Source organism: Bufo gargarizans, chromosome 9 (assembly GCF_014858855.1).
Source record: "Bufo gargarizans isolate SCDJY-AF-19 chromosome 9, ASM1485885v1, whole genome shotgun sequence".
Classification (NCBI taxonomy): domain Eukaryota; kingdom Metazoa; phylum Chordata; class Amphibia; order Anura; family Bufonidae; genus Bufo; species Bufo gargarizans.
The window spans coordinates 1,965,209-2,109,387 of NC_058088.1; the positions used below are offsets into that span (position 1 = coordinate 1,965,209).

At 46.6% G+C, this 144,179-nt stretch overlaps 4 protein-coding genes across 5 annotated transcripts; all 4 read left to right on the forward strand.

Moving 5' to 3' along the window:
• Positions 1–33,790: 33,790 nt before the first annotated feature.
• On the forward strand, positions 33,791–46,241 carry LOC122946528 (olfactomedin-4-like). The gene is made up of 5 exons (XM_044306226.1): positions 33,791–33,847; positions 35,784–35,933; positions 37,039–37,251; positions 38,902–39,064; positions 45,418–46,241. Exons 1-5 carry the CDS (start codon positions 33,791–33,793, stop codon positions 46,239–46,241), a joined length of 1,407 nt encoding a protein of 468 aa, XP_044162161.1.
• Positions 46,242–64,798: 18,557 nt separating this feature from the next.
• Positions 64,799–71,596, forward strand: LOC122946529 (olfactomedin-like). Its single transcript, XM_044306227.1, has 5 exons — positions 64,799–64,846; positions 68,657–68,809; positions 69,172–69,387; positions 69,470–69,620; positions 70,773–71,596. The coding sequence occupies exons 1-5, from the start codon at positions 64,799–64,801 to the stop codon at positions 71,594–71,596; spliced, it is 1,392 nt and encodes a 463-aa protein (XP_044162162.1).
• Positions 71,597–88,350: 16,754 nt separating this feature from the next.
• Positions 88,351–111,296, forward strand: LOC122946819 (heterogeneous nuclear ribonucleoprotein U-like protein 1). 2 transcript variants are annotated; one of them, XM_044306664.1, is made up of 16 exons: positions 88,351–88,538; positions 89,159–89,302; positions 95,997–96,141; positions 96,283–96,377; positions 97,861–98,000; positions 98,089–98,188; positions 99,502–99,614; positions 101,490–101,756; positions 101,843–101,965; positions 105,365–105,493; positions 105,583–105,751; positions 106,626–106,916; positions 108,041–108,142; positions 108,182–108,651; positions 108,736–109,176; positions 110,822–111,296. In XM_044306664.1, exons 1-16 carry the CDS (start codon positions 88,463–88,465, stop codon positions 110,978–110,980), a joined length of 2,964 nt encoding a protein of 987 aa, XP_044162599.1. In that variant the 5' UTR covers positions 88,351–88,462; the 3' UTR covers positions 110,981–111,296. The 2 variants fall into 2 exon arrangements, with proteins under 2 accessions (XP_044162599.1, XP_044162598.1); XM_044306663.1 differs by having other exon boundaries at positions 108,041–108,651.
• An 8,139-nt stretch (positions 111,297–119,435) lies between these two features.
• On the forward strand, positions 119,436–131,026 carry LOC122946736 (coiled-coil domain-containing protein 97-like). The gene is made up of 5 exons (XM_044306522.1): positions 119,436–119,535; positions 127,084–127,581; positions 128,813–129,076; positions 129,876–130,002; positions 130,322–131,026. The coding sequence occupies exons 1-5, from the start codon at positions 119,457–119,459 to the stop codon at positions 130,476–130,478; spliced, it is 1,125 nt and encodes a 374-aa protein (XP_044162457.1). The 5' UTR covers positions 119,436–119,456; the 3' UTR covers positions 130,479–131,026.
• Positions 131,027–144,179: the final 13,153 nt, after the last annotated feature.

Here is a 144,179-nt window from a genome sequence, read left to right on the forward strand (position 1 = left end):
GCAGTAAGTTTGTGTTGACTATTTTGCCCTTCCTCTGATCCGTCAGAACAATAACCCACAAAAAACGGATCCTGTCTGTTGAGCATCCGCTTTCACTCGGTCAGCATTTGGTCAGTAATCCATCAGTATTGCTAATGCCAGAAAAAACTGAAGTGGATCTAAAACAGTCTTGTCACTATGCCTTGACCTCCTCAGCCTGGTTCTTACTAAGAACTACTTTTTGTTTGAGGATGACTTCTACATCCAGAAACAGGGAACCGCAATGGGGTGCACATGGTGCCGCCCTACGCCAATTGCTATATGGCCACATTTGAAGAAGACTACATCTACACCAACACAGAATTCCAACAACATGTTTTAATTTGGAAAAGGTACATCGATGATGTCTTCTGCATATGGAACAGCACAATGGAATCCCTACAGGATTTCTTCACTTACCTAAACTCCATCTGGCCAGAATTACAATTCACCCTGCACCATAGCAACACATCAATCAATTTCTTAGATACCATAGTCTCCAAAGATCCCAACGGCCATCTACACACTGACTTATACACAAAACTTACGGACCGTAACAGTCTACTACACTATTCCAGCTTTCATCCCACTAGCATGAAGAAGTCCCTCCCACGGTCACAGTTTCAAAGAATATCCAGAATAGTAGATAATACTGATGTGAAAAAACTGAGAATAGATGAAATGTCAACCCGTTTTTACAATAGGGGCTACCCCGACACCGTTGTAAAAGAATGTCTGAAACCCAGCCAGAAGGTTAAGGTACAACAGGCCCAGAGGGTACCGTTTGTGCATACATTCCACCCCTTTGCACACAAGGTCCAACACATCTTGCGTAAACACTGGCACCTCTTACACCAGGCGTACCCACACATTGAGGCCTTCTCACTCCCTCTCCTACCATGCAACAGACGCCCGAAGAATTTAAGGGGACATGCTCGTAGGGGCGGATGTGGGCTCCAACATTAGGATCCCTAAACAGATGTTCTTACAGACACAACGCAAAAGCCCATTCCCCTGCCTGCATTGCACACAGTGCTCCCACGTCACGAAGGGCGACAAGATTTTCCACCCCCTAACCGGCAAAGGGCTCCCAGTACAGGGCTTTTTTACATGCGACTCCACCAATGTTATATATGTCATCAAATGTCCCTGTGGCCTAGCATACGTGGGCAAAACGACACAGACCATTAGGGACAGAATATGTCAGCATAAATCTAACATCCGCTGTCAAAACAATCATTTGCCCATTCCCGCACATTTCGCAGCCAAACGCCATTGCCCAACTGCGGTTCCAGGTGGTGGCACAAATAACAATCCCTAGAAGAGGCGTGGATTTATCCCGCATCCTTATGAACAGGGAAGCCATGTGGACAAACGTTGGAACCCAAGGGGCTCAATCGGGAATACGAGGTTGGAGGCTTCATATAGCCCCAACAGAAAAGCGACTTACTTTTTTGTAATAACTATATGGCAGTAACCTATACTAATAGAGTTGAGCGAACACCTGGATGTTCGGGTTCGAGAAGTTCGGCCGAACTTCCCGGAAATGTTCGGGTTCGGGATCCGAACCCGATCCGAACTTCGTCCCGAACCCAAACCCCATTGAAGTCAATGGGGACCCAAACTTTTCGGCACTAAAAAGGCTGTAAAAAATCCCAGGAAAGAGCTAGAGAGCTGCAAAAGGCAGCAACATGTAGGTAAATCTCCTGCAAACAAATGTGGATAGGGAAATGAATAAAAAAAAAAAATTAACCAATATCAATTGGAGAGAGGTCCCATAGCAGAGAATCTGGCTTCACGTCACCCACCACTGTAACAGTCCATTGTCAGATATTTAGGCCCCGGCACCCAGGCAGAGGAGAGAGGTCCCGTAACAGAGAATCTGGCTTCATGTCAGCAGAGAATCAGTCTTCATGTCATAGCAGAGAATCATGCTTCACGTCACCCAACACTGGAACAGTCCATTGTCAGATATTTAGGCCCCGGCACCCAGGCAGAGGAGAGAGGTCCCGTAACAGAGATTCTGGCTTCATGTCAGCAGAGAATCAGTCTGCATGTCATAGCAGAGAATCAGGCTTCACGTCACCCACCACTGTAACAGTCCATTGTCATATATTTAGGCCCAGGCACCCAGGCAGAGGAGAGAGGTCCCGTAACAGAGAATCTGTCTTCATGTCAGCAGAGAATTAGTCTGCATGTCATAGCAGAGAATCAGGCTTCACGTCAGCCACCACTGCAACAGTCCATTGTCAGATATTTAGGCCCAGCACCCAGGCAGAGGAGAGAGGTCCCGTATCAGAGAATCTGGCTTCATGTCAGCAGAGAATCAGTCTGCATGTCATAGCAGAGAATCAGGCTTCACGTCAGCCACCACTGCAACAGTCCATTGGCATATATTTAGGCCCAGCACACAGGCAGAGGAGAGAGGTCCCGTAACAGAGAATCTGGCTTCATGTCAGCAGAGAATCAGTCTGCATGTCATAGCAGAGAATCAGGCTTCACGTCAGCCACCACTGCAACAGTCCATTGTCAGATATTTAGTCCCAGGCACCCAGGCAGAGGAGAGAGGTCCCGTAACAGACAATCTGGCTTCATGTCAGCAGAGAATCAGTCTTCATGTCATAGCAGAGAATCATGCTTCACGTCACCCAACACTGCAACAGTCCATTGGCATATATTTAGGCCCAGCACCCAGGCAGAGGAGAGAGGTCCCGTAACAGAGGATCTGGCTTCATGTCAGCAGAGAATCAGTCTGCATGTCATAGCAGAGAATCAGGCTTCACATCACCCACCACTGTAACAGTCCATTGTCATATATTTAGGCCCAGGCACCCAGGCAGAGGAGAGAGGTCTGCAGTGTCCCAGGGGGTCAGTAGTGTATGCTGGGCTTGGTAGTGCAGATTAACCCACTAACCTGGGATCCACTGTCGTCTTCAATGGGGCAGATACTGGAACAGGCAGGTGATTAAAAGTTCGTGACGCCAGTGTCAATTAAACGGTGACACGCCGTGTATGGTATTGTAGAAGAATGAAGCAACCACAGGATAGCCAACCAAAAAACTGGAACTTTACTGAATATCAGTGATAATTATACATGGACGCAGTTGGAAGCGCCGTTCCTTAGAAGACAGTTGGTTTCTATTTGAATACAGGTGGTTCTTAGAAGTACAGACTGGCCGGTTATAGCAATGTTCTTTACAGAGTGTTAATTACAGGAGATGCAGTACAGGCGGCTTGCACACTATTCCTGACTGGTCCTGAAACATGTGACTTATTCTCCAAGGTCTAATGCCCTATAGCTGGCGTACCCTTGAAGCTGTCTTTATATAGTACCTCCTCTGTTATCTTGAGTACCTCTTGCTTTATCAGATTGGCCTCTGTTGTATTCCGTGTCCCGGCTGGTGCTTACGATGTTTCCTCTACAATGGATGATGACTCAGGAGGGGAACCTTTTCCTTGGATCCGGAACCCGGTTACAGGGCTTACTACCCTCTCCTAGTCGGCAGGCTTCAGGCCTGCTCTACTCTCACAGGCCCATGGCCTGGCCTTGACTCAGACACAGGATCATCTCTGACTCCTCTTCCCACTGTTTGCCTGCTTACTACTTCCTGACTGGGCCTTATATAAACTAGGGCTCCCTAGCTCCCTCTAGTGACTCAGAGCTGGAATAACACCCTAGCCGGCCTGCACATGCACGTTTCACAGTAACAGGAAAATACATAGCAGTACATTGACAAGATGTTCTCTACCAACCTCCCCATAAATACAGGGGGAACGACAATACCCAAGTGACCCTTCTGTAGTGACGGGGTATTACTCTCCCGTACACTACATACCCCGCTGCTTTAAGCTGAGTACGACCTCGTACTCCATCAGGGCCCGCCCAACTGGAATCATGACCTGAAATAGAGAAAGACACATGTATGCATACATATATGTCATTTACACTCTTATCAGACCCAATTGGCAAAGGTGAAGTGCGGTGACAAGGGGCGTCGTTCTCTTCTTCTCAGGATAGTGAGTGGAACGGGGGCGCTGACCTGGCACAGCGTGATGTTTAAAGAACCAGGATAGTCCATGACAATAAATAATTCCATAGTAAAATCAACCTCTCAGAGGCTTGCACATAGGAAGTCCATCTCTGGGCACATAGACGTGAATAAAAACCGGTTACTAAATACTGTCAGCAGCACATATATAAAATGACAATACAGGACTCTAACAATACCAGGGCCATGTTATCCTGGCAAGTCCTGCTTACCCTTTAAAATAGTGCTGACATAAAAATGTCTTTTCAACCTGAAATGGGGGTAAAAAGGGAAAAAATGGTGCAAAACTAAAGGCACAACTGGGATTTTAGCAGCAGACCGGATGTCTCAAAAACAACATGGGCAGGCTGGGAGCTGTGGTTCACAGTGGCAATTTTGCTTAGTTATAATGCCACCGGCCGTGTAGAACTGGCAGCGAGCTTCACCAGCTCTGCCAACCGGAGGGACAAAACGGCCATTATGGAGACAGACATGAAGAAAGGCCTACTCACAGACGAGTGTCATACTCCTCCTCTGATGAAGACTCGATGAACGGATCTTGCAGCAACTGTTCTGGCCTAGCCGGCCATATCTGGAATCCATCCCCTCTGATAATCTTTAAAGGGGGAGGCTTGTCTTTTATGGCCTCCATTTCGGCATCAGTTCTGGGAAACGGGATCCACTGGCATCCGGTGTACCCGAGGTCCTCCACCCAGTAAACTCTCTTGCGCAGAGCCTCGAGGTCAGCCTTTGTGCAGGTCAGTGGTGCTACCGGAGGTCCGGTAATAGTAGCCGCTTGAGTAACTGTGGCAGCCTCTGCTAGACGTCGGGCCTCAGCGCATTCTTCTGCCCGCTGGCAGCTGTCCAGCCGCTCTCTCTCCTCTTCTCGCCTCACCGCATCGGGAGGGGGGTATGGTTCCTCTGGCCCCTGCAAGATGATAGGCTCCCAAAAGACAGTGCTGCTTAGGTATATCTGACTGTGCCGGTGAGTGGTTCGGGCCGGCCCTGTTTTCGGTTCCTCGGCCTCACTCGGGTTTACCTCTTCTTTCTCTGGGTCCCAAGCTTCAGCTGGTGCCTTCGGGCGAGTGACGGCGGTAGCGTAGGGGCCCCGTAAGCTTTCGGCTGGTGTATATTCCACTATCTCTCCCATGGTCAAGTTGTGAAGATGCTCCGGGAGGTAGTGACGCTTCACCGACCGCCGGTTAACATAAAAGTCCCAGCCGGTTCCCAACTCCTGGATGAACCCGTATCCCCTCTCCTTGTCAAAGGCCACCACGATCCCGCGGCGCCTTTCTAGCTGGGGCTTACCCGGGAAGGAGTCTCCTTGGATCGACTTGGCCATTTCTTCGAACCTCTTCTTCCGGCTGGTGTTTTTCTTGGCCACAGCGGCTTTCAATTCGGCCATGATGGTCGGCCACTGCGCGTGCCGGCGACGGATCGGTGGGGACCGGGGACGGGTTATGCTCAAATCCATGGCTTGTTCCCAGGAGGTGGCCGTCCAGGCTAGAGGGTCCCATGCCTCCAACTCGGGATAGTCCGGTGGAGTGGCGCCCCACTCACACGTGGCATCGAACTCCGGTTCTCTAGCGCACGCCATAGCCATCTCTTCTCTCACCGGGTGCAGAGACGACACTGGCTCCTCCCACACACTGGGCCGGTCTACCTCCATCTGAGGCCCGCCTCCCAGGCGTAACTCTTCAGGGAAGTCAGCCGCATCCTCCCTTCTCAAGGTGGGTGGCGCTCCAGGACAATCTCCTCCTTCTTCTTGGAGGGTTTCGGCGCCATCTTGATGGCGCAGTAAAAAGCCTCATGGCGTCGGCGGCCATTTTAGATGTCCTGATGCTACAATTCAATGACAGCAAGCAGGTTGATGAAAAGTCCAATAAATCACAGTCCATAAATACGATTCTCTCTCTGGGGGTAGCGCAACACAGCACAGCGTCTCTGATTCCTCCCAGGCACAATTGTAATCCACAGATTTGGGAATAAAGGTTACAGTCTTTGCAATACGGTGGTGGAATAGTTAAAGCACACAGTTCACACTTCTCTGCACTTCAGAAGTATGCGTATCCTGTTCGTGACGCCAAAAAGAGCGATGCAGTGTCCCAGGGGGTCAGTAGTGTATGCTGGGCTTGGTAGTGCAGATTAACCCACTAACCTGGGATCCACTGTCGTCTTCAATGGGGCAGATACTGGAACAGGCAGGTGATTAAAAGTTCGTGACGCCAGTGTCAATTAAACGGTGACACGCCGTGTATGGTATTGTAGAAGAATGAAGCAACCACAGGATAGCCAACCAAAACTGAAACTTTACTGAATATCAGTGATAATTATACATGGACGCAGTTGGAAGCGCCGTTCCTTAGAAGACAGTTGGTTTCTATTTGAATACAGGTGGTTCTTAGAAGTACAGACTGGCCGGTTATAGCAATGTTCTTTACAGAGTGTTAATTACAGGAGATGCAGTACAGGCGGCTTGCACACTATTCCTGACTGGTCCTGAAACATGTGACTTATTCTCCAAGGTCTAATGCCCTATAGCTGGCGTACCCTTGAAGCTGTCTTTATATAGTACCTCCTCTGTTATCTTGAGTACCTCTTGCTTTATCAGATTGGCCTCTGTTGTATTCCGTGTCCCGGCTGGTGCTTACGATGTTTCCTCTACAATGGATGATGACTCAGGAGGGGAACCTTTTCCTTGGATCCGGAACCCGGTTACAGGGCTTACTACCCTCTCCTAGTCGACAGGCTCCAGGCCTGCTCTACTCTCACAGGCCCATGGCCTGGCCTTGACTCAGACACAGGATCATCTCTGACTCCTCTTCCCACTGTCTGCCTGCTTACTACTTCCTGACTGGGCCTTATATAAACTAGGGCTCCCTAGCTCCCTCTAGTGACTCAGAGCTGGAATAACACCCTAGCCGGCCTGCACATGCACGTTTCACCGTAACAGGAAAATACATAGCAGTACATTGACAAGATGTTCTCTACCAACCTCCCCATAAATACAGGGGGAACGACAATACCCAAGTGACCCTTCTGTAGTGACGGGGTATTACTCTCCCGTACACTACAGGTCCCGTAACAGAGAATCTGTCTTCATGTCAGCAGAGAATTAGTCTGCATGTTATAGCAGAGAATCAGGCTTCACGTCAGCCACCACTGCAACAGTCCATTGGCATATATTTAGGCCCAGCACCCAGGCAGAGGAGGGAGGTCCCGTAACAGAGAATCTGTCTTCATGTCAGCAGAGAATCTGTCTTCATGTCAGCAGAGAATCTGTCTTCATGTCAGCAGAGAATCTGTCTTCATGTCATAGCAGAGAATCAGGCTTCACGTCACCCAACATTGGAACAGTCCATTGGCATATATTTAGGCCCCGGTACCCAGACAGAGGAGAGGTTCATTCAACTTTGGGTAGCCTCGCAATATAATGGTAAAATGAAAATAAAAATAGGATTGAATGAGGAAGTGCCCTGGAGTACAATAATATATGGTTAAGGGGAGGTAGTTAAAGTCTAATCTGCACAAGGGATGGACAGGTCCTGTGGGATCCATGCCTGGTTCATTTTTATGAACGTCAGCTTGTCCACATTGGCTGTAGACAGGCGGCTGCGTTTGTCTGTAATGACGCCCCCTGCCGTGCTGAATACACGTTCAGACAAAACGCTGGCCGCCAGGCAGGCCAGCACCTCCAAGGCATAAAAGACTAGCTCTGGCCACGTGGACAATTTAGAGACCCAGAAATTGAATGGGGCCGAACCATCAGTCAGTACGTGGGGGGGTGTGCACACGTACTGTTCCACCATGTTAGTGAAATGTTGCCTCCTGCTAACACGTTGCGTATCAGGTGGTGGTGCAGTTAGCTGTGGTGTGTTGACAAAACTTTTCCAAATCTCTGCCATGCTAACCCTGCCCTCAGAGGAGCTGGCCGTGACACAGCTGCCTTGGCGACCTCTTGCTCCTCCTCTGCCTTGGCCTTGGGCTTCCACTTGTTCCCCTGTGACATTTTGGAATGCTCTCAGTAGCGCGTCTACCAACGTGCGCTTGTACTCGCGCATCTTCCTATCACGCTCCAGTGCAGGAAGTAAGGTGGGCACATTGTCTTTGTACCGTGGATCCAGCAGGGTGGCAACCCAGTAGTCCGCACAGGTTAAAATGTGGGCAACTCTGCTGTCGTTGCGCAGGCACTGCAGCATGTAGTCGCTCATGTGTGCCAGGCTGCCCAGGGGTAAGGACAAGCTGTCCTCTGTGGGAGGCGTATCATCATCGTCCTGCCTTTCCCCCCAGCCACGCACCAGTGATGGGCCCGAGCTGCGTTGGGTGCCACCCCGCTGTGACCATGCTTCATCCTCATCCTCCTCCACCTCCTCCTCATCCTCGTCCTCCTCGTCCTCCAGTAGTGGGCCCTGGCTGGCCACATTTGTACCTTGCCTCTGCTGTTGCAAAAAACCTCCCTCTGAGTCACTTCGAAGAGACTGGCCTGAAAGTGCTAAAAATGACCCCTCTTCCTCCTCCTCCTCCTGGGTCACCTCCTCTTCCATCATCGCCCTAAGTGTTTTCTCAAGGAGACATAGAAGTGGTATTGTAACGCTGATAACGGCGTCATCGCCACTGGCCATGTTGGTGGAGTACTCGAAACAGCGCAACAGGGCACACAGGTCTCGCATGGAGGCCCAGTCATTGGTGGTGAAGTGGTGCTGTTCCGTAGTGCGACTGACCCGTGCGTGCTGCAGCTGAAACTCCACTATGGCCTGCTGCTGCTCGCACAGTCTGTCCAGCATGTGCAAGGTGGAGTTCCACCTGGTGGGCACGTCTCATATGAGGCGGTGAGCGGGAAGGCCGAAGTTACGCTGTAGCGCAGACAGGCGAGCAGCGGCAGGATGTGAACGCTGGAAGCGCGAACAGACGGCCCGCACTTTATGCAGCAGCTCTGACATGTCGGGGTAGTTGTGAATGAACTTCTGCACCACCAAATTTAGCACATGCGACAAGCAAGGGATGTGCGTCAAGCCGGCTAGTCCCAGAGCTGCAACGAGATTTCGCCCATTATCGCACACCACCAGGCCGGGCTTGAGGCTCACCGGCAGCAACCACTCGTCGGTCTGTTGTTCTATACCCCGCCACAACTCCTGTGCGGTGTGGGGCCTGTCCCCCAAACATATGAGTTTCAGAATGGCCTGCTGACGTTTACCCCGGGCTGTGCTGAAGTTGGTGGTGAAGGTGTGTGGCTGACTGGATGAGCAGGTGGAAGAAGAGGAGGAGGAAGCCGAGAAGGAGGAGGTGGCAACAGGAGGCAAAGAATGTTGCCCTGCGATCCTTGGCGGCGGAAGGACGTGCGCCAAACAGCTCTCCGCCTGGGGCCCAGCTGCCACTACATTTACCCAGTGTGCAGTTAGGGAGATATATGGTCCCTGGCCGTGCTTACTGGTCCACGTATCTGTGGTTAGGTGGACCTTGCCACAGATGGCGTTGCGCAGTGCACACTTGATTTTATCGGATACTTGGAGAAGTAGTGCCGGCTAGGAACAACATACTGTGGGACAGCAAGCGACATGAGCTGTTTGAAGCTGTCTGTGTCCACCAGCCTAAATGACAGCATTTCATAGGCCAGTAGTTTAGAAATGCTGGCATTCAGGGCCAGGGATCGAGGGTGGCTAGGTGGGAATTTACGCTTTCTCTCAAATGTTTGTGAGATGGAGAGCTGAACGCTGCCGTGTGACATGGTTGAGATGCTTGGTGACGGAGGTGGTGGTGGTGTTGGTGGTACATCCCCTGTTTGCTGGGCGGCAGGTGCCAACGTTCCTCCAGAGGCGGAGGAAGAGGCCGAGGCGGCGGCAGCAGCAGAAGAGGCAGAGGCGGCAGCAGCAGAAGAGGTAGCAGGGGGAGCCTGAGTGACTTCCTTGTTTTTAAGGTGTTTACTCCACTGCAGTTCATGCTTTGCATGCAGGTGCCTGGTCATGCAGGTTGTGCTAAGACTCAGAACGTTAATGCCTCGCTTCAGGCTCTGATGGCACAGCGTGCAAACCACTCTGGTCTTGTCGTCAGCACATTGTTTGAAGAAGTGCCATGCCAGGGAACTCCTTGAAGCTGCCTTTGGGGTGCTCGGTCCCAGATAGCGGCGGTCAGTAGCAGGCGGAGTCTCTTGGCGGCGGATGTTCTGCTTTTGCCCACTGCTCCCTCTTTTGCTACGCTGTTGGCTCGGTCTCACCACTGCCTCTTCCTCCGAACTGTGAAAGTCAGTGGCACGACCTTCATTCCATGTGGGGTCTAGGACCTCATCGTCCCCTGCATCGTCTTCCACCCACTCTTGATCCCTGACCTCCTGTTCAGTCTGCACACTGCAGAAAGACGCAGCAGTTGGCACCTGTGTTTCATCATCAGAGACATGCTGAGGTGGTATTCCCATGTCCTCATCATCAGGAAACATAAGTGGTTGTGCGTCAGTGCATTCTATGTCTTCCACCGCTGGGGAAGGGCTTGGTGGATGCCCTTGGGAAACCCTGCCAGCGGAGTCTTCAAACAGCATAAGAGACTGCTGCATAACTTGAGGCTCAGACAGTTTCCCTGGTATGCATGGGGGTGATGTGACAGACTGATGGGGTTGGTTTTCAGGCGCCATCTGTGCGCTTTCTGCAGAAGACTGGGTGGGAGATAATGTGAACGTGCTGGATCCACTGTCGGCCACCCAATTGACTAATGCCTGTACCTGCTCAGGCCTTACCATCCTTAGAACGGCATTGGGCCCCACCAAATATCGCTGTAAATTATGGCGGCTACTGGGACCTGAGGTAGTTGGTACACTAGGACGTGTGGCTGTGGCAGAACGGCCACGTCCTCTCCCAGCACCAGAGGGTCCACTAACACCACCACGACCATGTCCGCGTCCGCGTCCTTTACTAGATGTTTTCCTCATTGTTATCGTTCACCACAACAACAAAAATATTATTTGACCCAATGTATTGAATTCAAATTCAGGCCTTTTTTTTTTAAAGACAACTAACACTATCTGGCTATCTATTTAGGTACCGTATTACACTAATACAGGCACAGCAGTAACCACAGATTTAGCTGACTATAAATTTGAGGCCTATTATTTAGGCGCTGAGTGACAGGTTTAGGTTTACTGACAGAATTAGACTTGGAAATGCACAGTAGCGTGTGTGTGAAGTTATTCAGAATGACCCTATGTGCACCTTGAATATTATATACCCTTTTAGGGATAGATTTCAAATAGCTCTGATACAGCAGAAACCACTAAATTAGGAAATTGCTAAATTGGGAATTGTATTTCAACCCAGAACAAAAAATGTGCTTTGACGGACACTAAATAATTTGACCAGCCACACCAGTAACGACAGATTTAGCTGGATATAAACTTGAGGCCTAGTATTTAGGCGCTGGGTGACAGGTATACGTTTACTGACAGAATTAGACTGGGATATGGCCAAAAAATAACCACACTATTGCTGGTTAAATGCACTTGGTGTCACAGCTTGACCAACCACACTACTGAGGGTTAAATGCACTTGGTGACGGGCGCAGCTTGCCCCTGATGTAGTATATGGCCAAAAAATAAACAGACTATTGCTGGTTAAATGCACTTGGTGTGACAGCTTCACCCTGATGTAGGCTTTAGCCCAAAAACAACCACACTACTGAGGGTTAAATGCACTTGGTGACGGGCGCAGCTTGCCCCTGATTTAGTATATGGCCAAAAAATGAACAGACTATTGCTGGTTAAATGCACTTGGTGTGATAGCTTGACCAACCACACTACTGAGGGTTAAATGCACTTGGTGACGGGCGCAGCTTGCCCCTGATGTAGTATATGGCCAAAAAATAAACAGACTATTGCTGGTTAAATGCACTTGGTGTGACAGCTTCACCCTGATGTAGGCTTTAGCCAAAAAACAACCACACCATTGAGGGTTAAATGCACTTGGTGACAGGCTCAGCTTGCCCCTGATGTAGTATATGGCCAAAAAATAAACAGACTATTGCTGGTTAAATGCATTTGGTGTGACAGCTTCACCCTGATGTAGGCTTTAGCCAAAAAACAACCACACCATTGAGGGTTAAATGCACTTGGTCGCAGCTTGTGCTGGCGCACCACAAGACACAAAATGGCCGCCGATCACCCCAGAAAAAAGTGACTGACAAACGGTCTGGGCAGCCTAAAAACAGTGAGCAATTGAGGATCAGCAGCTCAATGATCCACAGCTGCAGATCGATCAATTAATCAAGTCTTTTGGAGGAGTTAATCAGCCTAATCTCGCCCTACTGTCGCAGCCGCAACCTCTCCCTATGCTGATCAGAGCAGAGTGACGGGCGGCGCTATGTGACTCCAGCTTAAATAGAGGCTGGGTCACATGGTGCTCTGGCCAATCACAGCCATGCCAATAGTAGGCATGGCTGTGATGGCCTCTTGGGGCAAGTAGTATGACGCTTGTTGATTGGCTGCTTTGCAGCCTTTCAAAAAGCGCCAAGAAAGCGACGAACACCGAACCCGGACTTTTACGAAAATGTCCGGGTTCGGGTCCGTGTCACGGACACCCCAAAATTCGGTACGAACCCGAACTATACAGTTCGAGTTCGCTCATCCCTATATACTAACCATTGAAAACACCAACAAAATGAAATGTATGTATCAATTTAATATGTATGATTGTAACCATGACAACAATGTGTGGATACATGTCTCTTCGATTGAATACATGTCTCTCTGTTTGAACTGATAAATTGACCAATTGTGAATATTGATGCTAGCCGCGATTGCCATATATGTATCTGCTTAGAGTTGTCTCTACATCTAGGACTAGTACTAACAGTATCCCTATTCTCATTCTAGAGCAGATATTGATCTATACCATCCCCATCAAGAGCCGCATATACTATATCCTTTTTGACATATCATTCTTGGTACATCCTTTGGGTAAATTTATTTATTATCACCTTCATACCCTGAACCATTGTCACAGACACTGAAGTCATTTTAGTCTATCCCAATCAGCCGGCTATTATATTCACAGCTAATCTACAAAAAGCCAATGCCCTCTATCAGCAAACTACAACCCCCTCCCTGCAGAGCAACATCGCAGCCCTATATTCCCGTTAGCCCCTTGACGCATGCGCCACAGGACGTACATTGATCCCGACAGCTGGCCGCTATGCGCATGCTCTAACATTGCGCACGCATGCACAATTGACATAGAAGCACTCCGCCCGCCATCTTTGATCCTCCGTGACGAACACCGGAAGTACGTCACCTAGTACCCGCCCTACTAGTTCCGCCGCCACGCCAACCCCATTAAAAGGGGATCAGAGACACATATATCCCCATGGCTATCCGGCATTCAGGCTATCGCCTACCGAAACACACGCCACACAGGGCCATAGAGCCCCCCTGACACGCAGCTTCCTGCCACCCACTGAGGGGACACTACCTTAGATGCTTTGTTTTCCTTCCTATGCGGATCGATCCGGGTAAGAACCTAGTACATTGCCATATGTTATTGTATATTGTCATATGCCTTTATCAAGCACCATTATGAACTGTCTATTTGTAATATGTCTCATGATGTTTTCTAACAAACAGCTTGCCCACACATCTACCCAATATTAACAATGGTTACACAGCAGGGGGGTGTACTATGGTGCTTGAGTTATAACCATAAAGACCCTGTACCTATGGATAGGAAGTACCCCTCTAAGATATACACCTGACTGTTTCTCTATATCAAGTATATCATTGCTCCATTTCCTGACATAATGCCCCTCATACTGCATTTTTCGTATCCTCTCCTTAACTCTGCCTACCTATTTGTGGAATCTGTCCACCTCTGTACACCATAACGATTAATGAGGATTCATCGCCAACCTGGACCCCCACACACCATCCATGTGATCCATTGGATTATTACCCCTCCCTTCACGTCGCCAGAGGTACCACTGTTGAAAGTGATTCTTTATGGTCCCTTGAGGACGGACTGCGTTCTTCTCAATATGTTATATCGATATTGCTATTTTCTTCTTTTGTCTAATTGTATACCGATATACAGGCTTTTATCGACAATTACATGACATTTATGCAAAAAATCAGTATTTGCAGTGTTGGCCCTTCTTTTCCAGGACCTCTGCAATTCGACTGCGCATGCTCTCAATCAACTTCTGGGCCAATTCCTGACTGATAGCAACCCATTCTTTCATAATCACTTCTTGGAGTTTGTCAGAATTAGTGGGTTTTTGTTTGTCCACCTGCCTCTTGAGGATTGACCACAAGTTCTCAATGGGATTAAGATCTGGGGAGTTTCCAGGCCATGGACCCAAAATGTCAATGTTTTGGTCCCCGAGCCACTTAGTTATCACTTTTGCCTTATGGCACGGTGCTCCATCGTGCTGGAAAATGCATTGTTCTTCACCAAACTGTTGTTGGATTGTTGGAAGAAGTTGCTGTTGGAGGGTGTTTTGGTACCATTCTTTATTCATGGCTGTGTTTTTGGGCAAAATTGTGAGTGAGCCCACGCCCTTGGATGAGAAGCAACCCCACACATGAATGGTCTCAGGGTGCTTTACTGTTGGCATGACACAGGACTGAAAGTAGCGCTCACCTTTTCTTCTCCGGACAAGCCTTTTTCCTGATGCCTCAAAAAATCGGAAAGAGGCTTCATTGGAGATTATGACTTTGCCCCAGTCCTCAGCAGTCCATTCACCATATTTTCTGCACAAGATCAATCTGTCCCTGATGGGGTTTTTTGAGAGAAGTGGCTTCTTTGCTGCCATCTTCCAAAAGTCTTCGCCTCACTGTGCGTGCAGATGCGCTCACACCTGCCTGCTGCCATTCCTGAGCAAGCTCTGCACTGGTGGCACTCCGATCCCGCAGCTGAATCCTCTTTAGGAGATGATCCTGGCACTTGCTGGACTTTATTGGACGCCCTGAAGCCTTCTTAACAAGAATTGAACCTCTTTCCTTGAAGTTCTTGATGATCCTATAAATTGTTGATTGAGGTGCAATCTTAGTAACCACAATATCCTTGCCTGTGAAGCCATTTTTATGCAACGCAATGATGGCTGCACGTGTTTCTTTGCAGGTCACCATGGTTAACAATGGAAGAACAATGATTTTAAGCATCACCCTCCTTTTAACAGGTCAAGTCTGCCATTTTAACCCAATCAGCCTGACATAATGATCTCCAGCCTTGTGCTCGTCAACATTCTCACCTGAGTTAACAAGACGATTACTGAAATGATCTCAGCAGGTCCTTTAATGACAGCAATGAAATGCAGTGGAAAGGTTTTTTTGGGATTAAGTTAATTTTCATGGCAAAGAAGGACTATGCAATTCATCTGATCACTCTTCATAACATTCTGGAGTATATGCAAATTGCTATTATAAAAACTTAAGCAGCAACTTTTCCAATTTCCAATATTTATGTAATTCTCAAAACTATTGGCCACGACTGTACATATCTATCCTAATAATACACCCCGTAAATTGCTGTAGTACAAATGGCTGTAGAACGGCAAATAATATTTTTTTTTTGTCACTAATACAGGCCAAACAGGGCTGTAATTTTCCCACTTCACAGCACAAAAGCTAATAAGCCCTTTTTCTTTTTCCCCACTAATACACGCTAAAAAGAGGCTATAGAACATATAACTGCGGCAGTGAACATCAAATAAATTATTTTTTGCCACTAATACACGCAAAAAGGGCTTTCATTTTCTCACTTCACCACACAACAGCTAATAAGACTCTTTTTTTACCCCCTGACTAAGGCTACTTTCACACTGGCGTTTTGGCTTTCCGTTCAGGAGATCCGTTCAGGGCTCTCACACGCGGTCCAATACGGATCAGTTTTGTCCTAATGCATTCTGAATGGAAAAGGATCCATTCAGAATGCATCAGTTTGCCTCCGTTCCGTCTCCATTCCGCTTTGGAGGCAGACACCAAAACGCTGCTTGCAGCGTTTGACGAAACTGAGCCAAACCTGACACAATCTGGCACAACAGAAAACGTCTTGGCTACGTTAAAGATAATGCAAACGGATCTGTTCTGAACGGATGCAGACGGTTGTATTATCTGAACGGATCCTTTGGTGCCGATCCATGATGGATCCACACCAAACGCGAGTGTGAAAGTAGCCTAATACACAGCAAAAAAAGGCTTTAGAACATATATATAACTGCACTGCACAAGGACTAATAAGACCTCAATAACAAGAACGGTTTGCTGGAATTACAGAGGTATTGCAAACCTGAAATGAGCAGCAGTATAATGGCAATTTGGATCCGCAGTCAGTGCAGCAAGGTGCAATAGGATTGCTCCTGTTAGCCAGGCTGTAAACACCCATATTGGACCTTGTTCTGCTTCAATACTGTGGAATTATTCCTCCCTATCCTTTCCCTACACTTCTAATGCTCTTTCCCTAAACTTCTATTGAGCAAAATATAAGTTTTCAAGTCTTTCCTAGCACTGTCCCTAGCGCCTGCTGACGTCTCTCCCTGCACTAAGTACACTGGAAAATGGCTGAATCCAAGATGGCTGAGGCTATTTGAAGGGCTGTGACATCACAGGGCTGGCTGGCTGCTGATTGGCTGCATGCATGGCATTGTGGGTGATCCCTCATTCCCAGAGTTCCTTGCTCCATGTCCTAACATGTGCATCAGCCATTTTAGGAAAAAATGTGATTTGTTACCACGAAGCCTGAGGAAATTCGGATTCGGTGGAAATCGAATAATTCCTGAAATTCGGATTTAATTCCACTTCGTCAGCTTGGATTCGCTCATCTCTACCAGTGATATAATCAGTCCAAATAATTTTGTGCTTTACATTTTCATCACCGTTATCTCATATTTTCCTACTTCCTTTTCTAGCATTTGCTTATTGGTCATATAATTTCTCATATCTGTAGCTGCTGTCACGGCGTGGTGTGGGAACTGGAAACCAACTCCACACTGAACACAGAGCGGGGAGGGAAAAGGTATTATACCTGGAAACTAGGGATAGGGGGCAGTGGCGTCGCCGGGGGGGGCCAGAGGGGGCCACGGCCCCCCTTACATCATGCTGTGCCCCCCCCATGTGCTCCCCCAACTAAAATGCGCCCCCCCCAAGAAAGCCGCCGCCGGGCACAGGGAGATGAGCGCTTCTATTGCGCTCATCTCCTTAGTAATCTGCCTGTGCCAGTGGCGGTGCAGGGGAGGGAGAGGCGTGTCCCTTCCCCTTGCTCTGATAGGCTGCCGGCCTAGTGCGCCATACAGCGTGGGACACAGGCCAGAAGAGGCCTGCATCGCATCGCTGACACTGAGGTAAGTATAAGTGTTATTTTTTATTTATTTTTTACAATAGTGATACTGGGGGGGGGGCTACTTAATAATGGCACATGATGGGGGGGCCTACTTAATAATGGCCCATGATGGGGGGGCCTACTTAATAATGGCACATGATGGGGGGACCTACTTAATGGCACATGATGGGGGGGCCTACTTAATAATGGCACATGATGGGGGGCCTACTTAATAATGGCACATGATGGGGGGGCCTACTTAATAATGGCACATGATGGGGGGGACTTACTTAATAATGGCACATGATGGGGGGCCTTACTTAATAATGGCACACGATGGGGGGGGACTTACTTAATAATGGCACATGATGGGGGGGCCTACTTAATAATGGCACATGATGGGGGGGCCTACTTAATAATGGCACATGATGGGGGGGCCTACTTAATAATGGCACATGATGGGGGGGGACTTACTTAATAATGGCACATGATGGTGGGGGACTTACTTAATAATGGCACATGATGGGGGGGACTTACTTAATACTGGCACATGATGGGGGGCTTAATACTGGCACATGATGGGGGGGACCTAATACTGGCACATGATGGGGGGGGCTTAATACTGGCACATGATGGGGGGATTCATACTGGCACGTAATGGGGGGCTTATTACTGGCACGTAATGGGGGCTTATTACTGGCACGTAATGGGGGGCTTATTACTGGCACGTAATGGGGGGCTTATTACTGGCACGTAATGGGGGGCTTATTACTGGCACGTAATGGGGGGCTTATTACTGGCACGTAATGGGGGGCTTATTACTGGCACGTAATGGGGGGCTTATTACTGGCACGTAATTGGTGGGCACTATAGGGGCATCTACTGAGGCAACACAAAGAAGGGGTGTTTTATATGGGGGGCTCTTTACAGTAGCATTTTATACTGGGACACATTATGGTGGGTACTATGGGGAAGGGGGGAGAGGAGTACTATGGAGTCATCTACGGGGGCACTAAGAAGGGGTAATTTATACTTGCTAAATTATGGGGGACACTGAGGGCATCTACTAGGGCATTTTATACTGGTACATTATGGGGGGCACTAGGAGGGAGGGGGAGAGGAGCACTATGGGGGCATTTACTGGGGGCACTATATAGGGGTATTTTATACTGGCACATTATGGGGGACATTAGCTCAACTGGGGGCATAAGGGAGTATTTTTTGCATTGTCACATTATAAGGAGAACTATTTCTACTGGGGGGCATAATGGTGGGCTTTATTACTCCCCCATGGTATGACCCCCTAGTAGCAGCACCAGCCTCTCCCTGCTCTGCTATCCCTCTGCCCCTTCTCCAAATCCTTATTATGAAATCTTTCTCATTAGGATAAAACACATCAGCTCCGCCGAGCCCCCGGCCAAAGTGTGGAAGTGGCGTCTGAGATCCCCAAGGGCCAAGCCAAGTAACTGTAAGTGTTCATGTGAAATATGTTTATGTTATAGACATATAGCCTACACTGTGCCCCACAATATACAGTATACCTCTACACTGTGCCCCACAATATACAGTATACCGCTACACTGTGCCACACAGTATACCTCTACACTGTGCCACATAGTATACCTCTACACTGTGCCCCACAATGTACAGTATACCTCCACACTGTGCCCCACAATATACAGTATACCTCTACACTGTGCCCCACAATATACAGTATACCTCTACACTGTGCCCCACAATATACAGTATACCGCTACACTGTGCCCCACAATATACAGTATACCGCTACACTGTGCCCCACAATATACAGTATACCGCTACACTGTGCCCCACAATATACAGTATGCCTCTACACTGTGCCACACAATATACAGTATACCTCTACACTGAGCCCCACAATATACAGTATACCTCTACACTGTGCCCCACAATATACAGTATACCTCTACACTGTGCCCCACAATATACAGTATACCGCTACACTGTGCCCCACAATATACAGTATACCGCTACACTGTGCCCCACAATATACAGTATACCGCTACACTGTGCCCCACAATATACAGTATGCCTCTACACTGTGCCACACAATATACAGTATACCTCTACACTGTGCCACACAATATACAGTATACCTCTACACTGTGCCACACAATATACAGTATACCGCTACACTGTGCCCCACAATATACAGTATACCGCTACCCTGTGCCCCACAATATACAGTATACCGCTACACTGTGCCCCACAATATACAGTATACCGTTACACTGTGCCTCACAATATACAGTATACCGCTACACTGTGCCCCACAATATACAGTATACCTCTACACTGTGCCACACAATATACAGTATACCTCTACACTGTGCCCCACAATATACAGTATACCTCTACACTGTGCCCCACAATATACAGTATACCTCTACACTGTGCCACACAATATACAGTATACCTCTACACTGTGCCACACAATATACAGTATACCTCTACACTGTGCCACACAATATACAGTATACCTCTACACTGTGCCACACAGTATACCTCTACACTGTGCCACACAGTATACCTCTACACTGTGCCACACAGTATACCTCTACACTGTGCCACACAGTATACCTCTACACTGTGCCACACAGTATACCTCTACACTGTGCCACACAGTATACCTCTACACTGTGCCACACAGTATACCTCTACACTGTGCCACACAGTATACCTCTACACTGTGCCACACAGTATACCTCTACACTGTGCCACACAGTATACCTCTACACTGTGCCACACAGTATACCTCTACACTGTGCCACACAGTATGCCTCTACACTGTGCCACACAATATACAGTTGACTTAATGGGATGGAAGAACCTTTTCCGGCTACCCCGTAACCCTTACCACGACCCCCTCCTTCGTTAATAATACTCAACCACAATCTTGTTGGTAAAATATGGCCGTACCAGGCCACCTTTATTAAATTAACATATAACTTACAACTTTTCCAAACATGCATATTATTTAACCATAATATCAACACATTATCTTAACATTTTCCGCTGTTAACCCTCCAAGAGATCCTGGGAGGCAACCCCAAAACACGTCTTTTTCCCGATCTCCTTTTTCCTGACTTTCCTTGCCCTTGGCCGCGTTCACCGACCCAAGGACACCAGATCCACCAATTCCAAGTATACAACTCCCCTAGGCCAACTTAGGCCGAACAGGAAGCGCATTAACCAGCTTATTTTAACTCCAATAGACGCGCATTCCACCATCTAGCGCATCTCTTAACCATGAATTGCCCCCCAGGATCCCCCATCAGAAACTGCCCCGGCCAAACTCAAAACGCACCCCTAAACAAGCATGCTAAGAAAGAACTCCTAAACCAGGGCGGGTGGGAGGGAACTTCCTCGCTCTCTGCCAACTACCCCGAGCCCCTCCCCTCACTTCCTTTTTATAATGCCCGCCAAACCGTCCTACAGCTCCACCCCTTACTAACCTTCCCTCTTACACGTTCCCAAACTCTTAACCCTTCCTTTGCCTGCAGTCTCCCCCCAAGTCAATACGCATTCCGCTAGGTCTGCGCCCCCGCTACATTGCAATTCTGACTTAATGGGATGGAAGAACCTTTTCCGGCTACCCCGTAACCCTTACCACGACCCCCTCCTTCGTTAATAATACTCAACCACAATCTTGTTGGTAAAATATGGCCGTACCAGGCCACCTTTATTAAATTAACATATAACTTACAACTTTTCCAAACATGCATATTATTTAACCATAATATCAACACATTATCTTAACATTTTCCGCTGTTAACCCTCCAAGAGATCCTGGGAGGCAACCCCAAAACACGTCTTTTTCCCGATCTCCTTTTTCCTGACTTTCCTTGCCCTTGGCCACGTTCACCGACCCAAGGACACCAGATCCACCAATTCCAAGTATACAACTCCCCTAGGCCAACTTAGGCCGAACAGGAAGCGCATTAACCAGCTTATTTTAACTCCAATAGACGCGCATTCCACCATCTAGCGCATCTCTTAACCATGAATTGCCCCCCAGGATCCCCCATCAGAAACTGCCACCAACGACCACCGGTGACACCTCACCTGTGGGAGTCACGCCACACCTTGAAAGCCATCTCCAGACCATCACGAATCCCCAAAGCCCACATATCCATACCCAGATCGTTCAGATGTACACCATCCGACCTCAGAAATTGAGGAGAAGCCGCCTCCAACTCCTGATGCCGGACCACCAATCCCCCTTGGCGACGCACGAAACGCCCTACCTCCTTATTTAATTTTGCCCGGGCCTTATTAATACGGTCCACTGACCGCGCAAATCGCCAAGATCTCCTGGCGACCACCTCCGACCACACCACAATCAGGTCCGGGAATTGTGACAACAGGCGGAGCAGATCAAGCTTAATGTCCCTGATAACATCACGGGACCTGCGAACGCCGAGGTCATTACCCCCCACATGCAGAACCACAATATCAGGAGCCCGATCCAAGGCTACGTACGCCTGAAACTCCGGCAACACACGACCCCACATGAGGCCCCGCAGCCCGATCCACCGTACTTGCAACTCCTCAGGGGAAAACCCCAATAGCCGACCGTTCCGCCGCACGTCCGCCCGCAATGCACCCCAGTAGACATACGAGTGTCCGAAAATCCACGCCAATCCAGACTCCGGTTCTGTAAAACAAAACAAAACAAAACACCACCAACATTAAACCCCAGCAAACGCAACTCTTCTTAAGGCCACATCTACATAGAACTTCCCTACAACAAATGTGGCCGAACGTATGACCGAAAACATGACGACTCCCACCGGCCAATCCTCTTGATGACAGTATCCCCCAGGCCCCACCGGGCCGCTTCGGTCGCTGCGCCAATCCGAAACGAATGCGACGCATATTCCTGGGCCGCCAACCCAGCCGCCCTCAAACAAGACCTAAACACAGCCACAAACTGAAAAACCGACAAACTAGATCCGTCTTGATGCACCAGTAAAGGACCTGAACCACATGGCCGCACCGCCAAAAATTCCTCCACACAGCGCACCGGACAGAGTACAGACCCCAGCAAAGGCCGCAACCACAACACCGCCCCCTTACCAACCTGATCCGTTTTGGACCTACGCAACTTGCACCGCAATACACCCTCCTGAATACTAACATCGTCCCTCAACAGACCCCCAGACCCCTTCCGAGTAGCGGACACCAACTCCGATATCCTGAACGCCCCAAAGAAAGCTAAGGAAAAAGCCACCCTAAACAGCACGACCTCAAAAGACGAAGCACAAATCCCCCCAGCATGCTCCCACAACTGCAACAAAACTTCAAAGGACACTGGACGCCTCGCATCCCTGCGAACCGCCCCGCGGCGGTACCCCTTTAACGCCTGCCGCACCACAAAACTCTTGGTTACGTCCGCCCCCCCGCGCAAACGCAACCAGAAGGAAACCGCCGCCACCCGCCTGGAAGCAACAGAGAAGGACAACCCCTCACCAAACGACACCCCCAACCAATATACCAACAAGGTCTGCCACTCCTCTGCTACGTCACCCACCCCCACTTGTGCCAACAAACCTTCCCAAAGCGACCACACTGCCGAGTAGGACGCCCACGTCCCTTTACTCACTGACCGCCGAATCAAGTCAGCCGAGACCCCAAGGCCACGCTCCAGAGCCACTGGGGACAGGACAACCCTCGAACCTCCGCCTCCGGTGCCAATCCTTGAAAACGATCCCACTGGAAACGAGAAAGAGAATCAGCCACAGAGTTCTCAACCCCCGGCAGGTGAACAGAAACAAAACAAGAATTCAACCGCAAACCTTGTAACACCAACAATCGAAGTAATCTCAACACCGGAGGTGACGACGCCGATTGACTGTTAATCACCTGCACCACCCCCATGTTGTCACAATAAAAACGCACTCGTTTATTGCGTAGCCTGTCACCCCACAGTATTGTAGCCAACACTATCGGAAACAGCTCCAACAAGACCAAGTTCCCAAGAAAACCTGCCTCTCGCCATTCCCCCGGCCAAGGACCCGCACTCCATTGTCCCCCGCAATACACCCCATAACCGCCAGAACCCGATGCATCCGAGAATAACTCCAAGTCCACATTAGAGACAGGCGCCTCCAACCACATTGCCCGGCCATTGAAACCCTCCAAAAAGGCCTGCCATACCCGCAAGTCCTCCCTCACCTCCGAGGACAAACGCAAATAGTGAACGGAACCACAACCCCCGCCGAGGCCTGTGCCAGCCGTCGGCAGAACACCCTACCCATAGGCAATATCCGGCAGGCGAAATTCAACTTACCCAGCACAGACTGGACCTTCCGCAACTGAACCCGCCTGGCCCGCACCAAAAAGGCCAAATCCTCCAACAAATCCCTAACCTTGTCCCCCGGCAACCGACACTCCATAGCCACAGTATCAATCTCAATCCCCAAAAAACGAAGCACCGTTGCCGGTCCTTCCGTCTTTTCCTGGGCCAACGGCACGCCAAAACGAGCAGCCACCCGTTCCATAGTCCTCAACAAAACCGAACAAACCCGCGATCCCGCGGGGCCGATAAACAAAAAGTCATCAAGATAGTGTAACACCGAATTCCAACCGGATTCCACCTTGATAACCCACTCCAAAAACGAACTAAAACATTCAAACAGCGAACAAGAAATCGCACAACCCATCGGCAAACAGCAATCTACATAAAAACTCCCCTCCCACTGAAAACCCAACAAGTGAAAACTATCTGGATGGATCGGCAACAACCTAAACGCGGCCTCAATATCGGTCTTGGCCAACAAGGCCCCTTGACCAAAACGCCGTACCCACCGCACTGCCGCGTCAAAAGACGTATACGAAACTGAACACAGCTCCTCCGCTATACCATCATTCACCGCCCCACCCGGCGGAAAGGACAGGTGATGTATCAAACGAAACTTTTTGGGCTCCTTTTTGGGCACCAGCCCCAATGGTGATACCCAAAAATCCGGCAACGGCTGACAAACAAAAGGACCAACAACCCGTCCGGCAGCAACCTCCTTCTCAATCTTCTCAGCCACCACCCCCGGACAACGCAAAGCCGAGGCCAGGTTCCGCGGCACTGTACCATCCCCAACCGATTGACACGGAATTTTGAAACCCCACTGAAAACCATCCCGCAACAAAGCAGCCGCCTCTCTATTTGGGTACCTCTCTAAATAAGGCACCATCTCTCCCACCTTCACCGGCGTCACCCCTCTTTTGCCCAACCTCGAGTCCCTTACCTCTCCCCCTCCTGAAGCATTTGGACAGACTATGGGCGCCTCCGCAACCGGAGCACTCGTGTCTGAACCGGCACTCGGCCATGAACCGACAATGGCCCTCGTTGTACTGCCAGCAACAGCCCTTCCTCCCAACGCCCTGCCCCTCACCGGCCGAGGAACCCCCGGCCCCCCCTCGAAAGGGCATAGACCCAGCCTTCGGAGCCGTCATCAATTTCATCCAAAGACTAATGTCCTTATGATCCCATCTAATGCTCGGCCTAACCGCCTTCCTCTGCCGAAACTGCTCATCGTATCTGAGCCACGCCACACCCCCATAAACCCGATGCGCCTCACCGATGGCATCCATATAACCGAACAACGCTGAGCAATGTTCCGGAGCCTTTTCCCCCACCACACTAGCAAATATGGCAAACGCCTGGAGCCAATTCTGAAACGTACGCGGAATGAGCCTATACCTCCTTTTCTCCTCCTCCTCCCGCTTACTTTCGTCGGGCTTACCCCTATCCAAATTGAACTTCTCTAACGGAAGCAGGGAGAATATTTCCACATATTCATCCCGCCATATCTTGTCCTTAACCTCCTGCTTCAGGTGCGCTCCCAACGGACCCTCGAAGCAAACATAAACCTCACCCTTAGCCGCATCCGCCAACCGCACACCATCACCCAGCACACTCCCTTGTTTCGCCGACTCCCCCGCAGACAACCCGTGTTGAGAACCCAAGCACTCCGCCCCAGCAACCACTCCCGTACCACCGGCGCCCTGCAACGGATCCCAAACCGCCGCCGGCGACACCGCTGCTCCCTGCCCCAACTTCGTCAACAGAGCCAACATACCAGATAACAATTCCTGCGCTAACACCGCAGGACCCCCTCCCCCCACCTGACTAGGCACAGCATCCCCAATCCCCGCCCCCACCGCAGCACGCCCCGATGTCCTCTCACCTGGCCGTCCCTGGGAAGAAGACCCAGCAGCCGTCGCTCCTCCACCAGACATCCCCGACGGGCCCCCACTCGATGATGGCACAGCATCCGGCACCTCCTCCACCGCCAAGACACCAGCCGCCCGTGGAGGATCCGCTTCAAGCTCTCCTTCCTCCATACTCCGCCCGGATGAAGACCCACCGCTATGGCTCCTAGCGAGGGTGTGGGAACCCGAGTCCTGGTCCCTGCCTCCATGCCGATCCGCTGCGCCTGAGGACCTCCTGGCCCCGGCCACCGCCGTGCCCCCTTCATGTTCTGCTCTCCCGCCACACCGCCGCCCCGGGGGCGGAAGCACCACCGGCCCCCCAGTCAGCGCTCCCTCATCCTGTCGCCGGCCCTCCACCAGGGGCCGCGACGCGCCACCACCTCGACTGCATCCCGCCGCGGCCTCCAGCGCCGAACCCCTTCTCCCGGCTGTGGCCTCCAGACGCGAACTCTCTTCACACTCAGCTGCACGCAAGGCCGCGGCGGATCCCCGCCCGGCCGCAACACTTCCATCCACCAGGACTCCCCCCGCGGCCGCAGGTGAGTCCGTCGACCACAGTCCCCCGCTCCGGGGCCCCGAACCGCCGCGCACTGCAGCACCGGACCTGGGGGCAGACCCAGCGGATGCCGGAGCCCCCCCCGCCGCCCTGGCCCGAGCCGCCACTGACCTCCCGCTGCGCCGAGGTGCCGAACGGGACGCCGGGACCGCTTCTCTCCTCTGTGGGCCGCGGGAAGGACTCCGCACCCGCCTCCTTACACGTGGGGTCGCCTCCGGGCTAAGCCGCTCCGGGGGGACCGAACGGCGCGTCCTGGTCCGCACCTCCCCCGCTCCACTCGGGCCAGGAACTGCACTCAAAGCCCCCGTCAAGTGATCCTGCAGCCAAGCCGTACCGTGCTGCCGCGCCGCATCTCGCACCGCCGCCATCAAAGCCTCCAGGTCCGCCATAACTTCCTCGCTCTCTGCCAACTACCCCGAGCCCCTCCCCTCACTTCCTTTTTATAATGCCCGCCAAACCGTCCTACAGCTCCACCCCTTACTAACCTTCCCTCTTACACGTTCCCAAACTCTTAACCCTTCCTTTGCCTGCAGTCTCCCCCCAAGTCAATACGCATTCCGCTAGGTCTGCGCCCCCGCTACATTGCTATTCATACCTCTACACTGTGCCACACAATATACAGTATACCTCTACACTGTGCCACACAATATACAGTATACCGCTACACTGTGCCCCACAATATACAGTATACCGCTACCCTGTGCCCCACAATATACAGTATACCGCTACACTGTGCCCCACAATATACAGTATACCGTTACACTGTGCCTCACAATATACAGTATACCGCTACACTGTGCCCCACAATATACAGTATACCTCTACACTGTGCCACACAATATACAGTATACCTCTACACTGTGCCACACAATATACAGTATACCTCTACTCTGTGCCACACAGTATACCTCTACACTGTGCCACACAGTATACCTCTACACTGTGCCACACAGTATACCTCTACACTGTGCCACACAGTATACCTCTACACTGTGCCACACAGTATACCTCTACACTGTGCCACACAGTATACCTCTACACTGTGCCACACAGTATACCTCTACACTGTGCCACACAGTATACCTCTACACTGTGCCACACAGTATACCTCTACACTGTGCCACACAGTATACCTCTACACTGTGCCACACAGTATACCTCTACACTGTGCCACACAGTATGCCTCTACACTGTGCCACACAGTATACCTTTACTGTGTAGTCTGTTCTATAAGCACCCTTGTTCTGTGGCGGCGGACAGAAAATAATCTGGAAGTGCCCCTCCCGAGACCAGGCTCTGGATCCGCCACTGGTCTGGACCGCTCACAGGAGTGTACATTTCTTTTAAACTGTAATCCGTATCCTACGACCTGCAGAAATCAGCCCTCGCTCGTTAACAACTAAGGCTACTTTCACACTAGCGTTCGGGGCTCCGCTTGTGAGCTCCGTTTAAAGGCTCTCACAAGCGGCCCCGAACGCATCCGTCCAGCCCTAATGCATTCTGAGTGGATGCGGATCCGCTCAGAATGCATCAGTCTGGCACCGTTTGGCCTCTGCTCCGCTCAGCAGGCGGACACCTGAACGCTGCTTGCCGTGCGGAGGCAAACGGATCCGTCCAGACTTACAATGTAAGTCAATGGGGACGGATCCGTTTGAATTTGACACAATATGGCTCAATTTTCAAACGGATCCGTCCCCCATTGACTTACATTGTAAGTCTGGACGGATCCGTCTGAAGCTACTTTCACACTTAGAATTTTTTCTACACTATAATGCAGACGGATCCGTTCTGAACGGATACCATCGTCTGCATTATATGAGCAGATCCGTCTGGGCAGACCCCAGACGGATCCGCTCTGAACGCAAGTGTGAAAGTATCCTAACAGGCAGTGCCTGTAGGCTGTAGCCTGGCCCTGTTACCGAAGCTAGCCGAGTGGTGTAAGGTTAAGGTACTAGTAGAGATGAGCGGCCGCTTAATCCTGATTTAAAGTTACTGCAGGATATGAATTACAGTTTAGAAATGTCAAATGTACACTCCTGTGAGAGGCGGGGAGGGAGATCTGTGTATAACACTGTTATAGGGTGGGGAAATGGGGATGACACTGTCATGGGGTGGATCTGTGGATGACACATAAGATGCTATACACGGTATGTGGCATCCACAGATCACCCCCATAGCAGTGTCATCCACAGATCCCCCTCTCTATAAAAGTGTCATCCACAGACAGCTGGACTTTTCTTCCCTGTTTTAGGTATTGGGTAAAGTATCGCAGCATTTCTAAGCGTACTTGTGTAAATGTATCGTTGTTATAGCTGCCCCCCCCCCTACTTTTGTCCTGGCCCTCAGTGTGCCCCTCCCCCCCCCCCCAAAAAAAAAATTTGAAAGCTAGAGACGCCACTGATAGGGGGATGGTTACACCTAGTGAGTCCCTAATCCGAGCCCTGACTACTGACAGTATGAACAGACCTTGATGGTAGGACTGTGCATACACATGAACCTAAGCCCTATCTCACCCTAACAAGGCCCTAGAGATAGTGTCAGGACAACGGATGGGCTGTTCCTTCCTAGCTGAAGGAACAGAAGACCCCCTAAGGCCTAGTACCAAAAAGCTAGGGGAAATACAACAAATAAGAAAAAAATGAAAAAACACTTAACTTCGAAGTATAAGGACGAGCAGGAACTAAGAGGAGAACCAAAACCAGCACTTCCAACATCCAAAAGGAGCTATCAACCACATAGCATGATGGGTGAGACCAGACTAAATATAGGAGGAGAAATGACCATTTAAAGAGGACCTTTCACTAGAATAAAAAATCAAAACTAAGCATACAGACATGGAGAGCGGCAACTGGGTGGAGCCTGCCGGCATCTCCTTCTCCCAGGCTGTAGCGCTGGCCAATCGCAGCGCTCAGCTCATAGCCTGAGAGGAAAAAAAACTTCTCAGGCTATGAGCTGAGCGCTGCGATTGGCCAGCGCTACAGCCTGGGAGAAGGAGACGCCGGCAGGCTCCACCCAGTTGAGCCGAACATATGAAGATACCGGAGGTTATACCGGGAGAACGGAGCGGTGCCCAGGGATAATAGTAAGTGCAGGGAGATCCCTGGGCACCGCTCTCCTTGTCTGTATGCTTAGTTTAGATTTTTTATTCTAGTGAAAGTTCCTCTTTAAGCTACACCTGAGACCAGAGGTGTGGTCATCCCCAGCAACAACACAGAAAGTGAAACTAAAGAGGCTGTCAATCACGTGCAGCCAGTCTCCTCGATCTTCTAGTCCCTGTCACGGGACCATACCATACAACTTACCATACAATTTATTCTCTCTTAGGATTTGCAACACCTGTCTCACGCGTTCCAGCGTGAAGCGCACAACCATTTCCTTCTGAGTCAGACGGCACGTGATAAGCGCGTCATGGGCCTTGTTGTGACTCGGTGCCATGTGCGCAGGGTGCAGTCCGACCTGTCTCCATTGTGCGAGACACCATGGGCACCACGAATAATCATAAACAAATAACAGCCTTGTATTTTTTAAATGATGTCATGTTTGATGATAAAAGGAGGAGGTGCTTGGTTGATCTTTTGTCCCCGGAAGAAGCCTGTGTGGTGAAACGACGTTAGGAAGAAGCGGCTGCAGAGTCAGCATGCTACAGATGGTATTTATATAGATTGACTTACTAGTTTTGCCCTTATTTATGTACTACTAATGACCCATATGTAGCTATTGTGCCCTGGGTGCTACTAATGGTCCTCTTGGGCATATTTGCTAATTCCCTAGTGTTTGATTACATTCTGAAGCTGACAGACTCTGCAGTTTCCTCTTTGTCCTCTCTTGGGGGTACCACTTACTGCTAGGTATGTTTACATGTTTTTAAATATCATATGAATTTAATAAAGTATACCTTTATTACAATTAATGGAGGTATCATAGTTTTTTTGGGGGGGATTTTGTCTAAATGGATGTTGATTCCTCCAGCTTGCTTATTCAATAACGCCCGAGTTTATAATTTGGTGTGCATCAATCAAAGTAAACCCAGAACCAATGGAGCAGACAGACCCTCCAGCACAAAACACGAAATAGATTCCTGATGAAAACCACCTACTCTTAACCGGATGTCCTGCACCATCTGGGACAAACATTTCCAAGTAGGTGGTGTGGAGTCTTTAGCGAACACCAAAATATTTTTCTCTAATGCACTTGCTGTAAACCCATACATATGAACTAACTAACCATAAACTAGGTTACACCCTGCCCCACTGTCAATAAACACCTCAATTCCTCCGTTTTGGACTCTATCGCCACCTCGGCAGACAGGAGAATTCAGGTACTACCAGTAAATGGCAAAAGTGAGTTCTCTGACTCCCCACCCACATCACCAAGAGTAAGATTGGAAAACGTTCTCTTCTTGTATTCAGCTTGACGTAGAATGTAAGGACAAACATTAACAAACATACTCCCTTCTTATGACTAGAACTCTTGCAAGCAGGCCCAAGGGGTAGCTCCCGCTAACTGCATGGGTTCGTCACCAGGCATAAACTCAGGAGTCTCTCCTCCCAAGGTGTCAGAGGAAACCGTAACGTGATATGATAGTTTGTCCTGAGAGTGAGGGACCTTGGATCTCTCTCTCAGGTGTCTATCCATACGTACTTTTTCAAGCAAGTCTGCACCCAGAAGGCAAACAGGGGGCATTATCACTGACCAGAAACCGTGCAAGCACTTCTTGGTTAAGGGCAAATCTAACATGGATGGGTTCTGTTAAAAAAGGGGGGGGGGTGCTACTTTCCCATCCACTCCTACACAAGGACGGGTGTCCATGGAGATTAAGTCAGGGGAAGACATATTTGTTGTGCACAACTGTCTTGGTTGCTCCAGTATCCTTCAAAAATGGAGGGATATTATCAGGCGGGACTAAAATCTGTTAAAATGTTTAAGGGCACAGCCGATACTGGATTGCCTGTTTTCTTAATCTTGGTCTAACTTTTCACCCTCACCTGTCTTTGTGCCATCCTCACTGCCTTCCCAGCCATCCCTAAAAACATGGGTGTCTGTGGGGACAGTGATCCGGGCACGGTCAACCAATGCAGAATACAATCCTCTTGTGTGGTGTGGACGAGGAGTACCACACACAACACAACTCTCTCTCCAATCTGGGTTCTGGGTCCCGCAGACTCTGCAGGTCCATCCCCCAGGACCATTACAGGGTGGCCGACTTACTTTTTCCTTTCTCTGTTGGAGTTGGTTTAACATTATCATGATAACATTCATAACAATACTTCCCACTTTCTCTGTCTCTCTACACCTCCTCTATGCAATTTCCTCACTACTCACAGCCAGACTTCTGCCTGTTCTGTGAGCTTGGTATCTTTCAGCCACCCTTTATTTTTCTACATGCTTTTTGTCACTACTCTACACCTTTCATTAGCTTGCTGATGTCCTTCACTGTCTGTCTGCATTCTTTCTTCCTTACTACTTCTGCAGCATCTTATCTCAAGGTTAGCATTCTTCAGCAATATCCTATGAAAGACAGAAAGAACAGAATCTGTCTGGCCTGTGAATCGAGACACCGACAGGCTCAAGGACTGGCCCACCTTCTGTTCTACATGTCCTCCTCAACGGTCTCTGAGTCAGGAGCCTCAATGCTCACAACACCAGCTCCCACGCCACTCTCCTCATCACTACTTGCCCGTCTACCGGAGCAAGCGGCAGATGTCTTCATGTTGGCTGGCCAGTATCTGCTGACTGTCCTCTAGTAGCTCGTCCTCGCTGTATAGTGGGGCTGAGCCCACAGCATATAATACTTCTCTGGCTGAGGGAACAGAAAAGGACAGAGGCAGGTTGAGGACATGTGAGGGCACAGGGCCTGCTCCCGGGCAATGCCAACTAAGGGTTGCGTCTGACGAACCCACCGACTCTTGGCTGGGGGTGTCTGATGTCACTTGGGACAAAGTGGATGACCGAGTCAACCATTCAAGAACCACTGGGTTGCTGGTGAAGACACGACCACTAGATGACACTGGGAGCTCAGGCCTCTGGAAGTGACCCCTGCTGCTAAGCCCCATTACTCTGCTGCGACCTCTGTGCAGGGCCTGGCACTTCTCTGTCTGACATACTGTTAGATCAAATAAATAAAAAGGAAATTAAAACACCCCAAAAAAACTCACTTCAGCACACAATGGCTAAAAAGCCCTTTTTTTACCACTAATACACTTGAAAAAGGGCTTTAAAACATATAAATGCACCACTGACTGACAAATATTTTTTATTTTTTTTTCGCTAATACACGCCACAAAAGGCTTTAAAACATATAACTGCACTGCTGACCAGCAAATATATATTTTCTTTTACCGCTAATACACACCACAAAAGGCTTTAAAACATTTAACTGCACCGCTGACTGGCAAATATATTTTTCTTTTTTCCGCTAATACACGCCACAAAAGGCTTGAGAACAGATGACTGCACCGCTGAACGACAAATATATTTGACTTTTGCCACTAATACACGACAAAAAGGGCTGTCATTTTAGCACTTTACCACACAACGGCTAAGCCCTTTTTTCCCACTAATACAAGCCAAAAAATGCTTTAGAACATATAACTGCACTGCACAAGGGCAAATAAGACGTAGAAATATTTCCTTGTATTAAACCCTGTTAATGGCAGTTTCAAACAGCACTTGCTCCCCAATAACTAGAATGGTTTGCTGGAATTACAGAGCTGTATAATGGTAATTTGGATCCCCAGTCAGTGCAGCAAGGTGTAATAGTATAGTTCCTATTACTCAGGCTGTAACCTCCCCTACTGAACCCTGTTCTACATAAATGCTGGGGGTGTGATCTGAGGTCTGATATGGGGGTCTGATTTGAGGTCTAATATGGGAGTGTGATCTGAGGTCTGATATGGGGCTATAGAGCTCAATGCTAAGTCATTGCTGAAAAACCTCATAGAAGTTTCTCTTGTATTAGGTATGCATATACAAAAGTATAATTTTATATATTTTTTTAGTAATTGTTAAAAATGTATGGCACAAAATAAATATGTAATTACTATATATATATATATATATTGATACCTCTGATATACATGAATGCATAATTCAGGGGAAACTACTACTCAGGTTTTTAGCCATAATATACTGTATTTGTAACAGTTCAACATGGAGCTCTATAGCTCAGTGGTTAAGATTTTTGCCTTTAATGTAGAAGGTTGTGAGTTTGAATCCCCACAGAAAGAGAACAGCTCATAGGTTGTACAGAGTTGGAAAACCCTTTTAAGGAGGTCAGAATATGACAGTGCAAAAAAAAAACTTTTTCAAAGTCTTTATTTCTTTAAGTTATTAAAACACACCACGAAAAACTCCAAAAATCTGATATCACTGCGATCATACTGACCCACAGAATGAGGTTAACATGTCATTTATGATTTATGATCTGAATCCTAAAATTTTTATATGTCTACCTTAAAACCTATAAACCTGTAATTAGCTTGTTTACATCAATAACTGGCCCACATTTTACCACCCAATTTATTATCATCTGTCACAGGAATATTTCATTTATGACATGCAAGTTACCATGTCCGAAGGGGGTGGAGTACAGACATCGGTGTATATATAGTGGGTTAAAACTAGCTGGCGGTATAGAAGGCAAGAAGGACACCATGTTTACCTTCTTCATCTTGCTCCTTGGCATCAGCCAGAATCATGCCGTCAGCTTGGTAAGTTCTCCTGGAAATGCCAATGCAGTGTCTATTTCTTTCTATGTATCATGAGTCAGAACTTTCTTCATTTGGGTTTAGAATGCAAATGCCCTACTAGAGCCTTCTCAGTCATATGGGAGATACTCCAGCCATAATCCGAGTCTATTAGCCAGAACTGTAGCTGTAAATCGGATAGGGATCCCCAAAGAAGCCAAAGGCGGGAAAAAAAAGCAAAGCCAGTCAAAGACCTAGAATACCAAGTTATTTGTCTTGCATGGGTTCTGAACCAGATATTTCTATCTCTGATCTGGTGGAGGCCAACGTTTTGAAAAATATGTTAGACGTATATCAAAGTGGAACTGTCATTTCACTTTTTTAACGTGTATGGACAGTCATGTTAAGTGTGATATATTTTTAGGGAAAATGTTAAGTCTTTAATAAAATGTCCCCTTAGCAACCCTCCAACTTAGCGTTGCTAAAAAAAAAATCTGTCTTCAGTGCTCTACTGAAAGGTGAAGATGGCTAACGGTAAGATACAGAGACAGTCTTCTCAGCCACTCTCCTCAGCGCACCCTCCGCCGATATAGGAAAAAATTGGAGAACAGTAATGGTATGGCGGGCACTCAAATACCTGGCACTGCAAGGAACCGTACAATATGTAGATACCCAAAATTATTTATTAAATACATAATAACAATAATCCCTCAAAAAGGACAATAACTTTTTTTAAACAATATAAGGCTACATGCACACGAACGTTGTTTGTTTCCGTGTCCATTCAGTTTTTTTTGCGGATAGGATGCGGACCCACTTATTTCAATGGGTCTGCAAAAAATGCGGACAGCACACCGTGTGCCGTCTGCATCAGTATGTTCGTTCCGTAGCCCTGCAAAAAAATAGAACATGTCCTATTCTTGTCCGTTTTAGGCATTGTGACAATGGATCCACAAAAAAAGGATGGCCAAACACATACGGTCATGTGCATGTAGTATAGGTGCAGATCTTTCCCTTCTACCTTATGTCTTTGGAGGCTCCAATCCTGGTTTTGGTTCACAATCACTGATGGAAATCACTGACCAAATACTGATGTGTGAATAGGGCCTTAGGGTCCATTCACACGTCGGTATGAATGGTCCGGATCCGTTCCGCAATTATGCGAAACGGGTGTGGACCCATTCATTTTCAATGGGGCCAGAACGGATGCAGACAGCACACTATCTGCTGTCCGCATCCGCACTTCCGGATCCACAATTCCGTTCCCGTAAAAAAATAGAAAATGTCCTATTCTTGTCCGCAACTGCGGACAAGGAAAGGCATTTTCTATTATAGTGCCGGCGATGTACGGACTGCGAAATGCGGAACGCACATTTCCGGTCTCCGTGTTTTGCAGACACGTGTGAATGGATCCTTACAGTTAGACATCTTCAGTGTTCAGTAGAAGACAGATTCTCCTTTACACCTTCAAGATGGCTACAAGTATCAGAATTTTGAGAGACAGATGAGAACCTCAGTGTATATTGTTATATTGCCGGCACTAATAGAATATGCCTATTCTTGTCCACAATTGCGGACAAGAATAGGACATGTTCTATTTTTTTCGGGAACGGAATTGCGGGTCCACAATTCTGTATCCGGGCATAGAAATGAATGGGTCCGCAATTCCGTTCCGCAAAATGCAGAACGAAATTGCGGACATGTGAATGGACCCTTACAGAACGGATGCATCCTGATGTGCAAAATCTAAACGGATCAGTTTAAATGAGATCCTCTGCTGGACCTACCTCATAACCAGAATTAACAACGCAAGTGTGAAAGTAGCCTAAAATGAAAAATACCCAAGGGGTTTCCAATTTGTTGTTTTGAGTTAATTTCAATATAAAACATGGTATAAATAATGAAATTCATATATATTTTCTTATCACAATAACACACTAACACTTTCACTTTTCAACAGATTCAAAATTTCGAGGGCTCTGTGGATGAGCTGGGGGTCTGCCATTGTTCTGTTGTTCTCCCAGATTCTACATTCCCAGCAGATCGTTTGGAGACCTTGGAAATATACAACCGAAACCTGAGTATCAGTGTCCAGCAACAAATCACAAAGGTATAGAGAGAATTTGGGATACTACCCACACTGCATCCTAATATAATAGATATAGATGTCTACTGTCATAGCTATGTACTTTGGAAAGTGCAAGAAAAGAGTTTGCTCAAGCCCAAAATCTTCAATCTATTTGCACTCAAAGATATTGTCTCATGAAGTCATCATCTTTCCAAAAAAGAGGGGATCAGGAAACTCCTTTTATTAGCTACAGCAGTGAGCCTCTAACAAAGAGGAGCTCTCCCTCTCGTAGGACAAAGTCCATATAGGCAAATTGATGGCCATTCAAATATAATCCCCCACCCCTCCCGCCACCACCACCACCAGACCAGTAAAAGTCAGCTAATCACTAGCAGCTTCAATCTATAAAGGGGTGTTCATTAATAGAAAACCCCTTTAGGGAAAGGTCTTCAGGATCAGTCATCGATATCTGATCGGTGGGGGTCCGACTCCCGATACCTCCACTAATCAGCTGTTTGAAGAGGCCACAAATCTTCAGGCCATATGACATCATGTTCATTGGTCACATGACCTACTTGCACTTTAGTCCCATTCAATTGGGCTGACGTGCAATACCAAGCACAGTCACTATCCATTGGATGGCGCTGTGCTTGGTTAGCTGTGAGGAGGCGGCGCCACTCATTGGAGCTCCTCCTCAAACAGCTGATTGGAGGGAGTGTTGGGAAATGGTCCCGCACCGATCCTATATTGATGACTTATCCTGAGGATAGGCCATCAATATGATAATCCCAGAGAACCCTTTTAATCAAATATATCTCCCATTGTTCACATTAAAATTACAGAATCATTAGCAAAAGAGATTTAATGAGGCATCAAAGTCTTTGGAAAAACAATTTTTGAACTTAAATTGAACATACATTTTTCCACCAAAGCTTTGTGACGCACCTAAAATCTAGCTCTCTGTGCCTCTCCATTAAGCCATGTTGATTAGCTTTTTAGCCATAGTTCTCATTTCTTTCTTTTGCATATAATGTTCCTACTTTAGAATTAATTTATTGTCTCAAATTCATGATTGTACAACATTGAGCTGCAAAGTGTCTGTTGCTCCCAATGAATGGACATCCCATAATGTCATCTTCCTCTACAGATCCACCACTATGAGAGTACACTGATTATTTACATGGAGCGACTGGTTAACCTGACCAAACGCGTGGAGGTGATGGAGTTGGGAGGTTTCTCATACACTGAGCTGGAGTTTGAGCTGGTGAAGTTGGAGATCAGAGAAATGGAGGCTTTGATACTGCAGCTGAAATCTTCCATGAATGGCACCAATGTTCTGGTAGAAGCTCTGTATGTGGAGGTAAGAAGGGATATGGACAGGAACAAAGACATAACTTAAAGGTACTGGGCCCCAGTGTGAAATCTGGACCAGGGCTCCCCACCTACATTAACATGTAGGTGGGGTGAATTTGGGCCCAATCAGACACCAGGTTCGGGGTGCGACTGCTACATTTGCACCCCTATAGTTACACCCCCTGGATAGGAGATAGAAAAGATAGAAATGTTTTTCAATAAAATTAAATCTTATGGTAGGGATACTATTGTGAATGTGCACTTTTTGCTTTGTTAAAACCTATCTCCATCTGCTGTATAAGGTGTCCTCCCAATCCTTTATCTCAGTAAAGGAATGGAGCAAGTAACAATCCAATTAATTTTCTCCAATTTTCAATTACAATAAATTGTTTAAACAGGCATCTGTCAGCAGTTTTGCACCTATGACACTGGCTGACCTGTTACATGTGCGCTTGGCAGCTGAAGACATCTGTGTTGGTCCCATGTACTATATGTGTCCGCATTACTGAGAAATTTGATGTTTTACTATATGCAAATGATCCTCTAGGAGCAACAGGGGGCGTTACCATTACACCTAGAGGCTCTGCTCTCTCTGCAACTGCCGCACCCTCTGCACTTTGATTGACAGGACCAGGCAGCGTAAATGTTATCACGCCAGGCCCTGACTTTTCCTTAATTAATTGAAAGAGGAGAGGGCGCAGCAGCTGCAAAGAGAGCTGAGCCTTTAGAAGTAATGACAACGCCCCCGTTGCTCCTAGAGGCTCATTTGCATATATTAAAACATCATCACACATTTTTCAACAGGTCAGCCAGCTTCATGGATACAAATCTGCTGACAAATGCCCTTTAAAATGAAACATGATGATGTTTTGTGCAATCCTGTTGCAGCATTGGGGAACCAAAAACAAGTCTGTGCAGCATGTAAAGGTAGTCTATCATACGGCACATAAACCTTCACTCAGCCTCTTAGGACAAGAAGAAAAGTAAATGCCGATCAGGGGTGCACCACCAATGAGGCCAGGTGAGGCGATCGCCTCAGGCAGCACCAGGTATGGGCAAGAGGGGGGCAGAAGAAGGGCCATGGGCAATGAGCTCTTTCATTGTGGCAAAGGGGTTAGGTTAAGAAATTGGCATGGGGGGGAGCGTTGTTTCAGTTTTTGCCTTAGGCAGCAGAAAGGCTGGGTGCACCCCTGATGCCGATTCTGCACAGGTATCCTGTGTTATACAGTTATGTTTGAGCAATTAGTATTTTAAAAGCAATTTCTGCTTCTGAACCAAATTTACAATATTACATGCTGCAAGCTACTGAAAAACTTTCAAAATACTTTCTTTACTTGCCTGATCATACAGATTTTAGGATACATTATGTTTTCCCTTCCAGTTAGAAATACAGCTACATTCAATTCATTGTAGGAATTAAGATAACAAATTCAGTTAGGCAATGATTACACGGCAAATGGTAAAAATCCAAAGCTGATTCTGTCACGGATTGCCAAAGCAAACTGTTTTAAAGATTACAAAATTAGAACAATAATTCTAAGTTTGAGACATTTTTACCCAAATTATTACTTAGACTATCCCTTTACAATTTCATGTGACGACAAGGTGACCATGTTCTGTGTGCATAGGTTTCAGTGTATTGTGTTGTCTGTTGCAGATACGTAACATTTCTATCATAGTGAACCAGCTGGAAATCTATGACAAGAATAATGTTCTAGTGATCAGAAGGGAAATTGCAGCCTTGCAAAAACGGTTGGAGGAATGTGAAAAGAACCAAACAAGACCTCATCCAAACCCTTCACTTCCTCCAGGCAATTATGGTGAGTTAAAAAATCCTTAAGCTGGCCATACACTTGAGACGACTGATCGGCCACATTGCAGATGATTAGTCACCCATGGGATCGTTCGTATGAACGACTCCACCAGCAACATCCCAACTGGCCGACTAATAAGTCAGGTTTCAAAAAACTCTCCCTGGTCCCTGGCACAATGGAAAATGATCAACTGAATTTGGCCAATCATTCCATTAATATGCAGTTTCAGCCAACATTGGGCATAATTTTCCGGCGGAGCAAATTACAATTGTGGCAGATAACAGTCTGTCATCAGCCATTGCGAACTAGTTTTTCAAGAGACATAAGAGTCGGCAATTCTGGCGATCTTTTGTCTCATGTGTATGGCCACTTTTAGTCAAGGTGCCAAAGTAGTATGATTGGTAAAGCTAAGTTTACATTTAGCTTTTTATGTGGCAATGCCTTCACCCGTTTTAGTAGTTAAAGACAGGAGCACTTTATAGTGGTCACATACAGAACCCTAAATCCAATGCAGAGGTAGAGGCTAACATCAGAACCAGGGCAGATGCCAGGACCCACTAGGCTTGGGGTGTCCACGGCATTCTGGGTAACTATGCTGTAAGTTTTTTAAGACAAAAATTGGATTGACATGGTGGCCACTGTGACTCTGTCACCCAAGAGGCACTTATACCTGGAGCCAGCCCTGTACAGGAGTTACACAATTTACCAATATTCTTTATTTCAAGAGGTCTTAGAAACTCTCATAACTTTTTATTACAATGAATTAAAGCCCAGATTATAAGGCTGATAACAAATGTTTCTGATCATTGGCCCATGTATCGTCCCATGTAAAGGCCCCTTTACACAGGTCAATGAAAGGGGCAATTATCGTAAAGGAGATGTTATGAGTACAGAGGTAAGAAATACAGGATCACTGTCCAGCAAACTCTGCATCTGCTACCTATCTTCCTTTACCAATCCAGTTAGTAGATCTAAATCTACACCTAAGTGTTCACCAGAGCCCATCACAAGGCCAGTTAAACTTGGCTGCTAGGGGCCCAAGTTACATTAAAGGGGTTGTCCAGGTTCAGAGCTGAACCAGGACATACCCATAATTTCCCCCAGGCAGCCCGCCTAATGTTAGCATCAGAGCATTTCATGCTCCGATGCTCTCAATTGCCCTGTGCAGGATCGCGCAGGTCAAAGGCTCTTTCATTTACCACAACACACTGCCGGCCGGAGGCTTCCGCCCAGCAGTGTGTTCAGTGACGTCACTGGCTCTAAAGGGCTGGCTTTAACACTGCCCTAGCCATTTTACAGGGTAGGGAAGCGCTAAAGTCCGCCCATCAGTGCCACCGTGGCAGTCCTAAGGAGAGCCCAGTTCTTCACCGGAACTCCTTAAAAAGCTTTTGCCCTGCTCTATTCAGCGCATGGCAAAGGAGAGCATCAGAGCGGTTCATGCTCCGATGCTTAAGTCAGGGAGGCTGCCTGAGTAAAAATGGATATGTCTGGGTTCAGCTCTGAACCCAGAAAACCCCTTTAAGACAGCAGAAAACAGGTGCAAGCTCACAGGTTGCAGACCTAACAGATGGGAAGCATACGGGGAACATGACATTAGAACAAGCCAGAGTCAAAGCCAGGCATTCACCTGACATAAAATAAATTGTGATTATGTGGTTCGAGGTACATTATGCGGTCACTGAATAACAATTTTACTGTAGCCCACTGGAGTACAGGCCCCAAACATTAGGCATTCACTGTACAGAAAAGATCAAGTGATTATGTGGCTGGAGGTATATTAGACGGTTATTGGACATCAATTTTACTGCAGGCCAGTGGAATACAGGCCCTAAACATTAGGCATTCACCGGACAAAAAAGATCAAGTGATTATGTGGCTGGAGGTATATTAGACAGTCATTGTATATCAATTTTACTGCAGGCCAGTACAAATACATGTCAAATACATGTTTAAAATAACTAAAAATATAAAATTGGATTAAAAACATGTCTAACGAAATCCCCCCTCTTGAATAAACCCCAAATGATAATAGGTGAAATTCGATAACACGTTGTCATCTCAGTTGTTGAATTCCTCCGAGGCCCCAATAATTAGGCATTCACTGTACAGAAAAGATCAAGTAATTATGTGGCTGGAGGTATATTAGTTGGTCATTGGATATCAATTTTAATGCAGGCCAGTACAAATACATGTCAAATACATATGTTTAAAAGAACTAAAAATATAAAATTGGATTAAAAACATGTCTAACGAAATCCCCCCTCTTGAATAAACCCCAAATGATAATAGGTGAAATTCAATAACACGTGGTCATCACAGGTGTTGAATTCCTTCGAGGCCCTAACAATTAGGCATTCACCGGACAGAAAACATCAAGTGATTATGTGGCTGGAGGTATATTAGATGGTCATTGGATACCAATTTTACTGCAGGCCAGTGGACTACAGGCCCCAAACATTAGGCATTCACCGGACAGAAAAGGCCTTTTATGCCGCTGTATTTACATAAGACAGGGACCATTCTTTGTTCTGGGTGGTGGCGGATATGTGTTGGCTGGCATGAGAAAATTCAATTAAACGTGGTCGTCACAGTTGTTGAATTCCTCCGAGATCCACACCTCATTCATTTTTAGAAATGTGAGGTAGTCCACACTATCGTGAGCTAAGTGAGTACGCTTATCGGTCACGATTTCCCCTGCTGCGCTGAACGTCCTTTCAGACATAACATTCGACAAGGGGCAAGCCAAGAGTTCCATGGCAAATTGTGGCAGCCCTGGCCACAGGTCAAGCTTGCACATCCAGTAGTCCAGGGGTTCCTCGCTTCTCAGAGCGTCCACATAGGCCGTTAACCCGATGTAGTCGGACATCTGTCGGTCTAGGCGTTCCCTGAGGCTGGATCTGGAGGGCGGCTGTCGATGGGTTGGCTGCAAGAATGATCTCATATCCGAAGTGACCAACACATCTTCAAACCGCCCTCTTCTTTCATGCGCGGTAGGATTGGTACCCGCAACTGTTTCTCTGTGGGTGGAAATTCCTCTGCCAGCGCCCACAACAGCAGAATGCAGCATCTCTCGCAGCAAGGCCTGGAAATGCTGCATTGTGACAGCCCTCTGTGATGCTGGTAACATGTCCGCCATTTTGTGTTTGCAACCAGTACTGGTCCTTGCCATTTATGCTTTTTATACAGGGGTCCCTCTTCAAACACTGGAGCATGAAGGCCCCCATTTACACTAAATTGGAAGCAGTGGAGCGTCCTGGCTCCTGCTCATCGCCCAGGAGAATTTCGTCCTCGGTCTCCTCCCCACATCCACGGACAACACCAGGGATCCCCGAAAAGATTAAAGCCTGCTCTTCTTGCTCCTCCTCCTCCCCCCAGGCACCATCCTCCTCTGACTCCTCTTCAGACTCTTGCTGACTTGTCTCAGATGGAGTAGCCCCCCTGGGAATTCATTCAGCATTGCGACTTCCTCATCTTCCAGCTCCTGCTCCTTGACGGCTTAAGGCACAATATCACTGATAGTGCCCTGGCTGCGACTGACCAGTTTGGGGATCTCATGAAATGGCAGCAGAAGTCTGCATGCATCGCGCATGAGCAGCCACTGGCGCGGTGAAAAGAAACCAAGCTCCCCAGAACCTGTCCTGCTGCAGAATTCATACAGGTAGTCGTTAACGGTATGTTGCTGCTGGAGCAGCCTATCAAGCATATACAAGGTGGAGTTCCAGCGCGTCGGGCTGTCACAAATCAGACAAGGCGAGCCATGGCCGTGTAAGATCTTCTAAAATGGCCAGAGATTTTTATGGCCTTTCCGAAAGACGTCCTGGACCCCGGGGTATTTAGCAACGAATCGCTGCACGACTAAGTTCAGGACATGTGCCATGCATGACGTGTGTCATTTTGCAATGTTTTAGTGCGCTCATCAGATTGGCACCATTGTCGCACACCACTTTACCAACTGTCAAATTGAACGGGGTTAGCCACTGATCAGCAGTGCAGGACCGGTGTGGCTATTGGCTTCCAGGCACAACAGCCGCAGCACAACGCATGGCAACGTCTCAACTGGCACGTCGAAGGTGGAGTGGAGGACAAATGGGAGGAGAGAGGAGAAGGAGAAGAGGCAGGACATGGAGCGCCGGGAGTGTGGCTTTTTGGGATCTGACGGTGTTGCTACCACTGGGCTCGGTAATGGGAGGCCAGGTGCCTTCTTAAAGTGGTCGTCCCTAGGTGAGTGTTGGACTTACCGCGACTTATGCGTTGACAGCACAGGCTGCAGATGGCAACACTATAGTCAGCAGCTGACACGTTAAAAAAAGCCCACACTGCGGAGCCATGTTCCGGCGTCCTGGGAGCGCCAGATGTGATCGTGCATGGTGGATGGCTCGCTCCAGATACACTTGCAGTCTGCTTTTTGCCTCCTCTGCCTGCTTCTCCTCCTTCTACCCCTATCTGCTGCTCTGTCTCTCCCTCTGAACTCCCCTCCTCTTCCTCTCATGTGGGCACCCACGTGACATCCATCGACACGTCACCTTCACCACCACTGACATTAGAGATCTCGGAGTAGGAAGCAACAGCGGGGACCACCTTCCTTGGGCTGATCTGGGAACTGTCGTCAGACCACTGGGTGGCAGCCGGTGCTACCTCCTCTTCCTGATCTGATGCCAAGAATGGCTCTGCATTAGTAAGGTCTAGGAATGGATGGGAAAATAATTCCTCTGACTCCAGTGGAGGGGCTATGGTGGTGGTAGTGGTGTCTTTGGGGGTGCACACAGCAGAGAGTGAGGAGGGTGAAGATACAGAGGATGAGGAGGATGCAGAAGTGGAAGGCTGAGTGAGCCACTCAATCAATTCTGGTGCGTCCTTTGACGTAATCACCTCCAACTTCTCCAACTTCCTACTTAGGCTCCTGCCTGGTGAACCTGTCCGACCGCTACCACCCCTGCAGAATGGCCTGCCTCTTCCTCTGCCTGTCAGTTTCAAAGTGACCCTGTGACAAAGTCCCTATAGAAGAGCAGTATTTGTGGAAGCAGGTATATTTCAGGCCTCAATCAATATTTGGTGGAAGCCGATATATCAATCCTCTCTATCAGTATTTTGTGGAAACAGGTATATAGAACCCAATAATGAGTATTTGCTGGAAGCTGGTATATCAAACCCCTTAATCAACATTTGGTGAAAGCCGGTGTATTGCAGGCCTCAATCAATATTTGGTGGAAGCTGGTATATCAATCCCCTCTATCAGTATTTTGTGGAAACAGGTATATAGAACCCCTTAATGAGTATTTGCTGGAAGCCGGTATATCAAACCCCTTAATCAATATTTGGTGGAAGCCGGTGTATAGCAGGCCTCAATCAATATTTGGTGAAAGCCAGTGTATCGCACCCCTTAATCCGTTTTTTTGGGGGGCAACAGGTATATCACACCAGTTGCAATTAGTTATTCCAATAGCGTTTGTCCTTCTAGCTGCGGTATCTCAGCAGAAACGCATACAACTGCTGCACAATACAAATACACGAGATGTGTCTTTCGACATGGTTGTTTAAGAAATGAGAAGCAGCTCATTGCACCAGTTGGGGTTAAATAACTTGTTGCCAGCTGAAAGATAATCGCCTATGCAGTAATTATCCAATAGAAGGCTCATAACTATTTGCTTAGTTAAATCCAGGCGGCGACTTTTTTTTGGGACAGACAGTTTACTTTCTATATTAGAAGGTATATTCTAGGTATATCACACCCCTCAATCATTTTTTTTTTTTTTGGGGGGGGGGGGCAACATGTATATCACACCAGTTGCAAATAGTTATTCCAATACCGTTTGTGGGTGCACGTCCCAAGTTGATTCCTTCCACCGTAGGAATCTATGTAAAAACGTAATAGGGACCACCTGATGGTTGTGTCATGGGTCAACGTTCGGCACAATGCAAAATAATATGGCGCCGGCGGACATCGCCATATGTTTGCTTGTTCGCCAAACCGCGAACAAGCAAAGTTCGCCGCGAAACGACCACCGGGGCGAACCGCAAGGCCATCTCTACCCACCACCACCAGGTCGAGAAAGAATGCGTAGATGACTGCACATACTTCTCCATTCAAGAATGTCTGAAGGTTTTATTAGGTCCAATAGCAGTGAATGGAGATTGCTACTAATGTAACCTCTCTATTCATTAGGCCAGAAGAAGAATACCCCTTTAAAGGAAGGAAAGCGTAGGTGCTTTCTTCCAATAGACAACATCAAGCTTGTCCACTGTACTATGCCAAGTTCTCTAACATATGGATTTCAGGGATTTCTAATCACCATAAATTCTACAACAGAAGTTGTTACTGATAATGCTTCAAAATTACATTTTTTTTTTTTATCATGCAGGTACCTGTGAACATGGATCGATTACAAACATCAGTAAACCATTTGTAGTACAACTGAATTATGGAGGACCCGGCTACCTATATGGTGGATGGGGAGCAGATTCAATGGCAGGATCTAATCAGGATATTCAGTGGGTGGCTCCTCTTAGTACAGATGCAAGGTTAATGAATGGTTTACACATCTACAATAAATATAATGATCTCCTGATTTATCAACATGCCATTGCCAGAGGCATCAGTACATCACAATCTGGACAAGGTAGCGGATTGATTATGTTTAATAGCAAAATGTACTATAACTGCTACAACAATCAAAACATATGCAGATACAATCCACATGCCGCTATATTGGAACTCTCAGTAACTCTCCCTAATGCTGCTTACAACAATCGGTTCTCCTACTCGTCCTCAGCGTACCAAGACATTGACATGGCCGGTGATGAAGAAGGCTTATGGGCAATTTATTCTACTGAAGCAAATGCTGGAAATATTGTTATCAGTAAAATAGATCCCATATCTCTTGCAGTAAAACAGACCTGGACCACTGCCCAGTACAAGCCAGCAGTCACCAACGCATTCATGGTGTGTGGTGTCTTGTACGTTACTAGAGCCATCAGCACAAGAAGAGAAGAGATATTTTACATGTATGATACAAAAACTCAGAAGGAAGGGTGGCTGAGCATTCCTCTGGAAAAACCAAAGGAGAAAGTGCAGAGTCTGTCCTACAATCCCAACAATCATAAGCTCTACATGTACAATGATGGCTACTTGGTCAACTACGACCTCTTTTTTGCACCTCCTCAAAAAGATAAGGCTCGAATATAACCATATGAGTCCACACCTCCACAGAGTGTTCATTGCAGAATAGGTCTTCCATGTTTCCCACTAGGACATTGAGGACACCTGGTCAAAAGCAGGACAACTATGAAACCATCCTATACCCCAATATTGTCCTAACTGTGTAAGTCAACTAATGTTCTGGAGATTAGAATAAACATACAATAAATGAATCCAATCTTGCAGTCGTACTACCGTCTGTCTGTTCCCCACTTTCTTTCTAACATAGCCATCGTATGCTAGCATGTAGTAAAGACGAGATAGAACGTAGTATGACCGGGGGATAAGCCTAAACAGGGATTGTTTGCAGTCTCTTACCATGGAGTTGAATAGATCTGCATGGGATCTGTATGCACAAAATGTTGGGAAGAACTGAAGACTATTAGAAAAGTTGATTCTTTTACAAATTTTCATGCATTGAAGACAAAAAAAGAAACCAAAAAATGGAAAATACAGGTGGACATAGCCTTTAAGACTGTCCTAGGGAAAACAGGAACTCTACCTGAATGAACACTGAATTATGACTCTTAATGATGACTAATCTTTCATCTATTCTTAAAGCAGTTGTCTGAGAACTAAAAAAAAAATTCAGAGGTGGCCGGGTATGGTCTTAAAAGTAAGGAAAAAAAACACCACTCACCTGCTCGTAGCATCCTAGCACCATGGTTGCCGTCCTCGCTGTCTACATGCATGTCAATGCCGACGGACAATCAATGGCTTCCGCAGTGATGTGTGCAGTAACGGCTCATGACCGCTAAAGTGGGGCCTGAAGTGGCAGGTGGCGGGAGCCACAACGGTGACAACGAGGCGCTCCGTCCAGATGACTGGTGATTTATTTATTTTTTATATTGAGACTAGAGATGAGCGAATTTATGAAAAGTTCGATTCGGCTGATTCGCCAATTTTTTAAAAAAAATTTGCTTTGTGACGAATTACTTCATCACGAAGAGCATTTTTTGTAAGTAGCGAGTGCAATGAGAGGGAGCTGCGATAGCGCCGCCCCCTGTCATTGTATTCCTCAGATGCCGCGTTCATACATGAGTGTGAAATTAACATTTAAATTTTTTTATCAAACTTACCGCCTCTATTTGCTCGAGAAGGGCCGGCTGCTGCCATCTTGCTTGAAGATCTGGAGCGAAATCTCACACGGCGCGAGATCACTTCATCACGCCGGCCGGCGTGGTGACCTCATACGTCACCACGCACGTGATTTCAGCCACGATCTTTAATCAAGATGGCGGCTGGCGGCCCGTCGCAAGCAAATGGAGGAGGTAAGTATGAATTTTTGTTTTTTACACTATTTCAGGTTAAATCGATTCGCTAACACGAAGCACAAGGAAATTCGGCTTCGAGGCGAATCGAATTTATCCTGAAATTCTGATCGAATTCCACTTTGTGGGATTCGATTCGCTCATCTCTAATTGAGACCATGCCCGACCACCTCTAATTTTTTTTAGGCCTCACACAACACCTTTGCAGCTTAGATTCTAATATTGTGAGTTTGTCTTTGAGCATTATTTTACAGTTTACATGGAATTAATCTACACAAAAAGTCACCAAATCTCTTTCCAAATGCATAGTCATACTTTACTGGTGGTAAATGACAAGCATAGCCCCCTTGCTCAGTGTCTACAAAGAGCTTGCACTGGCATTTTCTGTTGTGGGATGTGTCTGCTTCACACTAGACATTGTACAGTAATGTGATATCTGGAAAATGAGACATCCTACTGCATTTTAAGAGCTTAGTACAGGGATGGCCAACCTGAGGCTCTCCAGCTGTTGCCAAACTACAAATCCCACCATGCCCAGACTGCCTACAGCTATCATCCTACAGCAGGGCATGGTGGGAGTTGTAGTTTTACAAAAGCTGGAGAGCCGCAGATTGGCCATGCCTGGCTTAGTAGAACCAGTAGGAGTGTATCTTTTAATAAGCATGTTCAGCCAGCAATTGAGCCAGCAGAATTGCAAATGCAGCTCTTGAGTATAATACAGGCTATAACACAGCATCAGTACAAGATAATAATTCAGGGGCAAAGATGAGATTTTAAAATGGAAATCTTTGTATGTATTACACCCCCATTTTGTCAATGTTCTACAAAAATGACAACACACAAGGGCACATCTGTAATGTACTTACAAAGCGACTTGATTTTTCATGTAAGGCTTGTTTCACACTGCCAGCATAGTTCTGGCACACAGCCATATTTGTCCAGTCGAATCACGGCATATATGCCAGATAGTGGTCGGATCATCCATTATAGTCAACGGGGCCGGTGGGCATTTCAGGAACATCTGACAATATTGGATGCAGATAGGTCCGGCAGGCTACTCTCTGCTGGAACAACCTGCCGGAACTATGCCGTCAGTGGGAAATAGGCCTAAATTATCTGTGAACTAAAAAATGTGTTCATATGTGGACAACCTTTTTCATGTGATTTAACTAACTCGTATAGATCAAGAGCCACACATCTGAAAATGCTAAGCCTTTATATGCCTGTTTTCTTCTATGGAACCATTTCATCTGTCAGGCTAATTAAATAAAATTTTAAGCAAGCAAATGCAGTGAGCTTCGGTCCATTCATTTACATTCTCTTATTTCTCTCGCTCTCACAACTTACACAAAGAATCTCCGTCACTAAATACTGGTGACTCATGCTTCAGTCAGCATGAATCAGTGACTGGTGCATGAGTCAACAGTATTGAATGCCAGAGATTTTTGGTACACGTTATCCTGAGAAAAACTGTTGGATGACTAGCGAAATGTCTTCAAGAAAAATTACAAGTCCAGTTGTTCTGACCTGTTACTACTGATATACCATGACCTGGATGAAATAGAACCTTCACAAACATCTCTTTCACTAGTTTGGAGCATACTTAAGAGGCATTATGGCTATGGCGGGGCACTAAAGGAGACTTTTACTGTTTTTGGGCTTGCTTACAGTACACTGTTACTTATTTTAGTTTCTTGCATGGTGCCAACATATTCCTTAGCACTTTACAGTTTCACCACTTGCTGCCCCCAGTGGAGCTAAAAATCTAATTATGTATTAGTCAGCAGTAGTGCCCCCAATTTAGCAAGTGATCCCCTTTACACCCCTACTTAGTAAATGTACCTTCTTAGTGTCCTCCATACATTGGTAGTGTCCTCATTAAGTAAATGTGCTCACTTAGTGCCCTTACTAAGTTACTAGGCGAAAATGCCTCTTCTTGCCCTCAAAACAGTGAGAGTGCCCCATTAATACCCACATGTTGTAATAGGCAGCATAGTGGCTCAGTGGTTAGCACTGGTACCTTGCAGCACTGGGGTCCAAGGTTCAAGGTTCAAAGACAACCATGTGCAACATCTGCATTGATTTTGTATGTTCTTGCCATGTTTACGTTGGTTTCCTCCAAATACACCAGTTTCCTCCCACACCTGGAGGAAATCCACATTTTTATGGCCCAGTGGAAGGAAGATGTCATCTAACCACATTTGGGAAGTAATCTAATACTATGGAGAAGATTCATTGATGATGTATTGTTCATTTGGCAGGGTACGGAAGACTCCCTCAACACCTATACAGGGAATCAACATTAACGACAGAAATTTAAGATTCACTATCAATACCAGTAGAACCAATGTAGAATTTTTAGATTTATCAATCTACGTAGACAACAATAAGTTAAAATGTTAAACTTCAATCAAAAACGAGTAATGAAAAATAGTTACCTTCTATACACCAGCTGCCACCTCCCTAGGTGGCTAATCAATATCCCTACAAGCCAGTTCAGAAGGTTAAAACGTAACTGTACAAATAATGACCAATTTGAATTCGAGGCCACAAAACTAAAACAAGAATTTTTAAATAAAGCTTACCACATCGACTCTTTAGAAAAAGTGAGATCCATGGACAGGAGATATTTCTTTACACCCAGTGACAAACCACCAAGACAAGAAGACACACTTCGCATTATCCTACCATTTCATGCCCACCACAAAACAATTGAGACAATAATTAACAGACACTGGTCCCATCTCCTGAAAGACAAAACAATTGGACCCATCCTAACCAAAAAGCCACAGATAACCTACACTAAAGCGGCAAATTTAGGCCTGAAGGTAGCAACTACAACCAAGAGAAATTTAAAAGTCCCATCTAATGCATCCAATTGGCTCACATCCAAGGGCTTCCATAGATGTGGTAAATGTAACAATTGCAATACAACATTTTTCGCGAAGAAAACAACGGAGATTGCATCCACTCACACATACACAACACATACAAATTTCAAATCAAAGATGCCCTCACCTGCGACTCTACTGACGTTATCTATATAATGGAATGCCCATGCTATAAACAATATGTGGGACGCACGAAACGTCCCCTGAAAAAGAGGATCGCAGAACACATGGCCAATATCAGGAAAGGGTTCGATCTACATTCAGTGTCCAGACATTATAAAGATCATCACAACTCAGTGATCCCTCTACTCTAAAATTTGGGGCCCTCGAAAAGGTCCGAAGACATTGGAGAGGTGGCAATCACATAATGAACATGTCCAGAATCGAATCAAGAAGAATTTTTGAATTTGATACCTTGATTCCAGCTGGCCTCAATGCGGAATTGGAGATTTTCGGTTTCCTGTAGATACTCTGGGGCGGGTGCCAATCTGGGATGGGACATCGAGGTCAGGCTGTCTACCAGCATCTCGATCTCCCCTCCTGGGCAGGCTCCCGTCCATACCTTCTCCACTAACCTCTACATCACTAGTCCTCCACATTTGAACCTGGATAAAAAGACAAGAAGGTGAATATGAGTAACGTGAAACATATAACATATTGATCTTCTAGGAACATTAATACTAAATGCATTCACTTCACATGAATTCAACATTTAATCTCACATATTGTAAATATAATAATTAATAAATAATAAATAGAAAATCCAGTAGCACCACCTCTCTAGAAAAGTAACACGATCTGCTAGGAATATTAATATTAAACACATGATCTTAACATTTAATCCTACATATTGTGGATAACAATATAGAAATAATAAGCAGAAAATCCACTAGCACTGGATCACCTCCCCAGTAGTCTTTGGTCTCTAACGCTCTCCAATCGCACCAGTGTGATCACTATCTCACATGTCCATATTTACCCCACATATCATAATGGACAACACTATCATTTGATATAAGATGCTATATATGTGTCATCCACAGATCCCCCCATAACAGTGCCATCCACAGATCCCTCCATAACAGTGCCATCCACAGATCCCTCCATAACAGTGCCATCCACAGATCCCCATAACAGTGCCATCCAAAGATCCCCCATAATAGTGTCATCCACAGACCACCATTAGATCAAAACCCACCAAAAGCACAACTTTTGGTTCAAAATATATTTTTTCTTATTGTCCTCCTCTAAAACCTAGGTGCGTCTTATGGGCCGGTGCGTCTTATAGGACGAAAAATACGGTACATAGAAAAAATTGGGCTAGGCATAACATTTCAATAGATGGTTCCGCAAAAACAGAACGGGCACGGAAGACGTACGGAGTACATTCTGTATGTGTTCCTTTTTTTGCGGACCCATTTACTTTTTGTGGGCAATAATAGGACATGTTCTATCCTTCAACGGAATGAAAAAACGGAAATATGGAAATGGAATGCATACAGAGTACATTCCGTTTCTTTTGCGGAACCATTGAAATGAATGGTTCTGTATACGGAACGCAAAAAATGGCCCGTATACGGAATGCAAAAAACGTTTGTGTGAATGAGCCCTTAGACCTCATGCACACAACCGTTGTGTGTTTTGCGGTCCGCAAATTGCAGATCCGCAAAACACGGATGGCGTCCGTGTGCGTTCCACAATTTGCGGAACGGCACGGACAGCCATTGATATAACTGCCTATTCTTGTCCGCCAAACACGGACAAAAATAGGACAGGTTATATTTTTTTTGCGGACCACGGAACGGAGCAACGGATGCGGACAGCACACGGAGTGCTGTCCGCATCTTTTGCAGCCCCCATTAAAGTGAATGGGTCCGCATCCGAGCCGCCAAAACTGCGGCTTGGATGCGGACCAAAACAACGGCCGTGTGCATGAGGCCTTACACAAACTCCTGTCATCCAAGTCACCACCTGAAAACATCATAGTATTTCAATTTTTGAGGAGGAAAATGATCTGTTCAGAGGACATATTGTATGAGAATCAGGTGACTCAGCTCTGGGACTGATTCAAACAGAGAAGCTACAGCAGACGCTCTGCTCCTATCTCGACACAGCAGGAAATGGCTCGAAATGCCACTCAGCCAATCACTGGCTGCAACAATGACTTGCCTCAGCCACTGATTGGCTGACCAGCATTCCCAACCATTTCCTGCTGTGTCAAGACAACAACAGGAAGTCGAGCGCTATGTGGACCGGGCACCATCAGAAACTGAGGGGGATTGGTGAGGTCACTATAAACTTTTTTTACCCATTTGCAGGCCACGGCACAGCTTCCTTTATAGGGCTGTAGTACACCTCTAAGACCTCCATATACTCAAGAGATAATGTGTTCAAACAAGCTGATTTCAGCTGGACTGGCCGACTATCTTATGTGGACACGTACATCTGCACTCACCCCCAAGATGATGTTCGGAGAAGGAAGGATTGCTAAATTTTACGCCTGATCCTTTTGTTTTTTTACTCCCCTCTCCCCACTAACAACACATGTAGTCGACAGCAATTGACAGCGTATGAGCACGAAAAGGCATGGCTTTATTTAAAATCTACTGTAGATGTCCGTATAGCTTTACAGAGTTATGTTTGTACAGTCGAGAAACTTTGTAGATTTAGGTCTCATACACAAGACCATGAGCATGACTCCAACTACAATCGTATATTGTTATGTATTTTATATGTATCTGGCTGTTTGTACCAGTAAGGAATGGAGAGCTATGGTTGGCAAGGAACGGGGCTAACCACCCTGTTTCTCCTCTCGTGATACGAGTGAGCTGGTCCTACTTCCTGCCAAGAGGGGGAGTTCCAGAGCAACCTGAATGAGGAGAGGAAGCACACTGCTGAACTCCTGCTCCTAAGAAGGATTCTCCAAAAAGAATAAATACAGCCTCAAGTAAATCCTTGAGAAGACAGACAGGAGAGTAAGCAGCTACTATCAGCATTAAAAGACACTGCTGTAAGGTGAGGGACTACGGCTAAGACACCCATCACCCAGACTACTACTAGGTCAGTACAATACAAATGCTAAATTGCAGCCATCCAACCTGCCTCCATATTCCTTCATCAGGGCCACTATCACTCCCATTCTCTGCAGGGCTTGCTGCACATTCACACATGCTTCGCAAACCATGGATCTGCAAAAATATAGGTGTGTGCAATGGCCCATAGAAATGAATGTGTCAGTGTTTAATCGATAAAAAATGCATATAGCACGCATATGAAAAATACGGTCCTATGGATAGGGCCTAAAGGGAAGTACATGACCTCAGCAGACTTAACGTACACATCTGAGATGTGTGAGTACAGATTGTGCTCATATTAGGTGTCATATTCTCCAGTTCATGATATAAACAGGCGGTGATTTCCTGCTAAATGTCTCAATATTTCCCGGCTAATCACCGTTATATAACCACCGAACAATGGGATGTTTGATCTGCTGCAGAGGAATTATGTTACAGAATACACCCGGCTAATGTATCATGGATTTAGGGAATTCTAGGAAGAGAGATAGAACAGAGACAGAAAGAGAAGACAGATTATGAACAAACTGGACAGTATTCAGAAAAAAATGTTGCAAAAGAATCTATTGTTTTTCGGTGGTAAATTGGCCACAATTGAGGTGTCATCATAATGAATTATTAAAAATATGCAACCGTTTTGTGTTTGCAGCACTCAGGCTGAGCTGTCTGCCTATGGTCTATGCCTATTTTTTACTAAATTTGTGCATACATTGCTCAGCTCATCAATCACCCTAGTTCCCCCCCCCCCCCCCTCTGTCTAAAACAGGCGATATGCTGTTCAAGCGCGACTGTCGAATGACCATCTGGCTTTGCAGGGTGCATTCATTAATTCAATGGAAAAAAAACACAGCCACCATGCCAGTCCACAGACCACAGGTTAAGGGGGTTGTCCCATGAAAAATATTCTACTTTTTTAAAACCAGCTCCGGGATGTGAATACTTTTGCAATTGCATGTAATTAATTATTTAGCCTACCCACTTGGTTATTCAATAAAATCTATCTGCATAGCGCCATCTGCTGTTTGTTCTTTTCCTTATTTCTCTGTCTACCTTGCTGAGGTGGACGCACATGCTCAGTTGCATCCTTCTACTGCTACCGCCCTGTCTTCTGTTAGAAGCTGTGACAGCTGCTGCAGAAAGGACACACCCTAAGGAAGGACACAACTCTTGAACTGCCAACTTGAACAAATCTAACTGAGCAACTGGAACAATGAATGTGGAGATCTCTGAATCCATGTCAGGTCCAGGGCCGGTTCTAGCTGTTAGGAAGAGATTGTCATGTCCTATATGATGTCTGATTTTCATTTTTTACATTAATCATGAGATAACCCCTTTAAGAACCTAGGTCCTAAATCTCCAAAATGGTGGCTTTCAGGAAAGTCTAACTTGGTGGGAAGCAAGTGGTAGGGGATGCAGTGAGATACGACATCACCGTATGATCACTGAGGGGTATGACCCTTGGGACCACCACCTATCCTGAATATAAAGGGGTCACAGTGCTAATTTACAGCTGAATCCTTTTCTATATTATCCCAATCACTTCAATGGAGCTGTGCAGGGTAAAACAGTAAGGCCGCATGCACACGACCGTGGTGTGTTTTACGGTCCGCAAATCGCAGATCCGCAAAACACGGATGGCGTCCGTGCGCGTTCTGCAATTTGCGGAACGGCACGGACAGCCTTCAATATAAATGCCTATTCTTGTCCGCAAAGCGTGGACAAGAATAGGACATGTTATATTTTTTTGGCGGGGCCACGGAATGGAGCAACGGATGCGGACAGCACACGGAGGGCTGTCCGCATCTTTTGCGGCCCCATTGAAGTGAATGGGTCCGCATACGAGCCGCCGTTTTGGCCAAAACAACGGCCGTGTGCATGAGGCCTAAAGGTGACATAATGCTGCACCCTTCTCTGGACTGATGGAGATCCTGGAGGTCAATCCTGCTCTGATCATACCTAGTGATATGCACATACCTGCCAACAGTCCCAAATCAGACCTCATATAGTACACGACAATCTCTTTTTAACAAAGCTAGAACCAGCCCTGTACCTCACATGGATCCAGAGATCTCCCCATTCATTACTCCAATTGTTCTTCTAGATTTATTTCAAGCTGGCAGCTCAGTGGGTGTGTCCTTTCTCAGGGGATGTGTCCCTTCTGCTACAGCTGGTGGCAGTTGAAGGATGGACCTGAGCATGTGTGTCAACCTCAGTGAGCAGGACAGAGAAAGTAGAAAAAGGGCAAACATCAGGTGGCGCTCTACAGATAGATTTCAGTGAATAGCTCAGCGGCTATGCTAAATTCATAATTACATGCAACTACAAAAGTATTCAGAGGCGTGCAGTAGGGACGGGTAGTGCCCCATAAACTGCTACAGGGGCCAGTTTAGGGGTCTTTAAAACACCAACGTTGTACGGAGCGTAAATGCAATGCAAAATGTACCGTAAATTGGTACAAGTAAAAAAACTAATGACCACAAACCTAATCCCCTGTATGCAAAATATGTGAATATGACAACGTAAAGCACAATGGGGCTATAATGCAGTACTTATAGGACCATGACATTAGGTGCTATAATCCCCGACACTTGTCACCATACACCCGTAATCCTGCTTTCTACAAACAGGTCATTGATACGGCTTACTACACCCTGTAATCATCCCAAGAACATCATTTTAGGATCAAGATAACATAGCTGTAAGAGAGCAGGGGGAGGGGGTCAGAGTGCGCTGGGGGCTCAGCATCCACCTATATAACTCCCAGCATTGTGGGCACAGAGCACTGTCGGTTTATCCCAAATGAAGATGCATCTCTGCCTCCTGACACTGGTCCTGCTCCACGGTGCAGTCGGATTTGTGAGTATATGGCTTCTTTCTTAGAGCAATGCCGGCCGTTTACATATTAGCAAAGTTCACCCGCATCTATAACCATGAAGGGCTCACACACATGGCTACAGCCTAATTTTCACAGCGGTGCCTTGACGGTGTCTGTAAGTGCCTCTGATGTCATATGACATGACGCTGCTTCTGACGCAGAATATGTCCGCACACACAGGCTATAGACGGGCATCCTCCCTATCCTGTCCCATAATGAGGGTCAAAAACAGGGTACATGGATTCATTCTGAGCTTTGATTTTCAGAGCTCCAAATCCCCAACATAGACAATTATAGGATATGAGCCACCACTAGAGGGAGCTTAGGAGCTTAAAGGATACTTAAAAAGTTCACTTATAGTCCCGCAAATGCAGTAGAAAATGAAACACATACATCTTTCGCTGCACCCCCGGTCCGGTCCTGCTGTCTGGCTACAGACTGTAAGGGTCCATTCACACGTCCGCAATTTCGTTCCACATTTTGCGGAACGGAATTGCGGACCCATTCATTCCTATGGGGCAGCACGATGTGCTGCCCGGACACGGAATTGTGGACCCGCACTTCCGGGTCCGCAATTCCGTTCCCGAAAAAAATAGAACACGTCCTATTCTTGTCCGCAATTGCGGACAAGAATAGGCATATTCTATAGTGCCGGCAATGTGCGGTCCGCAAAATGCGGAACGCACATTGCTGCTGTCTGTGTTTTGCGGATCCGCGGCTCCGTGGATCCGCAAAACACGTTGCGGACGTGTGAATGGACCCTTATGAAGACTGCTGCAGCCAATCTCTGTCTTCAGCTTTAGGGGAGCAGGGATTGGCTTTGACGGTTACATGATGCCGTATACCTGCGGTCTGTAAAAAGACGGCGAGAAAAGGACTGTCGAGGCAGAAAATGGTGCGTAATTTTTTTTACAGCATTTGGGAGTATTAGTAGGATTTTTAATTATCTTGGACAACCCCCTTCAAAGGGGTTTTCAGGGACTTAACTATTGACGACTTTTCCTTACACCGGATGTAGCGCCTGGTCACTGCGGCGCTCCTCAGAGTCACTTGAATGGGTGCAGTGCTGCAATAACCACTACACAGGGTACAGGGCGGTGCAGTTCTGTGCCCAGCTCCCGATCTGATATTGATGACCTATGCTAAGGGTAGGTCATCAGTAGTTTAATTCTGGAAAACCCCTTTAATGCATACTATTTTCTTACTCAGCTCAAAGTATAAAAAGTTCCTGAGTTCCACCAGTGGTGACTGCAGGAAGCCCCCGTCCTCTTCTGCATCACTGTGCCTATGCAGCCTTAGAGCTCTGCTATACAGATATAATTAGAAATGAATTGGCAAGAATATTGGACCTAAAACAGCAGAACATTGATGTGGTGGCTATAAGTGGACTTGTGGGACATTCAGACCTTGCTGGGGCTCCTCTTCACTACAAGCATCCCAGTTTTATTAAAGGGAACCTGTTACACTTTACATGCCGTCCAGTCTTCAGGCAGCATGTTATAGAGCAGGAAAAGCTGAGCAGATTGATATATAGTATTTTATTCACTCGTACTATGCTTAGGAATCCGGTGGGTGGTCCTATCAGTGATTGACAGCTGACAGCTGTGTGACTGTGCATACAAAGATAGCTGTCAATCACAGATAGCACCGCCCACTGGACTACTAAGCATGAAAGAGCAGAGATATAAATGAAGGAAATATAAGTTATAAGGGTTTTCCGAGATACAACTTTCCTTCAATAACTTCCTTCCTTAAAAGGGTTTTCCGAGACATAAGTACTGATGACCTATCCTCTGGATCGGTGAGGGTCCCAGGTGTCGGAAACAGCTGTTTGAGAAGGCACTGGCGCTCCTGTGAGCTCACCAAAAACAGTGCCATACATTGTATAGTGGTTGTGTTTGGTATTGCATCTCACACCCACTCACTTCTATGGAGCTGAGCTGCGCCTAGGCGATGAACGCGTTGGCACTAGGCCTAGGGAAAGCAGCGAGACAGATGTTCAGCAGGTGACCCGGGTGTCCGACCACCACTGATCAGATACTGATGACCTATCCAGAGGAGTCTTTACGTCTCGGAAAACCTCTTTATGGAAGGAAGTTATTGAAGGAAATACAAGCTAGCTGTCAATCACGGATAGGACAACCCGCTGGACTCGAGCATAAAAGAGCAGAGATGTTAATGAAGGAAATACAAGCTATACTGAATCGTTCCTTCAAAATCAATCTGCTCAGTTCCTCCTGCTCTATAACCTGCCGCCTGCAGACACCGGGGGTCAGTGGGACAGGCTCCCTTTGAAGAAGGATTCAGGGTCACCTTAATTGCATGAAAAGCATGAAAAGAAGGGAGATTAACAAGGACTGAGCCCATAGAGTTCTAGAACCAATGCAAGGACATTTCCTTATTTACATTGTTTTCTATGTGCACCCCTGAACCTATTCACTAACACTGGCCACGTATCCCTGGCTACAGGTCACATTGTATCGTTTATAGTAATTGAATATCTACCAATACATGGTGTTTGCACCACGCGCTTCAAAAAAATACCGACTTCATTGGCAATTTACAATGCATGGGCTACCAAGTAAATGGATATAATCGTTTAGCGATATCGGGCTTCCTGAAGTGTGCTGACATACTCAGTACTGCTGTATATTAAGTATGGTCATGTATTTGGAGAAGGAGAATGTGCATCTAGATTTATAGGATTTGCAATGTCAGATATTCATTGCACTCTGCGTAATATTGTGAAAATCAACTACATTTGAGACTTTGGTAAATCTTTTAATGTATAGACAAAAAAGCATACAAACATACGCACATGTATTTTCACCACACAGCAATGAATGTACTGTAAGGGCTCATGCACCTCATGTTTTGCGGTCCGTAAATTGTGGAACCTGCAAAACACAGATACCGGCCGGTATAGAACGGAACAGCTGGCCCCTAATAGAACAGTCCTATCCTTGTCCGTAATGCGGGCAATAATAGAACATGTTCTATTTTATTGCGGAACGGACATAGAATGCGCATGGAGTCATTTCCGCTTTTTTTGCAACCGCATTGAAGTGAATGGCTCTATATACGGACAGCAAAAAAAAACTGAATGGACACAGAAAAAAAAAAATGTTTGTGTCCATGAGCCCTAAATCTGGCTCTATACTGAATCTATAGCTCACCTACCAAAAGCCTTGTTTTCCTGAGACCGTCCCAGGAACCTGAACATATAGGGATCGGGCCTATTCAAACTAGCATGAATATGGTATCTCTTGTATTACTGAATTAAACAAAGACGTGGTTAAACAGCCCCACAAACAACATCTTGTGTTACTTTTGTCAGTCCTCCAGCATAATTAGACAACTGGATGATACCAGATGGGGGATGTCCTTATACAGTCCGACATTGTGCGATCGGTGCTAACAGTGCCAAACTGTGTATGGACATGCCATTTTGACAACAAAAAAGAAAAAGTTAATACTTCATTCTCAATGAATTCATACATTTCTAGGAGGAATAACAGAGGAATGTCAGATCGCAGTTATAAGAAAAAATGCCCCAGAATTGTTATTTCATGGGGAATACTAGTAGTTGCTAAAACAAACTTGTCAGGAGAGATGACAGATCTGTCACCATTGACCAACCCCCACCATGGACTACTATAATGGCTAGATAGCAGAGAAGACACTGATTCACAATATATTTTATCATTCTAGCCATTGCACTAAAGTACTTAGGGGGAACTACTTCAACCTGCTGTGTCTCAGGCTACAGCGCAGCTAGAGCTGCAATACAGGTTTTGCTTAAAAGAGGTTTTCTAAGATTTTTATATTCATCACCTAGGTGATAGGTCATCCCTATCTTATCTGTGTGCATCCAGCTCCCAGCACCCCCACCGATCAGCTGTTTGAAGAGGCCACAGCACTCCGGTGGGCTGCGGCCTCTTCTTAGGCCAGTGACGTCATGTACATCAGTCACATGGTCTAAACTGATGGAAATAGCTTTAAAAATGACCTACATCACATCTCTAGCTGCAATGCAGTCTGAGATAGAGCCTTCGCTAGCAAGGTCCTATCTAAGATGTCCTTGGCGAGACAAGGACCCTGTGATTTTTTTTTTTTACTGGAAGTTCAGCAGAGAAACATCATCCAACCTCTGGAAGTAGAAAATCAACTTCATACCCATCTTCCACTGTGCCTTCAATAACATGGCTGCCTGCAAGATGAAGGAAAGAATAATCTATGGTACGTTCCTTTGCCTTCTTTGCTATAAACCTGGTACAATGCACAGTAATACTGAGTATTTCTGCACACTTCCAGCCATGTTGTATGTAACAAATCTAGATAACTTTCTGATAAGAACCATCTAGAGTTAGGAATAAGAAAAATTAGCAATTTCACCAACTTGGATTTGGTTGGAAGTGATAGGAAATACTCAGAATAACTATGACATTATACAAATACATTCTGCAAAAAAAAAAATTACATTCATTCTTGGAAACTGCTTAAACTGTTAAAACTGTACGTAATTAATACAGAGGCAGAGGCAATCATATTGGTCTCAGAAGACCACACACAATAAAAGGGCATAAAGGGATTTTCTATTTTTTTTATTTTTTTATCTGCCCCAAAGCCAGTGGGTCTGGAGAAATCCATACTCACATGGCCCTTATATAAGTTCTACTTCCTATAAATAGAAGAAGCCTGTGAGTCCTCCTTCATTAGATTACTCATAGAGAATGCCTATGAGTCCTGCTTCCCCCGCCCACTAATAGAGAAAGCCTGTGAGTCCTGTCAATCATTGTATCTATGAGTGGGAGGAAGTAGGACTCACAGGCTTTCTCTATGAGTGTAGAAGGGAAGCAGAACTCACAGGCTTTCTCTATGAACAAACGGGTCAAGAAGGAGTCACATGCTTTTTCTATGAGTGGATGGTGGAAGCAAGACTCACAGGCTTTCTTTTTGAGTGTATGGGGAGCAGGACTCACATGCTTTTTTTTGTATGACTGGGCAATGGAAGCAGGACTCCCTGACTTTCTATATAAATGGGCAGTGGAGGCAGGACTCACAGGCTCTCTCTATGAGATTTTGGGACTCATGACTCATGGACTTTCTCTATTAGTGAGTGGAGGATGCATGACACTAGCATTCTCTATGGTTGGCGGAAGCAGGACTCAGGCTTCTTCTATGAGTGGGCTTTCTATATGAGTGATTGAGGGAAGCAGGACTCACAGGCTTTTTCCATGATTGGTTGTGGGAAGCAGGACTTACAGGGTTTCTCTATGAGTGGGCGGGGGAAGCAGGACTCACAGGCTTTTTCCATGATTGGTTGTGGGAAGCAGGACTTACAGGGTTTCTCTATGAGTGGGTGGAGGAAGCAGGACTCACAGGTTTTTCTATGAATGGTTGTGGGAAGCAGGACTTACAGGGTTTCTCTATGAGTGGGCGGGGGAAGCAGGACTCACAGGCTTTTTCTATGAATGGGCAGGGATAGGACTTACAGGCTTTTTCTATGAATGGGCAGGGATAGGACTCACATGCTTTCTCTATAAGTGGGTGGGGGAAGCAGGACTCATAGGTTGTGTTATGAGTTTGGTTGCAGTTAAACTGCATTTACATTGAAGTATTAATTAAAATCATAGAAAACAATATATCTCTGGGTTCAGCTTCCCCCACGCTATGCAGCCCTCACATAGGAGACCTGAAAGATTCACTTTAGGCCTCATGCACACGACCGTTGTGTGCATCCGTGGCCGTTGTGCCGTTTTCCGTTTTTTTTCACGGACCCATTGACTTTCAATGGGTCCGTGGAAAAATCGGAAAATGCACCGTTTTGCAGCCGAGGCCGTGATCCGTGTATCCTGTCCTGTCCGTCAAAAAAATATGACCTGTCCTATTTTTTTGACGGACAACGGTTCACGGACCCATTCAAGTCAATGGGTCCGTGAAAGAACACGGATGCACACAAGATTGGCATCCGTGTCCGTGATCCGTGGCCGTAGGTTGCTTTCATACAGACGGATCCGAAGATCCGTCTGCATAAAAGCTTTTTCTGATCTAAGTTTTCACTTCGTGAAAACTCATTTCCGACAGTATATTCTAACACAGAAGCGTTCCCATGGTGATGGGGACACTTCTAGTTAGAATACACTGCAAACTTTGTACAAGACTGCCCCCTGCTGCCTGGCAGCACCCGATCTCTTACAGGGGGATATGATAGCACAATTAACCCCTTCAGGTGCGGCACCTAAAGGGGTTAATTGTACTATCATATTCCCCTGTAAGAGATCAGGGCTGCCAGGCAGCAGGGGGCAGACCCCCCCCCTCCCCAGTTTGAATATCGTTGGTGGCACAGTGTGCGCCCACCATCGCCCCCCCTCCCTCCCTCTATTGTAATAAATCGTTGGTGCCGTGGCACAGTGTGCCCCCACCATCGCCCCCCCCCCCTCCCTCTCTCTATTGTATTAAATCGTTGGTGGCACAGTGTGCCCCCACCATCGCCCCCCCCCCTCCCTCCCTCTATTGTATTAAATCGTTGGTGGCACAGTGTGCCAACAACCATCGCCCCCCCCCTCCCTCTATAGCAGTAACATTGGTGGCAGTGTGCGGTCTCCCATTCCCCCCCCCCCCATCATTGGTGGCAGCGGAGTTCCGATCGGAGTCCCAGTTTAATCGCTGGGGCTCCGATCGGTAACCATGGCAACCAGGAAGCTACTGCAGCCCTGGTTGCCATGGTTACTTAGCAATAGTACAACAGTAGAAGATTCATACTTACCTGCTTGCTGCTGCGATGTCTGTGAACGGCCGGGAGCTCCTCCTACTGGTAAGTGACAGTTCTTTAGCAATGCGCCGCACAGACCTTTCACTTACCAGTAGGTGGAGCTCCCGGCCGGACACAGACATTGCAGCAGCAAGCAGGTAAGTATGAATCTTCTACTGTTGTACTATTGCTAAGTAACCATGGCAACCAGGGCTGCAGTAGCGTCCTGGTTGCCATGGTTACCGATCGGAGCCCCAGCGATTAAACTGGGACTCCGATCGGAACTCCGCTGCCACCAATGATGGGGGGGGGGGAATGGGAGACCGCACACTGCCACCATGTTACTGCTATAGAGGGAGGGGGGGGGGGCGATGGTGGTTGGCACACTGTGCCACCAACGATTTAATACAATAGAGGGAGGGAGGGGGGGGCGATGGTGGGCGCACACTGTGCCACCAACGATATTCAAACTGGGGAGGGGGGGGGGTCTGCCCCCTGCTGCCTGGCAGCCCTGATCTCTTACAGGGGAATATGATAGTACAATTAACCCCTTTAGGTGCCGCACCTGAAGGGGTTAATTGTGCTATCATATCCCCCTGTAAGAGATCGGGTGCTGCCAGGCAGCAGGGGGCAGTCTTGTACAAAGTTTGTAGTGTATTCTAACCTGAAGCGTCCCCATCACCATGGGAACGCCTCTGTGTTAGAATATACTGTCGGATCTGAGGTTCACGAAGTAGCTCATATCCGACAGTATATTCTAACATAGAGGCGTTCCCATGGTGATGGGGACGCTTCAAGTTAAAATATACCATCGGATTGGAGAAAACTCCAGACTTTACATTGAAAGTCAATGGGGACGGATCCGTTTGAAATGGCACCATATTGTGTCAACATCAAACGGATCCGTCCCCACTGACTTGCATTGTAATTCAGGACGGATCCGTTTGGCTCCGCACGGCCAGGCGGACACCAAAACGACTTTTTTTTCATGTCCGTGGATCCTCCAAAAATCAAGGAAGACCCACGGACGAAAAAACGGTCACGGATCACGGACCCACGGACCCCGTTTTTGCGGACCGTGAAAAAAAACTGTCGTGTGCATGAGGCCTAAATGAGACACTCAACCCTATAGCCTATTCATAGAAGAAATCAGTGAGCATTTCAAGAACTACATACACAAATATAAATCTGAAAATATGGGTGACAAAGATGCTAAATGGTCTTAAAATCAAAGATGGGGCTACCAATTTGTTTGCAATCCTCTACATAATTTTCCTTTTCTTCTCTTTCCTACATGCAGAGAATTGGCCATCAAGACTCCAACAATACTAAGCAGTCTGTGGGCTGGAAAATTTCATTCGATAAACTGCCGTTGGCAATAAGACATAAGGCTTTAATGTGAACTGAAATAATAACTATTTTGTATCTTTCTTTCTCTTTTTCTTTCAACCTCTTTCTATATTAGCATTTTTGTATTTATGCTGTTCCAGGTGGATGATAAAAAAATAAAAATAAAATCAGGTCAGAAACAATCAAAAATAACAAAGAAGCATTACTCACCTTCACCAATCCCCCATTGCTGCTATTCTGATACTGCCCCTGCTCCTAGACTGAACATACAAGTTTAGTGGACTGCTCACTCTCAAGCAGTTTCCTATGTATTTAGCCCAGGACTAGGAAATGAAGAGCAATGGAGACCAGAACAGCAGCGGCGGGGGATCAGTGAGGGTGAGTAATGTTTTTTTTTTTATTATTATTCCTTTAAAGACCATTTTTTTATTCTTCTGTAAAACCCCATTTAAAAACATACTGGAAAAATGAGAGATTGTTCTTAAATTTCTGAAAAGTTAATTCAAAAAGAGACAACCTATATGGCGGCCTTGTCTATAGTCACATTAGTAGAAATGGTGGCTCATTTTAATATACTGTATCATAAAAACTGAAATACAGGAAAAAAAATCTTTGTGGTGTAAAACAAAAAAAAAAACTGAAATTCTGCCATAGTTTTTTGTGTTTTGTTTCAATGGCATTCATTGTGCTATAAAAATGACACATTACTTTTTTATGCGGGTCGATGCGATTACAGCGATACTAAATTTATATTGTTTATCTTTTGTTTACTACTTTTAAAAAAATACTAAAAATTTAAACCTTTTAAAAATTGGGACTGTATATTCTGACACCCATAACTGTCTATAGAGCTGTGTGACAGAGTTTGGCGCACATACGACTTTTTGATCACTTTTTATTCAATTTTTTTCGGTGGACAGGGTGACTGGCAATTTGGGCATTTAAAAAAAAATTCTGTTACGTTTACAGTGTAGTATAAATATATTTTTTTATCGTTTTGGAAATTTTCAGACGTGGCGATACCAGTTATGTTTATTTTTTTAAATTGATCATTTACTTTTATATATACAACTGGCAAAGGGGGTGATTTGACATTTTTGAAAGCTTTTGCTTTTTCTATAATTTTAAAAAACATTTTTTCTTTTTTTTACTTTTCTTTTTGATCCTTGGATCACGTATACTATAAACTGCAATAGTTTAGTATCGCAGTCTATGATGATTCTGGTGTAATCCTATTAAACCCTGCCACGGGGCAGAGCTTAGTAGGAAGTTACAATGGGTGGCCTGGGACCCTTCACAAGGCCCCAGGGTACCATGACAAACAATTGGCACCCCATAATTTCTCCAAAGGGTCAAAAAGGGTCCTATCCCTCTGACTAACTGCTCAGATGATATGGTTGCAATAAACTGCATTGTCTGATTGGCCTAATTGTCTGTGATCGGAGTTATCTCCAATCCCTAACACTGCCCATGGGTGTCAACAGTGTAATACAGTTGTAACCCTCTGGTTATGGTGCAAGCTCAACCCCTGGGCCAGTGCATTATTTCAACTCCCAACATCCACCAGGGCAGATGGCAGGAAGGGCTTATTACATGCTGTGTTTTGCAGAATCTTTTTTCGGGCAGCCATAGAATAAAATTACTAAATTCCTGCAACCACAACGGGAGCTTACTGGATACATATTTGCACAGCTGCCATTATATGGATACCAATGAAAGCATTTTCTTTATATAAAACGTATTTATGGCTAAAAACTTTTTTTGGGGGAAGTAGGGTTTGATTCAATATTTTGCACGAATTGGCTTCTGCAGCTTCTATTCATTCCAGTGCATAGCAGGCTGCAGTATGCCATTCACAGTAAATATCCATAAGAGGGGTGAAGTAGCCAAATAGTGAACATTTTTTAATAAAAACCTATTGCAAAATGGTTTTTAACCAAAAATAAATGCATTGAAGTATAGAAATTGGCACCAAAAGGTCTCCATAACCTTTGAAGTCAATGATTGCAAACTAAACACATATGCGGCAGCTGGCAAGCTCCCTTGTGGAAGATCTCCCCTATTTCAGGAGATCCAAGGACAATCTGGGAAAGCAGACTATTTTCCCACAGCACCCAGTCTGTCCCAGTGGACTAGAACAATATCTTTCAATTCCAGTTCAAGTGCTTTTATCCTTTCCAGTCTATTACAGTCTCCTCCACTTCATATTAACCCATTGTATCACTCAGTCCTCCGTGTTACATCCTTCCGCAGACATTACCTGATGAAAAGGTTCCATAAAACTAACAGCAATGTTCACAATGCTACGGATTCGGTACAGGGTGGTGAGACATCCTGGGAAGAGAATGAAGACAAAGTAAAGCAATGCTATTATTGGCTGGTGAGAAGGTCACAGATCAAAAATGCAATAGCAATGAAATGGTTACCCATCATTTTACATTTTACCGCTATACAATTTACTGATTCTGAATTATGGCTTGTATTATGCTCCAGAGCTGCATTCACCATTCTGCTGGCTGTTCCTGAGTTCACAGGCTGTCATCCATGGTGCTGCACCGGATGAGTTTCCAGAATACTGTTTATTACCTTGTGCAAAGGCTACACAAACTTTACTGACCCTTAAAGGGTTGTCCTCGTCCATATTCCCAATTGGTGCATATAAACATAATATAGGGGGAACAGAGAACCACTAAAGCAGCAGCTCTTGCTGTGGTGGTCTTAGGCTTTTCATGTATTACATGGTAGGCTATTTATTTGAGGGGCTGCATGTAATACTGCATTTCCCCTGTAGTGGCCGCTGTAGGGGAAGTAGTCACCTAACAGCATAACATCTTGTCAGAATCCACTGATTGATGGGGTTTCGGGTGCAGGATTTGTGCCATAGACTGGGCTGTGTCAGCCCAGGGGGGTATCTTTGGTAAGACAAATCCTATAATAGAAGGGGACACTGGGTTGGAGAAGTAAGACGGCATATATAGATAGAAATGAGCTAGAAGAAATATAAGAAAAACCTTTGTTTTATGTAGATCATATTCAAAGTGGTGTTGTATGGGAATACACATTCAAAGGGCTGTGCAGGATTAAAAAGCCGGGTCTGTTTACCTAAAAACAGCGCCACCCATGTCTAAAGGCTTTGTTTAGTATTGCAGCCCAACTGCATTCACTTTATTGGCAATGAGCTGCAATATCAGTAACAGACCTCAGACAAAAGTGATGCTGTTCCTGGACACAATGGCTGTCACAATTCGCCTCTGCTATGTCTGTATGTATAGTACATATATAAATATATATATAGTCAATCATTTCTTGTATCTGTATATCTTGTATATGTAGTGTGCAATGTATTACCAAATATGAATAAAATTACAATATGCCGTACTGTGTGCTTGATATCATCTATTATTTATCCCATCTAATATCTATTGAGTATCTATTTATCTGTTTCATTTCCATCGATCTAATATCTATCTATCTATCTATCTATCTATTTCATATCTAAGTATCCAATTATCTCATTTCTATCTATCCATCTGTCGTGTATCTCATATCTATATCTATCCATCTACTTAATTTCTATCTCTCATATCTACCTATGTTTCATATCTATGTATCTATCTCATTATCTATCGATCTATCTAATTTCCATCTATCCATCTAATTATCTATCTCTATAATCTATATCTAATTTCTATCCATCCATCTTTCTGTGTATCTCATATCCATCTATTTCATATCTATGTATCTATCTAATGATCTCATTTCTATCTAATTATCTATCTTATTTCTGTCTAATTATCTATCTAATTTATCTCATCTATCGTCCCACTGATGGGATATAGATGACCTAGCTTGAGGATATATATCATCTAGATTCTCTACATCTAGACACCTATAACCTTACTCCAAACAATTGAACGTCGATCGGCTGGTATATCGTCGATCGGTGCTTGCTGGGGGCTGAAATTGCCTGTGAAAAAGGACCCTTAGAGAGAGGCGCATCAAACTGAGACTATCAAATCATATATTGGAGATATTACCATGTGGAGGTTCAATACAACTCAATGGAAGAGAAATCAATACATTTCTATGAATATGTGCCATACTGAGTTTCAGATGATCTTTGATGTTCCATTATGCTACAGTCTTTAGATTTATTTAATGGAAACCTCTGTCTACCTTTACTTCCAGGTGGCTCGAAATTTTACAGGGAAGGTAAATGGAGGGGACCACTGTGTATGTGAAGTTCTACTACCAGATAGCTCCTTCCCAGCCATGAGAGTGGGCAACCTAGAGGATGAAACTCAACAACTGATCAACCGTGTGGAAGATGAAATGCAGAAGGTGAGCATAACCTTCTCTTATGGTGGTATTGCCCACTGATGTCTATAGTACAAAGGTCAAAGCAGTGTATATTTAGTGTCTGATCAAGTGTACCCACTGATAAACTGACAGTATATAACAATGATGGGCATACTGAATTCTCCACTCTGTGCCAATGTTCTTCATGGGAATACTGTGGGGAATAGCTAAAATATGGAGCCTGGAACTGCAACATGTCCCATTCATGAAGATTAGACACCCACCAAAGAAATGCCCTATCCTAAGGGTAGACAATCAATGTTATAGTACATGAGATGCGCTATAATTATATTGTCTAACCTGTAATGAGTACTACTAACCTTACCCTGTTTCATATTATACAGCTAGAAGAGCAAGACATCAGACTGGATGCCTATATGGAAAAACTCATTAACCTAACCAAGAGACTGGAAAAGTTGGAGCACATGCGTCCTGAAGGCCTAGTAGAAATTAACTTTGATGTCCTAAAGAAAGAGATCAAAGAGATGGAGATGGTCATCTCACAGCTGAGAGGCAGAGTCAACGGAAGTAACGCTCACGTGGAAGACCTGTATAAGGAGGTATGGTCCATCCTACATCGGTACGGTAGATCTTATCACATTGGATTCCAGGTGTAATTTCTTAATTAATTTGTACCTCTAGGTGAAGAATATCTCAAAGTCAGTTGGACAGCTGGAGACTCTTGACAAGAACAATGTCCTCAGAGCTCAGAGAGACATGGAGGTTCTGAAGAAACGTCTTGTAGATTGTGAGAAAACTATTAAGATGAAAGCTGCACCCATGGTACCACTTGGTGAGTTGGTCATCATGTCCTCAAAGTAAAATAAATACTGTGGGATAGGTCCTTAGGGTTCACATAGCAGGAATCTGAAAGCACAAAATACTCTCTCACAAGATTCTTTTCAGCCAGCATGGACGGAGCACAAACAGGGCTAGGACTCTATAGATATTCACATGATTAACAGACATGGCTAAATGTAGCACAGTTAAAGGGGCTATTCCTATTGTATCCTATTGAGAGGGCACTGCCTCCGACCGGAGAAGGAAAAGTTCAGTCTCCGGAAGCGTCAAAGCTTCTTTACTGTAAGAACTGTGAATCTGTGGAATAGACTTTCTCAGGACGTGGTCACAGTAGGAACAGTGGACAGTTTTAAAAAGAATTTAGATGAATTCTTAAAGTAAACAACATTAATGCTTATGAAAACGTGTAAAAATCTGAGTCTCAATTCCTTCTGGGATTCGCATCCCCACCTATCCCTTGGTTGAACTTGATGGACTTATGTCTTTTTTCAACTGTATTAACTATGTAACTATGTAACCCGTTTGGTAGATAAGGGCTTGATGGCAATCAGCTGATAGTTGCAGAATCCAGCAAAACATATTTCCTGCAGTGGCCACTGCAGGAGAAATGTGGTATTACATGTGCCCATTCAAATGTAATACATAGTCACCCTGAGTCCTCCAGGGTAGGGGCAGCTCTTTGCAACTATGGTTAAAGCAAGAATCTGACTCTTCTAGATAACCATATGGCTTAATAGGACATATGGACAATTTTATTTCATTAACGCTTACAACAAAGGACCACATTTCATGTATACGAGCATTGTATGCAGCTAAAACACCTAATCTCCTTAAAAAGCAATACATTTTAACCTGAAGAGCACCACCTTTCCTACGGAGATCCCCATATTCAAGGGCCCATTGTTCCTATGGCAAATCTGAACTTGCCAGTGATATCTTACTGAATCCAGGTGGTAGAGTATGTTGAGCCAATACCATAGAAAATGCTCTACATGTGACACTTACCATTGAATTGCATACTAACAATATCAGTGCTCCAGGTAAAGGATCCCAAGTGCAATGCAGTTATTGAAGATATGCCATATAAATCATATATCAATCCATCTGTCTATATCTAATAACAGAGTGATATTTTTCCCTCAAGGATTTTGTCAGCACCATGGCTTATCACTTATCGGCAAACCCAACCTTCTGCAACTTAACTGGAAGGGAGTCGCCTTCAAGTCTGGAGCATGGGGTAAGGATGCAGCATGGAACGCCACTAAGAAGTCCTTGTATTGGGTTGCTCCTCTTAATCCTGACGGCCGAATTCTAGAGTCCATACGTATTTATCCATCCTTGAATGATATACAGCTGTACAAGAACTCCATCGACCTGCCCCTCTCTGTGCTCATCAATAACAGATGGAATCATACTTTTGGAGGTCAGGGCGCAGGAGTGATTGTCTACAACGGCAATCTGTACTACAACTGCTTCAACAGTCATGACATGTGCAGAACAAACTTGAACAACGGGGTCTACCAAAGAAAAGCTCTACCCAATGCCGTGTTCAATAACCGCTACTCCTATTCTGGAGTCAGCTACCAAGACATGGACTTTGCTTCCGATGAGAAGGGTCTGTGGGTGATATACTGCACTGAAGCAAGTGCTGGAAAAATTGTGGTGGGTAAGGTCAATGTAGCCACCTTTACGGTGGAAAATTCCTGGACCACCACACTGAAGAAGACAGATGTGACCAACGCCTTCATGATATGCGGAGTCCTCTACGCCACTCGCTCTGTAAACAAAAAGACTGAGGAGATCTTCTACATGTTTGACACCAAGACTGGAAAGGGAGAGAAAATAAGCTTCATGATGGAGAAGATGTCAGAGAAGGTGCAAAGTCTGAGCTATAACGCAAATGAACGCAAGCTATACATGTATAATGATGCCTATCTGGTGCACTATGATGTTATCCTCAATCCTTGAGCTGTCTAGTATGTCTATTATCTCGCCTAATAGAGCTCTTATGTTCTCCTCTGAGTTCCTTTTGACTAAATGTCCTTTGATTGTAATCAATATCCTCAAATATCAAGGTCCATCATGGCTTATGAGATATGTTCTCAACCTCTCCTGTTACATAGACACAACACAGTAAGATCTTCTGCCTTCTGGCCTTCATCCATCAGACTGGTCAGCTAGGTTTCCTATAGCTATTAGTCACCTTCACAATGCATAACATACTACATGCACTCCTGTACCACAGGCATACATACTGTCAGCAGTATAACCTACCTTACTTCCATCATTTTACCCTTGTCTTGTCTCTTTAAATTGTTCTTCTGCCTTGTCGTGTCTTTTCTCACCACCTTCTCAGACCTTTTGTAGGACTGCAGGGGGAAGGATGCCAAATGAGTCAGTCACTTTGATGTTTGTTCAAATGCAAATGATTTATAAGTGCATATGATAATAATATAATCAAAAACTGTGGATTTTCTGATTGCAAGTGAAAAATAAACTATATGAAAAGTGAATGTGGCCTGTCTCATTACAAAGTGCTTAGAGCTAGGTGACTACCCGCTGGCATAGTGTTCATATGTGGCTGATGATAATTTGATTACACCAGACGATTTGCTCAATACTTAGACATCGGATTATTATCAGTAGGGATGAGCGAATCGACTTTGGATGAAACATCCGAAGTCGATTCGCATAAAACGTTGTTCTAATACTGTACGGAGCAGGAGCTCCCTACAGTATTAGAATGTATTGGCTCCGATGAGCCGAAGTTATTGCTTTGCGAAGTCTCGTGGAAGTCTCGTGAGATTTCGCGCAATGGCTTCAAAAATTAATTTCTACTGTAAAAAAACATTTCCCGAACTTAGGTTTGGTTCCAAGTGGTATCTTGGAACCGAACCCGAGTTCGGTAAATGTTTTTTTACAGACTTCGCAAACCAATAACTTCGACTCATCGGAGCCAATACATTCTAATACTGTACGGAGCTCCTGCTCCATACAGTATTAGAACGAAGTTTTATGCGAATGGACCTCGGATGTTTTATCCGAAGTCAATTCGCACATCACTAATTATCAGTATAAATTCTCATTCACACGTCAGTGTTTGGTCAGTGATTTCCCTCAGTGATTGTGAGCCAAAACCAGGATTGGAGCCTCCACAGACATAAGGTATAAGGGAAAGATCTGCTCCTGTTCTGTGTTTAGAGCCGCGCCTGGTTTTGGCTCAAAATCACTAATGGAAATCACTGACAAAAACACTGACGTGTGAATGAGGCTTTAGGGGTCATTCAGACAACCGCAAAACACGGTTGCCACCCGTGTGCGTTTCGCAATTTGCGGACAGAACAGGTGGCCCATTATAGAAATGCCTATTCTTGTCCGTGATTGTAGACAAGAATAGGACATGTTGTATATTTTTTGCGGGGCCGCGGAACGGAACAACGAATGCAGACAGCAGACGGTGTGCTATCCGCATCTTTTGCGGCCCCGTTGAAAGAAATGGGTCCGCACCGGTTCCGCAAATTTGTGGAACAGATGCGGACCCATTCATACGGTCATGTGAATGAGCCCTTAGGCTGAGTGCACATCACCGTTTAACTTTCCGTTCTTTTGATCCGTCAGAAAAAGAGAAAAAAAAAAACAGGATCCTTAAAAAAAAAACTATCCTGTTGCATCAGTTATGCATTGGATTGCATAGGATCCTGTAAAAAAAACGGATCCTCTTGCGTCAGTTGTCCTCAGTTTAAACCATTTCTGTCTGAAATCAGTTTTTTTACACGGGAAAAAAAAAATCTTGCATCCAGTACTTTTTTCCCGTCTAAAAAAAACGGATTTCAGACAGAAATGCCTCTAACGGATGACAACTCACGCAACAGGATCCGTTAAACGGATCCTATGCAATCCTATGCATAAATGAGGCAACAGGGTCTGTTTTTTTTTTTTTACACGATCCTGTTGTTTTTTTTGTTGTTTTTTTCTCTTCTTCTGATGGATCAGAAGAAAGGAAAGCTAAACGGTGATATGAACACAGCCTTAGAAATGTATTGATCCATATTAATCACTAAAATGGCTGTAATATCATAAAGCGATCACTAGTGGGCGACATACTTCACTTTTGGGAGAGTGTAGTCTTGATTCTTCCAAAAAGTTTTAGATGCTTTCCATAAAAATCCTCACAATTTTCTAGATCTCTGTGGACAAAAATCTGTCCAGGACATGAGGTGGACACATAACTGCTTGGCTTGTTACAGTAGCGTTAAAGTTATCAAAGCCAACTGCAAATAATGGCGCAATGTGCTAATAAATTTACATCATAACAATATTATATGACATATTCTGAGATACGGGCGAGGCTGCATCATGCCATCTATTTTTTTTAAGTTTCATAAAATATCCTCAAGGAGGCTGCAACAACAAAATGCTTTGGGGCGATCAATAGGGTTATACATTACAGGAGGCGTAGATTGTCACTGATTTTCCCGAAATGCAAAACCTATAGCCAGGGCCACCCCACTGACTTCAGGCCTTACAATATGACATCTCATTACAGAAGATCAACATACCCTCCTATAGATGTGTAATTATGCTATGTTATACATAAGTCCTGCCCTCGAATATCACACTCTTAAGAACTGACAGAGACCCCATGAACAGTGCCTTCTGGATGGCAATCAATAACAGTATCATCCAGCGTTCTCCCATGAAAAGTCCCAAAGAGCTCCTAATAACCGCTATACACAGACCTGAAGTGTCCAGTGCACCAAGAATGGTTCCAGCGTTCTCTCATGAATAGTCCCAAAGAGCCCCCAATAACCGAGAACCGCTATACACAGTCCTGGAGTGCCCAGTGCACCATGAGTGGTTCCAGCGTTCTCCCATGAATAGTTTCATGGAGCCCCCATAAATAGCATCAGCATGCCTCATGAATAGCTCCAGAGAGTCCTAGAAATAAAGCCAGAACATCCCATGAGTGGCATCAGAACCCCTCTGTTAGTAGAGCCAGAGGTTCCCCAGAAGTAAAGGGCATCTGTCAGCAGGCTGGGACTGGGCCACAGGGGTACAGATGAATCCCCCGGTGGGCCCCTGAGCAAGGTGGGCCTCTAGTCTCCCACCCCCTGCACAAGTGGCACATGACACATTAGACTTACTGCACTACATACATATACTCACTGTACAGCACCTCCACCAGCCTATGTTCATATAAAAAAAACTTTATAGATTAATAAAGAAACTCCCCAGATTATTATCCTAGACACGATCAGAGCTGAGGAGACTTCTAGGTATAGAGGAAAGCTACCAGTGTCCTCTTCTCCCCAGGACCTACCTTCTCAAAGCCGCTGCAGGGACCCCCATATTCAATCATCTGGCAGCATGTTGCGTTTGAAGGGGCTCACGAGCGGACCCGAACGCTTCCGTCCAGCCCTGATGCAGTCTGAATGGATGCGGATCCGCTCAGACTGCATCAGTCTGGCGGCGTTCAGCCTCCGCTCCGCTCAGCAGGCGGACACCTGAACGCTGCTTGCAGCGTTCGGGTGTCCGCCTGGCCGTGCGGAGGCGTGCGGATCCGTCCAGACTTACAATGTAAGTCAATGGGGACGGATCCGTTTAAAGATGCCACAATATGGCTCAATCTTCAAGCGGATCTGTCCCCCATTGACTTTCAATGTAAAAGTCTGGACGGATCCGCTCAGGCTAATTTCACACTTAGCTTTTTTTTGCCAATATAATGCAGACGGATCCGTTCTGAACGGAGCCACCGTCTGCATTAATATGATCGGATCCGTTCAGAACGGATCCGATCGAACGCTAGTGTGAAAGTAGCCTAAGAGAAGTGACAGATGACACAGAGTTTAAATTCCAGGTTGAATTAACCCTTTAGGATCAAATTGGCTGTCAAAAGAGATGTCACCGTTCATGTGGGAGACGGAGTGTGTTATATCTTGATCTTACTCTATATTGAGCCTGTGAGCCATGTGCATGAGGATGAGGGATGGCTACTGCTCGTCCCCCTACAGAATCATGGTTTCTGGGCAGCAGATGACTGTGAAGACCACGCGATCTGTTGCTCAGAAGCCATGAGATTGTAAGGCTACTTTCACACTAGCGGCATGACGGATCCGACAGGCTGTTCACCCTGTCGGATCCGTCCTGCCGTTATTTCGCCGGACCACCGTTCCGTCCCCATTGACTATAATGGGGACGGGGGTGGAGCTCCGGCGCAGCACGGCAGTGCATGGCGAAAGGCCGCCGGACTAAAAGTCCTGCATGTCCAACTTTTTAGTCCGGCGGCCTCTCACCGCAAATGTAGTGTACGGGAGAGTAATACCCCGTCACTACTGAAGGGTCACTTGGGTATTGTCGTTCCCCCTGTATTTATGGGGAGGTTGGTATAGAACATCTTGTCAATGTACTGTTATGTATTTTCCTGTTACTGTGAAACGTGCATGTGCAGGCCGGCTAGGGTGTTATTCTAGCTCTGAGTCACTAGAGGGAGCTAGGGAGCCCTAGTTTATATAAGGCCCAGTCAGGAAGGAGTAAGCAGTCAGACAGTGGGAAGAGGAGTCAGAGATGATCCTGTGTCTGAGAAAAGTCAAGGCTATGGGCCTGTGAGAGAAGAGCAGGCCTGAAGCCTGCCGACTAGGAGAGGGTAGTAAGCCCTGTAACCGGGTTCCGGATCCAAGGAAAAGGTTCCCCTCCTGAGTCACCATCCATTGTAGAGGAAACATCATAAGCACCAGCCAGGACACAGAATACCACAGAGGCCGATCAGATAAAGCAAGAGGTACTCAAGATAACAGAGGAGGTACTATATAAAGACAGCTTCAAGGGTACGCCAGCTATAGGGCATTAGACCTTGGAGGATAAGTCACATGTTCAGGACCAGTCAGGAATAGTGTGCAAGCCGCCTGTACTGCATCTCCTGTAATCTACACTCTGTAAAAACATTGCTAAGACCGGCCATTCTGTACTTCTAAGAACCACCTGTATTCATCTGTAAAACCAACTGTCTTTCATGGAACGGCGCTTCCAACTGCGTCCATGTATTATTATCGCTGATATTCAGTAAAGTTCCAGTTTTTGTTGGCTATCCTGTGCTTGCTTCATTCTTCTACAATACCATACACGGCGTGTCACCGTTTAATTGACACTGGCGTCACGAACTTTTAACTACCTGCCTGTTCCAGCATTCGCCCCGATTTGAAGACGACAGTGGATCCCAGGTTAGTGGTCAATCTGCACTACAAAGCCCAGCATACACTACTGACCCCCTGGGACACTGCATCGCTCTTTTTGGCGTCACGAACAGGATACGCATACTTCTGAAGTGCAGAGAAGTGTGAACTGTGTGCTTTAACTATTCCACCACCGTATTGCAAAGACTGTAACCTTTATTTCTAAATCTGTGGATTACAATTGTGCCTGGGAGGAATTGGAGGCGCTGTACTGTGTTGCGCTACCCCCAGAGAGAAAATCGCATTTGTGGACTGTGTTTTATTGGACTTTTCATCATCCTGCTTGCTGTCAGTGAATTGCAGCATCAGGACATCTAAAATGGCCGCCGATGCCATGAGGCTTTTTACTGCGCCATCACGATGTACAGAGGCGCGAATCTTTGGCGCCGAAACCCTCCAAGGAGAAGGAGGAGATTGTCCTGGAGCGCCACCCACCTTGAGAAGTGACGATGCGGCTGACTTCCCTGAAGAGTTACGCCTGGGAGGCGGGCCTCGGATGGAGGTAGACCGGCCCAGTGTGTGGGAGGAGCCAGTGTCGACTCTGCACCCAGTGAGAGAAGAGGAGAGAGAGAGGCTGGACAGCTGCCAGCGGGCAGAAGAATGCGCTGAGGCCCGACGTCTAGCAGCGGCTGCCACAGTTACCCAAGCAGCTACTATTACCGGACCTCCGGTAGCCCCGATGACCTGCACCAAGGCTGACATAGAGGCGCTACGCAAAAGAGTTTACTGGGTAGAGGACCTCGGGTACGCAGGATGCGTGCAGTGGATCCCGTTCCCCAGAACGAACGCAGAGGTAGAGGCAATGAAAGACAAGCCTCCCCCTTTAAAGATCGTCAAAGGAGATGGATTCCAGATATGGCCGGCCTTACCAGAACACTTGTTGCAAGATCCGTTCATCGACTCTTCATCAGAGGAAGAATATGACACTCGCCTGTGAGTAGGTTTTCTCATGTCTGTCTCCCTAATGGCCGTTTTGTCCCTCCTGTTCGCAAAGCTGGTGAGGCTTGCTGCCAGTTCTACACGGCCGGTGGCATTATGACTAAGTGAAATAGCCACTGTGAACCACAGCTCCCAGCCTGCCCATGTTGTTTGTGAGACATCCGGCCTGCTGCTAAAATCCCGGTTGTGCCTTTAGTTTGCACCATTTTACCCCTTTTTACCCCCATTTCAGGTTGAAAAGACATTTTTATGTCAGCATTATTTTAAAGGGTAAACAGGACTTGCCAGGATAACTTGGCCCTGGTATTGTCAGAGTCCTGTATTGTCATTTTATATATGTGCTGCTGACAGTATTTAATAACCGGTTTTTATTCACGTCTATGTGCCCAGAGATGGACTTCCTATGTGCAAGCCTCTGAGAGGTTGAGTTTATTATGGACTTATTTATTGTCATGGACTATCCTGGTTCTTTAAACATCTCGCTGTGCCAGGTCAGCGCCCCCGTTCCACTCACTATCCTGAGAAGAAGAGAACGACGCCCCTTGTCACCGCACTTCACCTTTGCCAATTGGGTCTGATAAGAGTGTAAATGACATATATGCATGCATGTGTCTTTCTCTATTTCAGGTCATGATTCCAGTTGGGCGGGCCCTGATGGAGTACGAGGTCGTACTCAGCTTAAAGCAGCGGGGTATGTAGTGTACGGGAGAGTAATACCCCGTCACTACTGAAGGGTCACTTGGGTATTGTCGTTCCCCCTGTATTTATGGGGAGGTTGGTATAGAACATCTTGTCAATGTACTGTTATGTATTTTCCTGTTACTGTGAAACGTGCATGTGCAGGCCGGCTAGGGTGTTATTCTAGCTCTGAGTCACTAGAGGGAGCTAGGGAGCCCTAGTTTATATAAGGCCCAGTCAGGAAGGAGTAAGCAGTCAGACAGTGGGAAGAGGAGTCAGAGATGATCCTGTGTCTGAGTAAAGTCAAGGCTATGGGCCTGTGAGAGAAGAGCAGGCCTGAAGCCTGCCGACTAGGAGAGGGTAGTAAGCCCTGTAACCGGGTTCCGGATCCAAGGAAAAGGTTCCCCTCCTGAGTCACCATCCATTGTAGAGGAAACATCATAAGCACCAGCCAGGACACAGAATACCACAGAGGCCGATCAGATAAAGCAAGAGGTACTCAAGATAACAGAGGAGGTACTATATAAAGACAGCTTCAAGGGTACGCCAGCTATAGGGCATTAGACCTTGGAGAATAAGTCACATGTTCAGGACCAGTCAGGAATAGTGTGCAAACCGCCTGTACTGCATCTCCTGTAATCAACACTCTGTAAAAACATTGCTAAGACCGGCCATTCTGTACTTCTAAGAACCACCTGTATTCATCTGTAAAACCAACTGTCTTTCATGGAACGGCGCTTCCAACTGCGTCCATGTATTATTATCGCTGATATTCAGTAAAGTTCCAGTTTTTGTTGGCTATCCTGTGCTTGCTTCATTCTTCTACAATACCATACACGGCGTGTCACCGTTTAATTGACACTGGCGTCACGAACTTTTAACTACCTGCCTGTTCCAGCATTCGCCCCGATTTGAAGACGACAGTGGATCCCAGGTTAGTGGTCAATCTGCACTACAAAGCCCAGCATACACTACTGACCCCCTGGGACACTGCACAAACTGCCGTGCTGGAGCTCCACCCCGTCCCCATTATAGTCAATGGGATCCGGGGACGGAGCGGTGGCAGGACGGATCCGACAGGGTGACAATCTCTCTTCAGGTTTATTAGAAAATCGTGCACAAATTGCACACTAGTTATTTTCCTGAGTGATGACTGTGGGGACTATTTTATTATCAGCCAGTGACTGTGTTACTGTAATACTGTTATCAATTCAGCACATAGCTTTCCCTGTGCATTCACATTTCACTTCACTTGGTTCCTTGTACTCCTGTCAGTGTCAGACTGTTGTCACTGTGGGTAACAATGCACAACAGACAACATTGCACACCACAGTGACAGCTTCTGACTCCTGTCCTGCGTCCTCCCGTCCGGCGTCAGCCTCAGCTTCCCTTCACTATCACTATAATAAATCACTCTTCCTGATCCTGACTCATTACTAATTAGAGAGCTGAAGAGCCGACTGCACTGAGTCAGCAGCAAGTGAATCGAATGTATAGCATCTGCGCATGCGCACCGGCACCTAGAGTCTTCGGTTCACTTGCGAGTCAGCTCAGCAGTCAGTGACTCAGCAAGTGAACCGAAGATCCAATTCATGAATCAGTTCATTTGAATGAGCTGATTCAAATGAATCGATTCACCTAAAAGATCTGAACTTCCCATCACTACTCCTTACTCACTAGCAAGCACGTCGGTCCGGCCGTCACGTGGAGAAGGGGGTGTGACTACCTGGTGAGTAGCGCCGCCGCGGCTGCACTGCAGGAGCAGCCTGCAGGCCCAGGACTGGAGTCTGGAGCTAATGGATTGGGTGGTGACTCACTCACACAGCCAGCCAGACCTGCCACTGCCGCGCCTGAGGGAGGAGGAGGTGTGGTAGGTAGCGCAGAGAGCGCATATTGACTTTATATTTAGATTTCATTTAATACCCCATTATAGTATTTATTATATTTAGGGGGGGCAGGGGGTTGGGGCCTCCAGGTCCAGCCAGGGTAAAGCTTGAACAGAAGGTGGAAATGCACTTTAATGCTCCTGGAAATGCCGCAAACTACATAATGGAGGGCAGTGTGGGGAAAAATTACTTAGTGGGGGGCAAAGTACATAATTGAGGGCAGTGTGGGGGGGCATATTACTTAAAGGGGTTTTGCACTTTGTTTAGCATCTGATCAGCGGGGGTCCAACACCCGGGACCCCCGCGATCAGCAGTTTGAGAAGGCAGCAGCGCCGCTGGCTCAGTGACGTCACGACTAGTATCAAATGGCCTGGGCGCGTCTAAGCTCCATTCAAGTAAACAGAGTTTAGCCCCGCACACGCTAGTTGATACTAGTCGTGACGTCACTGGGCCAGCGGTAAACAGTGAGAAGGCCGTGGAGCTGCTGGAGCGCCGCTGCCTTCTCAAACAGATGATTGGCGGGGATCCCGTGTGTCGGACCCCTGCTGATCAGATGCTGATGATCTATCCAGAGGATAGATCATCAGTTAAAACAAAGTTCAGAACCCCTTTAATGTGGGGGGCATATTACTTAATGTGGGGCAGTGTGGGGGGCATATTACTTAATGTGGGGCAGTGTGGGGGGGCATATTACTTAATGTGGGGCAGTGTGGGGGGCATATTACTTAATGTGGGGCAGTGTGGGGGGGCATATTACTTAATGTGGGGCAGTGTGGGGCATATTACTTAATGTGGGGCAGTGTGGGGGGGCATATTACTTAATGTGGGGCAGTGTGGGGGGGCATATTACTTAATGTGGGGCAGTGTGAGGGGGCATATTACTTAATGTGGGGCAGTGTGGGGGGCATATTACTTAATGTGGGGCAGTGTGGGGGGCATATTTTTTAATGTGGGGCAGTGTAGGGGGGCATATTACTTAATGTGGGGCAGTGTAGGGGGGCATATTACTTAATGTGGGGCAGTGTAGGGGGGCATATTACTTAATGTGGGGCAGTGTAGGGGGGCATATTACTTAATGTGGGGGGGCATATTCCGATCCCCCCCCAAAAAATTCCCCCCCCGTTGCCAATCTGTCTGCCTAGCCCCCCCCCCCACGTCAGCGGTTTGTTTACTATCCAAACCCCCCCCTTCCCCCCCCGAGTTACCGCTTGGGTCGTTCGGCAGGCTCAGTGAAGGGATGTCAGCGGCGCGGCGGCGGCAGGGCGGAGCTTGATGGACGTCCCCTACGTGACTCGTCCCAGGGGGGGTGACACCATTTTCTACCGCACCGGGTGACACCAGCCCTAGCAACGCCACTGCCCCCACATAGCAATTTTCCCACATAGCAATTACCCCACACTGTCCCCACATAGAAATTAACCCACACAGAAATTACCCCACATCTAGTAATTTGCCCCCACACTGCCCCATCTAGTAATTTGCCCCCACATAGTAGTCCCTCTCATAATAATTTGCCCCCACATAGTAATTTGTCCCCACATAGTATTCCCTCTCATAATAATTTGCCCCCACACAATAGTTTTCCCCACACTGCCCCCACATAGTAATTTGCCCCCACATAGTAAATTGCCCCCACATAGCAATTACCCCACACTGTCCCCACATAGAAATTACCCCACACTGTCCCCACATAGAAATTACCCCACACTGTCCCCACATAGCAATTACCCCACACTGTCCCCACAGGGCAATTTCCCCCACACTGCCCCCACACAATAGTTTCCCCCACATAGTAATTTGCCCCCACATAGTCCCCACATAGCAATTACCCCCACACAATAGTTTCCCCCACACTACCCCCAGATAGAAATTTGCCCCCACATAGTAGTCCCTCCCATAATAATTTGCCCCCACACAGCAATTTGCCCCCACACAATAGTTACCCCCACACTGCCCCATCTAGTAATTTGCCCCCACATAGTAGTCCCTCCCATAATAATTTGCCCCCATATAGTAATTTGCCCCCACATAGTATTCCCTCATAATAATTTGCCCCCACACTGCCCCATCTAGTAATTTGCCCCCACATAGTATTCCCTCCCATAATAATTTGGCCCCATACAGCCCCCACATTCCCCCCATGTAATCGATTTATCTTCCCTAATAGGTCCTCCTGTGTCCCCCCCCCAAGTAGGCAAATGAAATAAAAAAATAAAAAATGAACAAAAAATGAAAAAATAAATACTCACCTATGTCCAGGGCCAGGCGCTTGCTCGCAGAGGAAGGCGGGCGGGATGAGTCAGGCGCGTCACAGTGCTGCGTCCCGGCACAGGCGCGCGATGACGTCATCACGCACGCCTGCGCCGGGATTTCACTACCGCATAGGCCTCAGGCCTACAAGGCCTGAGGCCTATGCGGTGAATGCCGGTGATCGGCGACGGGACAGGGAGCTATGCGCTCCCGTGCCCCGCCGCAGTATGTGGGCGTTCGGGTCAGCGTTGGGCCCCCCAGCGCTGCTGGGCACGGGGCTGCCGACCCGAACGTCCCTATCGTCCCACTGGGCGCGGCAGTTGCAGAGAGAGCAGAGCCTCTAAGTGTAATGGTAACGCCCCCGTTGCTCTTAGAGGCTCATTTACATATATTAAAACTTCATTTTTCTCAGCAATGCGGGCACATATGAACATGGGATCAACACAGACGCCTTCAGCTGCCAAGTGCACATGTAACAGGTCAGACAGTGTCATAGGTGCAAATCTGCTGACAGATGCCCGGTGGTGTGAATGTGGGTATATTCCATATACAGTACAGACCAAAAGTTTGGACACACCTTCTCATTCAAAGAGTTTTCTTTATTTTCACAATTGACGTGGCATCCCTGTATACGGTTATCCCGAAGAAGCTAGGGATAGAAGCAGTGGGAAGCAGGATCAAAGAAGACCCCAAAATAGGAGATTTGCAGGGAAACTTCATCCTGGAATGCCTCAAATATTGTTTAGATTACAACTACTTTTGGTTTAGGGATTCCCACTACGTACAGTGCATCGGTACGGCGATGGGGGCGAAATTCGCCCCCAGTTTCGCTAATATTTTAATGGGGGCATGGGAGGAGAGAACTATCCTTCCCACACTAGGAGCGGACACCCCAGGGCGTAAGTTGACCCTCTAGAGGAGATACATCGACGACTGTCTCCTAGTGTGGGAAGGAGAGAAAGAGGGACTTGAGACCTTCATCCAACAATTAAACAACAATGATTGGAACTTGCGATTTGTGGGGGAGATCAGTAATGTCTCCATTAATTTTCTGGATTTATGTATACAGATAGAGGGGGGTCGATTTAAAACTAGCTCGTACTTTAAAGAGACAGATGTCAACTCATACATCGATATGAAGAGTTGCTATTACGGACCATGGCTCAAAAACATACCGAAGGGTCAGTTTAAAAGGATGGCCCGTAATTGCACAGTAGTGGAAGACTATAGGACACAATGTAAGGTACTAAAAGATAGATTCCTGGAAAGAGGTTATGATGAGGCGGGTCTTGAGATGTGTATACAAACGGTAGAGGAGGAAAAAAAGAAAGAAAATGAATGTAGGAAAGAAAAGGAAAGAAAGAATGAAAAGGATTATAGGTTCTCCTTTGTGTCAAAATATTGCTCGATGTCTGATAACATCAAAAAAGTGGTGAAAAAGAATTAGGGCATTTTAAAAAATGACCCAGTATTAGGAAAAGTCATACCTGACAATCCCTCCTTCATTTTTAGGAAAGCGGCTAGTATTAGAACAAAGCTTGTGCACAGTGCCATCCCTCCAGTAGGTGTAAAGCGAAAGAAGGAAGGGGGAAAATTCACATGGTGCGGGTTCTGTGCAGGGTGTAAGAATCGCAATACCAAAGGACGATTAAGGAACATTAACTGTATGATATCCAAGAAGAATGGAGGGGAGTTCCGTATAAAGGGAAACTGCTCATGTGAGAATGAGGGTGTTATATACGTGCTGGAGTGCCCTTGTGGGCTCCAGTACGTTGGTAGGACAGTAAGGAAGTTGAAGATAAGGATTCAAGAACACCTACGGAACATCAAGAAAGGGCTGATGACCCATAGCGTATCGGCTCACTTCAAGCTCAAACATGGGAAAGATTCACGGGGCTTGAAGTTTGCCGGAGTAGAAATCGTTAGGCCACACTGGCGAGGGGGGGACCCTCTGGCACAAATTAATAAAAAGGAAGTAGAATGGATCTACCAGTTGGGGACCCTGCAGCCACATAGAATTTGATTTGAAACCATGCATAGTGTAAACCATTTCTACGGGTGACGCTATTCGGCGAGCTCTTTACCTTCCCTCTTGAGGACCTTGAGCCACGTCATGGGGGAGTGAACGTTCAAGTGGGCGGTTGTGCCATGTGACGTGAGTGTCAGGGGGAGGAGGGGGGGTTGAGAGCACCTGAATGACGTGACCAGAAATGGGCGGTACTTAGGCGATAGCAGTATGAATCGCATGGATAACCGTGTGAAACTTGTGGGATTTGAGATATAGGCTGCATAAACTCAAAGGAGAATGAGGATCTTCAGGTGATATGTCGCGGGATAGAAATGTATTACTGTATAGTAGTAGTACTAGTGAAGTCTATTATGAAACAGAAATGCGGTAACCCGAAAGGGGATGTATTTTATTATTATATATTTTATAGATGTCCGGAATATGGAGAGATTTTCTCCCAGTGTAGAGGAAGGCTATTGTTTGGATTTTTGTATCTGTGTATTACTGTATTGTTGTATGATTTGAAACCGTTGCATATATGAATATGATCTAAATAAGTTTTGGGCTAACTCCGGCTCCTGTAATTTGGGAGGCCGGGCTATTTAAAGGGCCCCACTGCAGACATGCGCAGTTGTCGCCCCTGAGGAAGCCAGAGAGCGCAACCCGGGTCGGGCAGGAACGTGGCGGTTTTATTGTGTCAAATGCCTTTTGTTCATCAACTCTTGTGAGTAGAATAAAACCTTTTAACCAACTTGTGAGAGGGTGCTTCACTACTCTGCCAAATCTTCTTAATCCTGTAGAGGAGGCGGTCTGTGGGAGATCGGATCCCTTGGGAGAAGAGGAGAGAGGCTGGTGCCCTGCTTTATTCACCGGTAAACCGGAGAACATAGTCTCAAGCAGCGCGGTTCCAAATACCTTCATTACCTTCTTTATTTTCATGACTATGAAAATTGTAGATTCACACTGAAGGCATCAAAACTATGAATTAACACATGTGGAATTATATACATAACAAAAAAGTGTGAAACAACTGGAAATATGTCATATTCTAGGTTCTTCAAAGTAGCCACCTTTTGCTTTGATTACTGCTTTGCACACTCTTGGCATTCTCTTGATGAGCTTCAAGAGGTAGTCACCTGAAATGGTCTTCCAACAGTCTTGAAGGAGTTCCCAGAGATGCTTAGCACTTGTTGGCCCTTTTGCCTTCACTCTGCGGTCCAGCTCACCCCAAACCATCTCGATTGGGTTCAGGTCCGGTGACTGTAGAGGCCAGGTCATCTGGCGCAGCACCCCATCACTCTCCTTCATGGTCAAATAGCCCTTACACAGCCTGGAGGTGTGTTTGGGGTCATTGTCCTGTTGAAAAATAAATGATGGTCCAACTAAACGCAAACCGGATGGAATAGCATGCCGCTGCAAGATGCTGTGGTAGCCATGCTGGTTCAGTATGCCTTCAATTTTGAATAAATCCCCAACAGTGTCACCAGCAAAGCACCCCCACACCATCACACCTCCTCCTCCATGCTTCACGGTGGGAACCAGGCATGTAGAGTCCATCCGTTCACCTTTTCTGGGTCGCACAAAGACACGTTGGTTGGAACCAAAGATCTCAAATTTGGACTTATCAGACCAAAGCACAGATTTCCACTGGTCTAATGTCCATTCCTTGTGTTCTTTAGCCCAAACAAGTCTCTTCTGCTTGTTGCCTGTCCTTAGCAGTGGTTTCCTAGCAGATATTCTACCATGAAGGCCTGATTCACACAGTCTCCACTTAACAGTTGTTCTAGAGATGTGTCTGCTGCTAGAACTCTGTGTGGCATTGACCTGGTCTCTAATCTGAGCTGCTGTTAACCTGCGATTTCTGAGGCTGGTGACTCGGATGAACTTATCCTCTGCAGCAGAGGTGACTCTTGGTCTTCCTTTCCTGGGGCGGTCCGCATGTGAGCCAGTTTCTTTGTAACGCTTGATGGTTTTTGTGACTGCACTTGGGGACACTTTCAAAGTTTTCCCAATTTTTCTGACTGACTGACCTTAATTTCTTAAAGTAATGATGGCCACTTGTTTTTCTTTACTTAGCTGCTTTTTTCTTGCCATAATACAAATTCTAACAGTCTATTCCAGTGATGGCGAACCTTTTACAGACCGAGTGCCCACACTGCAACATAAACCCACTTATTTATCGCAAAGTGCCAACACAGCCATGTACCCTGAATACTACAGTCCAATATAGTATATCTTTCATGTACATTATCACAGCTATAATAGCCTGCCTACATTCAGTGCGCTGCCTGTGTTGTTCATAGTGCGCCCTGCGCTAATGACTGACAGGAGAAGTCTAAGGCAGATTGGTACACCATAGATTTTTCCAGGGTGCGGGTGCCCACAGAGAGGGCTCCGAGTGCCGCCTCTGGCACCCGTGCCATAGGTTCGCCATCACTGGTCTATTCAGTAGGACTATCAGCTGTGTATCCACCTGACTTCTCCACAACGAAACTGATGGTCCCAACCCCATTTATAAGGCAAGAAATCCCACTTATTAAACCTGACAGGGCACACCTGTGAAGTGAAAACCATTTCAGCTGACTACCTCTTGAAGCTCATCAAGAGAATGCCAAGAGTGTGCAAAGCAGTAATCAAAGCAAAAGGTGGCTACTTTGAAGAACCTAGAATATGACATATTTTCAGTTGTTTCACACTTTTTTGTTATGTATATAATTCACATGTGTTAATTCATAGTTTTGATGCCTTCAGTGTGAATCTACAATTTTCATAGTCATGAAAATAAAGAAAATAAAGAAAACTCTTTGATTGAGAAGGTGTGTCCAAACTTTTGGTCTGTACTGTATGCAAATCCTTTGTGGGGTTTTTTGAAAATCCTCAATAGAAATGTGAAGCAGATCAGTCAGCGGATCCACACCGGGATTAGCCCCATTATTCGGTGGACTTCATCTGCAGCTTTTCTATGCAGAATCTGTTGCGTGTTCATTATTCTGTGCACGTTTTTTTCTGTACATTGTGAATGGGGCATATACCGGCGGATCCTGAAGGTGTGAACACATCCTTGGGGCGTGGCGGAGGGACCTGTGGCCGACAAAGCCCCGTAGCTCTATGTATGATTGCCTCCACTAAAGATGTCGGAATCAACAAAGAAACATGTAAACATGTGGTGCGCCATTTTATAAATTTTACACAATTCAGGCCGCCATTTATGCATGTGCTGCTATGCTGCATCATTAAGTGCCACACCATTTCCCTACGAATAAAACAGTGTCCTTCCTGTCAGAGCTTGTGGAAAAAATAGCGCAAATATACATTAAGCTAGAGATATTTATCATGTTACCCAAGGAACTTGGTCTAAAGTGCATTTTTAAGATCATTTTAATACGTGCAATATGTATTTTTGTATTATTATTTTGCAGGATTTGTGAATACTGTTCAATTATATAATAGCCTCGGGATGAAGAAATACGGAGAGTACCAAGATGGCGGCAACTCTAAAACACCTCAGCGACGCACGAAGCAGGCAAAGCCTTGGGTGGACAAAGATGGCAGGCTCCTTAACCTATTCGTTCCGGACGTTGTCATAGGAGACGGTCCTCGCTAATTCAATTGGTAGATCCTGCTCCCGCCCAGCCTAACTGCCGACCAATCCGCGCGTCCGAGGTCGCGTGCTCGAGAATCCTATTGGCTGGAATTGCGGCCTTTGCCGCAAGTTGTCAGCAGAAGGCGTTGCTGCGCGAGCGGACGGCGAAGAGACTGGAGGAGGGGGTGGGAGCCGCGCGCCGCCATTTTGTCCGCTCTCCTGTGATACCCGCGCTGCTCGCGTCTGAGCTGAAACGAGAGGATGGGGGATCACTTCCATCGAGGCGGATACCCACCGGGGCCTCCCAGGGATTTCCGCAGGGACGGGGAAGGCCGATGTAAGCACTGGGCAGGGGGAAATGGGGGGCAATTGAGGATGGTTCTGTAGGGCATCCATGGATAATGGGGAGGCGGTAGTGGCCTCTGTGCAGGGAGAACAATGCCCGGGGAGGGGACGTGGACTGCTCTCTGTGCAGTCTGGCCCTGTTCACACAGCTACTAACTTGCTGCGGTTCCTGATGCTGCAATGTCACATGGCTCTGGTCACGTGATGCGACTTTAATAGTGGCGGTTGCGTAGGCTAGAAGGTTACCCCCATCATGTACCAATATGACCGTAGTCCAAAGCGTCTGTCTTATAGGGGTTGTTCAGCCTCACGGGGTGTCTTGGCGATCTGCAGAGGGAAGCATGCTTTCCCACTGTCCGCTGACTCCTTCACGCCACTGCTGCCGCGCTTTCAATATCTGATTTGACTGGCTGTGGTGTTTGCATTTAAAGGGGTCGTCCATTTTTAACAACCCTGCTGTTGGCTGCTGACCACCCCTGTGATTGGCTCTTAGTAGCAGGGAAATCGTCACACGCGGTTTCCGTCCTGTTAACGGACAGCCGCGCATAAGGCGTATTTTCTCCACCCTGTCTGACTGCGTTTGATGTTGATGTATGCATTGTCTTGTTACAGATTATGGACACCATGCGCCGGATCATTACGGACCCTCGGGCGGAGCTTTCCCACCACCTCACAGAGAGGAGCCGATTAAACAAGAGCGAGATCCGTTTTTTGACAGACGACCCTTGGAACCAGCTCCTCTTCTACAGAATATGGGTAAACGAATGCTGAAACTAGAAGGATTTTCCGGTATTTTAGATGTTGATGACCTGTCTTCAGGACAGCAAATGAAGAGAGGTGGCGGGCAGCATCTCCAGTGGATCCTTTATTGGATGGACGTTACAGAAAGTGTGGCATAAAATCAAGCCGCAGCGAGGCTTGACAAAGGCTGGGGTACAGCCGGAACGTTGCGGCTTGATTATATGCCACACTTTCTGTAAAGTCCGTCCAATAAAGGATTCACTGGAGATGCTGCCCGCCACCTCTCTCCATTTGCTCTGCGGTCGTGGCTCGGCTGTTGCATTACCGGTGTGGCCATTTATGTCCGTGGGGGCTGCTCTACACACACTTTTGTCTGTCTTCAGGACAGCTCATCACTATCAGATTGCTAGGGGTCCGACACCCAGCACCCCCGGCGATCAGTTGCTTTGGGGCGGAAACTATATTGTGGACGGAACCGGAAACGGATGGATTCACCCAATGTGTGGAGACGGTGCCAGGGTGCTCCCATAGGGCACCAGAAACTACACAGAGTATTCCATTTCCGGTGCTGGCCCGAAACACCAAATTGATCGGGGTGCTGGTTGTTGAACCCCCACCAATTTTGACAAAAAAAAAAAATATCCACTACTTGGATTCAAGACTGCTGCCTAGATTTGTACTGAGACTGTGCATTTTTGTTGTTGTTGCAGCAATTAGATTAAAGGTTTTCTCATCCGTCTCATTGGGGGACACAGGCATTGACCATGGGTATAGCTGTTATATCTGTTTTAGCTTAGTGTCCGTAGGAGCCAGACCTCCCTGCGTTGCAGGTCTGCATATTATTATATATATTTTTTTCTTCATAACTTTTTATCCAGCAGGAGTTTCAGGCAGTCCTTAAAACTGCCTGCACTCCCACCCGGGAGACCAGGGGGTCCCCCAAGCCCCCTGCTCCTTCCCGTTCTCCAGAAGCAAAGGAGGACCAGAGGTTCCCACAAAAACTCAGTATCCCGCCAGCGTTCAGATCACCATAGCCGTCCACCGCAAGTCCCCTCTGTTCCGGTGTAGCTTCCCTCACCAAGGGGCCGCACACCGATGGTGGTGATCCGGCTGGAGCCAGGGGAGGGGGACAAAAGATGCCGGACAGGTGAGTATAAAAAAAATTTGCCCCTAGGTGCCGCCCCCCCTAGTACCCTTTCCTCCTCAGGTTACCTTGTCAATGTTGCGGCTGGAGGGGGGGGGGGGGGGGGGAGAGCAGGGTGAAGGTACAGTCGCAGGGATGTTGTCTGTTTTCCAGTGAGGGGCACATCAGCTACGCTGGCGTGTGCGCGGCCGCTGAGATGTCCCTGGAGGCGGAGTTATTTTTAATATATCGCCGCTTCCTGTTCGGCGAGGTAACCCAATACCCACCCCACCTGGTACTGAGGGCCGGCATCATTTTGCAGGCAGGGCCTGTGGTTTCCTCGCTCCCACGTCGGCAGCTGAGCAGAGGGAGAGTGGGCTCTGCCCACTTCCGGGACTTAAAGCACCTGGCGGGACGCTGACTAGCTGGTCTTGCTGCTTGGAGGGACACAGGCTGGGTAAGTGCTGTTTGTCCCTTCTTACAGGGCCTAACCTTCCCCATTTTTGTGGCAGGGTTGTCATTATGTCTGAGCCCAGGTCCCGAAGCAGGGGGTCCCATTGGCGCATAATTTTGCCTGTGCGTCATGTCACGCAAAATTTCCGTCCCCTCAGTCAGACTCCCTCTGCTTCCACAGTCAAGTGACTCAGCCCCGGACCCAATGGTCCCTGCTGCCCAGCCTCGCCAAAAACACTGCTATTCCAGTGGCCGATAGCTCAGCCCTTCAGGATCCTGTTGATCGCCGCATGGAGTCTTGGGCGAAGTCCATTTTCGCGGCAAGTGGCTCAGTGCTTGGGCCCATTTTCGCCTCCGCTTGGGTTGCTAAGGCGGTCTTGAAGTGGGCACTCCGGTTAAACCAGGACTTAGCGGCAGACCTCCCGCTCACTGGGCTGTCCTGGGCTCTGCAGATCTCACAGGCGGGGAAGTACTTCTGTGAGGCGTCCTTGGACGCGGGTGCACTTGTTGCCCGCTCATCGGCTCTGGCGGTAACCTTGTGGCGCGAACTCTGGCTTTAGGTTTGGGCAGCGGACTCCTCGTCAAAGCATTCCCTTACCATCCTTCCGTTTGCCGGCTCCCTGTTGTTCAGGGCCTGGCTTGATGAAATTATCTCCGAGGCTACGGGCGGTAAAAGTACCCAGCAGACACGTGTCTGGGCCCAGTCCTTTCGTCGCTTCTTTGGCATGCGTCCGGCAGCAGCCCCCCCCCCAGGTCCTCCACTCAGGAACAGTGGAAGAAGCCATTCTTCAGGCCTCAACCAGCCTGCCCGTCCCTCGTTTGGCAAGCAGTCCCCTGCATGAAGATGCGCCCCTTCTCTTGGGCGGGGGGTCGCCTACTCCTTTTTCAGGAAGTGTGGCAGGCCCACATCTCCGACGTGTGGGCACTTGAAAACGTAACCTGAGGTTACAAGATTGAGTTTGCGTCCACTCCTCCGCAAGGTTTCTTTCCCTCCCAACCACCCAGGGATCCAGGTTGGGCTGTTGCCTTTCCAGGCAATACCTCCTCGCACGGGTGATCTCCCCGATTCCACGGACGGAGCAATTCTCAGGGTTTTATTCAAATCTGTTTGTCGTCCCCAAGAAAGAAGGGTCAGTTCGCCCGGTTCTGGACCTCAAGTTGCTGAACCAGTTCCTCAGGGTTCAATATTTCAGAATGGAATCCCATCGAGGCAAATTTCTCTCTTCTATAGACAATACTGGAACTCTGTGCCATTCATCTGTCCCTTCTACATTGGGCACCTCTCCTGAAGGACCAGCCGATCTGGGTACAGTCAGACAACGCCACGGATGTGGCTTATATCAATCAAGGAGGAACCCGCAGTGGCCAAGATCCTGCGGTGGGTGGAGACTCATGTGCCAGCTCTTTCTGCGGTCTACATTCCGGGAGTGGAGAACTGGATGGTGGATTTCCTCAGTCGGGCGACAGTGGACCCGGGGGAGTGGTCTCTGCACCCGGAGGTGTTCCAAGTGATCTGTCTCCGGTGGGGCCAACCAGAGGTGGACCTGATGACGTCCAGACTCAACCACAAGCTCCCCGCCTTCTTCTCAAACAAGAAATCCCAGGGCACGCGCAGTAGACGTGCTCGTGGCACCATGGGATGGGTTCTCCCTGGTGTACGTGTTTCCGCCTCTCCCTCTCCAGGCCCGAGTCTTACGCAGAATCAAGATGTAGGGCATCCAAACGATCCTCAACGCTCTAGATTATCCCTGTCGCGCATGGTACACAGACATCGTTTGTCTCCTAGGAGACACACCATGGCTCCTTCCGCTCAGGCAAGTCTTTTCTCTCAAGGCTACGATTGACGACATGGCTGTTGAAACTGCCATTCTGAAGCAACGAGGTTTCTCAGACAGGTCATCTGCACCATGATTAAAGCCAGGAAACTAGTGTCGTTCAGGATTTATTACAGGACTTGGAAGTCCTTTTTGCGTTTCTGTGAGGAACGTAGCCTCCCCCCGCTACGCTTCTCTCTTCCCGCCATCCTTTCATTTCTGCAATCTGGTCTGGATTTGGGCCTTGCCCTGAGTTCGTTGAAGAAGCAGGTGTCGGCGTGGTCAATTTCTCTCTTTTTTTATTTATTTTTTTAAATACAGGCTCCGGTTAAGACCTTCCTGCAAGGGGTGGCCCACACCGTCCCTCCTTATCGCCCCCTCTTGCCTTCTTGGGACTTGAGCCTGGTTCTGGGTTCCATCCAAGCGGCTCCATTTGAGCCTTTAGACACAGTTTCCCTCTGTAGTCTCTCCTCGCAGGTTGCATTCCTGGTGGCTATCACTTCCAACAGGCGCGTTTCAGAGTTGGCAGCCCTTTCCTGTAAGGAACCCCAAGACAAGGCAGTGCTCCGACCTATACCTTCTTTTCAGCAGGAGGTAGTCTCTGCCTTCTGTGTCACAGAAGACATCGTCGTTCTGCCCCTCTCCTTCGCATCCTAGGGAGCGGGCTCTCAATCAGCTGGACGTGGTTAGGGCTCTCAGGTTTTACTTATCTGTCTCGAACATTCCGCCGTACGGACTCTGTTCATTATTCTGGAAGGTCCTTGCAAAGGTTTGGCGGCCTCCAAGGTGACGATTGCCAGGTGGATCCGTTTGGCAATTGCTGAGGCATACTGCTCCCTGGGCAAGGCCCACTCGACCAGGGCAGTGGGCGCGTCTTGGGCTCGCTTCAGCTTCACAGCTGTGCAAGGCAGTGACGTGGTCATCCTTGCACACGTTCACCAAGTTTTACCATGTGCATACTTTTGCATTCGGGGATGCTGCGCTGGGCCGCAAAGTCTTGTAGGCGGCGGTGTCTTGAGCTTCCGGGAGGCAGTTTCCATGGGGGTGTGTTCTTCCCGCCTCGTGGACTGCTTTGGAACGTCCCACTGTCCTGTGTCCCCCAATGATACGAGCGAAAAAATTAGATTTTTGTGAACTCGCCTGTTAAATATTTCTCGCTTAGTTCATTGGGGGACACAGCTCCCACCCATTGTTTTCCATTATGGCCGCAGGTGCTGGCGGTTTGTTTGCCAGTGGGGTCCTTTGTTTGGTTTCGGCCCTTCTGGCATTACTTGTGTTCTGGTTGCTTTTATGTATGCTTGGGCACAAACTGATATGCTCTCTCCTGGCTGGAGGGGGCGGGTATAACCGGCAGAGTAGGAGCGAACACTTTTCAGCCTAGTGTCGCCTCCTAGTGGCAGCAGCAGCTATACCCACGCTCCTGTGTCCCCCAATGAACTAAGCGAGAAAGAGATTTTACAGGTGAGTTCACAAAAATCTCATTTTTATGGGGCCCCACTATACCTCCGTACGTCTCCAGTTCCAAAAAAAGTAAGATCATGTGGCTCGTTTCACCCTGGTCAGGACCCATTGTGACAAGGCAATGGGTCCTGACCTCTATCTTCCTGTCCCAGATATCTGGAACTGGATGTATGTAGTCTACTAGCTGTTTTAGTCTTCGGTTCCTCGGGACCGTGCGGTCAGACCATTGGACAGCGTGGCCGAAAATGTTTTCACTAGTACGACGGAATCCCCGGCGGGAAGAAAATGGAATGGTGAATGGACATCTGTGATATCAGCATTAAAGGGGTATTCCCATCTCACATTGGTGGCATGTTGCAAGGATATGCAACCAGTGTCGGGTTCGGGATGCTGAGACCCGCTCCTATCTCCAGAATCGGCCCCACAAAGTAACGGAGAGCGCACCGCGTGCTCTCCATCCGCTTCTAGGGGCAATGGACTTCTGAAAATAGCTGAGCACGTCCGCTTGGTTATTTTCAGAAGTTCCATGGAGGTGAATGGAGAGGTCACCACACATGCATGGACAACTATCTCTTCACCTCTATGGGACTGCTGGGAATAGCCAAGCCAGCACTCGGCTATTATCATGACTCCCATAGCGGTGACTGAAGCCCCCCTTCACTTCAAGGGTCCCGTTCTGGAGATTGGAGTGTATTTCAGAGGTGGGACCCGCACCTATCTGATGGTGTATTCCACTCAGCGGGGCTTATGATTGCATACTGCTAGGATATGCAATTACTTGTTTGTGTTCGGTCTGCAGAAACCCTGACTGATCACTAGATCGTAGGGCCCCTGGGGCTCCTGCAGCTCGCTGTCCAAAGAACTGCATCTTGGCTCTAGTCAAAAGAACTGGGATGGGCTGCAGCCTAGCCCTGCACTCATCTGTTATGCTGGGGGCCATAGGGTCTGCTGATAACATCTGGGCAGGGGCCTGACTACGGGAACTGATTGAGGAGCCAGTTGGGGGTTTGACAATGGACAACAGTTTGTTTCTTAACTTCTATCACAATCCAAAGGGTTTTCCACCATGTAGCAGTCATCTCTCCTATGTTCTAATGTGCTGCAAGTGAACCGGTCCGCAGAGCTACCACACTGATGGCAGATACTTTAAAGGGGTTTTCCGGGATTTTAATATTGATGACCTATCCTCAGGCTACATCAACGTCAATATCAGATCAGCGGGGTTCTCATGCCTGTTACTTCTTGTTCAGCTAGTTAAAGAGAAGGCCGTGCTCCTTGTTTACCTGCTCGCAGTCAAGATTGCAGCGGCGAGCAGGTGTAACTACATCTAAGCCGTCCCATTCACTTTTATGGGACGGCTCTGTAGTTTACACTTGAATAGGAACGAGCTGTCCCATTGAAATGAATGGGGAAGCTTGTCATTACACCTGCTCGCCGCTGCAATGTCGACAGCAAGCAGGTACACTATGAAGGGGAGGCTACTCTCACACCGGCATGGCCTCTTCAACCAGCTGATGTGCGGAGGTCCAACACTCTGCACACCTTATCCTGAGGATAGGTCATCAATATTGCAATCCCAGAAAACCCCTTTAAATCCTCACTCACTACAGAGAATGCAGATGACAGGACAAACCCACCCATGTAAATTTGATGGGCGCACACACTCCAGCAGGCCGAGGTCTGAAGACACCGCTGCATGGACGTGACGTCAGAGGAAGTAGCAGAGCAGAAGTCACAGGGCTGGATTTCAGAGCGGACGATATGTAGTAGAAAGCGAGAGATCACTGCACATTGGATGAGAGGGTTACTAGGCAGTGGAGGAGCCTTTTAATATAATCAATTTACATTGTCTCCACAGCTCTAAAAACAGAATTTAAACAGGAGGAGCCCGATCTTGGTCAGAGGGGTCCCACTGCTGGTGGTCCTCCACAGTCCTATCAAAATCGTAAAAGACCATATGAGGACCGAGGCAGAGGCTTCTACGATCACCGAGAAGACAGGAGGTAAATAGCTTTTACTTGTTAGTGGTCCCTGCAATCATTACTAATCTGTTCTTTGTACTGATAGTTCTTGACCGTCATTGTCTGTGCGGCCTCCATTTCTGGCCATGTAACTGGCTCTGATATTAATGTCTGTCTGTGCAGAACGAGATCCCCGCAGGGTCGTGGTGCTGCTGCTGGTGGTGGCGGTGGTGACGAGGACGACGTGTTTGACGAGAGCTTTGTCGTTCTGGATAACTGTGAGTAAACGAATATGTTGTATCCTCCTCAGTAATGAGCATCCATTACAGCTGAGGATAGTATGCTGTCGTCTGTGCTAGGGACTATGAAAGAAAATCACAAAATTGCCCAGGGGCAGGTTACCCTCGTAGGTGCCCTGCTAGCATCTACTAACTTGTTGTTTCGCCGAGATCCTGCTCACTTAGTCCGTCGGTCGGCGCATGCGCACTGCGATGCCCATTCCTTGTACGGCATCACAGTAATTAATGCGCATGCGCCGTTAGCTGGCGCATGCGCATTAATTACTGTGATGCCGTGCAAGGGATGGGCATCGCAGTGTGCATGCGCCGGCCGACGGACTGAGTGCACAGGAGCGGGATCTCGGCCAAAACAACAAGTCAGTAGATAGGCGGCCAGAGGGAAAGGAGGGGCGGGGGGAAGCAAAGAAAAGGCTGAGCTAGCAGGGCACCTACGAGGGTAACGCCGCCCTTGGGCACTTGCGAGCCCTCATTTGCATATGTTACAAAGATGTTTTTTGACGGTTTTATAAGTCCAGGATTGATGCTAAAGGTAACGTTTTAATTAACTGTAAGCATGCTAGAAAGCTGTGGGAAGGGTTACAAACGTGAAATGCTGATGACAGCGATTTCAGAAACAACCCCCCTAATGTTCTGGGCCCCTCACAAGTAATCTACTTAACCCGCTCCTGGACCCTGCACCGCCGCTGCTACTTCTCCCTGTACACCGATACAAACATGCGGTGTCGGGGACGGGGGAGTAGCCAATGGCAGGCAGGGACAGGGACGAGCCTCCCTTGCACCAATCACGTAGCCTTGATTAAAAGTCTATCGTCTTGTTCCGGTTTCCAGTCTGATCACATGGTCATATACTCTCTTCCTTCTATCCCCTAATTTTTTACTTGGGATCAGACTACACTTGGTTGGTTTGTGGTCTGTAACTATGGAAACGCATAAGCCTGCATAGGAGCTGTAGACACAAAACTATGTTTTTCAGACTGTAAACGTTGCCAAATTTTTTCACTTAAGATGCACTGAAGCAATAAACAAGAAAAGGTTGTTAAGGTGGACATGGCTCCTAAAGGGTTTTTCCAGGCTTTTAATATTGGTGACCCATCCTCAGGATACGTCATCAATATCAGATCAGTGGGGGTCCGACACCCGCAGATCAGCTATATGAAAAGAAGACATGCGTTGTGCGCACATGCCGTCTCCTGTCTCTCTTCCTGCTTGCCATAGACATAGCAGCAGCGAGCAGGAAGGGAGACAGCGTGCACGGTGCATGCCTTCTCTTCATACAAATGATCGGCCAAGGTGCTGGGTGTCGTCACCCTGCCAATCTGAGGATAGGTCATCAATATAAAAAGCCCGGAAACCCCCTTTTAAGTAGTATCTTGGAAAGTAATGAGAGCGGTTGATTGCTGCTTCACTTTCCCTCTCTTTCATGGTGATGGTAGTAGACATCCACATCCTTGTCTTTTTCCAGATAACAGCGACCTGCCCTTCAAGCTGAGCAAAGACCGCACTGTAGGGTTCCCACTCACCACCGAGGGATTCGCTTATCTCTGGTCTGGAGCTCGTGCCACACATGGTGTGAACAAGGGACGGGTGTGCTTTGAGATAAGGGTGAGACTAGTTGATGAAATGCCCCCAGATCTCGGCTCTCAGGCTGAGCTATAACATTTATCATAATAGCGCTCTTCATTGTCTTCAGATAAAGGAAGAAATTGCGGTGGGACACCTCCCGGCCAGCGAGCCGGATCCACACGTTGTCCGTGTTGGTTGGTCCTTGGATTCTTGCAGTACACAGTTAGGTGAGTGATTATTGGGGTTACTTACTGTACTACTTTGACTTTTTTTCTACAGCAGGGTTTGGATTGTCTGTGTTTACTTGCTCTCCTTCCGTAACATGTTTAATGAGCACCCATACGTCTTTTTGTAGCAGCGGTCACTAGGCGAGGACCCCATCTTATTATGGTGGCCTAAGTTAAGCGCTGCACAGGTCTCTACTCTCACATGAGAGCCACGCTTCTGCTCTGACGGCCCAGACCTGCACAATCCGGGCCGTTTAACCTCTTAGGCTACTTTCACACTTGCGTTAGGAGCGGATCTCTCTGGTGTCTGCACAGACGGATCCGCTCCTATAATGCAGACGATGGGATCCATTCAGAACGGATCCGTCTGCATTATATTTCAGAAAAAATTATTCTAAGTGTGAAAGTCAATGGGGGACGGATCCGTCCAGACTTTACATTGAAAGTCAATGGGGGACGGATCCGTTTGAAATTGAGCCATATTGTGTCAACTTCAAACGGATCCGTCCCCATTGACTTACATTGTAAGTCTGGACGGATCAGTTTGGCTCAAGCTGCATTCGGGTTTCCCCCTCTTGAGCGGAGGCCAAACTGTGCCAGACTGAGGCATTCTGAGCGGATCCGCATCCACTCAGAATGCATTGGGGCAGTACGGATGCGTTCGGGGCCGCTTGTGAGAGCCTTCAAACGGAACCCCGAACGCTAGTGTGAAAGTAGCCTTAGATGCTGCAATCACTAAGTGGTTTTGAGGGATGGAGCTTCCTCTGTCTCCCATCACCACCCCATGAATAAGATCACGGGGTGCCGAAGCCTTGGCATCGCAGCCCCAGACCTGCCTGCAGTGTATCCCTGTAGGCTGTGCTTTTCTGGTGACTATCAGTAAAGCACTGACAGTATAATACTCTGCACTGCATAAGCAGTATAGTGTATTATAGAAATTATCAAAATATTGCCTGTTAGTCCCCTTATGGGATAAGTAAGTGGTTTAAAAAAAACATTTATTAAACAAAAAAATACACCTTTTTTTACTTAAGTTTTTTTTTTTTTTTTTTTTTTCAGTTATTGCTGCGTCTGTAACGACACACACTACACAAATATGTACTTTATCTAGTAGCAAAACGTAAAACACTATGTATTTGGTGTATCTGTAATTTTACTGACCCAGAGAATAAAGTTATATATGCTGCAAAATTTATAACCTTAAAACTCGGCGGCAGTATTGCTGGTTGTATAGTGGGCTACCTATAAGACATTTATATCTAAGGGACTGCCTCATTACCTGCGTCCTAAATGTTTGCGCTCTGAATTTGCAGGAGAGGAAATGTATTCTTATGGATACGGAGGGACAGCAAAGAAGTCCACCAACAGCAAGTTTGAGAACTATGGAGAGACCTTTGCAGAGAATGATGTCATCGGCTGCTTCATTGTATGTTGACTGGGAAAGTTCATCTATGCCTACACATTGCATAGTTTTACTCCGCTCTTGCCATTCAGAATGCGGGTATTAGATTCAGCTCCTGATAGGCTAATAAGGCCATGCACTGTCAAGGGGGCGTTCCCCAGCTGATTCTCAATGGGAAGTGACCCGTAGCTCTCTGACACAGTCCAACCAGCGCAGAGCGCTCTGCTTTACTCTCCCTTGAAAGGACCTGAGCTCAGTAGCGAATTTGTAGCTGAGAGGAACGCCACCAATAGCTTTGAAATGGGGGGGGGGGGGGGGGGAATGGCACCAGAATTTGTGGAGCAAATTTGGGAGGATGGAACAGGTCCTCTTTAAAGGGAGCCTGTCGCCTACTAGGAGTGTTTTAGACCGTTTGCGCCCCCCCATTAAAATAGTACCTCTATAGTGCAAATTAGCTGTCGCAAGTGCTCAGAGGCAGTGGCCTCTGCTATGTGGCCAGATAACCGTTCCCCTTGGAGATCTCGCACGAGCGCTGGGCCCGCAAAATGCTCTGCCCACTATGGGCAGAGGCACCAATCTTAACAGTGAGAATGCGCAGGCCCGGCACTTGCGCGAGATCTCAAAGTCAGAGGACTGCAAGGGGAACAGTTATCTGGCCACATAGCTGAGGCCCCTGGGCGCTTGCGGCCGTAACTCCGCCCCTGGGCGCTTGCGGCCGCAAAAGATAATTTGCAGAGCTTTAGAAAGTACTTTTTTATCAGGATCGCTACGTGGGACAGACACGCGAAAGGTACTATTTTAGGGGGGGGGGGGGGGGAGTTCTAGAACGCAATCTGAGTGGTCAAAACCGCTCTGTATGTGAGAGACTCCCGTTAAATATTGCATTCTGGTGACTTTGTGCATAGGTTTATACAGCAACAGCCTTGTGTAGAGATCAGGATTTGTTCCTAAAGTAAGCTCTAAATAGGATCTGACGTTGGAAAGCGCCCATATCGATGACGAGTGCAGTACATAATTCATCATTCAGGATTGCATTACATACTTGCGCTATATATTATAGACAGTGTGTACGCCTGCTGCTGGTGGCACATTCTAAGTATTGCTAAACATATGTGGAAAATGGGCCCCGGGAGAACATTAGGTGCAGGCTGTAGAACACATCGGTGCAAAGCCTTTTTAAATCCCCATCCCTATGTTTTGTACTGTAAATGTGTGCATTCTGTAGTACAGACCCAGCACATCTGGACTTGAAGGGCATCTGTCAGCAGATCTGTACCCATGACACTGGCTGATCTGTTACATGTGCACTTGGCAGCTGAAGGTATGTTTGTTGGTCTCATGTCTATATATGCCCGCATTGCAGAGAAAAATGTTTTAATATATGCAAATGAGTTTCTAGGAGCAACAGGAGCATTGTGTTACACTTAGAGACTGCTCTCTCTACAACTGCCTCGATCTCTGCACTTTCATTGACGGGTCTAAGCAGTGAAACCGCCATCACACCTTGCCCTGTCAAAGTGCAGAGGGCGCGGCAGTTGCAGAGAGAGCAGAGCCTCTAGGTGTAACGGTAACGCCCCAGTTGCTCCTAGATGCTCATTTGCATATAATAAAACATAATTTTTCTCAGTAATGTGGGCACATATGAACATGAGACCAACACGGATAACTTCAGCTGCCAAGTGCACATGTAACAGGTCAGCCAGTGTCATAGGTACAAATCTGCTGACAGATTCCCTTTAAACCCTTACAGCTTGAAAACCTAGCATCATTCAGAACGAATACACGTACTTGCCTGCATGCTGTAGGGGGAGTTAGTCCTCTATCACTGTAACTTTACTATTAATACTTGGTTAATTTTTTGTAGCTTTTTCTTTTAACTTTGTGCGTTTCTTCTGGCAGGATTTTGAAACTCGTGGCGACATAGAGATATCATTCTCCAAGAACGGGCAGTATTTGGGCACAGCCTTCCGTATCAGCAGGGGCGCTGTGGGTAACCAGGCCCTCTTCCCTCATGTTTTAGTAAAGAACTGCTGTGTTGAATTTAACTTTGGCCAAAAAACTGAACCGTTCTGCAGCTGTCCACCAGGGTTTACATTCATACAGGACGTGCCCACCTTAGAAAAAGTACGTGGAACGGAACCCCCCAAGAACAAAGGAGAGTGTGAGGTGAGTGAGGATTGGACTGTTCTGGTTTTCGAGCAGTCTACCATCCCTCTGTTCCAAGACTGTGAACATGTCTGCATTCTTCTCAGATTTTAATGATGGTGGGACTGCCGGGAGCTGGTAAGACGACCTGGGCAATGAAGCACTCCGCAGCAAATCCAGGAAAGAAGTACAACATCCTTGGAACCAATGCCATTATGGAGAAAATGAGGGTAAGATAGCGGAAGCTTCCAGATGATTATATATATATATCTATATATCTATATCTCTATCTCGGGAGTTCAGGGCAGCACACCTTGTGACAAGTGGTGGGTGCCAGCGATGTCGACACTCGACCAAAGTGTCAAAAACAAGGAGAATAAGCACACCGCAGCACATCCGATAGTGAAAAATTGGTGGGATCCTTTATTCACCCAAGCAGCGACGTTTCGGTCCGCTTGCTGGGACCATTTTCAAGCCCTTGAAAATGGTCCCAGCAAGCGGACCGAAACGTCGCTGCTTGGGTGAATAAAGGATCCCACCAATTTTTCACTATTGGATGTGCTGCGGTGTGCTTATTCTTATAAATATATATATATATCATTTTATTTTTTTGCTCTTTTGTCTTTCTGCATTGGTTTATTTTGCAAAGAAATTGTAATAGTTATATAGCCGTTCTGTATTAATGAAGATGAAGAAAGTCACGGCACTCCTAAAGCTCGTTCAATGTTCTTTAATACACCAAAGGTTCAGCCAAAGCCCGAACCTTTTGTGTATTAAAGAACATTGAACGAGCTTTAGGAGTGCCGTGACTTTCTTCATCTTCACTGGTATTTTTGGGGTCTCTGAGGCCGAGACCTGACGTCACGAGCACCGCCGCAAAGCCCCTTGAGTGCATTCAAGTAAGTGGTGCTGTCCTACCATCTATTTTTGTTTGAGCCGTTCTGTATTAAGCCATTTGCGACATTGGCCGTACATGTATGCCGATGCCAGGTCTTTAACTTAAGGACCCATGACGTAGCTATAGGTCATGGGTCCGATCCCTAAACATGGCGCCCGCTCGCATGTGCAGCGGGCGCCTTAGCTGGGGGGGGGGGTTTGTGCTATTTTAAATAGCAGAGACCCGCAGCACATGTATGCGATCAGCCAAAAAAAAAAGTTTTTACAAATATAAAAAAAAACTAAAAGTTCAAATCACCCCCCCTTTCCTTAAAGGGAACCTGTCACCGGGATTCTGTGTATAGAGCTGAGGACATGGGTTGCTAGATGGCCGCTAGCACATCCTCAATATCCAGTCCCCATAGCTCTGTGTGCTTTTATTGTGTAAAAACCCCCGATTTTAATACATATGCAAATTAACCTGAGATGAGTCAGAGCTTGAAAATATGACTCTTCATCTGGTCACAAGTAAGATATGACTCTTATGAGTTAATTTGCATATACAGGTCCTTCTCAAAAAATTAGCATATTGTGATAAAGTTCATTATTTTCTGTAATGTACTGATAAACATTAGACTTTCATATATTTTAGATTCATTACACACCAACAGAAGTAGTTAAAGCCTTTTATTGTTTTAATATTGATTATTTTGGCATACAGCTCATAAAAACCCAAATTTCCTATCTCAAAAAATTAGCATATTTCATCTGACCAATAAAAGAAAAGTGTTTTTAATACAAAAAAAGTCAGCCTTCAAATAATTATGTTCAGTTATTCACTCAATACTTGGTCGGGAATCCTTTTGCAGAAATGACTGCTTCAATGCGGCGTGGCATGGAGGCAATCAGCCTGTGGCACTGCTGAGGTGTTATGGAGGCCCAGGAAGCTTCCATAGCGGCCTTAAGCTCATCCAGAGTGTTGGGTCTTGCGTCTCTCAACTTTCTCTTCCCAATATCCCACAGATTCTCTATGGGGTTCAGGTCAGGAGAATTGGCAGGCCAATTGAGCACAGTAATACCATGGTCAGTAAACCATTTACCAGTGGTTTTGGCGCTGTGAGCAGGTGCCAGGTCGTGCTGAAAAATGAAATCTTCATCTCCATAAAGCTTTTCAGCAGATGGAAGCATGAAGTGCTCCAAAATCTCCTGATAGCTAGCTGCATTGACCCTGCCCTTGATAAAACACAGTGGACCAACACCAGCAGCTGACATGGCACCCCAGACCATCACTGACTGTGGGTACTTGACACTGGACTTCAGGCATTTTTGGCATTTTCCTCTCCCCAGTCTTCCTACAGACTCTGGCACCTTGATTTCCGAATGACATGCAACAGTCCAGTGCTGCTTCTCTGTAGCCCAGGTCAGGCGCTTCTGCCACTGTTTCTGGTTCAAAAGTGGCTTGACCTGGGGAATGTGGCACCTGTAGCCCATTTCCTGCACACGCCTGTACATGGTGGCTCTGGATGTTTCTACTCCAGACTCAGTCCACTGCTTCCGCAGGTCCCCCAAGGTCTGGAATCGGTCCTTCTCCACAATCTTCCTCAGGGTCCGGTCACCTCTTCTCGTTGTGCAGCGTTTTCTGCCACACTTTTTCCTTCCCACAGACTTCCCACTGAGGTGCCTTGATACAGCACTCTGGGAACAGCCTATTCGTTCAGAAATTTATTTCTGTGTCTTACCCTCTTGCTTGAGGGTGTCAATGATGGCCTTCTGGACAGCAGTCAGGTCGGCAGTCTTACCCATGATTGCGGTTTTGAGTAATGAACCAGGCTGGGAGTTTTTAAAAGCCTCAAGAATCTTTTGCAGGTGTTTAGAGTTAATTAGTTGATTCAGATGATTAGGTTAATAGCTCGTTTAGAGAACCTTTTCATGATATGCTAATTTTTTGAGATAGGAATTTGGGGTTTTCATGAGCTGTATGCCAAAATCATCAATATTAAAACAATAAAAGGCTTGAACTACTTCAGTTGGTGTGTAATGAATCTAAAATATATGAAAGTCTAATGTTTATCAGTACATTACAGAAAATAATGAACTTTATGACAATATGCTAATTTTTTGAGAAGGACCTGTATATCAAATCTGTTTTTTCACACACTATTAGCACACAGAGCTATGGGGACTGGGTATTGCGGATGTGGTAGCGGCCATCTAGCAACCCATGTCCTCAGCTCTATACCCAAAATCCCTGTGACAGGTTCCCTTTAAAATAAAAATACTTAACCAATAAAAAAAAAATTAAACCTTGGCATCGCTGTGTGCGAAAATGCCCATACTATTAAAATATAACAATATTAATGGCTTACGGCAAATGGCGTAGCGGGGGAAAAAAATAAAAACTGCCAATTTGCAATTTTTTTGTCACTACCCAATAATTTTTTTAATTAAGTGATCAAAAAGTCACACACACTTAAAATTGCTATCACTAAAAAGAACAGATCATCCCACAAAAAATGAGCCCTTATACAGCCCCGTACACATAACTACAAAAAAGTTATAGGGGTCAGAATAACCTGAGTCTTCTAGAAGGAGAGAGAAGGTGATAGATGCTTTCTGTTCTGGCTTATAATGGGGGTCCCCAGTAGTATTGGCAGGGGTTGGTTTTATTTTATTTTTTTAATATAGAGTTTGACTATACGTTGTGCTAAATAAAGTATTTAGAGATTTGATAAATTTTGGCCATAAACTTGCAGGTAATGGGTCTTCGGAGACAGCGTAATTACGCCGGTCGTTGGGACGTCCTGATTCAGCAAGCCACAAAGTGTTTAAACCAGCTGATCCAAATAGCTGCCCGTAGGAAACGCAATTACATCCTCGATCAGGTAAGAAAGAGAACAGGGCTGCTTGATGCCCGCCGAACATCCAAGAAAGTAACTTGGTAACATCCGTTTCTCGCCTCGTCCTCCCTCAGACAAACGTCTATGGCACAGCCCAGCGCAGGAAGATGCGACCGTTTGAAGGCTTTCATCGCAAGGCTGTTATAATCTGCCCCACAGACGAGGACCTTCTGGACCGTATTGTAAAGCGCACTGACGAGGAAGGAAAGGATGTCCCCGATCATGCTGTGCTAGAAATGAAAGGTAAATGACTGGTGTACGATGGTGATGGCCACATCAAAGAAATTATAGGAGAACCCTTAGTTATCTGAAATCGGGCTCATGCACACAAACGTACTTTCTGTGTCCGTTCCCTTTTTTTTTTTTTTTTTTGCGGACCGTATACGGAACAATTTATTTCAATGGGTCCGCAAAAAAAAAAACACGTAAGTTACTCCGTGTGCATTCCGTTTCCGTATTTACGTTCGCATTACGGACAAGGATAGTACTGTTATATTAGGATCCAGCTGTTCTGTTCCGCAAAATACGGAATGCACACGGACATCATCCGTATTTTTTGCGGACCACAAAATACATACGGTCGTGTGCATGAGCCCTTATATAGATTCAGACTTGGACATCAGAGCAATGATTTATTCTCCAAATTTTTATCCTATAGCTTAAAGGGTTTATCCAGAAATGGATAATGATGACCTATTTCCCCCCCCCCCCCCCCCCCCCCCCCCCGCCGATCAGCTGTTTCAGGGAGCATACACACTCGCCGGAGCTCTGGAGAGCGCAGCCGGTTCCTGGTAGCTTTCCAAGCACAGCGCCGTACATTGTATAGCAGCTATGCTTGGTATTACAGCTCGGCCCCATTGACTTCAATGGGTCTGAGCTGGAACTAGACCACGTGACCGTTGTAGGGTGACGTCACATGGCCTAGGAAGAGACCGCGACGCTGACAGAAGAAACCAGGCTCTCTAACAGCTGACTGGTGGGTGGGAGTCCCGGGTGTCAGACCCCCGCCGATCTGATATTGATAACCTATCCAGAGGATAGGTCATCATTATTAATTACTGGATAACCCCTTTAACAATCTTCCCTTTCAGCAATGCTTACTTCTATCTCTCCACAGCAAATTTTAGTCTGCCGGAACCAGGGGACTTCCTGGAAGAGGTCATCTACATCGAGCTACAGAAGGAGGAGGCAGAGACTCTGATCCGAGAGTATAATGAGGAAGGAAAGAAGGCAGGGCAGCCCCCAGAAAAGAAATTCCGAGGTCGTGGCGGGGGAGGAGTTGGCCGAGGAGAAGCAGCACGCGGTGGATTTGATAACCGGGGTCCCCCTGGTGGATCTGTTGGAGGTAGAGGAGGGTTTCAAGGTCGAGGTGGATACAACAGAGGAGGCGGTCCTGGCGGCGGAGGTTGTGAGTATTGCTAGTTTGCTATTGGAAAACTCCTGTGCTATTTTTATAGCGTTTTTATAAAAGCCCTGCATGCTGCATTTTGAAAAAGTAACATCCTTAGACCCCGTTCACATTAGCGATACGGATTGTCAGGATCTGTTTGGGGGAAAACTGCTGGTTTTGCAGGCAAGTTGAATTCATTTGTGTTTTTGTTTTCCGTCTGGATTTATGCATTTTTTTTAATGCACTTGAAGCATAACTATCTACATGTCCTATAACCATCAGTGAAAATAGCATTGCATTCGGACGTCTTCCATTTTTCACACAAGCCCCATTCACTTCTGTGCAGCCAGAGCTGCATGAAAAACGAACAATATAGAACATGCTGCGATTTTTATTTTATTTTTTATTCAAAGATGTGCGAAAAACCATGCTCATGTGCACAGACCCATTGAATTAGTGGGTCAGGATTTAGTCTCGATCCTATGCATTTGCTAGAAGCATTGCGTCCAGACGGAAAATTTCTCCCATATGAAAGAGGCCTTAGTCTGTATAGAGGGGCTGAATAGGGAATTATATGTTGTGATACCACAGCATTGGCAATGATTGAGCAGTTAGTGTCTGCTGTGTACGGGGTGTGACCACAGGGGTGAGGGGAAAGGAGACTGGTAAGTGTACCGGCTTGTAGAGGCAGTGACCATGACCGGGCTGCAGCTCCACCTTATATAGAACATGGCAGATAATAAAAATAGTCCAGTAAGGTGCATGTGCCATGTGCCAATGTCAGCTGAAGCCGACAGTCCTTGTCCCTTCTTTCTATGTGGCTGTTTTTGTGAAAAATGTGACCACTGCCGGGCCCTGTAAACGTGATGAGGGAGAACAGAGCCTCTAGGAGTAACGGCACCACCCCCATTGCTCCTAAAAGCTTATTTGCAAAAAATAAAAGTTAATTTTTCGCAAAAAAACAAAAGAAGGGACAAAGGACTGCTGGCTTCAGCCGATATTAGCACATGGCTAAAGTCAGCCAGTTTAATAACAATGTTCCTGATGACATTTAAACAAAAGATCTAGAATAATTCCTCATATTTTGTCAGTGCTTCCAATTTTGTTAATGAACCATTGTTAATGTCCATTTGGTAATGCAGCATTTAACCGTGGAGGGAACAACACACAAAGCCGCTGGTCTGGGAACTCGCAGGATAATGGTTCAGAACATCGAGGCGGCTACGGTCCTGATGGTCTAGCAGGCAGCAGAGGCGGCGGCTACGGTGCTGATGGTCAAGCAGGCAGCCGAGGCGGCGGCTACGGTGCTGATGGTCAAGCAGGCAGCCGAGGCGGCGGTTACGGTGCTGATGGTCAAGCAGGCAGCCGAGGCGGCGGTTACGGTGCTGATGGTCAAGCAGGCAGCCGAGGCGGTGGCTACGGTTCTGATGGTCAAGCAGGCAGCCGGGGAGGTGGCTACGGTTCTGATGGTCAAGCAGGCAGTCGAGGTGGCGGCTACAGTCCTGATGGTCAAGCAGGCAGGCGAGGCGGCGGCTATGGTTCTGATGGTCCAGCAGGCAGGCGAGGCGGCGGCTATGGTTCCGATGGTCAAGCAGGCAGCCGAGGCGGCGGCTATGGTTCCGATGGTCAAGCAGGCAGCCGAGGCGGCAGCTATGGTTCTGATGGTCAAGCAAGCAACCGAGGCAGTGGTTATAGTGGTGCAGCATCAAATCCCCCTTCTCACAGTGCACCCAGCAGCTATGGCCAAGGATCAGTACGTATATGTCTTTGGCATAAGTCAATATGTCACTAATGCTGCATAACAGGTCCTTCATTTACAATCTCTGTTTTTCCACAGTCAACATTTGGACAAGGAGGTTACAGTGGTGCTGGAGGATATAGCCAGAGTGGAAGCTATGGACAAGCTGGAGGAAGTGGGGGTAGCTATAGCCAAGGTGGAGGAAGTACCAGTGGCTATAGCCAAGGTGGAGGAAGTACTGGTGGCTATAGCCAAGGCGGAGGAAGTGGCAGTGGATTCAGCCAGGGAGGCACAGGTGGCTACAACCAAGGTGGAGGTGGTGGTTACAGCCAGGGCCCTGGAAGCAGCAGTGGCTACAGCCAAGGAAGTGGAGGATACAGCCAGAGTAGTGCTGGAGGCGGATACAGTAGCAGCAGTCAAACCTATGGTGGTGGAGCGCAAAGCTACAGTCAAGGATATACTCAACCTCCGCCCCCGAGCACCTCCTCTTCTCAGCCATCTTATAGTCAGGGTGGCTACGGTTCACAGTACCAGCAACCGGTAAGTACACTCCTGTGTCTATTACAATTGCAAGAGTTTGCACAAAAAATTCAATAGTGAACTGTGATAAAATAGAAGCGCATGCTTGTTGCCTTCACTGGGGTTTTCCTGGGAGATAATTTTAAATGGGCTTTAAAATAAAGACCCATTATTACCCTTTCAGAGGACCATGGCATCTGAGAGCTGAAAACCCGGAAGCGCTGCGCTTCTGTGCTGTTCGTTCATTGAGAAAGGCCTGAGCCTCCTGGAGACTACAGGTCTTTCACATGTATATTCCAATATAGGCCTGCAGCAATGTCTTAAAGGGGTTGTCTGCTTTTTTTTTTTTTTTATATACTATTGACCTTTCCTCAGGTTATTAATATCAGATTGGCGGGGGTGCTGGGAGTCAGCTGTTCGAAGAGAAAGCTGCACTCGTACAAGCGCTTCCTTCTCTGCTCTGTTTACCTGCTCGCCGCAGCAATTGCAGTGGTGAGGAGGTGTAATTACAAGTATGGCGTCCCCGTTTACTTCTATGGTACAGCCCAAGTTTTTAGGAACAAACATAAAAATTAAAATCGCCTATCCCTTTCCCCAGAATAAACAAAAAGAGAAAATAAAGATCATAGGCATCGCCGCTTTCCAAAACGCCCATACAGTGAACTGCATTGCCATCTTTCAAAAAATACTTAGCGAGAAACTAACCTAATGTAAGACTGATCGGATGCTGATCTCCCTGCACTTACTATTATCTCTGGGCGCCGCTCCGTTCTCCCGGTATAGGCTCCGGTATCTTCAGATTTTTGGCTCAACTGGGAGGAGCCTGCTCTTGTTCTCCTGGGCGTCTCCTTCTCCCAAGCTGTAGTGCTGGCCAATCGCAGCGCTCAGCTCATAGCCTGGGAGAAAAAAAAACTCTCAGGCTATGAGCTGAGCGCTGCGATTGGCCAGCGCTACAGCTTGGGAGAAGGAGACGCCCAGGAGAACAAGAGCAGGCTCCTCCCAGTTGAGCTGAAAATCTGAAGATACCGGAGCCTATACCGGGAGAACGGAGCGGCGCCCAGAGATAATAAGTGCAGGGAGATCCCTGGGCGCCGCTCTCTGTCTGTATGCTTAGTTTAGATTTTTTATTGTAGTGAAAGGTCCTTTTTAACGTCTAGCAGGAATAGTGGATTGGCAAATCATGGCGTCATAAGAATAGATGGGGAGTGGAAGTAGTTACTAAAAGAGACATGTCGGGGGGGGGGGGGGGGGGGGGCGACGTGTGTGTGAAATTACTGCAGGACTGTCTTTGGATTATGGGTTGTCAGATTAAGGCCTCATGCACACAGCCGTTGTTTGGGTCCACATCCGAGCCTCCGTTTTGGCAGCTCGGATGGGGACCCATTCACTTCAATGGGGCCGCAAAAGATGCGGACAGCACTCCGTGTGCTGTCCGCATCCGTTGCTCCGTTCTGTGGCCCGCTAAAAAAATATAACATGTCCTATTCCTGTCCGCGCTTTGCGGACAAGAATAGGCATTTATATTTAAGACTGTGCCGTTCGGCACGGAGGCCATCCGTGTTTTGCGGACTGCAAAATACACCACAGTCGTGTGCATGCGGCCTAAAGGAATTTCGCTGTTCGTGGATTCCATGGGCTATAACAGATTATTTTATTTTTCCTTTAGTATGGAAGTCAGCAATGGAACCAGTATCAAGGTCAGACACCGACACCGAATCCTAATCCTGGCCAGCCGCAGGGTCAAGGTCAGTGGAGCCAGTGGAACTACGGCGCAGGCGGCAGCAGCAGTTACGACCAGCCCGGTAGATACGGAGGGGCCCAGTGAAACCCTGCCGAGACGTAACATTTGTTTTGGTTTCGTACCAGGACTGACTGAGATCCTCAACCACATTGGATTAAACTTCCTACTTTTCTGATACCAATTGGCGCACACCCGTGCCAGGTCCAAGGAACGCTGTTCTGTTCGCATAGAGTATTATATATCCATGTGTATTTACTGTGTCTGAGGATGAGGAAGGTGACCTAAAGTGAATATTATTCCTCTTAGATAGTAACTGTCCAATTGAAAGTCAATTCTCTGGAAAAAAAAATAATAATAATGATAAATTAGCGCCCCCTTCTCTCCAGCTTGCATTCCATGCCCAGTAAACCTTGCAGCCGCCCATATATCTCTGACTGCGCCCCTTCTAGGTTTTTAATGTCCTATTAATTTTTCTTTTTACCCTTTATGGTCTGTGCTTCTATTTCATTGTATGGAAACCTCATGTCTGCATGGATCCCTTATGAGATGGCTGTACCATAGGCTGTTTTCTTTCTTCCTTTTATTGTTAAAGAAAAAAAAAAGTGTTGTGTTTTTTTTTTGTTTTTTTTTTAATTATTATTTTATTGTAGAATATTAATGTTTTATGGGTTTCACTGACGTTCATTGCATAAACCAGTGGCCGGAGCTGCCACCACCTTCTGTCTGAGTTACATTGCACATTACTGTGTTAAAGACATTTGTAATTTTTTTTTATTTTATTTGGATGGAAGTGAATATTGAATTTTGAGGAAAAAAAAAAATCTGTGTGCGTTTTCTTTTTTTTAACGTATTTGTTTATGCATGCCTTTTTAAAGGAGGGCACAGATTAGGCCCGCTGATTATCAGACCATGGTGGTCAAACTGGTACATTGTGGAGGAGCCTAATACACTGCTGGACACCTTTTTGGAGATTATTATTTTATATATATATATATATCACACATACATACATACATACATACATACATACATACATACATACATACATATATATATTACATACATATATATATTACACACACATACATATATATATTACACACACATACATATACATATATATATTACACACACATACATATATATATTACACACACATATACATATATTTATTTTTTTACAGGTGCATCTCGATAAATTAGAATATCATCAAAAAGTTAATTTATTTCAGTCATTAAATTCAAAAAGTGAAACCCATGTATTCTATAGATTCATTCCACACATTGTGTGATGATTGTGGCCTACAGCTAATGAAAACCCAGAAGTCAGGATCTCAGAAAATTAGAATATTATAGAAGAGCAATTTAAAAAATGATTAATACAGAAACGTTACCTACAGAAAAGTCTGTCCAGTAGATGCGCGCAATACTTGGTCTGGGCTCCTTTTGCATGAATTACTGCATCAATGTGGAGCGATCAGCCTGTGGCACTGCTGAGGTGTTATGGCAGCCCAGGTTGCTTTGATAGCGGCCTTCAGCTCGTCTGTATTGTTGGGTCTGATGTCTCTCATCTTCCTCTTGATAATAGATAATCCTATGGGGATTAGGTCAGGCGAGTTTGCCGGCCTATCAAGCCCAGTGATACCATGGTTTTTAAACCAGGTATTGGTACTTTTGGCAGTGTGGGCAGGTGCCATGTCCTGCTGGAAAATGAAATCAGTATCTCCTTAAAGCTTGGAGGGAAGCATGGGGTGCTCTAAAATTTCCTGGTAGACGGCTGCACTGATTATGGACTTGATATAGCACGGTGGACCAACACCAGCAGATGACATGGCTCCCCAAACCATCACTGAATGTGGAAACGTCACACTGGACCTCAAGCAGTTAAGATTGTGTGGCTCTTCACTCTTGGATACAGCACTCTGAACAGCCAGCTTCTTCAGCAGTAACCTTCCTTTTGTGGCTTACTGTTCTTCTTGAGGGTGTCAATGACTGTCTTCTGGACAACTATCAAGTCAGCAGTCTTCCTGGGTGACTGTGTAACGTACTGGCCTAGACTGAGAGACCATTTAAAGGCTGAGGAAACCTTTGCAGGTGTTTTTGTGCTGATTAGAGTGCGACACCATGAGTCTTCAACAGGGATCAGCAACCTCCGACTCTACAGATGTTCTGAAACTACAACTCCCAGAATGCTTCATTCACTTCTATGGGAGTTGTGAGAACAGCCGAGCATTTTTGCATGCTGGGAGTTGTAGTTTCACAGCAGCTGAAGTACTGAAGGTTGCTGATCCCTGGTATACAATATTCAACTTTTTCACAAAATTCTAATTTTCTGAGATCCTGATGCACATCTACTTAGGGCTCTTTCACACTTGCGTTCTTCTGTACCGGCATAGAGTTCCGTCGTCGGGGCTCTATGCCGGAAGAATCCTGATCGGGATTATCCCCATGCATTCTGAATGGAGAGAAATCCGTTCAGGATGCATCAGGATGTCTTCAGTTCCGGACCGGAACGTTTTTTGGCCGGAGAAAATACTGCAGCATGCTGCGCTTTTTGCTCTGGCCAAAAATCCTGAACACTTGCCGCAAGGCCGGATCCGGAATTAATGCCCATTGAAAGACATTAATCCGGATCCGGCCTTAAGCTAAACGCCGTTTTGGCGCATTACCGGATCCGACGTTTAGCTTTTTCTGAATGGTTACCATGGCTGCCAGGACGCTAAAGTCCTGTTTGCCATGGTAAAGTGTAGTGGGGAGCGGGGGAGCAGGGGAGCAGTATACTTACCATCCGTGCGGCTCCCGGGGCGCTCCAGAGTGACGTCAGGGCGCCCCACGCGCATGGATGACGTGATCGCATAGACACTATACTGCTCCCCACTACTACTATGGCAACCAGGACTTTAATAGCATCCTGGCTGCCATAGTAACACTGAACGCATTTTGAAGACTGATCCGTCTTCAAATGCTTTCAGTTCACTTGCGTTTTTCCGGATCCGGCGTGTAATTCCGGCAAATGGAGTACACGACAGATCCGGACAACGCAAGTGTGAAAGAGCCCTAAGGGACTTTTAGATGTAAAAAGTGTCATATGTCCCCTTTTCTGCCTGTGACAATATTTTGTAAAACTGCTGGTTTTGCACTGTGTATCCCAGATAGGCGTGATAGGGCCGAACCGGAACTGGGACTCCAGCCTTAGCAAATTTACTAAAATTGGCACAAGTGTAAGTAAAATACTACACTGGCCAGAAGCTGGCGTACTTTTATTTTTTCTCAAGGTGCATGGACTGCCACAGATGCGCCTAATTTAGAGGATCTTATGGCAGCGCAGAGGGGGAAAAGAAGACCGGCGTAAATGTGCTCACCTGACTTATGGGTTTTCATTAGCTGTAAACCATAGTCCTCATGATACAAAAGAAATAGACACACAAAATAGATCGCTGTCTAACAGAGATGCTCAAATTGCGGCCCTCTAGCTGTTGCAAAACTACAATTCCCAGCATGCCTGCACAGCCTACAGCTATTAGAGCATGCTGGGAGTGGTAGTTTTGCAACAGCTGGAGGGCCGCAGGTTGAGCATCCCTGGTTTATAAAATATACAAGTTTCACTTTTTGAATAGAATTACTGACTTAAATTAACTTTTTGATTATATTCAAATTTATTTGCCTAGATTTGTATTTCAGATTTAATATTGTTTAGCTGCTTCAGCTTATGTGTTTCACTGTACATAGCAAGATGCAGAATGCTGTACACCGTGAAAACTAGCTAAGCCTTCTAAGCTGATTCATGACCTAATCAATGATCGATTTAATATTTTATTCAGAATGGGGGGGGGGGGGGGCCTGTAAACTGAGCCTCCTAATGGATTTTTCACAGAACGGTATTCTGCAGCTGCTATGTACTGTGAAATGTACAAGCTGCAGAAACCAAACCATCATTTAAAAAAAAAAGTTCCGCACATGAATCCTGAACGTGTGCATGTAGCCTTAAAGGGAACCTGTCACCAGGATTTTGTGTATAGAGCTGAGGTCATGGGTTGCTAGATGGCCGCTAGCACATCCGCAATACCCAGTCCCCATAGCTCTGTGTGCTTTTATTGTGTAAAAAAAAAACGATTTTATACATATGCTAATTAATCTGAGATGAGTCAGGGACAGGACTCATCTGAGGTAATTTGCATATGTATCAAATCGTTTTTTTGGACACAACTAAAGCACACAGAGCTATGGGGACTGGGTATTGCAGATGTGCTAGCGGCCATCTAGCAACCCATGTCCTCAGCTCTATACACAAAATCCCGGTGCCAGGTTCCCTTTAAGATCCCCCTCCTCTGGTACATGGCACCCTGGCCAGCGAAGAGGGATGCAAACTATAAGCGAAGCAGCATTTTTAATACAAGTAAATTAGATAATAATTTTTTTTCTTTTATATATATATATATATATATATATATATGGCAAATAGTATAAAAAAAAAAATTCTGGATGCCCTGTGTAAACCTCAGATTGTCGGGTGTTACAAGCAATGTGTCAGCAGGCTTTACTGTATTAACTACTACGTACGACAGAAGATGCCGGTCTTTGGCTTCCACCACTGATCTGATGTTGATGGCCAGGAGAGCTGTGGTGTCTTCACTGCACCCCCCAATAAAAGGTCTTTAATGTAAGATCATTCACATGTCAGTGACTGTGAGCCAAAACCAGGACTGGAGCCTCCACAGACATCAGGGATAGATCTGTTCTGTGTTTAGAGCTGCACCTGGTTTTGGCTGGAAATCTCTGACCAAACACTGATGTGTGAATGAGGCCAAAGGCTGCCTGCACAAGGACGCAGATTTACCGCCGATCTCGCGCTGCTATGAAAAAGGGTAAAATCTGCACCAAAAACCGCAAACATATTCGACACACAGCAGATTTCTGTATCCACACGGAAAGTAAATTTCTGCACGGGACCGAAAAGCAAAGTGTGCAGGAGCTTTGTCTGATCGCATTCACTTTGCTGGGCCTGTATTGCGCTGCGTTTTTTTCCGCACAAGAAACTGCGTGTAATCAGCATCATCTACATCTAGCCTAAAGGGGTATTCCTGCAATCTCAAGTTATCTACTGTCCACATGGCAGGAGATAACTATTAGCCTGGTGGGGGTCTTACGTCTGGGACTCATGAGTTTGGCAGGGGTCCGTCTCTCGGTGATCTGCTGTTTGAGGAAGCCACTGCCCTCAAGTGAGCACCACAGCCTCCTCACAGTTTACCAAGCACAGCGCCGTCCAGTGTTTAGTGGCCGTGCTTGGTATTGCAGCTCAGCCTCATTCACTTCTATGGGGCTGAGGGGCGCCTAGGCCATGTGACCGACAAATGTGACATCACTGGTCTAGCAAAATGCCTAAGCATTTACCGGAGAGCCGTGGCCTATTCAAACAGCTGATCGGCAGGGGTCCCGGGATATTGATGACCTATGCTGAGTACAGGCCATCAATATGAAAACCCCCTTTAACCTTTTGTTAGAAGCCTCCCCTCCCCCACGATAAGCTCACCTGCTATCCTGAGGATAGGCTACCAACATAAAAATCCCAGAGAACCCCTTAAAGAGAATTAAGGGTCCATTCACACGTCCGTAGTGTATTGCGGATTCGCAGTACACCCAGCCGGCACCCCCCATAGAACTGCCTATTCTCCGCAATTGCGGACAAGAATAGGACATGTTCTATTTTTTACGGGGCTGCGCTCTGGAAATGCGGATGCGGAGAGCACATAGTGTGCTCTCCGCATCCATTTCTACCCCGTTGAGAATAAATGGGTTTGAACCCGTTCCCGATATTGCGGAACGGACGCGGACCCATTTGCAGACGTGTGAATAGACCCTAAATGTCAGGACACTGGTCTGCATGGATGGGAGTCATCCCAACCAGAGTTCGGGAAATGTTTTTTTTTACAGTATAAGGCTTCATGCACACGACCATTGTTGTGTTCCGTTCCGCAAAATGGGGTTCCGTGATCCAGGTCCGTTTCTGTTTCTGTGTGTCAAGTTTGCCATGCAAATGAAAGGAAAAAAGCCAGACGCGGATGACAATCTTGTGTGCCTCCGCGTTTTTTCACGGTCCCATTGACTTGAGAGAGGGTCCGCGAACCATTTCCATGAAAAAAATAGGACAGGTTATATTTTTTTGACTGACTGGAACCGCGGACGCGGATGACAAACGATGCATTAGCCGAGTTTTCAACGGACCCATAGAAATGGGTACGCAGAAAATCACGAAAAAACGGAACAACGGACACGGAATGAAACAACGGTCGTGTGCATGAGGCCTTAAAGGGAGTCTGTCACCTACCTGACCGGTTTCAAACAGGTGACATTGTTCAGTGGGGCACAAAGACATGACACAGATGTTACCCGTGTTTAGTTCTTCAGATGCTTCAAATCGACCAAAAAGTCGTTTTCATCATATGCTAATGAGCTGTCGCAAGTGCCCAGGGGCGGAGAGTTTTCTGAAAGTGCCCAAGTTCCCCTGCCTCACTCGTGCCTCACTCCGCCCCTCAGTAAGGACATCATATTTCCCTATAGGCTGTTCACACATCACTGCCAGGCCCGGGCATGCGCAGTGTTCTGCCCACTGTGGGCAGAGGGACAGGGTTATGGAGTGTGCATGCACCAGTTACTGGCGTGAAATTGGCACATGCGCACTTCATATCCCTGTCCCTCTGCCCAGGTAGGCAAAGTAATAACTTCGGCTCACCGGAGCCAATACATTCTAATACTGTAGGGAGTATTGAAACAAAGTTTTATGCGAATCGACTTCGGATGTTTTATCCGAGGTCGATTCGCTCATCCCTAGATATTACCTAAAATTAGAAGATGGAACCTCAAAGCTTGTATTTTTAATGGATCGTAATGTATGGGGTTTAACAGATGCTGGATTATCGGACAGAAGAGGCTCAGGAACTCTGGAAGGAAGCCCACGGGTGCCGGCAGTTTTGCAGAAATGTCAATGTGAATTTCTGTGCATTTCCGCACCAAAAACCGCCTGTGTTACTTCTGGGTTTTGGTGCGGCTTCGATCCTGTTTTGCCGCAGATCTTGGGTGAAATTTGAATAAAAGAAATGCCCAAAGAACTGACAAGTTGCGGATTTCAAAACCCGCACGGCAGATCAATTTCCGCACTGACCGAAAAAGCAAATCACTCCTAAGGATTGTCTGATCTCATACACTTTGCTGGTACTGTATGCACACGAACGTAGGGGCTCTGTGCCCGTATTGCAGACTGTAAACGGCTTGGGCAATATAAGGGCACCGGCCGGGTGCACTCCAAGGTGCGGATGTGAACCTACTGACCTGAATGGGTCAGCGATCCGCAAGATACGGCCAAAGATAGGACATGTATCTTTTGCAGTGCGGAGGCACGGATTGGAAGCGCTTCTGGGTCCTTGCCTCTGCCTATCTTTGGCCTTATCTTGCGAATCGCGGACCGATTCAAGTCAATGGGTCCGCATCTGCACCACGGAGTGCACATGGACGGTGCCCGCACCTTGCAGACCGCTACTTATGGTCCACGACATAGGCACGGAGGCCCAAACGTTCATGTGCATGAGCCCTTAGGCCTCCTGCACATGACCGTGTCGTTTTTTTGCGGTCCGCAAAAAACGGAAGCCGCCCGTGTGCCCGCCGCAATTTGCGGAACAGAACGGGCGGCCTGGTGTAGAAATGCCTATTCTTGTCCGCAAAACGGACAAGAATAGGACATGCTATATTTTTTTTGCGGGGCCACGGAACGGTGCAACGTATGCGGACAGCACACGGAGTGTTGTCCGCATCGTTTGCGGCCCCATTGAATTGAATGGGTCCGCACCCGAGCCGCAAAAAACTGCGGCTCGGATGCGGACCACAAAAACGATTGTGTGCATGAGGCCTAACACACTGTGGAGAGGCCATGTGGACAAGTGCCACATAATCTGCAATGTGTGCAGGTAGCCTTACAGCGATCTTGGCAGCCATTGCACCATCAAGAATCGGTGTAGCAGTGCAGGGTCATAGCGCAACTTGCGGGTTTCAGCGACCCTAGAATTACTTTAAAAAAATAGCTGGTCTGGCCCAAAAATAGGCAGGGCTTCTGTCAACCACGCCCACAAATGGGCACTCCTAGTCAGGTGTGTGGACATTGCAGATGAAAATCAACCCTGTCAACATAGCCTCACAGGCTCATGAAGAAGATGGAGATGTCCAAAGCAACCAATCAGATTCCTGCTCTCATTTCTCAACAAACCGTGCTGGACACGAAAGAAGCAACCTGATTGGCTGCTAGGAGCAACCGCTCCCTATACACGTGATAGAGTCCAATGAGCATGCCCAGGGATTAAGGGGCGGGACTTATGCTTTACAAATACGGCGTATGGTTCACAAATATAAAAACGACACAATGCCAGGACATGAACAGCACCAAACAACGTTACAGTGTAACACGCCCCGGGAGCAGCAAGATGGCGCTAGATTGGTAAAGCGCCCTGTGGGTGTAGTAAGATGGCTGTCGTCGCACTTCCGGTTGGAGAAACTCGACATCCGGGAGGCGTAAGATGGCGGCGGCCAGTCCTGTTTGTCAAGAGTTGGCTGGGAAATCGGAGCCAGAAGATGGGGAGAAGAAGCAGGTGGACGGTAAGTTCTGAGCTCAGGGCGGGGTTTGTGATGTTCGGCTGTGCCCTGGAACCAGCATGTGGCAGTATGAAGAGGCTGTAGCTGCCCTATGCGCCCCGTTATTACAGGTTATGCAGTGCTGATGTTATTGTTACTCAGTTTACATTCTCTTCCTATGGTGACTGCTGCAGACACATGCGGAGGCACGTATAGCGCAGTCGCTTGCGCTGTTCAGCTCTGCTAAGCCCGAGAAGTTTGTAATGCGGCTGGCCAAAGCGTCACATAAGACTGACTACCACTGGTTCCTTTCATGACAGAGCATATGCCACTGTGGCCACGCCCCTGCCCACATGACTACACAGGCCCCACCCCCTCTGATCTACTGGAGCAATCACCATGGTGATCTAAGGGAGGATGGAGAGGTACAGGAGTCACTTCTGTAACACTGATATGGATGGGCCGGTGCCAAAAATGCCATGCGGCGACCCTCTCAGGGTACTGGAGGGGGGTGTCTTAGATTTTTCTACAGACCTATGCATGGGGAAGTCTAAGACGATGGCCGCCATCTTGAATAGAAACTGATGGGGGAGCGGAGGCAGCATGGGAGGAATGGAGAGACCTGAATAGTCAGGTCTGTATGTATTTTGTGGTCTGCAAAACACAGATCCGCCAAAAATATGGATCCCGGCCGTGTGCATTCCGTATTGTACGGAACGACTGGCCACTAAAAGAACAGTACTATCCTTGTCCGTAATGCGGATAATAATAGGACATGTTTTTTTTGCATAACGGACGTACGGAAACGGAAAACACACAGAGTAACTTTTTTTTTTTTTTTGCGGACCCATTGAAATGAATGGTTCTGCATACGGTCCACAAAAAAAAAAACGGAAAGGATACTGCATGAGCCCTAATTCTGAGATCTGATCATTTGCAGGCCCAAAAGTTGAGACTGCACTACTGAGAATCCTGCTGACTTCTGTCAGGTGGATGGTTGTCATGGAGACGCTGAGCCTCTTTCAGCAAAAATATCTTGGGCTGGGTTCACATCTAGTTTTTCAAATCTGTTTAATGTACAGGTTGGGGGGAAAAAAGGATACAAAAGTGCAACACACCTCACTTTCCCTAACGCCTCCACATCGACACTAGTAGGAGCTTGATCCCGCCTCCCAGGGACAGGAAACAGCGGAAGCCCAAATAAAGACGCCTCCTCCTACATACTCCAGTTGTTTCCGGTCCCTCAGGACAGGCGGACGCCTTCCCAGTGCGCTGGCTGAAGATTTGATGCTCAGTCTATGATTGTTCCCCTTCTTGGGAGCAGGGGACAGAGGTTCCGGGTGGAGCATTGCTCTCCTTCTTTGACCCTTGGTGTAGGTCCCACGTTGGGCATCCTGGGCTGTTCTTACCTATGGTAGAGGGGATTGACGCCTCGCGCGTCCTGGCAGTGGGAATCCTCGTTTGGCAGGAGGTTCCTGATGTACGCCGCATTACCCTTCCTCTGCAGTACGGGTTACGCTTCCAGCTGAGGTCATTATGCATGTGAGGCGGCCGGGGGCGTGGCCCGAAGAAAGCGCGACGTGCTCCCGGAGTTGGCGTTGGGGCGGAGCCAAAATAAAAGCGAGACGCAGAGTTTTAAAATGGCTCTGCGATCCCAGGAGCTTGCGGTTGCTGAGCAAAGGGCAAGATGTCCTCCGCTGATACTGACGCCCTACGCAGAGCTGCAGATCCCAGTAAGACCCTCATCCCGGTAATACCCTCCTCCATTTTAGTTAGGGGGTTGATGGATGGGATTATCCTTCACCACCCGGGTGCTGGTGTTGGGGTCTCCCCTTGGGTCCACTTTCTAACCTAGTACAATACTCCCTAGGTAAAAGAGGCTGGCCCTGCAAGGTCCACGGGTGGTGAATCTTAAAAAAAAAAAAAAGAGAGAAATGTCATGTGCAGGAAGAACCTTCCCACTGCTTGTAAAAAGCCGCTATGCCCACGCTGCACGGAAAAGGTGGTGGCGGAAGAATCGCCTTCATTTATTGAAAACCTTAGAACCCTTATTAGGGATAAGGTTAATAGACCAACGTATGGCCCCCTCCTCTCCCCATCCATCTACTTCAAAATCTGTGGCTCTGTCCTTGGACGTATGTGATTTTGATGGAGAACTTTTTTCTGGGAAATCAGATTCTTCTGAAGACTGCTCCGGTCGTCCATTATGTTTCCCTGAGGATACAGATTTTTTTGTTAAAAACTATACAGGCTACTATGAAATTAGAAGATGTTAAGAAACCCTTATCAATCCCAGACCAGATGTTTCAAGGATTTGGGGGAAAAGAAAAGACGGGTGTTCCCTATTCATGATAATATTTGGGATATTATATCTAGGGAATGGAAGGACCCCGAAAAAAGACCAGTTATTTCAAAAGCCTTCAAACGTAAATACAATTTGCAGATGCAGATTGTGAAACATCCTTTTTGCCCCAAGAAAAACAGATCAACCTGGTATCTCAGGTAAGAATCTTCTGCTCCAAAAGGACAGTATCGATAAGAGACATTATGTGCTTGCTGGGACTTTTAACGTCAATACCCTCTGTGAATTGGGCTCAGGCCCACACCAGGATCCTGCAGTCTTTCATCTTAGGACAAGACACAGAGTTCCTTGGATAAGAAAATAAAGGTCCCTCACCAAGTGAAAAAAATGCAGTGGCGGCAGAAGGACCAGATTACAGTGACCACCTACGCAAGCAGCAAGATTGTGGTGCCCAGGCTCTATAAGAACTGGTACAGGGGGTATGGAATCTCCAGATGTCTTCAGCATCCTCAAATCTGAGGTAATTGACAGTTGTCTTCCGTGCCTTCCTAAGTCTGAAACCAACTATCCAACACAACCATGTCAAAGTTCTTTCAGACAACGCGACGACTGTGTCATGCTTAAATCGTCAAGGGGGGACGAGGCGCAAGTCCTTGGCGGCTGTCTTAAGGATGTTATTCAAGTGGGGAGAAGAGAACCTAAAGTTCCATCTCAGCAGTTCATTTAACCACCTCCGGACCGCCTAACGCAGATGTGCGGTCCGGAGGTGGCAGCCCTGCGCAGAGTCACGCATATATGCGTCATCTCGCGAGGGCCGGGATTTCCTGTGAACGCGCGCACACAGGCGCGCGCGCTCACAGGAACGGAAGGTAAGCGAGTGGATCTCCAGCCTGCCAGCAGCGATCGCTCGCTGGCAGGCTGGAGATCTGATTTTTTTTAACCCCTAACAGGTATATTAGACGCTGTTTTGATAACAGCGTCTAATATACCTGCTACCTGGTCCTCTGGTGGTCCCTTTTGTTAGGATCGACCACCAGAGGACACAGGTAGGTCAGTAAAGTCGCACCAAACACTACACTACACTACACCCCCCCCGTCACTTATTAACCCCTTATGAACCCATGATCACCCCATATAAACTCCCTGATCACCCCCCCTGTCATTGATCACCCCCCTATCATTGATCACCCCCCTGTCAGGCTCCGTTCAGACGTCCGTATGATTTTTACGGATCCACGGATACATGGATCGGATCCGCAAAACACATGCGGACGTCTGAATGGAGCCTTACAGGGGGGTGATCAATGACAGGCGGGTGATCACCCATATACACTCCCTGATCACCCCCTGTCATTGATCACCCCCCTGTAAGGCTCCATTCAGACGTCCACATGTGTTTTGCGGATCCGATCCATGGATCCGTAAAAATCTTACAAAGTCTCATATTCCACTAACTTGTGTCAAAAAATAAAATCTCACATAAACTCACCATACCCCTCACGGAATCCAAATGCATTTTTAGACATTTATATTCCAGACTTCTTCTCACGCTTGAGGGCCCCTAAAATGCCAGGGCAGTACAAACACCCCACAACTGACCCCATTTCGGAAAGAAGACACCCCAAGGTATTCCGTGAGGGGCATATTGAGACTGAAAGTGAGACTTTGTGAGAAAAAAACAAAAAAATAAATTTCCGCTAACTTATGCAAAAAAAAAAAAATTTCTATGAACTCGCCATGCCCCTCATTGAATACTTTGGGGTGTCTTCTTTCCAAAGTGGGGTCACATGTGGGGTATTTATACTGCCCTGGCTTTTTAGGGGCCCTAAAGCGTGAGAAGAAGTCTGGGATCCAAATGTCTAAAAATGCCCTCCTAAAAGGAATTTGGGCACCTTTGCGCATCTAGGCTGCAAAAAAGTGTCACACATCTGGTATCGCCGTACTCAGGAGAAGTTGGGCAATGTGTTTTGGGGTGTCATTTTACATATACCCATGCTGGGTGAGAAAAATATCTTGGTCAAATGCCAACTTTGTATAAAAAAATGGGAAAAGTTGTCTTTTGCCAAGATATTTTTCTCACCCAGCATGGTTATATGTAAAATGACACCCCAAAACACATTCCCCAACTTCTCCTGAGTACGGCGATACCAGATGTGTCACACTTTTTTGCAGCCAAGGTGGGCAAAGGGGCACATATTCCAAAGTGCACCTTTCGGATTTCGCAGGCCATTTTTTACACATTTTGATTGCAAGGTACTTCTCACACATTTGGGCCCCTAAATTGCCAGGGCAGTATAACTACGCCACAAGTGACCCCATTTTGGAAAGAAGACACCCCAAGGTATTCCGTGAGGGGCATGGCGAGTTCCTAGAATTTTTTATTTTTTGTCGCAAGTTAGTGGAATATGAGACTTTGTAAGAAAAAAAAAAATTTAAATAGAAATGATCATTTTCCGCTAACTTGTGACAAAAAATAAAAAGTTCTATGAACTCACTATGCCCATCAGTGAATACCTTAGGGTGTCTACTTTCCGAAATGGGGTCATTTGTGGGGTTTTTCTACTGTCTGGGCATTGTAGATCCTCAGGAATCATGACAGGTGCTCAGAAAGTCAGAGCTGCTTCAAAAAGCGGAAATTCACATTTTTGTACCATAGTTTGTAAACGCTATAACTTTTACCCAAACCATTTTTTTTTTTTTGCCCAAACACATGTAGAACAATAAATTTAGCGAAAAATTTATATATGGATGTCGGTTTTTTTGCAAAATTTTACTGCTGAAAGTGAAAAATGTCATTTTTTTGCAAAAAAATCGTTACATTTCGATTAATAACAAAAAAAGTAAAAATGTCAGCAGCAATGAAATACCACCAAATGAAAGCTCTATTAGTGAGAAGAAAAGGAGGTAAAATTCATTTGGGTGGTAAGTTGCATGACCGAGCGATAAACTGTGAAAGTAGTGTAGTGCCGAAGTGTAAAAAGTGCTCTGGTCATGAAGGGGGTTTTAGCTAGCGGGGCTGAAGTGGTTAAAAGGAGAAGAAAATACCTTAGCGGACTTTCTCAGCAGTCTCTCAGAGAAGGTGAATGGTCATTGAATCAGGACATATTCAATCAAATCTCACAGATGTTGGGGCTTCCAGTCTGGGATCTCTTCGCGTCAAAGCAGAACAGGAAGGTAGAAAATTTCTATTCCATCTGCCCCCGGGAGAATATAAATCAAATAGACTATCTCTCATTACCATGGCCCAAAGGTCTCCTCTACGCATTTCCACATTTCTCTCTAATCTTGAGGACTTTGATGAAGATACGAGAAGAAGAGGCACAGGTCATAGTGATTGCCCCGTTTTAGCTGAGGAGGTCTTGGTTTCCCCTACTTCCTCCTCCATCAGGGTCCTGCCCTGCCTCTTTCAGATTTATCCCTAAGAATGTTGACTCTTAAACCCACCTTTCTTACTGCTATAACTACGGCCAGGAGGTTGGGGGAGATCCAGGCCTTCTCCTGTAAACAACCATACCTCACGGTTCTGGGTGATTCTTAAGCCCTCCCCTGGTTTTCTGAGAATTTATTTTTATTTTTCTAAGTTTCACTGCCAGCAGGAAATTGTATTACCACCCTTTTGTGCATCCCCATCTTCAGATCAGGAAAAAATGTTTCACCGTTTAGATGTCAGGAGGTGTCTTCTAGCATATCTTTTAGGTCACAGATTCCTTTAGGAAGTCAGACCATCTCCTTGTTCAAGTTCAGGGAAAAAAACAGGGGTCTTGGAGCTTCTAAAGCCCTTTGGATAAAAATGACAATCGTCCTTTGTTATAAAGAAAAGAGTCTCTCTTCTCTTGAGGTTGAAGACCCATTCCACAAGGGCTTTGTCCACCTTTTGGGATGATAGGGGGGGCGGCCTCTGTGGATCAGATATGTAAGGCTGCCACATGGTCTAACCCCATGACCTTCTTCAGGCATTATAAACTTAATGTTATGTCTAACCAGGATCTGGCGTTTGGACGTAAAGTCCTTTTCAGCTGTGGTCCAATCTCTTCTCTGACAATCTCCTACCAGTGCCGGTGTGGAGGCGTTAGGGAAAGACGGCAATTACTCTTACCGGTAATTTGATTTCACTTAGCCTCCACAACGACACTGGGGTCCCCCCCCCCCCACAAAAAAAATAAAATAAATACATTTGTGCGGTCTATATTCAAATATTTTGTGGTTGTTTAGAAAAAAAATGTCACTGTGTTTATAAGATGTTCTGCTGTTATGAATTATCTTCGGTTCTGTTATTAACTGGAGTATGTAGGAGGAGGCGTCTTTATTTGGGCTTCCGCTGTTTCCTCTCCCTGGGAGGTGGGATCAAGCTCCTACCACTGCCGGTGTGGAGGCGTTAGGGAAATTAAATTACCGGTAAGACTAATTGTCATCTTTTCCACCCTTCAAAGTCCAGTAAAGAAACATGTTTTTTTTTCTTTTTGTTTTTTTTACTTACAATGGAACTCTGTGGTGGCAGATGCCGCTGTATGGCGTCTGTCTGAGGCATCTATTAAAGGGGTTGTCTCACTTCAGCCAGTGGCATTTATTATGTAGAGAAAGTTAATACGAGCAACTTACTAATATACTGTTTATTATACATATTGCTTCCTTTGCTGGCTGGATTAATTTTTCCATCACATTATCCACTGCTCGTTTCCATGGTTACAACCACCTCGCAATCCATCAGTGGTGGTCGTGCTTGCACAATATAGGAAAAAGCATCAGCCTCTCTGGTGTCTAGGAGTGCGCATAGGTTAGTGCTTTTTCCTATAGCGTGCAAGCACAACCACCGCTGCAGGATTAGAGGGTGGTCGTAACCATGGAAATGAGCAGTGTATAATGTGATGGGGAAAATAGCTGCTTCCATAGAATAGCCGGAAATAGCTGCTTCCATAGAAGTGAATGGAGCGGTGGCCGCACTTATCATTCATATCTATGGGACCTTAAAAAAGTAGCCAATCGCACCGTTGGGCTATTTTCGACTCTTCCATAGAAATGAATGGAGGGCGGGTGCGCACTCCCAAACCTTGGGCGCTCTGATCTAGAGATGGGTGTGGGTTCCACTGTCTCAGATTGGTGACATATCCTAGCAGTATGTCACCAGTGTTCGAGGTGAGACAACCCCTTTAACATCTAATCTGTGGGTTGGTGGTTTCAGTCTTCAGCTTTCTGCATATGTGAGTTTGGGAATAACGGGAACCATTTTATGATTTTATATATTTATTTTCTTTCTTTTTTTTTTTTGTCAGATGATGGATCAGAACCTTCTGGGGAGGTCCAGGACACACCGACAGAAGATAAGAACCCCATACACGATGATGAGATGGACTTCATTGTAGATGATGGCAAGGTACTGGCCAAGGCCCTCAAAGTAGCCAGGAGTTTGGGTAGCCGAGAAGATCCTGTAAGTCGGGACCCGGCCCTTGTCAGCGGCCCTCTCTTAGATATGTTTGCCGAGATTGTTGAAAGCCAAGTGCCCATCCGCAGCCAACAAATCGGAGAGCCCGAGTTCAGTCACGAGCAGAAGATGGCGATGCTTCTAGACCTCTACAAGACCAAGCCGCTCATCTTTCTGGAGCGTTTCCGGAAGGTCCTTAAAGAAGAGCATCTTGAAAGTTTCAGCCACTTATCTGGTGACTACGCCGCTGATTTCTACTTCAAGGAGATTCGCAAAGCCTCCCTCAGGAAAGGCCATCATACTAGAGTCCGGAACAAGAGGTACGCCGCCCTCCAGCAGCTGATATCAGGTACTGCACTGTCATATCATATCACACACTACTGTTTAGTCAAAGGTTGTTCATGTCCCCATTCCTGCAAGCAGGTGTGGTGCTAATGGCTGACCACCGCTCCATTCACCGTCTATGGAACTGCAACTTACGGAGCTCAGCTATCTCCAGCCGACCTATTACGGTGACTGAAGCGATGGTAACGTGTGCTCCATTCACACAGTGACTTGGGTATCCTCATTCTCATGAATGCTGAGAGCCCCAGCTGTAACGCTGTTGCCTTCTCGCAGCTTTCCCTAGGTCGAGTGACGTCACGTGGCCCAGGCGCAGCTCCTCTCCATAGAAGTGAATGGGGCAGAGCGCGATACCAATCACAGACACTATACAATGCATGGTGAGCTGAGAGAAAGCATCGGCGCTCACAGGAGCGCCACTGCCTTCTCAAACAAATGATCAGTGGGGGTTTCGGGTGTCGGACCCCCATCGATCAGATACCGATGACCTAGCAAGAGGATAGGTCGTCGGTAAGAAAATCTCAGAAAACTCTTAATTATGCCACTGAAGAACAGATTCTTGATATGCCACATTATAAAAGTGTGGTTAGTCTTGTGCATTGTATACCATGAGTAAGATCAGCTGTATGATCGAAACGCGTTGATAGTTTTTATGTGATTTTTCAATAAAAGGAGTAACTTTTATCCTAGTGCTTGTTGTCCCCACTGTAGTTGTATTTACGTGCCCAAATATGCTCTGCTTAAAATAAAAACGGGTACTTACCTAGTCACCGGCACTTTATTCCAGGCCTGTCCCCAGCAGACCTGAAGTTTGACATCCTTCGTCATGCGGTCACTCACTGCTTGGCGACACGTCCTCACTTGAATGGTGGCGCGCATGACGAAGGACAGGATTCCACTTTCACACTTCCAGTCCACAAGGGATCGGAAGCTGTGGGGATGGAACTCTCAGGCGGGGCCTAGGTAAGCGGGGTGGGGATCCCCTTTTCAAGGGACTGCAACATCTTTACTCCTATGAAAATACTTCCTGCCATCTCCATCAATGTCTGCATCTCTGCTGGCTTGTGTAGTGGCCTACATGTGTGGACATTGATGTGGATGGTGATTTTCCAGGGATATGAAGTGGAGCTGAAGACTTCCAGCACCAAAACTGGGACTCCTGATGAATGTGTGTGAACGCCGCCTTACTCCTTGCTCTTAGTATACACCCTGCATATGTATATTCTTTCTCTTAATAGGCGGGGAATATTTCAGCGATGAGCAGATGCGAGTTAGAGACCCCCTTATGTACGAGCATTACGTGGGACAGTACCAGAGCGAGGAGGAGATCATGTCACAGAACAGTCGGGATATGGCTCAGGCCAGCTGTCTATCAGACGTTCTCCTCAACTCCTGTCAGGAGGAGTCCTTGCAGAGGAGGCTGGAGGCCCAGCGGGAGATGGAGCACAACTGTGAAGAGGAGGAGGAGGAGGAAGAAGAGGGTGACGACAATGAAGAGGAAGGTGGGTCACATAAAGACATCAAATCTGCTCACTATTTACACTCAGTACTGCTCCCTAATGGACAAGAACCTTGCCTTTCTCACTGGTTGAAGCACCATATACCTAAGGGCAGGTGCACACAACCGTATGTATTTTGCGGTCCGTGTGCATTCCGTATTTTGCAGAATGGAACAGCCTGCCCCTAATAGAACAGTCCTATCCTTGTCCGTAATGCGGACAATAATAGGACATGTTCTACTATTTTGCGGAACGGACATACGGAAATGGAATGCACACGGAGTAACGTCCATTTTTTTTTGTGGACCCATTGAAATGAATGGTTCCGCATACGGACACAACGGACACTGAAAGAAAATACATTTGTGTACATGAGCCCTAAGGCTGCGTTCACATCCCCGGCTGCCTGATCTGGCACAAATGCCGACTGTTGGCCGGACAAAAAAACATTGCATGCAACGAAACATGGTATTTATGCCGGAAAGCAGCTAGATGAACGCCGGACCTCTTTACAGTCAGTGGGGGTCCGGCAGTGAACTAGAAAATCTGGCAATGTCTGATCCGGCGAAATCCAGCAGGCGGTTCTTGGTCGGATCAGCTTGACTGAGATGTGAATGAGGCCTAAGTGCACTACTATGCCTCACCTTATCAGTATTCTTTGGTGCTGTGGTGTCATTGTAGGGCTGTGATGTAATGTCACATGACCAGGTCTTCATCCCCACCGCCTGAATAACCCTCTAAGAGTTTCCACCTGCCATTTCTGCATTTCCTACGTTACTTACCGGGTGCTTTTATCCTTCAGACTCTGAACTGCAGTCTGATGAGGAGCAAGAGTTGGCCAACGAGGAAAGGGCGCTCATGAGAGAGGAGTTCGTCAGCCGCATGCATCAAAGGTTTTTAGATGGAAAAGATCGAGATTTCGACTACAGGTAAGTGAGGGTTCATGCTCCACGTGGTGGGGGGAGGTTTAGAATAATTGCTGCATTTATAACGTGAATGAGTTGCCTGCAGAAACCAGTGGGACCCGCTTATTTATTGGATGTTGTGTGCTGATACAGGGTGCCTCCTGCTTGAGAATTGCTGTTAGAGCGCTCAGCTTTTTCCATACCTCCCATAGAGGTATATAGAGTGGAAATAAGCACGCTTGACTATGCGCCATGCCTCTCCACAGTGTGGGCAATGATGGGGGTGCTGGGGTCTGATTTTTAGCAATTTTAAGCCAGTGTTTGTGCTGTGTTTCTTTCATAGTGAAGTCGATGATAACCCAGAATTTGACAACTTGGACATTGTCAATCGGGATGAAGAAGAGCGATACTTCGATGATGATGACGACGAAGGTATAGACGAGATGGAAGCAGAAGAGGATGAAAGGGAAAATGGACAGGAAAGGGACAGCAGTGAGTGACCATATGGTAAATCCCTTAAAGCTCATTACATGGACAGGAACAACCTCCTCACATCCTTGTCTGTATAGAGGAGCTGCAGCAAAATACCGTCTATGGTCTGGGACGGCCACTAGAGGGCAGCAGTCAGCGAGTCATGATTTCTTGCAGCTCTTACAAGGGGGGGGGAGGCATTTGCCCAGATTCGCACTTTCCACTAAAACATGTTTTTGTTACATCCACAAAAGTTTGGAGACGTCCGGAAGACCATTCATGAGCTGAATTTGTACATTTGGTTGAGAGTGATTGCTGACAATATGCTCTACAAAAGACTATGGCGAAATGCTGTTTGTTGTGTTGTCTTTTCTTTTCTGTTAAATTCTTGTATATTCTGAGCAGTGCCGGAGACGGTGGACAAATCGATATGAGAGGTTGTACATATAGGTGGCAGCATTCAACTCTTTTAAGATGAGGCAGGAATCTGCTTGTTCTGTTGGGTTTTTGAGTTAAAAAATAAATAAAAATCTACTTTTGCTGAAACAAAGGCACAAATAAAAGGATGAATTGGTAAGTTACAGTTTGAAGGTCTCGCCATGTCCCTGTCTGTTTGTTTCGGAAAGCTGGGTGACAACCCACATGGCTGCCTTCACATGCTCCAGAGCTGTTCTCACCCAGCTTTCCCCGTCATCCAGCACTACAGGAGGCGAGGGGACTTGTCACTATATAGCAAGGCTGTACACGGATACTGCAGTGACACACATACTAGCTTGAAAGGCACAAAGGACACTCTTTTGGCCTCCATTGGGTGAATGGTGGGAATATATTGCACAGTTTGGGGAAGGTACACCATTTAGGACACTTGATATGATGAAAACCTCTCCTGTGAGAGCCATATCATACGTCACCCCACTCTCCCAGATGTGAATTATAGGATGACGTATTGTGCTATGGAGCATATTCAGCCAGAAATCAATAGTCCAGGCTGTGAGATAAGTGCATGTAGACGGATGTACAGGGATCTGTTAGAGAATTCTTAGAGATGAGCAAATTTTCACTTATAAAATTCGTTCACACTTTGTTGGTAAAAGGTGAATTTCGTTATGGATTCCGTCACCACAGACCATAACGCAATTCTATGACGGAATGCATAACGGAATGCCTTTAGAGGCATTCCGTTATAATAGAAGTCTATGGGCTGCAAAACGGATCCGTCCCGTTTCAGTTATGCAGGGGTTCTAAGACTTTTCACACTGCCGGCGCGCTGTTTCGGTATAGTAAAAATGCTGCGTGCAGTAGTATTCATCCGGCCTATTCTCTGCATATTTGCCAGATCACCGCCAAACCTTATTATAGTTAATGGGGCCGGACGGCATTCCGTTAGTGTCCAGCAATACTGGATCCAGCAGGCTGCTCCTGGCCGGAACAGCCTGCCGGATCGGCAAATGTTAAACAAGCCTACATCAGACATTGCTATGCTACAACTTGAAAATACAGCATACTTGCCAGGCTATGCTCTGTGAGTCCAGTAGGGGGAGCTATAATAACGTTACACCTATGAGGGACAGTGACATTTGTCTCATTGGAGCTGGATCATCTATCTTCAAGTGGCGACCTCTCCTGAATCTGAGCCTCCACATTAAGAACAGGTGCCAGTGAGGGCCATATTAAGATCTTAGTGACCACTCCTGGGCACGGAACCAGGTCTGTATAGTTTGGGCTGCTGAATGGAGCTGCCTGTAAAGTATTCCAGTCACTGATGTGACATGACTAAGACCAGCCAGAGGATTAGGTGTCCTGGCATTGAATGGCTCAGCAATTCCTGATCGTAGTTACTTTCATTTATGTAACACTGGTCCGCTGCCGGAATGCAGACAGGGAATGGACATTTGTGGTGTCAGCCTTAACATTGTCAATAACCCTGATTATCCTGTGATAGTGGCACTTGTCAAGGGCTGGGATATGTTAGACACAAGTGAACAGTTGGTTCTTAAAGGGGTTATCACATGGAATTACAATTCTTTTTTTTATTGTTTATTTCTACTTATCTGGAGGACTTTCTTCCCTTTCTGTGGGTGGGCAGTAGCTCACATTACAGTCGAGCACCTGCAGCTCCCAGGATGCATTGCCGTTTACCTCTTTGCACCCCTGCATAGAAAATTGTTCCTCACATATACCACCAGAGATACATATGGCAGACCTAGACCACAGATTAGCAACCTCCCTGACTCCCACTGCTTTGAGACTACAACTCCCAGCATGCACAATTGCTTGGCTGTTCTTGTAACTCCCCATAGAAATGAAAAGAGGATTATGGGAGTTGTAGTGTCAGAACATTCGATTACATAGGAATACTTTTTCTAGATTAACCCTTTAAAGCTGATGTGTTACAAGCAGGAAAATAGGCAGGCGTGAGGATCTGAACGACTTTTGACAAGTTATGTTTTGACGGCTGGGTCAGAGCATCTCCAAAATGGCAGGTCTTGTGAGGTGTTTCTGGTATGCCGTGGTCAGCACATATAAAAGTGGTCCCAGGAAGCAGTAGGGTTATGGGTGTCCAAGGCTCACTGATGTGCCACATGCATCCTCAACCAGACACCCACATGATGTAAAAGAAAAACATGATACTTCAGACCAGGCCACCTTGTTCCATTGCTCCATGGTCCAGTTCTTATCCTCACATGTCCATTGTAGGCACTTTCAGAAGTGGACATGAGTCAGCATGGGTTTACAGCTACACCGCAAGTGGCGATGCCCTGTGTGTCTCCTGACACCTTTCTATCATAGTCAGTAGGAACTTATTTTCATCAATTCAAACTCCTGTAGCTCTTATGTATGGGAAGTGAAGACTAGCCAAATCCTACAGAAGAGCTGCATTAGCGCAAATTGATAAAAAAAAAAGTTCCTACTGACTATAATAGAAGGGTGTCAGGACACACAGGGCATCGCCGCTTGCTGTGTAGCTGCAAACCGGTCAGAGCACCCATGCCGACCCCTGTCCACCTCTGAAAGTGCCCACAATGGACACGTGAGCATCAGAAGATGGAGCGACGGAAGAAGGTGGCCTTGGGTACCTATTATACCAGGTTGTTGCGTCACTTTTGGTAGGTACTAACCATTGTATACTGTGAACACCCCACAAGTCCTGCACGTTTGGAAATGTTCTGATGTTAACGATGTCACCACTTGACTCTGGTCAAAGTTGCTCCGATCTTTATCCTTGCCAATTTTTCCTGCTTTCAATGCATCAACTTCAACACTTCTCTTGCTGTCTAATCTATCACACCCGGAGATGCCGTTGTCACTAGAAAATGTTATTCACGTCACCTGTCAGAAGTTTTCAGGTGATGACTGGTCGGTGTATGCACCAAGACAAATGAGACTTGTAGGACCATGTATTAAGCCAGATCTGTGGGAATATGTTGCCGTAATACCAAGCGTGTTCTGTAGACCTGTGTCTGTCTCTCATTCATTCGGGTGAGATCCAAAAGTTTAAAGCAGAAACAGATGTGGGAGACAGAGCTGACCCCCTCCTGGTATGGAGCATGTGTTTTCTGGTAATGTAGATGAATAATAAGATCATCTCTCCCTATACTCTTTTCTCATACCCCCTGCAGTGCCCCCAACCCAGTTGGCATCATCCTTGGTGAGTCACTCAGGTCTAATTAGCGACAGATGTAACTTCACCCCAAGCTCCCGGCCCTTCTTAGCAAACGGACAACAGGACGCGGCTCCCCTCGTGCTCCTCACCTCTGCAAATCTCAAAAGACTGAGAGTAATGCATGGTATTTTCCCTTCACACACCCTCTAAAGCTTCCCAGGTATAGATGGCAACCAGCCAACATGCCATGGCTCCTGTTGGTGCCCTCTGAACAGCTACAGTTCATTCATTAGAAGTAGACTTTGACCCATACACTGGGATAAAAACAGATGAAGATGGACGGTGTGCAGTCATCTCAAGTCTTTGTCCAGCTCCACAGATGTTAGGACGTTGACTTCTCGCGTCTCTCCTAATACAGACATTAGCAAATTGACCTCCTCACCCCCATGTACTACACAGACTTCAGGGCACTGACCTCTTGTCATCAGCATGGCGCTGATCATAGGCAGACATTGGGACACAGGCCTTTACCCTCCTATTAGTCAGGGGCTGACCTTTCACCTCTGACACACCAAATCCACACCTAAGACAGTCTTAACACTGTGTTTTGCTGTATATGTCGGCAGGATACTACTGTGTATACATCGGCTCCCATGTTAAACTGCATGTGCCTATGGAGTAGCGCTATTCCATTAGAGCAGAAACAAAGGGGCACTGGCGCAAGAGAGGCCTAAATAATGGGGGGCCTATAGATGCATTTGACGTACAGTATGTACCTCAAGCTCTCCCAGTGGATGGACGCCCCAAAACAGTGTGAAAGGCCCTGTGTATGTGGTGGAGCCTAAGGACAGCACATGACGTTCCTATGGTTCCTTGCTAGGTACTGAGCTTGCTGTATGGTGCCTCCTTATGGCAGGCGAAAATGCTTCTTTAATACTGCAAATGATGGAGAGTGTGTTTTTGTTTTATTTCGTTTTTCCATAGGAAGGCACAGTATTAGTCTGTAGGTGCCATATTACTGTCCCTGACAACTTGACGCTTATATGGAGCCATAATAAACTTGTGTATTAAAAGGAGTCAGTCCTCTCCAAAATTGGTTTCAAAGCAAGCAGACCACCATGTTTTTATTTTTATGCAAATAAGATTTCGGTGCCCTGTGGACGGGACCGCTCTATTTGGTGCCCCATTGCTCAGCCAGTAACGCCACGCAGCACCTCACCACTTGTTGGATTGACAGTCCCTGAGACTTCAGAGCCGGTAGTGATGATGCAGGCGAAGTCAGGTTCACTGAACCAAATGCCCACGGGGCAATGAGAACCTTATTTATTTATAGAGTAAAAAGAAACATTTCTCAGGATTTGAGGACTGGATTTTCACCAGAAAGAGTAGGTTTTGGGGGACCTACATTACATGGTGGTATGTTGATTTTGAAACCCATTTTAGAGATGACACGGTGCTCTGCTGTATGGAAATATATCAATTGCAGATACCCATACATAACACTTTGCACCATCTGTTGACAATAAGTTGTTTGAACGTGTCCATATGCTGGGATCACCAGTGATCAACTGTAATCAGTGAGGAACCCTGGCTGTAAGTGTTCAGTTTCTCTGCAGCGCCGCCACTGGGGAAATTAAGCATTACACAGTGCCCATTCAACCCTGTGAAACACAGGGCAGGACAAGTCCTCCAGAGACACTCTTCATAGTCTCTCCAGTCTTGCCACAAGATCAAGATCCTGAACAGTGGACCGTTCCTCTATTTTTTTCTGAACTGGCCAACCTTTCAAGGGGTAAAAAACCTTGGACCACCCTGCACAGCAATGCACAATCCTCTCTGGATTCATACGCAGAAGGGCAGGCTATCACTTGTAGATAAATGGGTCCAGTAGTACAGCAAGAGCTGTATACACAGTAGAATATTTCCTGGCGTGCCAAGCTGGCTTTGTGGTTTAGCTGTGTTATTACACTGGCATTTTACTCTAAATATAATCCTGACTAAGAGGCGGATTCTGTCTGTGCCCGTACGTGATGACCACACCCTGGCACCATTACCCCCCAACCAGTCCAACCTAGTATTCACAAACGCAAAGGATCTCATATTGTCCGCTTAATAGAAGTATATTTTTCTATGAATACTTGACTACACCAATAGGACATGGTCACCATGGTCTCCCTCCAAAATTATCTCTAGAGGGTACTGTCTCTAGTAGGTCCTTAGTACAATGTGCAGTTCTTAGATGGACATCTTCACCTCTAGTACTACACATAATTTTCTCGCCTGTGGTCAGTATAGACTTAGCAGCTTAGCTCTTCTCACTGCCAGAGGGTATTTGTGGGCTGAGAATTGTGGGCATGGAATACACCAAGATTACTAGGTGCACTCTTTTATCCATAGCTTGAATTAAACTCTGCCATCGTTTGGTATCCGGCAGTCCAAGACGAGCTGTTCAGTTGAGTCTGAGGTTTTTAGAGTCCCCTCTGATTTTTATAAGGGTGGTGAAATGGAAAGACTCCAGAACCACAGTGCAATATTTGTGGTGTGAGACATGGGGACAGGAAGGATCTGCAGATGAGATGGTGTTGACTTTGTAAACGGGGAATACTTATTTTTGGACTCGTCCATAAATTTTCTCGTTTGCTTCTCCATCTTTTTGCAGCAGGATCATCTAATTTGTGAGGCGGCCAAACAAGTTTTTCAGTCTACTCTTAGGATGCTCTTATATGTCATGTTCGCTGTCAGTCCTGGGTTATTAGTTCCTTAAAAAAATTCAGACAGCCATTCCCACTTCCTTCATAGAGATTAATAAGCACATGTGGGTATCCTGGGATAGAAACTACAGGGAATCCTCCAGATTCAGAATAATGGTCGTGGTATAAATGTTGAGTTCTTCTATGGGACCACTGACAGGAAGTCAAGAGTCCTGAAAACCTCTAAAAACCATAGGATATTCTAAGCTTTATCGATGGTTGACTTTAGGCCGCTGAAGAAGATAAAACAAGTGACAGACAAATCCTCCTATAATTACAGGGAATAATAAAATACTGTCCAATTATATTTTGACATTTCTCACTCTCAACAGTTCCTCTCCCTCTATCCTATTTTTATTTCTCTTTCTCCATCATGTCCCCTTTGCTCCCTCCTCTTTCTCATCATCTTCCTTCACCCTTCTCATTGTTTTCATTTTCCTCATTACTAGCTCTGCTCGCTGCTTACCTGTCTCCCTCTGTTTCATGCCTTCATGTTCCATTCTTATTGTTGCTTACCTATCTTGTTCTGCTTATTGCCTTCATGGCCCTTTCTATATGTTACACCTCTCTCTCTCTCTCTGTTTCTTGCATTCATGTCACTCTTTGCTTATTGCTTCCATGTCTGTCACCACCCTGCCTCCATCTACTTGTTTCCTTCCTGCCCCTCTCTGCCTGCTACCTCCCTGCCTCCATCTACTTGTTTCCTTCCTGCCCCTCTCTGCCTGCTACCTCCCTGCCTCCATCTACTTGTTTCCTTCCTGCCCCTCTCTGCCTGCTACCTCCCTGTCTCCATCTACTTGTTTTCTTCCTGATCCTCCTCTGCCTGCTACCTCCCTGCCTCCATCTACTTGTTTCCTTCCTGCCCCTCTCTGCCTGCTACCTCCATGTCTCCATCTACTTGTTTTCTTTCTGCCCCTCCTCTGCCTGCTACCTCCATGTCTCCATCTACTTATTTTCTTCCTGCCCCTCTCTGCCTGCTACCTCCATGTCTCCATCTACTTGTTTTCTTCCTGATCCTCCTCTGCCTGCTACCTCCATGTCTCCATCTACTTGTTTCCTTCCTGCTCCTCTCTGCCTGCTACCTCCATGGCTCCATCTACTTGTTTTCTTCCTGATCCTCCTCTGCCTGCTACCTCCATGTCTCCATCTACTTGTTTTCTTCCTGATCCTCTCTGCCTGCTACCTCCATGTCTCCATCTACTTGTTTTCTTCCTGCCCCTCTGCCTGCTACCTCCATGTCTCCATCTACTTGTTTTCTTCCTGCCCCTCCTCTGCCTGCTACCTCCATGCCTCCATCTACTTGTTTTCTTCCTGCCCCTCTGCCTGCTACCTCCATGCCTCCATCTACTTGTTTTCTTCCTGATCCTCTCTGCCTGCTACCTCCATGTCTCCATCTACTTGTTTCCTTCCTGCCCCTCTCTGCCTGCTTCCTCCATGCCTCCATCTACTTGTTTCCTTCCTGACCCTCTCTGCCTGCTACCTCCATGCCTCCATCTACTTGTTTTCTTCCTGCCTCTCTGCCTGCTACCTCCATGTCTCCATCTACTTGTTTTCTTCCTGCCCCTCTGCCTGCTACCTCCATGTCTCCATCTACTTGTTTTCTTCCTGCCCCTCTGCCTGCTACCTCCATGTCTCCATCTACTTGTTTTCTTCCTGCCCCTCTGCCTGCTACCTCCATGCCTCCATCTACTTGTTTTCTTCCTGCCCCTCTCTGTCAACTACCTCCTTGTTGACCTCATGCCCCTTTCTGTGCGTCCTTCCTTCTCTCTTTGCCTTTCTGCTCATTTTCTCTTTTTGTCCTTTCCCTGTTCGTCCTCTACTTTGATTCTCTGTACTCCCGCCTGGGACTTCTTTTCTTATCTCCTTGGCCCCTCTCATATTTGTCTCCTTTTCCATCTCACTTTCGTCTGTATCTCCCTACCCCGTCACACTTGGTTGTTTGCCCCTTTATGCCCATTGTCATCATGTCTTCTATTTCTTCCCTCCACTGACATGATGAATAGTCGGACATTTATGTGACAACTTGGATCAGGACCTGGAGATAAAGAAGTTGGGTACTGTCAATACATTCGTTGTAAAACCTCTGTGAACTATAGTGATGTGGCAAATGCAGGGCCCTTTTTCCTATCTTTTGTTCAATCTTCTTTTTGGGTTATGAGGGTCCATGGGATTGTGCGGTCTCGTGCAATGTTCCCCTGCATAGCCTGACTCAATCCAAGCACAGCAATCTTCCAGCTGAGTCACTGCTAGGGTCATATACTAAGCAATGAGGCCCCATGGGTTGCCTTGTCCAAGAAGAGCTATGAACTGACCAAATTAGAGAAACCATGATGGGGCTTGCAATTCCAAAACCGCTGCTAAGGCATGTTCCCCTGCATAGCCTGACTCAATCCAAGCACAGCAATCTTCCAGCTGAGTCATTGCTAGGGTCATATACTAAGCAATGAGGTCCCATGGGTTGCCTTGTCCATGAAGAGCTATGAACTGACCAAATTAGAGAAACCATGATGGGGCTTGCAATTCCAAAAGTGCTGCTAAGCCAAAGGTTCAGCTGCTGAGAAGTAATGCAGGGTTAATTTTTATATGTTCAGAATATCTCTATTATCCGCCCACGCCCAACCAGCCACTAAATATGATATTACCCTGAGAATTCAGAACATATTCCCCCACACCTCCATACCCCCCTTCTCTGCCCCGGGGTGGGAACTGAAGAATTTTTGGAATCTAAGTTATTTCAAACACCAAAGAAGAATTACCAGGGGCATATAATTATATACTTATATTAATGGATATTTATAGATATGGTTTTCCAGCAGGTTATTAATCACCTTGTGTCCTGACACATCTTAGAGGAGAGAAGTTTGGCTATAATGTCGCTGCCAATTGTATGGTCTTTCATTCATCTAGGGTATTTCTAGGCAACATTTAAAGGGGTTGTCCAAGATTAGAAAAACATGGCTGCTTTCTTCCAAAAACAGCATCACCCCTGGGCATTAGTCATATTTGGTATTGCAGCTCAGCCCTGTTGGAGTTAAGGGAGCAAAGCAGCATTGCCGCACAAAACATGTGGATGATGATGCTGTTGTTTTTGGAATGAAACAGCCATGTTTTTTTAAATCCTTTTAAAGGAGCTCTCTAGGGTTACAATAAAGGGGCTTCTTTCTTTCTAGAAAGAACTAATTTACTTTAGGTAGGTCTCCTTTAAACATTCTTTTAGCAGATTTCTAATGGCCTTTTAAATGGGCGGATTATCTGCCAAATAAATGTTTCGTAGGAATGTTTCATTCCCGATCACCGCCCTTGTGTGTCGGCAGACTGCATCTTAATCAGCACTTGTTACAACCAATTATCTGTCTGCAAAAGGAGCCTTTGATCATACTCGCCAACTTTTGAGAAGAGATCTCCGGGAGATCCTAAAAGTTCAAATTTTATTTCTCGCATTGGCACGTCCATTTGACGATAGGTCACACCCTCGATATGTTTTGGATGTTGGTGTTGAGTCTGGAGTCAGGGTGCTGCATCATCAAACACAGGAGAGCTGCTCTCCGCGAGTGTCACAGTGGGGGGAACCTCCCCACCGAACACCGTTAAGAAATAGGAAGATGAACTAGGCCTGGACACTGGGGACAGGGAGAAGGTCACCTCCTAATGACACCCTCATCCTAGCCCTGCCTCCTATCCATATGAGCACACCCAGATGGTGGGACGGCTCATACACAGGAACCTCGGACCCTGGAAACCCTGAAAATCCCTAGGGATTGTATCAGAGCTAGGGATGACCTGTTCCTTCCCAGATGAACGAACAAGCGTCACCCTAAGGCCTAGTAACCACCGACAACGGGAAAACAGCAAAACTTACTGTCATGTCCTAGAGTGGGTCCACCTGACCCCTAGAACATAACACCACAACAGTAAGACACCACGCTCAAATAGAGAGATGACAGTGAGAAGATAACTGGATAGGCAGGTAAGAGTCCGGTGGCAAGAATAACCACAGACCCAAGAACACCGGAATACTTAGTTACTTACCTGCCGAGGCTGCTGGAAGGCACACGAGCAGTCCACACCACAACAAACTGGAACCCATGCTTATGTACTGGTACGAGAACACCATACCGGACTCAGTACAAAACAACAAACACTGAAACCAACTCACCAGCAACTGCCTGAACCCCCAAGCGGACAGGATGCCTGGCAGTCCCAGGCAGAGCTGCCACTGACTCGTTGTTCGCCCTCCGGGGAACCCTGCAGCCCTCTCACAGAAGGCACAGACAAACAGGGGAATGTCTAGCATCCATTCAGGACTAAACACACCATAGACAGACCAGACATGGAGCAACAACTAGACATACAACACCAACCCTGAACATAACCCACACCACACATACTGTAGAATAAGGAAGGTAGGGTAGAAGACATAGAGGAGACATTGATGTCCCACAAGGTGGCCCTCAAGGACTGGGCAGATGGAATACCCAGGACAAGAGCATAGCTCCAGCACCAACAGAAGCTAGAGTACAACTCACTCCAGGCTACCAGCCACAGGTAATATAAGCACCTAGTGACCACACCCAGCCAGGTAGTTAACCCTGAGGAAAAGGATTTAGGGGTTATTATTTCAGAAGACTTAAAGGTAGGCAGACAATGTCATAGAGCAGCAGGAAATGCTAGCAGAATGCTTGGGTTTATAGGGAGAGGCATTACCAGTAGAAAGGGGGAGGTGCTCATGCCGCTCTACTGAGACCTCATTTGGAGTATTGTGCGCAGTACTGGAGATCATATCTCCAGAAGGATATTGATACTTTGGAGAGAGTTCAGAGAAGAGCTACTAAACTAGTACATGGATTGCAGGATAAAACTTACCAAGGAAGATTAAAGGACCTTAACATGTATAGCTTGGAAGAAAGACGAGACAGAGGGGATATGATAGAAACTTTTAAATACATAAGGGGAATCAACAAGAATATTTAAAAGAAGAAAAACTGCTACAAGAGGACATCGTTTTAAATTAGAGGGGCAAAGGTTTAAAAGTAATATCAGGAAGTATTACTTTACTGAGAGAGTAGTGGATACATAGAATAGCCTTCCTGCAGAAGTGGTAGCTGCAAATACAGTGGAGGAGTTTAAGCATGCATGGGATAGGCATAAGGCCATCCTTCATATAAGATAGGGCCAGAGGCTATTCATAGTATTCAGTAGATTGGGCAGACTAGATGGGCCAAATGGTTCTTATCTGCCGACACATTCTATGTAACCCCACACGCACTAGACAGAGAAGTAACCAGGAGAAAGGAGCAAAGCACAAACATGCTGCATAAACAACATGTTGCCCCAGGCAACCAGCAGTCACGGCAAACAACAACAAGACCGTGACAGCGAGGTGTCAGGAAGTTTCTGCTGCACCTGTGAGATTTATCAACTCTTCTGGAAGTCTCCCAGGGTCTCCCCTTTTTTAGGGGAGTCTCCCAGATGTTCCAGAAGAGTTGGCAAATATCCCTTAGATATGTCTTCCATAGGTGTTTTTACTTAGCTTTTTCAGACTCCCAAATAGTAACGTAAAGGGGCTCTGCAGGGAAATAAGGGCAGCAATCATGGAAATCTTGGTGGAAACCCGATTTGGAGATGTAATGTCACAATTTCCTGTCACCAAGAAGAAAATGATAACCAAGACCCCAGCATGGTGGCTCGAGAGTGAGCGTGGTAAATGTATAGTTCTTGTAATGTTCGCCAGTTGTCACTTTCTCCTAAGAGTTTTGTTTTACCACAAAAGCCAGACTGTAATTGTGTTTGTGGGAAACTTCCTGTGATGATGCCTTCGCCCTCTCCCCCTCCTCATCCGTGGTGTCTGATCTGTGCGCTCACAGGCTGACTGTATATACACAGTGTAGGACCCACCAGGGAGAGACCTGGCCTGCCTCCCACGTGTCTCTCCGTCCAGTCTGACACATTCCTTTCTTCATCCAGATGCCAGGGGCATCCCAGCATTTTAGGGGAAAAGACAAAAGAATAAAACATGGCTTCTTAGAAGACGTCTGAATTGCATCGTATGGCTGGAAAGGAAAGGGGTTCTGGAGGACCCAGCATACAGTTACAAGAAAAAGTATGTGAACCCTTTGAAATGATATGGATTTCTGCACAAATTGGTCATAAAATGTGATCTGATCTTCATCTAAGTCACAACAGTAGACAATCACAGTCTGCTTAAACTAATAACACACAAAGAATTAAATGTTACCATGTTTTTATTGAACACACCATGTAAACATTCACAGTGCAGGTGGAAAAAGTATGTGAACCCCTAGACTAATGACATCTCCAAGAGCTAATTGGAGTGAGGTGTCATCCAACTGGAGTCCAATCAATGAGATGAGATTGGAGGTGTTGGTTACAGCTGCCCTGCCCTATAAAAAAACACACACCAGTTCTGGGTTTGCTTTTCACAAGAAGCATTGCCTGATGTGAATGATGCCTCGCACAAAAGAGCTCTCAGAAGACCTACGATTAAGAATTGTTGACTTGCATAAAGCTGGAAAGGGTTATAAAAGTATCTCCAAAGGCCTTGCTGTTCACCAGTCCATGGTAAGACAAATTGTCTATAAATGGAGAAAGTTCAGCACTGCTGCTACTCTCCCTAGGAGTGGTTATCCTGTAAAGATGACTGCAAGAGCACAGCGCAGACTGCTCAATGAGGTGAAGAAGAATCCTAGAGTGTCAGCTAAAGACTTACAAAAGTCTCTTGCATATGCTAACATCCCTGTTAGCGAATCTACGATACGTAAAACATTAAACAAGAATGGATTTCATGGGAGGATACCACAGAGGAAGCCACTGCTGTCCAAAAAAACATTGCTGCACGTTTACAGTTTGCACAAGAGCACCTGGATGTTCCACAGCAGTACTGGCAAAATATTCTGTGGACAGATGAAACCAAAGTTGAGTTCTACAGTACGTCCAGTTGCCTTGATTTATTCTTTACAGATATATACCATGACCTGGATAAATGAGAACCTTCACAGACAAAGTTGAGTTGTTTGGAAGAAACACACAACACTATGTGGGGAGAAAAAGAGGCACAGCACACCAACATCAAAACCTCATCCCAACTGTGAAGTATGGTGGTGGGGGCATCATGGTTTGGGGCTGCTTTGTTGCGTCAGGGCCTGGACGGATTGCTATCATCGAAGGAAAAATGAATTCCGAAGTTTATCAAGACATTTTGCAGGAGAATTTAAGGCCAGCTGTCCACCAGCTGAAGCTCAACAGAAGATGGGTGTTGCAACAGGACAACGACCCAAAGCATAGAAGTAAATCAACAACAGAATGGTTTAAACAGAAGAAATTACGCCTTCTGGAGTGGCCCAGTCAGAGTCCTGACC

Excerpts from the sequence above, each read along its gene's own strand:
- LOC122946529 (XM_044306227.1), top strand. The coding sequence starts at position 64,799 with ATGAAGAGCAATGGAGACCAGAACAGCAGCGGCGGGGGATCAGTGAGG. Across the intron at positions 69,388-69,469 it reads TGGAAGACCTGTATAAGGAG|GTGAAGAATATCTCAAAGTC; the intron begins GTATGGTCCATC and ends TTGTACCTCTAG. Across the intron at positions 69,621-70,772 it reads TGCACCCATGGTACCACTTG|GATTTTGTCAGCACCATGGC; the intron begins GTGAGTTGGTCA and ends TTTTCCCTCAAG.
- LOC122946736 (XM_044306522.1), top strand. The coding sequence starts at position 119,457 with ATGGCGGCGGCCAGTCCTGTTTGTCAAGAGTTGGCTGGGAAATCGGAG. Across the intron at positions 127,582-128,812 it reads CCTCCAGCAGCTGATATCAG|GCGGGGAATATTTCAGCGAT; the intron begins GTACTGCACTGT and ends TTCTCTTAATAG. Across the intron at positions 129,077-129,875 it reads TGACGACAATGAAGAGGAAG|ACTCTGAACTGCAGTCTGAT; the intron begins GTGGGTCACATA and ends TTTATCCTTCAG.
- LOC122946528 (XM_044306226.1), top strand. The coding sequence starts at position 33,791 with ATGTTTACCTTCTTCATCTTGCTCCTTGGCATCAGCCAGAATCATGCC. Across the intron at positions 33,848-35,783 it reads AGAATCATGCCGTCAGCTTG|ATTCAAAATTTCGAGGGCTC; the intron begins GTAAGTTCTCCT and ends ACTTTTCAACAG. Across the intron at positions 39,065-45,417 it reads ACTTCCTCCAGGCAATTATG|GTACCTGTGAACATGGATCG; the intron begins GTGAGTTAAAAA and ends TTTATCATGCAG.
- LOC122946819 (XM_044306663.1), top strand. The coding sequence starts at position 88,463 with ATGGGGGATCACTTCCATCGAGGCGGATACCCACCGGGGCCTCCCAGG. Across the intron at positions 96,142-96,282 it reads GATCACCGAGAAGACAGGAG|AACGAGATCCCCGCAGGGTC; the intron begins GTAAATAGCTTT and ends CTGTCTGTGCAG. Across the intron at positions 98,001-98,088 it reads GGGTGTGCTTTGAGATAAGG|ATAAAGGAAGAAATTGCGGT; the intron begins GTGAGACTAGTT and ends CATTGTCTTCAG.